General features: G+C 41.7%; 2 protein-coding genes across 7 annotated transcripts; one reads left to right on the top strand and one right to left on the bottom strand.

The window, feature by feature from the left end:
• Window positions 1-63,022: 63,022 nt before the first annotated feature.
• HINT1 (histidine triad nucleotide binding protein 1) lies at window positions 63,023-71,688 on the bottom strand. Its single transcript, XM_056124604.1, has 3 exons — window positions 71,444-71,688; window positions 68,495-68,599; window positions 63,023-63,330 (listed from the first exon to the last, which is right to left on the bottom strand). The coding sequence occupies exons 1-3, from the start codon at window positions 71,552-71,554 to the stop codon at window positions 63,166-63,168; spliced, it is 381 nt and encodes a 126-aa protein (XP_055980579.1). The 5' UTR covers window positions 71,555-71,688; the 3' UTR covers window positions 63,023-63,165.
• Window positions 71,689-77,185: 5,497 nt separating this feature from the next.
• LYRM7 (LYR motif containing 7) lies at window positions 77,186-116,359 on the top strand. 6 transcript variants are annotated; one of them, XM_056124741.1, is made up of 7 exons: window positions 77,430-77,463; window positions 77,715-77,793; window positions 84,139-84,211; window positions 87,717-87,787; window positions 97,158-97,239; window positions 104,586-104,672; window positions 116,193-116,359. In XM_056124741.1, the coding sequence occupies exons 1-6, from the start codon at window positions 77,444-77,446 to the stop codon at window positions 104,654-104,656; spliced, it is 396 nt and encodes a 131-aa protein (XP_055980716.1). In that variant the 5' UTR covers window positions 77,430-77,443; the 3' UTR covers window positions 104,657-104,672; window positions 116,193-116,359. The 6 variants fall into 6 exon arrangements, with proteins under 6 accessions (XP_055980720.1, XP_055980718.1, XP_055980721.1 ...); XM_056124740.1 differs by lacking the exon at window positions 116,193-116,359 and having other exon boundaries at window positions 104,586-106,172; XM_056124742.1 differs by lacking the exon at window positions 116,193-116,359 and having other exon boundaries at window positions 87,720-87,787; window positions 104,586-106,172.
• Window positions 116,360-131,172: the final 14,813 nt, after the last annotated feature.

Genomic DNA, 131,172 nt, shown 5'->3' on the forward strand with positions numbered 1-131,172 from the left:
TGTGTGTAGGGGTTCTCTCCACCCTTGGAGAAACCCGGTTCTCTCTTAAGCATGTTTCTCTCACTTCCTCTCCCTCCTTCCCCTTCTTAAAAACTGTTTTTACTTAAAAAAAAAAAGAAGCACAACCACATGAGCACATAAGTTCAAGAGACTTGGCAATAATAGATAACATGACATAAGAGCAAAGTTTTTAAAAAATAAAATATCTAACACACATTTACTAGATGCTAAACACTGTTTCTGATATTTTTTTATAACAGAATCAATACACAGTTAAATGAAAATGTTAGCAGCAAATATCATGCTGGGTTTTCTAACAAATTCTGCCTCATGACATCTGGACTGATAATGTGAGATTCATAATTTTCCTGAAGTGAAAAAATTACAAATCCCCCAAATTTGCATCTATCAGATGAGTTTGGAATTGGCTTTTGCTGTATTTCTTCCTCCCTCTTATTTCTTTTAGCAATATATTGATCATAAAGTTTATCTCAATAATTTAAAGTTGAATATGTTACTAGCATATAATTGATTTCTGTACAACTTCTGGAACTTACGACATTAAAATACACCCCAATCTACATGGCAGAAGTGTAACTATTCATTTATGCTATATCTAAAAAATAACAAAGAATAGAGCTCTCCCTCTTATATTTTACTGTCTAGGATTTTACTGTGTCAATATATTCAGATTTCCTGGAAACAACCAAAGTGCCCTAGAACAGATGACTGTTAAAGAAACGTTGGTACATCTACACAATGGAATACTTACTATGTAGCTGTCAGGAGAGATGAAGTCATGAACTTTGCTTATAAATGAATAAACATGGAGAATATCATGCTAAGTGAAATGAGTCAGAAAGAGAGGGACAGACATAGAAGGACTGCACTCATTTGTGGAGTATAAAACAACATAACATGAGGCTGACACCAAAAGATAGTAGATACAAGGAACAGGAAGATTTCTCCATAGCTGGAAGCCTGCCTCATGAGAAAAGGGGAGAAGGGATTTGGAATAGAGAAGGGATCACTAAAAAAATGATGGCTTGAGGAACTGGTGATTCAGTAAAATTAAATACATATATATTCAGATTTTTATGATCACCCATGTTGGATTATAGTTCTAAGCATTTTAAGAAATAACATTGGTTTGTCCTTTGTTTCCCCACAGGAAGCTTAGGTTTATTGAGTTACTCCCAGAATAGTGCTCGCAAGGCAAACCTAGTTCCATAGGAGCACTCCCAATCCTCTGTGTTTACCTTCAGTCTCTGTGCTATTCTTCCCTTATCTGTTAATCACAATTATCCACAAATCAGACCCTGTAACCTGTAAGTCAAATCTTCTGAGGGCTATGGATTTTGTGAATATAAGTGAAATATTGCTTTTCTGTTTCCTTTATCTACTTTGCATAGCTTATTTTAGTGCAATGTCCTTTTGTATAGACACAGGAAGATAATTAATGCTATGCTTTTGTAACATGGTACAAAATTGAATCTAAATTTTTTTTAAATTTTTATTAGTGAAACACCATGAGGTACAGTTGTAGACTTAAAAATTTTTGTGCTTGGGTTTCTATTATACAATGATCAAGTACCCATCCCTCCACCAGTGCCCATTTTCCACCACCACTGATCCCAGTATCTCTCCCACCCCCCCACCCATCCTGCCTCTGTGGCAGGGCATTCCCTTGTGTTCTCTCTCTCCTTTTGGGTGCTGTAGTTTGCAAAAGAGGCATTGAGTGGCAATCCTGTTCAGTCTATAGTCTACTTTCAGCATGCAACTCCCATCCTGGGAGGATCCTTTATTTGGTGCTCCCTTCTCTATCTGAGCTGCCTTTTCCCCTAGCGTTTTCCCCTAGGCGGCTGGCCTCCAAGCCATGGAGTGAACCTCCTGGTACTTATCTCGGCTATTCTTGGGTGTTAGTCTCCTATTTTGTTACTTTATGTTCCCCAGATGAATGCAATCTTTCTATATCTGTCCCTCTCTTTCTGACTATTTCGCTTAGCATGATACTTTTCATGTAGTACCACTTGTATGTAAATTTCATGACTTCATCTTTTCTAACAGCTACATAGTACTCCATTGTGTAGATGTACCAATGAATCTAAATATTTACTCCTCTGTATCTGTCATATTTACTTGACTTAAGGCTAAGTTGCTTAAGTCAAGTAAGTTCCTAACACCCTACAAAAGGATTTCACCAAGGAACATGAATGGATCCAGGGCAAGCCATAAGCTATCCTGGCATCGAAAAGGAACAGACTAAGCAAGATAAAAAGCATAATAAGTTAAGAATACCATCATGAAACAAACTCTGACATGACCCCAAAAGAAGTGACTGAATAAGGACCTTGATGGGGTTAGGAAAAACTAACATGGTCTGAGGACTGTAGTCTGGGATATATAGCAAGATGTCCCAAGTAAGAGCCATCCTTTAAGTTTCATATATCTTACTGTGTTCATACAAAATGACTAGAAATACTATTCACTGTCTGTCACTGTCACTGTCCTCCAGTTGTTCATCGATTTGCTCGAGCAGGCCCAGTAACATTGTGAGACTTGTTACTGTGTTTGGCATATCGAACACGTCATGGGTAGCTTGCCAGGGCTTGCCATGTCGGCGAGATACTCTCGGTTGCTTACCAGGCTCTCCGAGAGGGAAAGAGGAATCGAACCCGGGTCAGCCATGTTGGCTGCATGCAAGGCAAACACTCTACCCGCTGTGCTATCACTCCAGCCCAGAAATACTATTAAGAAGTAAATTTGATATGATTGTTTAAATGAATTACTAGCAAAGAAAAGGAGAAAGCAATATGCCCTTAGATGATATTCGGCCCTTGGGTAGATCTCCTACTAGGAATCTATAGTGCTGGAGCCCCTGAATGAGATTCTGTCCTTGGGTGGATTTCCTAGAAGGGTTTTGCATTTGTTCATTGTTTCTGATAATGTTCAACCACACCTATGTGTAATTGCTACCCCCCAATCCTTCATGATTTCTCTATTACTAATGTTGAGAGGCTTAAATAAATGGCCATTTATTACCAACCAACTTTTGGCCCCTGTTCCTTCATTCGTATGTCAGCCAGCTGGGGGGGACAGTGATCACTCTGAATGCACCATGGGACCCTTAGGTCACTGCAGGATGATGACTCTGGAACAACAGCACACTCACTTCAGGCTTTTGCAAACAGTGAAAGTTTAGCACAATTCCCCCAAGTAGTAATTTTGACTTCAACCCTTCCTCAAATCTGTTTCCACCAATTAGCTCTGTGGAGGACAGCCTACCTAGGTGGCAGAGATATGCATATAGATCAGTGCAACAAAATATTCAAAATTTTTTTTGCATTGTTCAGGGATCACTCCTGGTAATCAGGAGACGATGTGGTGTTGGGGATCCAATCCAGGCCTCCTGCACATATGATCGGTCTGTTCAGCTCTCTCTCCAACATGCAAGGTAGTGAAAGTTTTAAAGTATTTGTAACCCTAGCCAACAGAATCTCTAGCTCCAGGCCCATCTTACAGAATCAAGAAATAATTAACAGCCAAGAACCAAGAAATCTAAAAGGAACTTAATTCATGGAAGCGTTTCTTTTTTCTTTCTTCCTTTATTTTATTTTATTTTTGTTTTTTGGGTCATACCCAGAGGTGCTCAGGGGTTACTCCTGGTTCTGCACTCAGGAATTACTCCTGGCAGTGCTTGGGAGATCATATGGGATGCCGGGGATTGAATCTGGGTTGGCCTCGTGCAAGGCAAATGCCCTACCCACTGTACTATTGCTCTGGCCAATGGAAGCATTTCTTGAGGATGTGAGAAAGATAGAAAGTGAGGAGATAGAAAAGTAACAAGTTTTAAATGTGGTCATAGGGATTTTTGAATTGCATTTTTAATTTTCTTTGAGAGGCCTAAGTAAAGGTTTGAATTAATTTTAAATAATTTTAATTAATGAATTTTTTGAATGTGACAACATACTGAGATTGGCATCCCAGAGACTTTGGATTCATAAAGGTTACAAGAGAAATACCTGTGAACGTGTCTGGGACATGTGGAGACAAGAATGAAAGAAAAAAATTAGAGGTGACAGTCAGCTTGAAGCATGAGCAGTTGCTGAGGAAAAGAACGTAAAGATATGACCCTGCTTGTGTCAGTCACAGAGAAAGAGATGGGATAAAAATCAACATATCTAGGAACAATTAGATAAATATTAACAATGTTCTTTTTTCAAGTTTCTCTTTAGAAAACCACACATTTGACTATATTGTTCTTGGAGCTCGCCAAGCTAGGAAGAAGCATTCATCTCAAAATATGTACACTGTTTAGCATATGTAGAACTAACCACTGCATATTTGCAACTAAACACTAGTTCATTTCGTTTTATTGTGGTATCAGGGATCAAACCCAGCACCTCATACATGCAAGGCATGTGCTCTGCCACTGAAACACATCCCGGGCCCAGAGAGGAGAAAGTCATATTTTGTTCTTCCTTTAGAGAAATAGTTGTTCTCTGTAAAGTAACAGAATTTTTTTTTTTTTTTCAAAAATCTGGTAGTAGAAATAAGAAGCGAAAGTTTTGTCTCCAGAGGTACAAAAGCTACTCTAATAGGATCCTGGGCACCTGCATTTAATGGTACCAGAAAACTAAACTAATCTCCTTCCTTCTCTTTTTGGCTTGTTTTCCCAGCCTGAGCCATTCTGAAAGTCAGCCCTCTCCTTGGGTGTCCAGAAACATTTCTTTATTCTCAACTGACAGATTTCCCCTTTATTGGGAGTTTTTGCTCATGCTGTATCATAGTTCTTAAATTATCTTTTATTAATACACATTTACCTCTCACTTTCAGAATTAAACCTTTGTTCAAACTTTAATCTATACTCAGACATCTCAGTCAGAAACTTGAGGGTCCTCCTTGACTGACTTCTCCCTTTTGGGGGCCTCTGGTATTGGGAATTTAACCTCCTTGATTAACTCCTCTTGTTTTCACCTCCCTGCTAGCCCTGCCTTGACTCAGGCCTTATTCACTCTGTTTTGGTGAGCTCCTGCTGTGTCACTGAGAGCTTGTCCCTGTAGCTTCACACGTGTCACATCCCAGAGTGAAATCCTGGATGTTTCCTTTGCGCTCTTGGGTAAAAACCTCAGCTTTTAAGCATGACTGGGAGAGAGTTTGGGGTTTGGCTGCTGCTGGTTGGTGTTATATCTTTTCCCCCTCTCCTGAACCTTCTTTCCTCACCGTGAGTCAATTATCCTGAACTTCTGGTAAGTCTCCAGAATCATCATGCTCCCTCCAGAGCTCCCTGCTGTCTCACATGCTTGTGTGTGTCCACACAGCCCCTCCCACCCCCCACCACCCTGAACCCCACTGAAAATCCTGACCTCAATTGTCTGCCTCCAGCCATAGCATGAAACTCCTAATTGCCCAGCTAGACTTGAGAATTGCCTTCTGAACTCCCTTCAGCCCTGTCTACTCTCTCACAACTGTCCTTGTCACCTGGAGTTAGTGTGATCTGACAGTGAACTCCAGTTCTTATTGCACTCTGCCCTCCTCAAGGGCAGAGCTAGAATGCTGCATGGCATATTGGTAGGAAAAGTAAATAAACAGAGCAGAATTGAGGCACCTTAGAACACAGAAGGGCAATTTCATCACAGGCCTGACTCCTCTGATCAGACTGCAGAGAGCATCACTGTCGCGTAGGAGTGGTGGCTTGAGATAGTCTTTCTGTGTTTCTGGAGCAAAATGGGGGCAAACAGTCTCTGAAACTCATTTTGACTCTTGTTCAAGTCAGCTAGACTTTTTTTTAATTGAACCACAGTAAGATACACAGTTATAAACTTGTTCATGTTTGGGTTTGTCGTGTGTTCCAATACCTGTCCTTGCACCAGTGTACATTTTCCACCACTAATGTTCCCAGTTTCCCTCCCACCCACCCACACTTCTGCCTACCTTTATGGCAGATTTTCTCTCTCTCTCTCCCACCTCTCTCTCTCACCTCTCTTTCTCCCCTCTCTCTCTCCCTCTCTCTCTTTCTCCTTTAGGAATTGTGGTTTACAATACAGATGTTGAAAGGTTATCATGTTTATCTCTTTACCTACTTTCAACACTCAGTTCTTGTCTAGAATGATCATTTCTCACTATTATTTCTAACTATTATTGTCAGACTGGTTCCTTCTCTATCCTAACTGCCCTTTGTCCCACACACACTTGTGGCAAACTTCCAACTGTGGACCAGTCCTCCTTGCCCCTGTTTTTCCTGGCCTTGGATATTAGTCTCATACAATTATTTTTTATATCCCGCAAATGAGTACAGTCATTCTCTATGTGTCTCTTTCAGACTCATTTCACTCAACATGATACTCTCCATGTCGATCCATTTATAAGTAAATTTCATGACTTCATTTTTCCTAACAGTTACATTATATTCCATTGTGTCGATGTACCATGGTTTCTTTATACAGACATCTGTCTTTGGCACTCGGGTTTTTTCCAGATTCTGGCTATTGTGAATATAGCAATGAACATAGAAGTATAAATGGTGTTTCTGCTTTGTGTTTTTGGGCCCCCAGGGTATATTCCCAGAAGTGGTATTGCTGGGTCAAATGGGAATTCAATTTCTAGTTTTTTGAGAAATGTCCATATTGTTTTCCAAAATGGCTGGACCAGTCAGCATTTGCACCAATAATAAGTAAGAACCCCTTTCTCCCTGCATCCATACTAGCACTGGTTGTTCTTGTCCTTTTTAAAATGTGCCAGTCTCTGGTATAAGATGATACCTCATTGTTGTTTTGATTTGCATCTCCCTGATCATTAGTGCTGTAGAGCATATTTTATGCCTTTTTGCCATAGAATTTCTTTCTATTCCAATTTCCTTTTGAATTTCTTCTTTGAAGAAGTTTCTGTTCATTTCTTCTCCCCATTTTTTGATGGGATGACTGTTCATTTCCTGTAAAGTTCTACCAGTGCCTTATATATCTTAGATATTAACACCTTATCAGATGGGTATTAGTAAATAATTTTTCCATTCCATGGACTGTCTTTGTATCCTGGTTACCATTTCTTTTGAGGTGCAGAAGCATCTTAATTGTACTTAGTCCCATCTTTTCCTTCCACTTGCTTGGTCAGTGCTGTTTCATCTTTGAAGATGCCTTTAGCTTCAGTGTCTTAGAGGGTTTTGCCTATGTTTTCTTCCATGTACCTTATGGGTTCAGGTCTGTTGTTGAGGTCTTTAATTCATTTTGATCATTTTGACCTGACTTTTGATCTCATTTTTCTACTCTATTCCAATACATGCTGTTTTAATTACTGCTACTTTGTAGTACAGTTTGAAGCTGAGGAAAGTGATGCCTCCCATCTTCTTTTTTCCAAAGATTGCTTTAGCTATTCTTGGGAGCTTATTGTTCCATATAAATTTCAGGAGTGTTTGATCTATTTATTTGACAAATGTAATAGGTATCGTTATAGGTACTACATTGAATCTGTATAATGCTTTTGGGAGTATTGCCATATTAACATGTTAATCCTCCCAATCCATGAGCAGGGGAGTGTGTCTCCATTTCCTTGTATTCTCTTTTGTTTCTTAAAGTAATGTTTTGTAATTTTCTTTCTATAGGTCTTTAACCTCCGTAGTTAAGCTGGTTCTGAAATATTTGATTTTCTGAGGCAAAATTCTGAATGGAATTGTTGGGGGTTTTTGTTTGTTTTTTTTTAATATCCCTTTCTTTTCTTTCATTATTTGTGTATAAGAAAGCCAAGGAATTTTGTGTACTGATTTTGCATCCTGCCACTTTACTATACAGATATATCGTTTCTAGGAGATTTTTTGTAGTTTGGGGGATTTTCTAAGTACAGCATTATGTAATCTGCAAATGGTGAAAGCTTGACTTCTTCCTTTCCTATCTGGATGCCCTTGATATCTTTTTCTTACCTAACTGCTATCAAAGACAAGTACTTCCAGTACTATATTGAATAGAAGTAGTGAGGGTGAGCACCCTTGTCTTGTGCTTGATCTTAAAGGGAAGGCTTTTTACTTCTCCCCATTGAGAATAATGCTTGTTGAAGGCTTGTGGTAATAGCTTTGACTATATTGAGGAACATTCCTTCAACTCCCACTTTATTCAGAGTTTTTAATCATGAATGGGTGCTGAATCGGGGATGTGATGCCGCCAACAGGTCAACCTGTATCTGAGGGGTGAGTGAATCAGTTGCCTGATGTTGCTTTCAGGCTTCCTGATACCCAAAAATTGCTGCTGTGCCTTTGGCCAGACCCCAACAACTTGGGAACAAGTTTACCAAGAAATTAAATGGCCAAAAGTTAGGTATGTGGGAGTCACACCCACAAATAACCTCAGGCTCAGTTATACAAGCTCACTCAGAGTTGGGATGGGCTACCTCCTCCACTTCCCAATACACATGGAAGCACTGGTAGTCACCCCCATGAACCAACTCCAGCGCCACCCTTTAAGCTCTACTATTGGCCTTGCCTCAGAGACCCCCTAAATAAAACTCTAAAGATATCAAAAGCCACAGTTAAGCTCAGACCCATACATGGCTGAACAGTCCAAAGTAAATTGGAGGAGCAGGTTGGCCTGTGCCTGACCAAGCAGAATCCCCGGCAGCACTTGCTTCCACAATCCAAAATTGCCGCCATATACCAAGTCCAACTCCACTGTCTCAGGATGGACCTCACCAAGATATAATATACTGAAAATTTTGTAATGTGGATCTTAGGGCACCAATAGCCCTGGCCCAGAGACACAGCAGCAAGTCCTAAAAGACACCACAGTGCCAGAGATCTCTCTGAGCCCCATACTGAGCAAATATCACCGGAACACCCCAGATGGAGCAGGTGCAGTCTCCCCGCCTACTCCAGATGGAATCCCAGTGACCAGTAGCTTCCACAAGGAAGGCCCAGGCATGCAGGTTTCAAGACTACATCTCCAGGCCGCATGGTGGCAGAGGACCTGGGCTGTCCCTCCCCGGGTCCCCACTCACCAGAAGACTAGTTATCATCTCCACAATTAGCCTCTGGGCACAATCTTAATACACCAACAGCCCTGGACCAGAGACACAGCAACAAGTCCCAGATAAAACCACAGTGCTGGAGAGCTCTCTGGGTCCCATACTGAACCAATATCACTGGGACAACCCAGATGGAGCAGGTTCAGTCTCCCCACCTACTCCAGATGGGATCCTGGTGACCAAGAGCTTTCAAAGCAAGGCCTAGATATGCAGGTTCAGGACTAAATCTCCAGGCTGCATGGTGGCAGAGGACCTGGGATGTTCCTCCCTGGGTCACCACCTGTGCAGAAGACTGTCTATAATGTATAATGCCCACAATTTGCCTTTGGATGCCATCTTAGCACACCAACAGCCCTGGCCCAGAGGTTCCCAATTGAATACCAAAATGGATTCGTGCCATACAGAGATGTCTCTGGAACCCAACCATTTACAATCTAGAAATTTACATTTACAATAGCACCTGTGTGAGTTCTCATGATATTCGAAATGAGCTATGGAAAATATATTATCTAGTGTCTGCTTCTAGCAGGTAGGCTTGAATGGTGGTGGGAAAATTCGAGCAAAATTAATGCCCAAAATTAGAGAGAGAGTATTGGGGAAGTTGTCTGCCATAGAGGCAGAGTAAGAACTGCGATGTGTATGTGTGTGTGTGGGGGGGGGGGGGTGATACTTGTGACATTGGTGGTGGAAAATGTGCACTGGTGGAGGGATGGGTGTTTCACCACTGTATGGCTGAATCTCAAACATGAAAGCTTTGTAACTTTATCCCACGGTGATACAATAAAATAAAAAAAGTAATGTGGAGTTCATGCCAAATTCACTCAGCTCAATCAATGACTGAATAAATAGCAGTACTCCTACATTACCGAGATAAGTACCAAAAGGTTTACTCTGTGACTTGGAGGCAAGCCACACATGCTAGGGGAAAAGGGAGCTCAGATAGAGAAGGGAGCACCAAATAAAGGGTGTTGGGAGGATCCTCCCAGAATGGGAGAAGCATGCTGAAAGTAGACTATAGACAAAACAGGATTGCCACTCAATGCCTCTTTTGCAAACCACAGCACCCAAAAGGAGAGAGAGAGAGAACAAAAGGGAATGCCCGGCCACAGAGGCAGGGTGGGACGGGGGAATGGGGGGTGGGAGGGATACTGGGATCCGTGGTGGTGGAAAATGGGCACTGGTGGAGGGATGGGTACTTGATCATTGTATAATTGAAACCCAAGCACGAAACTTTGTAAGTCTACAACTATACCTCATGGTGTTTCACTAATAAACATTTTTTAAAGTTTTGTATATCTCAATTTCCTGCATACATTACGTGAGTTGATTTTAAATAAATTGCATAATGTACTAATTTTTTAAAAAATAGGTGCTGAATCTCATCAAATAATTTCTTTGCATATATTGATATGATCATATGGGGTTTTTTTCCTTTTATAGATATAGTATAAAATGCTGTCTTGTTTGCCAAGGTGCAAAAAATCAGATGGACTGGACACGTAATGAGATTTGGAGACAACCACTGGACTAGAGCCGTTACCGACTGGATTCCACGGGATGTCAAAAGACCACATGGCTGCCCACCTACCAGATGGTCAAACTTCTTCATCAAGATCATGAACGATCGGTTTGAGGCTCTTCGTGTTTCTAGAATGAACAGATGCCATTGGGCTACACTAGCAAGCAACAAAGACAAATGGAGACGTTACTGGCACCTGCTCGAGCAAATCGACGATTAACAGGAAGTCAAGTGATCAAGTGATCAAGATATAGTATATTATGTTAGGGCTGAAGCAATAGCACAGCCGGTAGGGCATTTGCCTTGCACATGGTCAACCTGGGTTCGATTCCTGTGTCCCTCTCGGAAAGCCCAGCAGGCTACCGAGAGTATCCCACCCGCATGACAGAACCTGGCAAGTTCCCTGTGGCGTATTCCATATGCCAAAAACAATAGCAACAAGTCTCACAATGGAGAGGTTACTGGTGCCTACTCAAGCAAATCGATAAACAACGGGAGGACCTTGCTATAGTGCTACAGTGTATTATGTTAATTGACTTGCAAAATGTTAAACCATCTTTGCATTCCCCAAGTGAATCCTACTTAGTCATGGTATATGATCTTTTTGTTGAGTCCTTGAATTCTATTTGCTAGAATTTTGTTGAGATCTTTGTATCTGTGTTAATCAGTGGTATCAGCCTGTACTTCTCTGTTTTGTGGTTTCTCTGTCTGCTTTTGGTATCAGGATGATATTTGCCTCATGGGAACTGTTTGGGAGTGTTTGTGTTTCTTCATTTTCCTGGAAAAGCTTGAAAAGAATTGGCAGTAAGCCTTCTTTAAAGGTTTGAAAGAATTCACTAGTGAATCCATCTGAACCTGAGCTTTTGTTTTTCAAAGACTTTTGAGTACCATTTCAATTTCCTCAATAATGGTAGGTTTGTTCAGGTATTCCAGATATTCTTGGTTCAGCCTTGGAAGATTATAGGAATCCAGAAATGTATCCATTTCTTCTAGGTTTATTTGATTCCTGGCATTAAGATTCTCAAAGCAATCTCTGATGATCCTTTGAATTTCTGTGGTTTCTGTTGTGATGTCCCTTCTTTTATTTCTGATTTGGATTTATTAGGATTCTCTTTTTATAAGTCTTGCTAGTGATTTATAGATCTTGTTTATTTTCTTCAAAGAACCAGCTCTTGAATTCATTGATCTTTCGGATTGTTTCTTGGACCTCTAGCTCATTCATTTCTGCCTCACTTTTATTATTTCCTTCCTCCTACCTGGTTTGGCTCCTTTAGTTTGTTGGTCATTTTCCAAGATATTTAACTATAAAGTCAAGTAATCTAAGTGGGCCCTTTCTTTCTTCCAGATATGTGCTTGAAAAACTTAAAAACTTTCCTCTTAGCAGTGCTTTTGCTATATCCCACAAGTTCTGGTAGCTTGTATCCTCAATCTCGTTTGCTTTCAGGTATCTTTTGATTTCCTCTTTGATTTCCTTTCTAATTCACTGGTTGTTCAGTAATGAGCTGTTCAGTTTCCAAATGTTTGATTTGATACTCCGTTCTGTGTGTGATTAACTTCTGTTTGCAGTGCATCATGGTCTGAAAAGATAGTTGAAACAATTTTTATTCTCTTAATTTCATAGAGGTATGTTTTGTGACCCAGCATGTGGTCCCTCTTGGAGAATGTCCCATGTGCACTGGAAAAGAATATATCACTGGAAAAGAATATCACTTTGGTTGTGGGGGGAGTGAAACGCCCTGTATATATGTTCTATCCCCATCTCTTTCATTTCATCCTTCAAAGCCAATATCTCCTTACTGAGTTTTAGTCTCATTGATCTATTAAGGGGTGAAGACAGTGTTGAAGCAGCTCGATATTTTATGCTCCATTTTTGTTTACTTATATTTTAAGTCATATTTTTAATTGAATCACGATGAGGTTCAGAGCTACAAACTTCTTCATGATTGGGTTTCAGTCATACAATGTTCCAACACCTGTCACTTCACCAGTATACATTTCCCACCACCAATGTCCCCAATTTCCCTCCTGCCACCCCTTCCTCCTAACCTATCTCTATGACAGACATTTTTCCTCTCTCTCCTTCTCTCTGTCTCTCTCCTCTCTCTCTTTCTTTCTGAAGGTCATTTTTTTAACTTGCAATAAAAACTTATCTTTATATGTGATGTGGCAGTCGACATGGAAGCTCTTAGTCACCAGAGCTGGAGAGATTCTTGGAGGCTAAATCACTTTCAGGATTCTTTCTTTAACTCTGTTTTTACTTCCATAGATTCCTTTCTTTCCTAACATCTCAGCAACTCATTTACTATGATGATTCTTGTGTATATATTAGATATTATATTATTATATAATTATATAATACATAATATTATATAATATTAATATATTATAATATATTATATATTAGCTCCTATTCAGTAGGAGTTAATCAACAAACACACCCTCCTTTTAATTCTTACAGTATTTTATCCTTATAATATACTCTCATGGCATGGTCACCTGTGACTCAGGCCACAGCCAGAGATGATCGATCCTAGACTCCATTATTTTTGTGTCCATGACTGTTAGTCCATCCTGAACAAGGACCCAACGTGTGTATTGGAAGGAGGGGACAGAGGAACAGTTGGTGATCAGAGACTTTCTTCTGTGTTTTAACTAGCACCATAGGAGAAGGAAATTTTGCCTCTTCTTGGTTTAAACTCTGAACTTTGAGAATGTGATACCAAAATCTCTGACATTCACTTCTGTTTTCTTTTCATGGATCAAAACCCCATTTACTATAGAAAGGTCAAAATCAAGTAGAGATTACATAGTTAGAGGTAAGGGGTGGGGATTTAGGAGGAGGTGAGAAAATAGAAGGAAGGAGGGAGGGAAGGAAACCAGAAGGAAGGAAATAAAACATAGTATCTATAATGGGATATTATTTAGCCCTGTGGAAGAAAGAAACTGAGACTGGAGTGATAGCACAGTGGGTAGGGCATTTGTCTTGCTCGCGGCAAACCTGGGTTGATTCCCAGCATCCCATATGGTCCCTCGAGAGCACCTCCAGGAGCAATTCCTGAGTGCAAAGCCAGGAGAAACCCCTGTGCACAGCCGGGTGTGACCCAAAAAGAAAAAAAAGAATGAAGGAAACGTTTGTGTTTTGTGGTATGACAAACTTTGAGAGCATTATGCTAAGTGAAATAAGCCAAAGACAAATATGACTGATATGTAGTCTACATTTATATGTAGACTCTCTGAACACAGCAGAAGTACCCACAACCCCCCAGAAAAGTACTAAACTCAAACTACAGGACAGATGGGGGTTGCTGGAAACAGATGAGTGAGGCTAAGGGGAATCTAGTGAAAGTCTTTAAAGCATGCCAGAGGGCTGCTTAAGGATTCTGCATACGGAAGCTACAGATTCTCTCTCCACCACCAAATGGTTCCCAGAAAGTAGGCACACTCCATCCCCAGTATGCCGGGTATAACCTTAAGAAGTTTTTTAAGGAATAAATTTCTTGTAAATAAACTTACAAGATAAGTTCTAGGGATCTATGCCTTTTTTAATTAGTGTCTTTGTATTTGAGGGAAGGAGAGTGTAAATGCCTAGAAGTAAAATCACTGGTCCATATGGCAACTGTAATCTTTGTTTGTTTGTTTGTTTGTTTGTTTGTTTTGAGAAACCTCTGTATTACTGTTCATAGAGGCTGAATCAGACAACTTGCCACCAACAGTGAATGAAGATTACTTTTTGACCATGTCTAACCCGATACCAGTTGTTTCCCATGTTAATATTTGCTGTTCTCACTGGTGTGACATGATAGCTCATTGGTGCTTTGATTTTAATTTTACTGATGATAAATGATAATGAACACTTTTTCATATACTCATTGTCCTTCCCTATGTTCTCTTCGTGGAATTATCTGTTCATCCCCTCTCTCCATTTTGTGAGTTCTAGGGGTCTAATGAAATCACATGTGACTCTAATTAACAGCCTTGCACGCAGCCAACATGGCCGACCCAAGTTCGATTCCTCCGCCCCTCTCGGAGAGCCTGGCAAGCTACCGAGAGTATCTCGCCCACGTGGCAGAGCCTGGCAAGCTCCCCGTGATGTACTCAGTATGCCAAACACAGTAACAGTCTCACGATGGAGACGTTACTGGGCCCGCTCGAGCAAATCGATGAACCGTGACCGTTGAAAGTTTCTAAGACAGTACATCTTAACAGTTCTTATCCCAAGAAAAATAAGCATAATTGTGTGAGTTTATGGTTAATCAATTTATTGTAGTAATCACTTCATTATGTATATATATGTATATACACAATCACTATAGTGTGCATGTTAAACTCATACAATGTAACATGTCAATTATAGCTCTATATTTATTTTTAATTTAATAACCTTTATTCTGGGAGGCTTCCAAGCAGTGTTCAGGGGACCCAGGGGTCACTCCTAGTGATTCTTGGTTGTCTGGGCTGGCCAGTTCAAAGAGTCCAGTAGTGCTGGGGGTCTTCAGGCCACACCAAGAAGTTGGACTGGAAGGAACATGTGCTCCAGGCCCCTGAACTATCTTCCTGACCCCTTCAATTGTTGTTTTAAAAAACTAGGGGGAAAGAACTTGTTCGTGTTTGTGGTACCTCCAGTGTCTGTTCTCTCCTAGAACCTGCTTGGGATTCATTCAGTAGTCAGAGCCTCAGGAGGCCTGTGGGAGGGTGTCACAGAGCAGTGCTTTTCAGCCATTAGGCTAAGGTTAATGATGGAAAGCCACTGCCAGAGAGAGCTTTCTCTGTTGTCCTCCTTGCTGGGGTCCCATATAGGGTTTAACATACATCCTATGGGCTTAACATACATCCACAGCTTGTGCCTCCACACCTTTTTTGCTCGGTCCCCAATTCTCGGATCCCCAGCTGGGCCACCCAACTTGTTGTCTGCATGCCTTGCCGCCCCCAACCCCAGAAACCTCCATTCATCTCTCCTCACTACCTTCCTCTCCCCCAGGGCCTTTTTATCCTGTGGATTGCTAAGGAGAGGGGGCCTCAGTCTTACCCTGAGCTGTGGACCTTTCTCAGTGTCCTGCCCCTCTTGGGAACAGAATAACCTCTACCACTGTTGTCCTAGTCTCAGAACTCTCCAACAAGACATTTTTAAAGCCTCCAGTTAACCAAATTAAAGCCCTAAAGTACAGTGTAATAAGCATTTTTTTTAAAAAGTGTCTCCCGAGAAAACATGAATATGACTAAGTTGAGAGGATCCTGAGTGATTTCTGTTGTAAGCAAGCAAGGCAGTGTTCTTGGGAGAGTGTGAAGTGTGAGGTGTGAAGCTGTGAATCGTCTCTGCAGGGGAGAAAGGCTTCCTTGATTGTCACAGTGGGATCTGGGCTTATGTGAGAAAAGGGAAAAAACACTGGATAGCCTGTGAGTAAAGCAATTTGACCATCAATCTGGAAGGTATTTGCCCATTGAAACTGCCACTGGGTAAGGAATAGGTCTTTGCATAAAGTCCAAGAACCCATTTTGCATAAATTTTCATGTTTTATATAAGCTACAAAAATATTCACATCTTTGCTTGCTCTTGAAGCTTGTGTTCTCCCTGAAACATGTTTTGCTGGCCTATTTCCACTCTGGATAAGTCAGTATTCTCTCTTGAACACACATCTCCCTTTCTTTCCCCTCACATCTTTCTAAATAAGTTTCAATAAAAACTACCTTGATTCACACACACACACACACACACACACACACACACACACAAAACTGCTCCTCCAATTCATGCAGAGTAAGGAAGCAGAAAAGTAGAGTTAGTTCCACTAAATAAGGACTCAAATTTTTTATTTTAACTATTTTTCATCAATAGCCAATCAGGGCGTACAAACTCAATACATCAGGATCCTTCGTGAGCTCTATTGCGGATTCACTACCAGGATCTCACCATTCTACAAAGAAGTAATCATCCATATCAAGAGAGGGGTTCGGCAGGGTGATACCATTTCACCAAAACTCTTCAGTGCCACCCTCGAGAACATCATGTGACGACTGGAATGGGAAAGCATGGGAGTGAAGATAGATGGTTGGCAACTACACCACCTCCGCTTTGCTGATGACACCGTTCTAATAACACCAAACATCAGCCAAGCAGCACAAATGCTGAACGACTTTGACCATGAATGTGGAAAGGTCGGACTACAGCTGAATCTTACGAAGACAATGTTTATGAGAAACAGCCTTGTTCCTGATGCTCCATTCGTTCTCAATGGAACCACCATCTCCGAATGCAACAGTTAATATATACCTAGGTCAAGAAACCAACATGATGAATGACCTGGCACCTGAGTTGCGCAGGAGGAAGAGAGCGGCTTGGAATGCCTTCAAGAGCATTGAAGAAATAACTAAAAGGACAAAGAATCTCCAGTTACAAGCACATCTCTTTGATTCCACTGTTCTTCCTGCATTAACATATGCCTCAGAGACCTGGACCCTACGAAAACAGGATGAGAACGCTATTCGGGTCTCTCAAAGAGGAATCGAAAGAGCTATGCTTGGAATATCACGATTCACTCAAATGAGAGATAGAATCCGGAGTTCTGATCTTCGTCGACGCTCAAGAATCAGGGATGCTGTCTTATTTGCCAAGACATCAAAAATCAGATGGGCTGGACACGTAATGAGGTTTACAGACAACCGCTGAACTAGAGCCATTACTGATTGGATTCCACGGGACATCAAAAGATCACGTGGACGCCCACCTACAAGATGGTCAGACTTCTTCATCAACACCCTGAATGATCGGTTTGAGGCTCTGCATGTTCCTAGAACAAACAGATACCATTGGGCTACGCTAGCACGCAACCAGGATGAATGGAGACGTTACTGGCACCCGCTCGAGTAAATCGATGAATAAGGGGATTAAGTGATTAAGTGATTTTTCATCATTGATGAAATGAGGGGTGGTTTTGCCCCTCTGGGAACTTATGACAATAAGCATAAGCATTATTATTACAACTGGGTGAGGAATGATACCCACGTTTCCTGGGTGGAGGTCAGAGGCACCTCTGAACTTACACAAGATGCCCTCAACAGCATAGCATCATCTGAAACAAAATGTCTGCAATGCTCAGGCTGAGAATCTCTGTTCTAAATTTTGTTTGAATGAACTGAGTTGGATTTGGTGGGGGAGTTGTTTTATTTTATTTTATTTTTGTTTTTTCCCACTTCTCCTGAAGTGTGTAACTTAGGCTAATTGCATTGGAACTCAACAACGTAAGTTTGAGAAATAAATGAATTGAATATTACATGCTGTCCTCCGAATCTGTGGGAGAACAAGGTGTCCCTTAATAGGATTTTTACATCCATAAAAACAAATGAATTTATACTATACATGTGAGAGAAAGTGATAGGGGTAGGGGGAGAATATTTTGTGGAAAACAATGTGCAAATATTTTACAAGAAAGCAATTTGAGGTGCCAGAGAAATAAGCAAGAGGGTAAGGCACAGGCTGCAGATCCTTGCTCCATCCTCAACACAGCATATAGTGCAGCACCAGGGGTCACTCCTTAGCAGAGAGCTAGAAATACCCTTTAACAGCCAAGTATGGCCCAATACATACACACACACACACACACACACACACACACACACACATACAAACCGCCCCAAAAGGAAGCAATTTGAAGTTTCAGAACTTATTGAGAAGTCATGACTTAGATGATAAACCTACTGATAATGTGAAGTTAATTGTCTTTACATTTCCTGGAATCCAAGAGGAGTCCAGGGATAAAGTTACTGTGGAAGCAAAAAAATTGGTAATCAAACATATTCTCTGAATTACAGGGTATTTGGTTTCTCTTTTCCTTTTTTCCCCAAGTATGGTACTAGGGTATTTCTTTTCTTGCACACTTGCTTAACTCCACTTCTTTTTTTTTTTAATTTTTTTTATTAGTGAAACACCATGAGGTACAGTTGTAGACTTACAAACTTTCGTGCTTGGGTTTCAGTTATACAATGATCAAGTACCCATCCCTTCACCAATGCCCATTCTCTACCACCAATGAACTCAATAGACCTCCCATCTCCCCACCCTACCCCCCACCCCATCCCACTTCTGTGGCAGGGCATTCCCTTTTGCTCTCTCTTTTCTTTAGGGTGTTGTGGTTTGCAATAGAGGTATTGAGTGGCCATTGTGTTCGGTCTATAGTCTACTTTCAGCACACATCTCGCATCTCCAGTGTTAGCTCCACTTCTTTGATGGGTAATTTTCACCTCAAAAACATCAAAGGGTTTTTCCCACCCTATATAAAACTAGAAAATTTGTAACCTATGTTTCCAAAGGCTTTGAAATATAAAGTACATCCAGCTGTAGGAGCAACATGAAAATGGATTTCACGTTCAAAATGATCACAGTTTGAAAAATCAAACTACTCTGACACAGACTATAGTCAAGAAATATATGTGAAGCAGCTAAACCATTGCTATCATGGGATATTTTTAGTCTTTCTAACTGTGGAGTAAAAATGTATACCATTCCCCATTTCCTTTTATTTCTGAAAGTTTCTCAGATATGTAAATGCCCTAAGGGAAACTAATACCTGCACTTCCTTGGTGTGGGTGAAGGAAAATCTTGACAGTAAATAGCATCGTCTCCTTTTAAAAGAAAACTCAAAACAAAAACAAATCAATACCAAAACACCTTCATCTCAAGTTTGACTTTTATGACAACTGTGTAGGAGGATTAATAAATGTTGTGAGTTCTTACAGAATAAATGCATTGTTCAGAGTAAGTAAAATAGATGCATGTACCATTACCCACATAACTTTTGAATATCCCCTCAGGTGAGTAGACAGATAATGAAGACACTGGTGTGTAGTTAGTTCTGCTGAAGCACACACGATGTGATTGGCAGTTCAAGGGTTGGTCTTTCAGAATGAATTGACAGTGTACGTTCTCTCTCTCCTTGCTCCTCCTTCCACTGTTCATCCCTTCTTAATAATTTGATGCTTGTGAAATGAAGCTAGAAAAACTTGCTCCCACTTCTTTGAGCTAAGTACATAAAGAAATTCCCCTAACTTCCATCCACGTAATATTTATCCCTCTGTCCTGGGACCCTTGCTCTACTGAACCTCTGTTATCAGACGGAATGGGACAAACTAGCTGATTCTCTGTAGAACTAGTATTCCTTAAGCCTGTGGATACAGATGAAGAGCCCTGGAGTTCTTTGATTCCTGCATTTTCCTAATTACTTAATGTCATTAAAATCCATTTGATTGCCAAAAGTTACAAATTCCCAATACAAGATAATGATGTGCTAGGGAACATCATGTACAAAATTATGACTATAGTCAATATTGTTGTATAAAATATCTGTGGCTTGTGAAGAGAGTGAAATTTCTCATTAAAAAAATGGTACCTATATGAAGTCATAGATGTCAACTAAACCTACTGAAGTAATTGTTTTACAATATATGTAAGTCAAATCATTATACTATGCATCTTAAGCTTATACAGTACTGTATACTAATGCTATAAGTAAAACTAGGGAAAACCTATCTGAAATTCTCCCTGGTTGAAGAGGACTTTTTCATACTCATTTTGGACTGCAGCTGCAACTGATTTATAATTGCAGCTATTCCTCCTTTTCAATTTGTTAACATATGCAATTCTAACTACAGCATCTACCTTCCCAGGACATTTTCAACTGCATACTTCATTTGCTTAGGGAGTATTCCAAATTATATAGAGCTGAATAAGAAGATCTGCTAGAGTGTGACTGAGGTTGGTCTTGGAACTAAAAGCCTCAGTTACTTAGAACTACTCTGAAGCTCCAATACACCCTATTTTATTGCTTATAAGTCTTCTCTTTAATCTTTCTTGAAATTGATGTCTGGATTCATTAACCTTGTTCCATTCAGGAGGAGAAAATTGAATTGGGTGAAGCTGAGGAAGAAATGACTACACATGATATTTCCTGCATACATATTATACATATATATATATATACGTAAAACAACAGAAAAAAACAGAAGAATGAATAGAAGTCATATAGTCAATTTAGATTTTTTTGTTTATGAATATTTTTGTGATATAATCTAGAGGTCACAAAATACACCTTTTTTAAGAAGTACAATTAAGCAGTTTTCTGACATAGACACATGAATGTGCAACTATCTATACTATTTCCAGAATATTTCCTCCTCCAAGCCTTATTTTTTCACCTTTTTTTGCCAAAGCAAAAGTATAGGAGGTAAGACACTTATCTTGCATGCAGCTGTTTGGGCCAATCCTAATTTGGTCCTCAGGACCACATATGGTTCCCTGAGCACCACAAGTGTCACTCCTGAGCTACAGCCAAGAATATCCCTTGAAAAGCAAGAGGCATAAAGAAGATGAATTAAGGGCTTAAATGTACCCTAGAACTCAGAGGGATATTAAAAGCAAATAGTATTATGGGTCTCCTCCTGCTGGCATCTCTTTTTCTGGGCTCAAAACAATGTCCCCTAATAAATCCACTGCCTTGATCAAAAAAAAAAAAAGAATATCCCTTGAGGCACTGCATTATGTGGGCCAAAGCTCCTCCCCACTCCAATTTTAAAAAGTATTTTTGCATTATATTGGTTTGAGAGATAGTGTGTATAATAAAATAATGCACATGCACACACAGGTATACCCATACACATATACACAACTCCCTGGCTTTTTATCCTTATTCCTAGAAACTGAGTTTGTTAAATTACATGAATAAGGGGAAAGAAGTTTACAGATGAAATTAAAGCTCTAATCAGCAGGTCCAAGATGCGAGAGTCTCCAGGATTATCTGCTCAGACACAATAGAATCACTACGGTCCTTAAAAATGATAGAGAGGCAAAAACGTCTTTGTTGAAGGCAGAACAGAAGAGGTGATAACAGAAGCAGAGGTCAGAGCAGGAGTGCAGAGGTCTCTAGAAAGCTGAAAAGACAAGGTCAGAGAGTCGCCCCAAGAGATTCCAGAAGGAATGCAGCTGCACTGACATATTGATTGCAGCTTAGGAAGATCCATTCTGACATCTGGCCTGGAAGATAGTGGCTTTGTGCTCAGACCATTAAATGTGTACAGCAGCAGCAGAAAGCCAACAGTCAATGTAGTGGGGAAGGAGAGTAGATAGGAGAGCAGGAGAAAAGAGAAAGGCACCATTAGGAACTGGGCGCAAATGTAGACCCACTGAGAGCTGGTCTATCATTTCACTTGATTTTATAAAGTGGTTAAATGAGAAAATCTTACTATATAGTTCTTGGAGATAAGGGCCAGGAGGATCACTCCACAGAGAAGTGAAGCCGGGCCTCACATGCTGCAGGAAAAGACACTTGGGATGGAGAAGGGACCACTAAATAAATGATGGTTGGAGGGATCACTAGGGATGGGAGATGTGTGCTGAAAGTAGACTAAGGACCAAACATGATGGCCTCTTGGTATCTGTTTTGCAAACCATAATGCCCAAAATTAGAGAGAAAGAAGGAATGTACCTGTCATGGAGGCAGGGTGTGGGATGGAGTGGGGGTAGTGGGAAGGATACTGGGAACATTGTGGTAGAAAATGTGCACTGGTGGAGAGACAGGTGCTCAACCATTGTATGACTGAAACTCAATCATGAAAGTTCATAACTGTATCTCAAGTGATTCAATAAAAAATATCTATAGTTCTTGGATTATTAGATTTTCCCATTTGGAGTTTATGGATCCCACAAATGATGATGTTGATGTTATTAGAATAGAATTTTGACATGTCTTGCGTTTCTCTTGTCTCTCAGGAAGATGTTAAGAAATGGAGCTTCTTTGTCAGAGAGAATAGATGCACACCTTGACCCCCACCTATTGCCTCCATTTCCTGTGAGCTGACTGCACAAGAACACCCCAACATTCGAGATAGGTAGGTAAGTGGCTCAGTGATAGTACTGTTACTAAGTTTTTTTTCAGCTATTTAAAAACTCAAATATGACAACTTGAAAAATGAACATAGCATGAATACCATTCCTCATTTCTTTTTGAGAAAATATCTTGTAAAATTTGGTAGTTTGGGGGGCTAGAGAGATAACACAGTGGGTAGAGCATTTGACTTTCACACAGCCAACCCGGGTTCAATCTCCGACACCCCATATGGTTGGTTCCCTGAGCACCACCAGGAGACTCTACAGGCTGCCTGTCTGCAGCAAGATCATTCTGTTGGGGGGCTGGAGCGATAGCACAGTGGGTAGGGCATTTGCCTTGCATGCAGCCAACCCAGGTTCGATTCCCAGCATCCCATATGGTCCCCTGAGCACTGCCAGGACTGATTCCTGAGTGAAGAGCCAGGAGTAACCCCTGTCCATCACCAGGTGTGACCCAAAAAAGAAAAAAAAAAGATTGTTCTGTTAAAACATGCCTCTTTCACCAAAGATGATTGCCACACATTGCCTCTTTTGCAAACCACAACATCCAATAGGAGAGAGAGAACAAAAGGGAATGCCCTGCTACAGAGGCAGGGTGGGATGGGGGTAGGGGGAGGGATACTGGGATCCATGGTGGTGGGAAATGGGCACTGGTAGAGGGATGGGTGTTTGATCATTGTATAATTGAAACCCAAGCACAAAAATTTGTAAGTCTACAGCTGTACCTCATGGTGTCTCACTAATAAAAATTTTAAAAAAAAATGCCTCTTGAGTTGGTCCCTGAATATCCCCTAGTGTGAGATCCTAAGGTTTCCTATAATGTGCACCACAACTTACACAGCTTACTGGAACTATTTTGGGGTGTTATAATAACTCCTGAGCCTCAAAGGATGTCCTCAGCAATTGTAAACTGGCCAAACTAGTTTCTCCTACACTCTTTCACTTTCTCCCTCTAATCTTTGCTGATCTAATCTACCTCTAATCAGTTTGACTTTAACATCTACCAGAAGAAACAGAATTTTGCCCCAGAACAGAGAGAAAAAGGGATGTCACAAATTCTGCACTGCTTAAAGCCAAGAAGGGGTTTGAGGAAATGACGCTAAGAGTTGGAACACATCCTTTTCATATAGGGGTCTCGGGTTCAATCCCCAGCACAGTATCTTCCCTGAGCACTGCCAGGAGGAGGGGAAGAGGAGGAGGAAGAAAAAGAAGAACAACAGCAGCAGATAGGGCACTTGCTTTGCATATGACTGACCCAGGTTCTATCTCCGGAACTACATATGGCTCCCCCAAGTCCCACCCAGAGTGATCCCTGAGCACAAAGCCAGAGTTAATCCCTGAACATTGCTAAGTATAACACAAAGAAAGAAAAGAGAAGGAAGGAAGGAAGGAAGGAAGGAAGGAAGGAAGGAAGGAAGAAAGAAAGAAAGAAAGAAAGAAAGAAAGAAAGAAAGAAAGAAAGCGGAAATTCTGTGACCCCCATTTCGGGTCCATGCTTAGACTGGACCAATCATAAACCTAGATATTTTAGAGTCTGAGATGGGCTCTGCTGTGACCAGGATATTCTGGCCCTGGTACAAGGGTAAATGGGGACATGTTTGTTGATTAGCTATCCTAATAACTCTCCCAATGAAATGACTACAAAAGCTAAATAAAAATGGAAATCTTCATGTTAAATGGGTTGCTGAGATGACAGGAAAACTAAATCTGCAGAAGCCAAAACAAAGTAAAGAAGAAATACTAAGAAGTATAAGAGAATCTTTCCAGGGCCAGAGAGATAGTACAGTGGATTAGAGGCTTGCCTTGCGCAGGGCTTCCCTGGGTTCAATCCCCAACATCCCATATGATCCCCTGAGTCCACCAGGAGTAATTCCTGAGTGCAGAGCCAGGAGAATTCCCTGAGCATTTCCAGGTGTGGCACCAAAACCAAAAGAGAGAGAGAGAGAGAGAGAGAGAGAGAGAGAACCTCTCCAGCAGCCCTGGTCATCTCGATATTCTAGGTAACACCTTCAAAGTGTGCAAGGTGTAGGAAACAAGATTTCAAGAACTCAAGTAGCAGCACCAGAATGGCAACAAAACTCCAAAGAAGGAAGAAAAATATTATCAGGACCAAAAGGAGAATCATACACAGTAAACACCTTGCAAAAAGCAAAGATCTTCACTGAGGAACACAGATCTTGCAGAAAAGAATCCAGCAAATAATTAGCCTAACCTCACTCCTTCCTCTGATCTCCAGTTGGGTATTGTTCAAGTCTTGCTGAGGCAGAAGGCCAGGAAACCCTGTTGAAGTAATCCATACACATTAGCCCCCTAGATCAGTGTGAGGTGAATCTATCAAAGCACAGTCACCACATTTAAGCCCTAACCAGGTCAGTTACAGATATTTTCCTAAATCATTTATCTTCACAGCACCCAGAATGATCTTATAAAATGAAATTAACCCAGCCGGAATCTATCTCATGAGGCAGTGATGACCCTCCAGACAAAGAGTCACGGGTGGGTCACAAGTCAACCAAAGGAGTGCTACACACAGGTAAGGGCCCTGGGGGCTCACAGGGCTGCTTCTGACCTGGCTGGAAGAGTCACTGGATGACAAAGTCGATGTCACCTCCCTGCCAGCCCACCCCGTGTCAGCCATCTTGAGCCACCCCAGTAAGCTCAGCGTGTTCAGCAGACTAGCATCCAGCCTCAGCCCATAGTGTTGAAGGGTAAGAGTGAGGAGGCAAGGGGCAGCCATCAGTATCATGGATGCCAACGACAGTCAAATGCTCACGAGGTCCTTTATCATGGCCACACCTAGGGCCCTATCAACGAATTGCAGTGCTTAGTTATTTCCTTAATACCACATACAATGTGCAGTTGGGTTTCTCACTCACTTGTCTACTTGCCTGTCTATCTGTGGTTTCTCCTAACTGCTGGAACATAAGATCTGTGAAGATGAACTTCATTACCATGTTTAAATTGTACCCCTAATCACCAGCATGGTACTTGTCATAGAATTTTAAGTGCTCAGGAATTATTCATCTAAGGAATGGTTCCTGGTTAAAAGCATCTTCTTCAGTATCTCAGTGTCAATCACTTATTACTATATTTCTCAATGAGATTTTTTTTGTCATCATGATAATATTAAGTAGAAATCTATTTAAAATCCTCCAAGACCCAATATTAGCACCAAATCCTCAAAAAACAGGAACTGTACTAGAGTTCTAGAAGTGTTTTTGGAAGAGACTGAGTAAACACAATGCTCTACTTGTGTTTTAAGGAAGTAGGAGCAGAAACTCAACTCAAGAAATATTCTGTGAGTTTCATAAGATAAGTAAAGATAGAAGATTCAGAATACCTGGTGATAAGAACATGGAAATTTTCTTTCATTATTTGATTATTCTGATTGCCCAACTTCACTCTAAATCACTATGACAGTGCCAAGGAAAAGCTTCTTTCCTTCCCAAACAGCAGATATATGAAAGGAAACAGGAAATCCTCTTGTTGCTGCTGTGTAGAAAACCAACTCCTAGAAAAGTGGTATAATATGAAATGCAAGTTGGCTGGTTTGGTCAGTAGCCTCACAGAACCAAATCAGCAATGATCACTAAAATGGCCACAGGGAAATAACTCACCTATATTTAGAATAATTGATTAGGAATGAAATGGAAATTTTCAGTCCAATGCTTAATTTCATTTTCTGAGGGGAGCACAACAACAGAAAAAATCTCAAAGGTCAGAGCAATAGTATAGAGGGTAAGGCATTTGCCTTGCACACAGCTGACTGGGGTTCAATCCCCAGTATCCCATATGGTCCCCAGACCATCATGAGTGATCCCTGAGCCCAGAGCCAGGAGTAAACCCTGAGCACTCCAAGTTTGGCCCAAAATTAAAATCTCAAAGTGAAATAATCAATTTTTTAATATTTTCTCATACTTATTCATGCAATGCCTAAATGGTGCATAATATTGTTGTTATAGAGGATCAAAACAAGTTGATCCATATTTTTCTCTCAGTTTCATAAGATGTTTAACATCTAGTATGTATTTTGTGAATTTGTATACATACTAATCTGGGCAAATAAATTATTAGCCTTTATTCCAAGGATAATTCTAATCAAGTCCTGTCCTTGAATTCTTCTAAACACAGGTTTTCCATACTGAAAATCTGATGATGGTGAATTTCTAACAAAGGTCACTGTATATTTGTCAAAACCATGCTGTCTTCATGAGAAGGATGACTCTTCCAGAAGGTATTTTCCAAAAGTCTTAAAAGATGAGAGACATTACTTTTGGCTTTTAATTTATTCTGGATAGGACAAAAGCAAGTCTTGAACTCTTAACTTTTTTTGAAAATCTTAGAATAATCAGAGTTGAGATTTAGAAGGATGTAAGATTACAAATGCCTTTTGGACTAGCCAGCAAAAATTCCCTGACTTCCCCAGCCTATAATTTCTTCCAGAAGGACAGATGATATCTTCTAACTTGATTACAGTCCATTTGAAGCATTCAGGAAGAAGATAATGCCATTCTCAAAGTTTTATGAGGTCAAAATTATATGCAAGATTCTGAGTTCAAATCAGCTTAGCCAAGCTCTCCCACTCATTCACCATTTACTAAATCATTCGTTCAGTTGACTGGTCAATAAATCTGCACTGCGAGCTGCTTTATATGAAAATGATATACAAGATAATGGACAATGTTTGTTTAAATGGGAGAGTTTTAAACTTCATACATACAACAAGGCCATCTGTGGGATTAGACATTGTTGGGTTTTTTTAATTTTTATTAGTGAAACACTATGAGGTACAGTTGTAGACTTAGAAATTTTTGTGCTTGGGTTTCAATTATACAATGATCAAGTACCCATCCCTCCACCAGTGCCCATCCCTCCACCAGTGCCCATTTTCTACCAGCACAGGTCCCAGTACCCCTCCCACCCCCCAAGCCCCCCATCCTACCCTGCCTCTGTGACAGGGTGTTCCCTTTTGTTCTCTCTCTCCTTTTGGGTGCTGTGGTTTGCAAAAGAAGCATTGAGTGGCAATCCTGTTTGGTCTATAGTCTACTTTCAGCATGCTTCTCCTATCCTGGGAGGATCCTCCCTACACCCTTTATTTGGTGCTCCCTTCTCTATCTGAGCTCCCTTTTCCCCTAGCATGTGTGGCTGGCCTCCAAGCCATGGAGCAAAATTTCCTGGTACTAATCTCGGCCACTCTTGGGTGTTAGTCTCCTATTTTGTTACTTTTTTTAATTTTTTGGGGGGGGATGAAGTTTTATAATCTTACTAGAGATTTATAAAATATTTTGTTACCACCTTTAATTTTAAGTATAACTTTGTCCTTCAAATATGTAACGCCATAATTTTTTTCCCATCTCATTCTTTTTTTTTTATTAGTGAGACATCATGAGGTACAGTTGTTGACTTACAAATTTTTGTGCTTGGGTTTCAATTATACAATGATCAAATACCCATCCCTCTAACCAGTGCCCATTTCCCACCACCACGGATCCCAGTATCCCTCCCACCCCCCATGTTTCCCAGATGAATGCAACCTTTCTATGTCTATTCCTCTCTTTCTGACTCATTTCGCTTAACATGATACTTTCCATGTAGTACCACTTGTATGTAAATTTCATGACTTCTTCTTTTGTAACAGCTACATAGTACTCCATTGACTCAAGCACTCAAGCCAGTGGAGGGGCAAGGAAGATTCTATGAATGTTGAATTTTTTAAAAAGATTCCAGGGCTCATGAGAACATGTGATTAACACATGAACACAAATTACCAAGTTACAAACAGCAGATAAACAAGGGATACAGTAGTACTCAAGCACAGATTTGTTGCCAGACCTGCTTCAGGGAATTCTAAAGTGAAACTGTCTATTGGAACCAAATTAGGAATCTATTTATAGCTGTTTGGGTTTAATCTTTTACTTTTCTTGATGGTGGACTAGAATTCAGGCCTAAAACATGCAAAGCACATGCCTACTACTAAACTCCAACCCTGGGTTTTAATTTTTCAAATAACAGGTAAGTTCTACTGGAGGATTTGTTGGGGTGGGGGAGGGTCACTACACCCAGCAATGCTCAGATCTTACTTTTCGTCTGCACTCAGCGATCATTCCTGTCAGCGCTCTGGGGGACCATATGTGATACCAGGCTATCATTCTGAATCAGCCATGTGCAAGCAAGCACCCTTCCCTCTATACTGTCTCTCCAGCCCCAGTACTGGAGAATCTTTTGTTAAGTGAATTAAGTCAGAAAGACAATGTCAAACATCAGATGTTCTAACTTTGCTATCTTTGCCATGTTCTAGATGCTATCTTTGACATCTAGAGTAACAAGTCTGAGGAATGGAAGGTAGCAAAGCTAGGCAAAACACTGGCTCTAGATTACAGAAACAAAAATTCCAGGAAAAAATATAAAAGGATAGTGGAAGCAAATAGAGAAGTCTAGTAGTAAACATGGAGGCAACAGTCAAGAGCTTTGAAATCCCCCACCTCCCCTGGCCCAGTGGTATAGAGGTGAAGTATCTGTATGTATCTAAATCACTAGATCTAACACTAATATAAGCAGGGGACCCAAACTACAGTTAAATTTTAAAATTTAACAGTGAAAGAGTCAGGTTGGAGTTGGGAAGAATCTGGGGTACGGGTGGAAGGATGGGGTTCAGGGCAGTGAGATTGGAGGTGAAATATTATGTGCCTGAAAACCCATTGTAAACAACCATGTAAATTCTGGCATCTAAATAAATGCAAAAGTACACTAAAAATTAATTAAGTAACTGGGCTGGAGCAATAGCACAGCGGGTAGGACGTTTGCCTTGCACGCAGCCAACATGGCCGACCCAAGTTCGATTCCTCCGCCCCTCTCAGAGAGCCCAGCAAGCTACCGAGAGTATCTTGCCTGCACAGCAAAGCCTGGCAAGCTACCCGTGACGTATTCGATATGCCAAACACAGTAACAAGTCTCACGATGGAGACATTACTGGGCCTGCTCGAGAAAATCAATGAACAACGGGAGGACCGTGACCGTAGAATTAAGTAACTGTAGCACTGTCCTCCTATTGTTGATTGATTTGCTCGAGCAGGCCCAGTAACGTCTCCATCGTGAGACTTCTTGTTACTGGGTTTGGCATATCGAATATGTCACGGGGAGCTTGCCAGGCTTTGCCATGTGGGCGAGATACTCTCGGTAGCTTGCCGGGCTCTCTGAGATGGGTGGAGGAATCGAATTCAGGTTGGCCATGTCGGTCACATGCAAGGCAAATGCCCTACCGCTGTGCTATCACTCCAGCCCCAATTAAGTAACACAAAAATAAACAATAGGCAAGTTCTAAATGTCTGTAAGTAATGGAATTATAGTATCTTTGTATATATAATGCCTTTATAAATTTAAGCAGTGCTCTTGGAAGATTAATCAATTATACTAAAAGTGGTAATCAATTATACTAAAGATCAGAGAGTGCAGAGGTGAGGAAGTAAGAGACAGCTGTAATGATGATTTCAAAAAGCAAAAATAAGGAGTGAAAAACAAGAGAAGTTGACCAGTAAGAATTGACTTTTTTCTTATATGACAATTTTGTGAAATATTGATGATTTTTATGAGATATAAGTACAAGAGGACTCTAAGGTAACTCAAAAAAATTCAACCCTAGTTGAAGTGATTCTCACTATTAGGGAAGAATTGGGGGGTGAAGGGTTGTAAAGGAACAGGGAAGAGAGTGGATAACAAAAACACTTATAGTTTAGTTCAACTGAGGTGAGCAGGATATCCAAACGCATTTCTACGAAGTGGTTAGAGTTTGGACTGGAATCCAGAAGGTTCAAAGCTAGGGATGTGGATTTGGAAGCCATTTGTGTAGAGGAAGATTGTGCCAATATTGAAATTATGGTCTGAGAACAGCCTCTGACTTCTGAGAAGTCACAGATACTGTGGCTCTTTCATGTGGATACACAAGAAAGTCATTCTCTATGTGTTTGTTATCCCAAGAGACAGAAGCAGGCAAAGTATATTCCACAATAACTACTATTTCTGAGAAATCACAATAACTATAACAAAGTCATTATGTATAACATAGAACAATGACCTATTCTATTTCATCTTTGTATTTCTTGTGCCTTGAAAACCGTAGAGGTCTTCCCAGTTACTTATTGATTAAATTAAAGTGAAAGCTAGCTTTTAAGATAATTGATGAACACAAACTATGCACTTGGAATAATTTACAGTGCTCAATATTGGTTTTTTCACAGTGACAAAGATCAAATCCAGGTCTCGTGTATGCAAGGCATGCACTTTACCACTGAGCCACATCACCAGCCATACAGCCATACAGCCATACACTTTTAAACCTAATCAATTTTTTTGAGAAAATAGTAAACCACAGAGAGAGAGAGAAAAAAAGAGAGAGAGACAGAGACAGAGAGACAAAGACTAGAAAATTTGGGGGTATTTTCAAAAGAAATGAAAAAGATAATTATTTCTTTCCTAACTTAACTAATAATAGCTTTTGGAATTGAAAGTGAATCTTGAATTATTTTGTCTTCATTAATTTCTAAAGGCAGTAAATACTTAGAAATGTACATAAAATTTAACATCTGATTATACATACAGATTCTTTTACTCTTATCTTCTAAATCAGAGATGAGATTTTTTAGAGCTGAATAAACCTCAGTGATTATCTATTTTCAATAGCACTGCACTGCACTGTCCTCCCATTGTTCATCGATTCGCTCGAGCGGACCCAGTAACATTGTGAGACTTGTTACTGTATTTGGCATATCGAATACGTCATAGGTAGCTTGCCAGGTTTTGCCGTGTGGACAAGATACTCTTGGTAGCTTTCCGAGCTCTCCGAGAGGGAGAGAGGAATTGAACCTGGGCCGACCTGTGTGCAAGACAAACGCCTTACCCACTGTACTATCTATAGCAAGTTTTTTAATACTAGTAGTTATTTAACATCCTCAGGTCTTACCCCAAATTAAGCATTCATAAAGTTTACATTTTTTATTGGTTTAAAATTCCCTTTGTTAGGGGCTGGAACGATAGCACAGCGGGTAGTGCGTTTGCCTTGTACACGGCCAACGGGGATTCAATTCCCAGCATCCCATGTGGTCCCCCGAGCACCGCCAGGAGTAATTCCTGAGTGCATGAGCCAGGAGTAATCCCTGTGCATCGCCAGGTGTGACCCAAAAAGCAAAAAAGAAAAAGAAAAAAATTCCCTTTGTTAGCAGAGTATTCAATAAATGGTATTAACGAGTTCTTCCTAAATTGTATCCAGTCCGTTAAACAAGTCCTTAAATATATACACATAAAGACCAGAGAAAGCACAAAGGCAGGATGCTTACCTTGAATGAGAACAACCTGGGTTCAACCCCAGCACTGCATATGGTCCCCCAGCACTTCCAGGAGTAAGCCCTGAGCAAAGCTATGTGTATTCCCCCAAAACAAAACAAAATAGAAATACACAAATATCACTGTGTCACTGTCATCCTGTTGTTCATCAATTGCCTCGAGCAGGCCCCAGTAATGTCTCCTTCGTCCTAGCCCTCAGATTTTAAAGAGTGTTATATTTGAGGCTCCTTCGAGTTCAGGAGAGTGAGACCCATCATTGTTACTGGTTTTTGGCATATTGAATACGACATGGGGAGTTTGCCAGACTCTGCCATGTGGGCAGGATACAAATATATTTGCTCAAAAATAGGGCCTAGAGGACAAAGAAACAGTACAGTAGGTAAGATGTTTGCGCTCTGCATGCAGCTGACCAGGGTCAGCATCCCATATAGTCCATTGAGCACTACCAGGAGTAACCTCTGAGCATTGCCTGCTGTAGCCCCACAATAAAACAAAACAAAATAAGGCCTAAAAGGCCTTTTAGTTTTGCATTGATAATATTATAGAAAAGCACTGATGTCAGTGAGAGTTCCAAGTTTATAAGGAGTTAGGTCACAAAGTAAATTTTCTCTCAAATGGAAACTTCTCTGATCTAAAAGTATTGTCAAGATGGAAAGATTAATATTGAGTTATTTGGACTAATCTAAATAGTCACTGAGACATTTTACTATATGCATTCTTTATTTTTTCATTTTCCAGGTTCCTCTTAGAAGTCAAGCTGCAGGGAAAGGCCTACGAAGATCTGTGCATTCCTGCACAGGAGTCAAATGTGGGCTGTGAAGGCATGCAAGCCACAGCTGCATCCTTTTGAAATTTCACTTCTGTGTTTAAAGAGGAGCTGGAGCGATAGCACAGCAAGTAGGGCATTTGCATTGCACACGGATTCAATTCCTCCGTCCCTCTCAGAGAGCCCCGCAAGCCACTGAGAATATCCCGCCAGCACGGCAGAGCCTGGCAAGCTCCCCGTGGCGTATTCGATATGCCAAAAACAGTAACAAGTCGCATAATGGAGACATTACTGGTATCCTCTCGAGCAAATCCATGAACAACGGGAGGACAGTGCTACAATGCTACGTGTAAGGAGTGAAAAGATGAACAGCAGCATCATGTTAATAGTCTCTCAGGAAAAGTCATAACAACAAATCAGTGTATTTTCTCAAACATAAGCCTAGGTTCTCTTATCATCCTCTGAAGAAATGCATCAAATAAAAGGAAAGGCAATTCTTAGAAGTTGAAGTTGCCATCCTTCTGATCATAGTAAACACAAAGACTCAGGGACTGAAAGTTCTTGAGGAAGGACTTATACATTTAAAAAAGTGAAACTATAAACAAAGCATTCTCAGGGACCTTATTAAACCACAGAGTGTAGTAAGCTGGAGACCAGCTGATGTGGTGTCCTAAGTGCAAGCTTGAAGGCTATTCATTTTATGGGTCAGCCCTGCCCCTCTGTGGAAATACTGAGAAGTGCATGAGAAAACAATGCTCAAACCTCAGAATCAATTTATATTTTAAAAAACCTTTGGTCAGAGAAACAGGCGGAGTATAAATAAAAAGCCGCTTCCTCTTTGAATAAGAAATTCAAAATAATATTTATAATTTCTGACTATAATATTACTGTATACAAAATATTAAAATTAATGACTTAGTACATTTGTCTTCAAATTCCATGATAAGCTGTCATTTGATGGTTTATAATACATGTTATGGATTTTGATGAAAAACAGGGATAGCAAGAGCTGGAAATATAGTATGGTAGGTAAGTAGGGTGCTGGTCTTGCACACAGTGGACTTGGGTTCGATTCCCAGTATGCTGTATGGTACCCAGAGCACCACCAGGAATAATTCCTGAGTGCAGATCAAGGAGGAACCCTTGAGATTGCTGGGTGTGGCCTAAAGGGGAAACAAAGCAGGGATAACAATAATAATAATTAACATGAATTGAACAATGAGTGTGTGTAATTAACATTAACTGAACAATGAGTCTAATAGGCAAAGATGGATTGATTTAATCATCACCCAAAAAAAATGAACAAAGGAGATTAGGTCTTTATACTTTTCCAAGTGCATCCATCTTTTCTGTTACTCTTTACACAATACTTTGAAACTTCATGGTATACTAGATACTTCCAGCACCCTGAAGCCCAAGTACCTATCAACTAATAAATTTTGGAAGGTGGCATTTAGGGGTCTAGAGTGATAGGGCAGCAGTTAAGACATTTGTTTTGCACATACTTGGCCTGGATTTAATCCTCATATTATCCTCCAAGCTCCATCATGAATGATCCCCTGAGTGCAGTACCAGGAGTAAGCAGTGAGTACTGCTGAGTGTGGCCCAAAAACAGAATAAAAAAATAAAATAAAAAGTGGCATTTATTCCACTCAGTGGAATATTATTCATGCATTAAAAGCAATGAAGTTCTGATGCAAGATACAACATGGCTAAATCTTGAAACTATCCCAAGAACAAAAATAAATCAATTCAAAAATACATAGGCTGTTGGAACATTGTATGACTGAAACCCAATCATAAACAACTTTGTAACTCTGTATCTCATGGTAATCCAATAAAAAATAAATAAATAATACATAAGCACACTCTGAAATGATCGAAATGTCCCACAACAGATGAGAAAATAAAGAAGTTGTGGTATATATACACAACAGAGTACTGATCAGCTATGAGAATTGAGGAAATGTTTCCTTTGTTACAAGTTGGGGCTGTCATATTAAATAAAATAAGTCAGAGGGTAAGAGAGAAAAGTCAGATTATCTCACTCATATGTGAGAAGTTAATAAACAAAGCAAAGGAATGGACAGTGTTTAATTAAAAAAAAAAAACTCTTAGGCTTTGACCACAGATATGAGATTACCAAGTAAGGGGGAATGGTGAAGTGAACCAAAAGTGGCCTAGGGGCAGTGGTGGAGGGGTTTGGCACTCCAGTACAGGTGGTGGTGCAAGAACTTCATATTCCAAAAGCATAAATACTATTACTATAAACCACGTTACCTCAATAAAATAAAATTTTAGTAATAATAAATTTATTAAGTTAAAGAAAAAAAACATTGTGCAAAATGAAGATGGTGCACACTATCTGGGCCAAAGAAATAATACAAATGTTCCCAAAATCTTCCTCTGGGTGCCACCTTTGGGTGCCACCTCAGGGCACCAATGGCCTTGATCTAGAGACACAGCAGTGATTTCCGGAAGACAGCAGCTCGCCGGAGATCTCTCCAGATCCTGTACTGATCCAATTTCACCAGGGCACCTCAAATGGAGCAGGTGTTCCCTCTCCACCCACTCCAGATGCAACCCCAGCTGCCACAAGCTTCCAGAAGCAAGGCCCAGGTATGCAGGTTCCAGGACTAAGATCCCAGACTGAACCGCCCCATCTCCCTGCAGACTTGGGGTCCTGGCTGTCACGCCCAAAATCTGCCTCTGGGCGCCATCTCAGCGCACCAACAGCCGTGGTCCAGAGATTCCCAAATGAATCCCAAAATGGATTAGCACCCTACAGAGATGTCTCTGGACCCCAACCGTTTACAATTTTAGAATTCCAAAAGCACACAGCCAAAAATGTGGCAACGCAACCTCTCATGATATTCAAAGTGAGCAATAAAAATAAATTATCTATCATCTGCCCCTGGCAGGAAGGCTTGAATGGTGGTGGGAAAATTCGTGCAAACTATAATGCCCAAAGGTAGAGAGAGAGTATGGGGAAAATTGTCTGCCACAGAGTCAGGGGGAGGGCTGGAATGGGGGAGGGGGGGAATACTGGGGACATTGGTGGTGGAAAACATGCACTGGTGGAGGGATGGGTGTTTGAACATTGTATGACTGAAACTCAAACATGAAAGCTTTGTAACTGTATTTCACAGTGATTCAATAAAACAGGAAAAAATAGTACAAGTGTTAAGGCACTTGACTCACATGTGACTGTGGGATCATGTATGGTCCCCCGAGCACCACCAGAAGTGATCCCTGAGCACAAATGAGATCAGGTGTGTTCAGGGTGATATGGCTATAGACAATCCCTGAGCACAAAGCCAAGAGTAAACCCTCAGCACCACTAGGTGGGACCCAACAGCAGCAGCATCACCACCACCCCCATCCCCAGAGAAGATCCAGTTGGATTCCATTCAAGTGAACTATCCAGAATAGGTACATGGATCAAGACAGAGAAAATTAGTCACTGCCTAGAGCTGGGAATGGGGGAGCAATGGGGAGTGACTACTGGTGAGTATAAGTTTTCTTTGGTTTTTGTTTTTGAAGTGGACCTGAGGGTTACTCCCAGAAATACTCTGCCCAGAGGTATGGGCAAAATAGTTAATGCTAAAGCTCTATAATGCCAGGGGTCACCAGTGCGGCTCCCCAGCACCAGGGGGTCATGCAGTACAAACAGGCACCCCATTCATATGAGCTATCTCCCTGGCTATGAGGCTTCTTTTTGGAGTGAATAAAATATTCTAAAGTCAGAGTATTTTCTAACTGTGGTGTCGGTTGCATGGGTCTGTGAATATACTAAGTACCTTTGAATTATCCATCTTAATTGGGTAAGTTTGGGATATGAGGTTTATATTCAATAAAGCTAATATATTTTTCAAATGCAATGTGATGATTATAATGGATAAAATACTCTCACATACTCCTGAAAACATAACTCCTCTAAAGAAGACAATTTCGGGGCTGGTGTGATAGCACAGCGGGTAGGGCATTTGCCTTGCATGTGGCCAACCCGGGTTGATTCCCAGCATCCCATATGGTCCCCTGAGCACCGCCAGGAGTAATTCCTGAGTGCAGAGCCAGCAGTAACCCCTGTGCAGCCCCAGGTGTGACCCGAAAAGCAAAAAAAAAAAAAGACAATTTCTTTTTCAAAACATAAAAGTCATATATATTTTGACGTAGAGATTCCAGTTATAGAGATATCTCCTACTTGAAAATATTTATAAATCTCTACTAAAATGTACACTAAAGAGTTTGTCACAGGATGTTTGATTAGGTAAATATACAAATTAATTGACTGCTCACTAGTAGGTAAGTAGTGTATTGTGATATTTTCATACTATTGTTAAAGAATGAAATGCTTTTGTTCTTTTAGGAAATTACTTCTAGAGATGCCAATATTTATTTGTCCAACCAACAAGAAGAGATATCTTTCTTTTTTTTTTAATTTTTATTAGTGAGACATCATGAGGTACAGTTGCAGACTTAGAAATTTTTGTGCTAGGGTTTCAGTTATACAATGATCAAATACCCATCCCTCCACCAGTGCCTATTTCCCACCACCACGGATCCCAGTATCCCTCCCACCCATCTCTCCCCACCTCTGTGGCAGGGCATTCCCTTTTGTTCTCTCTCTCTCTCTTATTGGGTGCTGTGGTTTGCAAAAGAGGCAATGGTGACAATCATGTTTGGTCTATAGTCTACTAAGAAGAGATATCTTTCAATTTTGAGTCTGGGTACTTTATGGCATAGCTATAAATTTGTGTAATTGCATAAAATTTGCATATAATGCATAGTCAATGTGTTATAAGAAGATGAGTGAGATTATATTATGGATTAATTTTTACAGGTTAATGACAAATTTTAATTTTCTCTGAGTACCTATTGCAAGTTATTGTCTATGAACAATCTACTTTCTATTAGGTTTACAAGTATATACCTTCTAGTAGCTAGTTATCACATCAAAAATGTTAAATATAGCCACATTTTATAAGAGAATATAGAGCAATAGCACAGCGGTAGGGTGTTTGCCTTGCGTGCAGCCAGCCCAACCGAGTCGGGTTCAATTCCTCCGCCCCTCTCGAGAGCCCGGCAAGCTACCAAGAGTATCTCACCCGCATGGCAAATCCTGGCAAGCTCCCCATAAGGTATTCAATATGCTAAACACAGTAACAACAAGTCTCAGAATGGAGACATTACTGGGCCCGCTCGAGCAAAATTGATGAACAATGGGAGGACAGTGAATTTCAAATAACTTTGTCTTTGGTCATAAGTTTTTGTCTACTGTGCTACTTTGATAAAAATAATTATTTTTGTTTTATTCGTTTTTGTTTGGTTTCTCTACATACCACATATGAGTAAGAATTATACAGTGTTTTATTTCTGTATGAAATCATACATTTGTGCTCCTGAGACTGCCAACTCTACACACTTTGTCTTGCTTCCTTTTGGAAATAAACATGACAAATAGTTTCACCCTCTCTTTTTTTTCCCCCTCAAGATTGAAGTTTGGAAGCTATGTTTCCTTTTACTCTCAAGTTAACCAGAGATGAACTTTTAGTGTATGATTATTTAATTTGTGCCTAATATGATTCCATGGGCTGGAGCAATAGCACAGCGGTAGAGTGTTTGCTTTGCACGCAGTCAGCCTGGCTGAGCCAGATTTGATTCCTCCGCCCCTCTCGGAGAGCCCTGCAAGCTACTGAGAGTATCTCGCCCACACAGCAGAGCCTTGCAAGCTACCCGTGACATATTCAATATGCCAAACACAGTAACAATAAGTCTCAAAAAAGTGGATATGTTACTGTGCCCGCTCGAGCAGATCGATGAACAACGGGAGGACAGACAGACAGACAATATGATTCCATAGAATGATGTTTACATTTTAACTAATCAGTGTTACTTATGAAAAGATCTTCATTTGTGAAAAAATTATTGATGGAAAGAGCCTGGGAATCTAGGTAGAGGAAAGAATACACTGGTGGTGGGGTTGGTGGTGGAACATAGTATGTCTAAAATCCAACTATAAATAACTTTGTAAATCATGGTGTTTTAATAAAATAATAGAATTTTCCTTAATTTTAAGAAGAAATCATGGTATGGGCTGGGGAGAGAGCTCAGTGGACTGGAGTTGTATGGAGGTCCCCCAGGTTCTAATTCTTGGTACTATATGTTTGCCTAAGCACTGATTTGTGAGTATCCCCCAAATGGAAAGATAAGCAAAAGCGTTGAGATGATGGGAATGCTCTGCTCTCTCTCCCTTGGCATAACTCTCCCTTCCCAGCTATCTGTGTGGTAATGCCCCTAAGTCTGCCTGAGCCTAAGCTGTCCCTGATGGATGTTTCCTGCATGACTGCATGCCTTCAGCTTGCTTCACCCAGGATATTGCCCAGATCTTTGGGCTTGAATTTATGGGGTAATTTCCCACAGAGAGTCTTTAGTATAGATTCATTAGTCTCTTTTCTCAATCATTTCCTAGCCTTCTGGGGCCAGAAAATCTGAATTCCCACTAACAACTTGAGAGTGATATAAAGTTGGTTTAGGAACAGCATGTTTACGAAGGGGTGATGAGACAGAACAAACTGTGGCTAACTGCGGGTTTAGTGGCTAACTCAGTAGATTAAGAGAAGAAAACCTTGGGTTGCGGAGGTAACTCAAAGGACTAGTGAACCTGCTTTGCACGCTGGAGACCTGGATTTGAGACCCACTCACTGCTCTGGGAGAAGTTCCTAAACTGCTGGGTGGGGACAAAAAAAAAAAAGACTGGGGAATGTGAGGATAAATTTCTTTCTTCTTCTGGTTTCCATAAAATGCCTTTTCCGATGTCCTTCCCATTTTCTCCCTCCATCCCAAATCGGGTGGAAAGATTTACCTGATTGTCAACTCTATGAAGGAAAATCACTAAGGCAATTCTCAGCTGCATTCATAGAGATTGCATCCCCTGCTCTTCCCCCAGTCTGGGCCAAAAATGTCTAATTGTGGGTTAAATATTACTGAGGACACAAAGCTTCAGAATGTAAGGACATAATCAAAATAATAATCTCTTTTTTTCCTTATAGTATATTTTGGGCTACACTAGCATGCAACAGGGACAAATGGAGACGTTACTGGTGCCCGTTCAAGCAAATCGACGATTAATGGGAAGTCAAGTGAGCAAGTGATCAAGTATATTTTATTTTCTAATTTCTATTAAGGAAACATTACTTACAAATTTATTGGTAATTGAGCATTAGACATGTGCTATTTCAGCACCAATCCTGCCACCAGTGTCAACTCCCCTCCACCAGTGTTCTCATGCTTCCTCCCGACTCTCCCCATCCTAATCCCCCTCGCCTGCACCTTGACAGGCACATTACAAAGCTCCATGGTTGCAGCTTAGATCTCATGTTTTCAGTGTCATTGGATCTGTGCTTTGGAGATATAGCTATACTACTCTCCCACTTCACCAGTCTAACTGAAGTCCTGTTTTTCACTACTTCCCTTTCTCATCTTCTTCCTTCCTTTCTTGATTTCTCTTCTTCTCTCTCCTTCTCTCTGTACTCTGGGGTCAAGGTTGATCAAGGCATCTCCCCTTTGTAACATTATAATTCCTCATCCAGTTATTCTATATAACACAGAAAAGTGAGATCAACATGTTTTTGACTTTCTTCTTCTGACTTACTTCATTCAACATGATTCCTCTTCCAGTTCTAGTCAGATTACAACAAATAGCATGATTTAATCATTACTTGCAGCTGCATAGTATTTTGTTGTGTATATTACACCACATCTTTATGATCCATCCATCTATCATTGGACATCTAGGTTGATTCCACATCTTAGCTATTGTTCTAAGTGCAACAATGAATAACAGTGTGCATATGCCCTTTTAAATGAGTGGGGTTTTTTTCACTCTATATTTAATCTTTGTTTTCTTTTCTCCACTTGCCCAAATCTCAGGCAGCAAATTGCATGATTTCTTCATTCCTTGAAGCTGCATAGTATCTTACTGTGGTTATATACCATGTCTTTATGATCCACTTATCTGTTGTTGGACATCCAGGTTGATTCCACGTCTTAACTATTGTACTAAGTGCACCAATGAATAATTGGTGTTTATTTGTCCTTTAAAATGAATTTTTTGGGATGGAGCGATAGCACAGCGGGTAGGGCGTTTGCCTTGCACACGGCTTACCCGGGTTCAAATCCCAGCATCCCATATGGTCCCCTGAGCACCGCCAGGAGTAATTCCTGAGTGCAGAGCCAGGAGTAACCCCTGAGCATTGCCGGATATGACCCAAAAAGCAAAAAAAATGAATTTTTTAACTTAAATTTATTTATTTATTCATTTTCATGGGCAGGAGCAATAGCACAGCGAGTAGGGCATTTGCCTTGCATGCAGCCAACATGGCCGACTCGAGTTCAATTCCTCCGCCCCTCTCAGAGAGCCTGGCAAGCTACGTTAGTATCTCGCCCTCACGGCAAAGCGTAGCAAGCTACCCGTGAAGTATTGGATATGCCAAACACAGTAACAAGTCTCACAATGTTACTGGGCCTGCTCGAGCAAATCGATGAACAACAGGAGGACAGTGACAGTGACAGTATATTATTATGAGCTCTGGGTTCAATCCCCAGCACCACAGTGTCCACTAGGTACTATGCCAGTATTTCCAAAGCACTGCTCTATGTGGGCCCTCACCCTATTTATTTATTCTCTATTTAACAAACATGAGTATTTCATGATACTTGTCTTCTCTCACAAGATTCATTTATAGTCATATTCAATGATAGAAAGGTGATAAAAAAGGTAAAGGCCCTCCCATTGATCGTCGATTTGCTCGAGCGGGCCCAGTAACGTCTCCATTGGAGACTTTGTTGTTACTGTGTCTGGCATACCGAATACTCTCGGTAGCTTGCCGGGCTCTCCGAGAGGGGTGGAGGAATCGAACTCGGGTCGGCCATGTTGGCTGCTTGTAAGGCGAACGCCCTACCTGCTGTGATAAACAAACAAAAAATACTATACTGGGAATTTACTTAATTATTTCTTTATCTTCTATGAAGCAGATCATTTAATGAAGCATGCATCTCCTAGAAATAATGATAGTTTATTTTAAAACCACAACACAATTATTCACCTAAGGAAATTAATAATTTAATAACAACAAAAGTACAGTTTATATTCAAATTTCCCCAATTGTCCTAGAAATGTCTTTCATAGCTCTTTTTAATCCAAGATCCATTTATTATTAATGCACTGCATTATGTTAGGTCTCTTTGTCCTCCTTTATTCTAGAATAGTTTTCAAACCTATTTATAGTGACTATTATTTATGATTATGATAATGGTGATGCTCTTGATGTTCTTTACAACACTGAATTTTTTAAAGAATTAAACCCAATTTTTTATTTAATATTTTGTAGCTAAGATAGCATATTTACAACAGTAATAATGTTTATGGTTCTGATTTACAGTTACTGTACCTCACCACACCAAAGTGTCCAACACCTACAAATATCGTTGTATTACTTCTAGTCTACTACTTTACCCTTCACTCTCACCTTTTCCTACCTCTTGATCATTTCAACTTTGTTTTTTTAGGGAAAGCAGGATTTGGTGCCACACTATTTCTAGTTCTGTATTCAGGAGTGGCCACTGGAAGTGCTCAAGGACCTTATGTGGTGCCAGGGGTTCAAGTCAGGGTCAGTCATATACAAGGCCAGACCTTCCCTCCAGTACTAGCTCTCCTACCCTGATAACTTTTGCTTTGTAATTCAAGACCACAGGTTTATCATTGTTCAGTACTGTCTATTCCCCTACTTAGCTTCTCTGTGTACCACAGATGAGTGAGATAACCCAATGTTTGTGTTCTTCCCCTGCTCTTATTTTGCTTAACATGATGCCCTCCAGTTGATTTAAGGCAAGATTTCATCTTTTTTTACAACTTCTTTATCCATTTATTTGTCAGCAGACATTTGGGCTGTTTTCATACTTTGGCTGTTGTACTAAACACCACAATTAATATAGGTATGTGTATATCATTTTTAATTATTCTGTGTGACCCAAAAGGAGAGAGAGAGAACAAAGGGAAATGCCCTGCCACAGAGGCAGGGTGGAATGGGGGGATAAGGGGTGGGAGGGATACTGGGATCTGTGGTGGTGGGAAATGGGCACTGATGAAGGGGTGGGTATTTGATCATTGTATAATTGAAACCCAAGCACAAAAATTTGTAAGTCTACAACTGTCCTCATAGTGTCTCACTAATAAAAATTTTAAAAATAATAATAATAATTATTATTATGTGTGTTTTATGGGTAGAGGACTGAAATGGAATTACTGGGTTATAAGGAAACTATTCTTATGCTTTGGTGGGGGTGAGGGGGTGGGCACACCCAATTTTGCTCCTGGCTCACTCTATGGACCACTTCTGGCATTGTATTTAGGAGGTCACATGCAGTACTCTGGATCCAGGCAAGTGCCTTATCTCCTGTACTATCTCTCCAGCCCTACTGTCACTGTCACTGTCCTCCCGTTGTTCATCGATTTTCTTGAGCGGGTCCAGTAATGTCTCCATTGGAGACTTTGTTGTTACTGTGTTTGGCATATCGAATACACCATGGGTAGCTTTCCAGGCTCTGCCCTTCGGGCGAGATACTCTGGGTAGCTTGCCAGGCTCTCCAAGAGGGGCGGAGGAATCGAACTCGGGTCGGCCATGTTGTCGGCATGCAAGGTAAATGCCCTACCCGCTGTGCTATCGCTCCAGCCAGCCCTACTATTCTTACTTTTTTGGGAAATTGCCATACTGTTTTCCACAGAGGCTGATGAAGACAACATTCCTGCCGATAGTTAATGAGGGTTCTTTTTCCCCACACCCCCTGCCAAAGCTGGTTGCTTCCAGTCATTTTGATACATGCCTATCATGTATCATGATTATCTGATTGTCATTTTAACTTGAATTTCCCTGATAATATGTGATAATAAAATATTCTCATTTCCCAACTGCCTATCTACATCTTCTCTTCAGGATAGTGAAGAGAGGATATATCCTTCCCCATTTCTTGTCTGACTATTGGTTTTTCTATTGTTGAACTTTGTGAGTGCTTTACAGATGTTGGATATTATCTGATGTATAATATCAGGTTATTTTCTCCTATTCAGTAGCAGTCCAGTTTTTTGTATTATTTTTTCTTAAAGCACCGTGATTTACAAAGTTATTCATAGTTGAATTTTAGACATATAATATTGCAGCACCTATCCCACCACCAGTGTTCTTCCTCCACTAGTATTCCCAGGTTCCCTCCACATTACCCGCCTCCATCCTGTCCTCTTGACAGGCATCTTTCCAAGTTCAGTTGCTAAAGTCAGTGTTATTGGCTCTGTGGGTTTAATATTTGACTATCATTCCTTAACACCATCTTTGTATCTTAATCCCCTGATCTTGCCCCAAATGCTTCTCATCTGTCTCTTCACCCACTTCCTCCACCCTTTCTCCTCCATATTATGGGGCCAGGATTGAGTTGGACATCCCCCCTTTAAAACATTGCATTCCTCCACTAGTCCAGCCTTTCTGGAAAACAATATGGACAGTCCTTCAAAAACTAGAAATTGAGCTTCCATATGACCCTGCAATACCACTTCTGGGAATATATCCTGAGAATGCAAAAAAACACAGTAGAAATGACATCTGTACCTATATGTTCATTGCAGCACTGTTCACAATAGCCAAAATCTGGAAAGAACCCAAGTGCCCTAGAACAGATGACTGGTTAAAGAAACTTTGGTACATCTACACAGTGTAATACTATGCAGCTGTTAGGAGAGTTGAAGCCATGAAATTTGCTTATAAATGAATAGACATGGAGAGTATCATGCTAAGTGAAATGAGTCAGAAAGAGAGGGACAGACATAGAAGGACTGCACTCATTTGTGGAGTATGAAACAACATAACATGAGGCTGATACCTAAGGATAGTAGATACACGGGACAGATAGAAAGCTCCATAGCTGGAAGCCTGCCTCAGGAGCAAAGAGGAGAAGGCAGCTGGAATAGAGAAGGGATCACTAAGAAAATGATGGCCTGAGGAGAAGGTAGGGATGAGAAATGTGTGCTGAAGGTAGATAATGGACCAAACATGATAACCTCTCAGTATCTGCATTGCAAACCATAATGCCCCAAAGTAGAGAGAGAGTATGGGGAATTTTGTCTGCCATGGAGGCAGGGGGAGGGTGAGAAAGGGGGTTACAGCGGGGATATTGGTGGTGGGGAATGTGCACTGGTGGAGGGATGGGTGTTTGATCATTGTGTGATTGAAACCCAAAAATGAAAGCTTATAATTATCTCATGGTGATTCAATTAAAAAATAAATAAATAAATAAATAAAACATTGCATTCCTTTATCCAGTTATTCTAAATAACAGCCCAATATTTTTAGTCACATTTTTCATGTTCTTTGATTGAGGACTTATCTAATTATCTTCTCAATATTATATTATGGTTAATAGAATATAGAGTTGTGGATTTATGGATTTAACTCCTAGGAACCTGGAAGAGAACTCAGAGGCTGAAGCACAAGCCTGACATGCACAAGCCCTGAACTGATTCCCTGCATGGTACCCAGGCACCAACACAGTCAGGCCCACATAGCTGGCTCACATATTACCAAGAGTGGCCCAGGTCCCCCCTTGCACCACTAGGGAGCCTCACCCTAAAAGAATAAAGATAATACATGGTGCTCCGTACTTATCGTTTCTCTCTTGGTCATATTATTTTTATTCATTTATTTAATGACATATCATATATCGTTCTTTCATTAAAAAACTACTTGTATTAACACCTAGAAAACTCACTGATACAGGAAAAAAGCAGTTAATGGGGGAGAAGAAAGAAACCAAGTACCCACCAGAGAGCAGACAGATCAGGAGGAGGAGGAGCACTGTGGCCTGAGTCAGTCCTGCCATCTGGAGAGCCACCTTCTGGGTGTCTAAGTGCGTTGGGCATGGAACCAAGGTCCTAGTCACTTAGTCCAGCCCTGGGGAGCGGTGCTAGACTACATGGAGCCCCAAACAGGTGAGAGATGCTTGTCTTATCAGAGAAATAACAGAGTGAGAAGGAAATTATTGATTCCCATTGCTACAGTTGCTATTGTCCCAGGAACTGTAGACTTTTGCAATTCTGGAGCTGAACTTGCTGTGGTGTTGGGGGTCACAGCCAGCAATGTGAGTGGCAGGATCTAAACTCAGGACCTGACACATGTAAGGATATTTCAAGATGAGAATTGTTTAATGAATATTTTATCTGACCTTATATGCAAATACATTTGGAGCAGGAGGGGCAAACCTAGCTTAGTGCTCAAGGGCTACTCATAGGGGTACCATGTGGTGCCACAGCTCAAACCTGTCCTCCCAAATACAAAGAATGCCCTCCAGCACATTGAGCTCTCTCACCACTTCTTCACTTTCTCTCTAAAACAATACACGCTCTGTGGAGATGACATATAGCAGTATTAAGAAATCTTCCTAATGGCTGCAGAGATAGTACAGTGGGTAGGATGTTTTCCTTACATGCTGCCAACTCGGATTCGATCCGAGCTCATGTGGTCATGTGGTGCCCTGAGCCTGCCAGGAGTGATCCCTGAGCACAGAGCCAGGAGTAAGCCCTGAGTACAGTCAGTTGTACTGCCCCCCCCCCACACTCACTGAAAAAGAAAGGAAAAAGAAATCCACCTGAAGGCAAGAGAGATTGTACGCATTCGGCCAGCCACAGATCAATCCCTTTCACCGCACAGAGCCCAAAGCATCATTGGGTACAGCCCTGGAGGCCTCCAAGCACTAATAGTGTGACTTGGAAAGTTTGGGGCATTTCAGCAGCCCAACAGCACCATATCTTCATGTCTGCATTTAGGCTAGTTGACCATAAATTGCCAGGAGGACTTCCTGGAGTCACCTTAGCACCTCCTGGGAAACTCCACCTCTCCTACTACCCCTCTACCAAAATACAACTATGTAAAAAATCATCTACAGATCTGGAGAGATACTACAGTAGGTAGGGCACTTACTTTCCCATATAACTGACCAGGGTTCAATTCCTGGCATCCCATATGGTCATCCAACACCCTCCAAGAGTGATCCCTGAGAGCAGAGCCAGAAGTAAGCCCTGGGCACCACTGGGTGTGGCCCAAAAACCAAAATAAAAATTAAAGAAAAGATCTATCCATACAAAAAAATCTAGTTTGGAATATTTTCATTACATTAAATGGCACTAACTACACAGTAACTGTAAGGCAAATAACAAAAATCATAAAACTCTTTGCAAATCTGCAAAACTCTTGCAGGGTCTGGGGTTAGACCTGCCTTGCAGACACGAGGCTGCAAGTTTGATACCTGGAACCATTTCACATGCCATGTATAATCCTCTGTTACTGCCACTTGGGATGCCTGTTGTGGTCTCTGACTCTTTACAGAAAAGTGGTTGTGACCACCATAAGTATGTGACTCCACATCACTGCAGATCAACAGCAAAGTGAGGGGAAAGGGAGTAGGCATCAAAACCAATAACACACAAGGAGAAATTCACAGCAACTGCCTGGACATGGGCCTCTCCCCTAAGTTTACCATGTGGATGCTGGACACTGCCTAAGAGGAATCTGTCAAGCTGGAAAGCTCTGAAGTGTCTCCCCACTGGTACTTTGCAGTTGATAGACTAAAGGCCGGAAGTGTTAGTTACAAAATCATTACAGCCTAATTATAACAAAGGCTACTGCTCCTCTTCCAGAAAGAAGAAAGAAATTAAGAAAATCCTTTAATTAGGGCCTGGTAATCAGGTGGAGGCTGCTAGAGAAGTGTCAGGGGGAAACTGGTAGAGTCAGGCAAGTTGGAGATTATTAATAACATGTTTGTTGTTCTGAATATTGGAAACAAGATGACTTCTGATTCGTAATCTCAGGTAAAGTATAGGTAAAAGAAAAAAAAGCCAGTTATCATATTAAGGTTAATAGGGTAAGCAGCCCCTGAAATTGGTGGCATGAGGGTGAGTTAACAGCATTTTATAAGATTAGGCACCCACATTTTTCCTTCCCCCATCTGACTTGTAGAGAAGCCATTCATAAGCATTTCAAAAACCTCCCTCACTCCATCTTTGGGCTTTACTGAACACTGTATGTAATGAAAGTGCCAATTCACTTATCATACTAGAAGTTCTGCCGTTTTCTAGTTTCACTGGCTTCTGCCTTATCTTGGCAGTTTCTGCTTTGTGTGCTCTTCATTCTCTTTGTTTAGGAGGGTTGTTTTTCTTCTCTTTTCCTTTTTGTTTTGCTTTGTTTTGGAGCCACACCCAGTGGTGCTCAGAGATCATTCCTGGCAGTGCTCAGAGGACTGTATGTGGTGCAGGAGATCGAATCTGGGTCTGCCATACAAGGCTAATGCTTTAGCCCCTGTACTAGGGCTTCAGCCTCTGTACTTATTTTTCTAAAGGTCCTTCCCAGCCTGAATGTTGGGCAAATGTGGACAGAATTACTTGAGAACTGGAGTCCCTTATCTGGGTAGTTTGCTGCAGTATCAAAACTGGCAATGCAGAGACAAATCAGCATAACTGCAGTGTCCAAGTAAGAAGAGGGACTCGATCGAGCCTAATTTCCTGCCAGCTGTGAGCCACAAAGCCAGTGTGCCTTCTTCCCTCCAGGAGATGCCCAGAGTTCCGAAACACATGGGGTGCATTTGCTCCTGGAAACTGGTCCTTGCTAAAAGACAAGTAGCAAACAAGCCTTGTCAGGATCCTTAGACTTTTGATGAAAGGAACTCAGGCAACAAATTCAAGTCCAAGCTCTCAGCAAGACACTTGTCCCTGAGGACTCAGGCAGTGACAGAGGAGCCTGTGGAGAAACTAAAGATCGTGTGGGGGGTGCAGCTGCAGAAGGGCAGGCTCTCCATTGGACATAAACACATTCCCCTTTCATCATTAATAAGTGATTTGGAAGCCATCGTTTCAAATGTGTCCCCAACACTTTACACCCAGTGCTGTTAGCATGCATTGACAACCCTGGCTTAAATCAATTAGTATATTGTGAGTAACAAAACAGTGTTTCTTTTTTTTAACAGTGGTTCTTTTTAACAGTGAATCATACCTTCCATATTTACTAGCTGGAGCTTTTTCTAAGGCATAATTCTCTCTCTCTCTCTCTCTCGCTCTCTCTCTCTCTCTCTCTCCAGATTTATTGAGCCATATAACCTAGCCTTGTGACTGTTAATTTTTTTTTAGGTAGTACTGCTATTTATTCAGCCACTGATTAGCTGATTGAATTGGGAATGAACTCCACCTTACTTTTTTTTTCATAATTTTATTTATTTATTTTATATTTATTTATTGAATCGCTGTGGGAAAAGTTACAAAGTTTTCAGGTTTAAGTCTCAGTCATACAATGATCAAACACCTTTTCTTTCACCAATACTCATTTTTCACCACCAAGAACCCCAATATAACCCCCCTCCCATCCCTCCCAGTGCCTGTGAGGCAGATGATTTCTACTTAACTTTTCTCTATATTGATTACATTCATTATTTTGACAAAAGATGCACCATTATTGTTTAGAATCCCCCCACCCCCCCGCAACAATCAGAATTGCTGAAAAGGCATTGTGAAATACTTTGTTTTCTATAGCTGGTTATGAGAATCATAAAATGATTTTGGATTTCTGCAAAGAGCCAGATAATTACGAGATTGGTTTCTGTACGTCTGGTGTTATGCTGTGCCATAGAGCCGCTTGTGGGGGGCAACTCGTGACCTCAGTAGGGCATGAAGGACGAGCCAGTACCACCGCCCTTCCCATGAGACTGCAGTTGCCCCATCACCCCCGGCTCATACCTGGCTTTCCAGTAAGCTCTGAGGCGGTGACCATCCTGCTGCCGGGGTGGGGGGGAGGGGAAAGCAGAAGGGAGCAACACCCTTTCCCTCCTGGGGAGGCATGGCACCGTAGTTTAACACATGGTCCATTCACTTTTCTGCCGCAAGCTGCCGGGCTCTGGACTAAGTCCTTTTGCCTCTGGAGCCATGGCCGTGCCAGAGACCCACTAGGGGGGATGGGGGGCAACTCATGACCTCAGTAGGGCATGAAGGATGAACTGGTACCGCCCCCTTTCCTATGAGACTGCAGTTGCCCCGTCACCACTGGCTCATATCTGGCAGCGGCCACCTTGTATGCGATCCAGATGCATTTCTGCCAAAAGCCGCTGGGTTTCGAGATTTGTTTCTGAGTCTCTGGGATCATGGCCATTAATCAGCTTGATCAGGAGCCAGAGAGGCCATTTGTAGGCGGCAACTTGGGGTCTCATTGGGATGGGGAGGAAGGGCCAGTTCCACCCCCATCTGGTGAGGCACCGCCTGTCTCGTCACTGCAGGCCCAAACCTGACTGTCCAGTGGCCTCTGGAGGTTGACGGTCACTAGGCCGCCAGGGAGAACAGGCCAAGGCAAGAAACCTATTGCCACCTGGAGTGGCCCAACACCAGTAACCTACTGCAGGAACAGGACACATTTCTGCCAAAAGCCTTTGGGTTCCGAGATTTGTTTCTGAGTCTCTGGGATCATGGCCATTAAGCAGTTCAATCAGGAATCAGAGGCTGCGCTTCCAATTATATAGCTGAGCCGGAGGTGGTTTGTGGGTGTGTCTCCCACATACCTAACTTTTAGCCATTTACTTTCTTGGTAAACTTTGCCCCAAGTTTTTGGGGTCTGGCCAAAGGCATAGCAGCAATTTTGGGGTATCTGAAAGTCTGATGGTGCCATCAGGCTGCTGATACACTCACCTTACAGGTACAGATTAACCTGCTGGCAGCACCGTACCCCTGTCACTGTCACTGTCACTGTCCTCCCGTTGTTCATCGATTTGCTCGAGTGGGCCCAGTAACGTCTCCATTGGAGACTTTGTTGTTACTGTGTTTGGCATATCGAATACATCACGGGTAGCTTGCCAGGCTCTGCCCTGCGGGCAAGATACTCTCGGTAGCTTGCCGGGCTCTCCGAGAGGGGCGGAGGAATTGAACTCGAGTCGGCCATGTTGGCCGCGTGCAAGGCAAACACCCTACCGCTGTGCTATCGCACCATACCCCCAGTGACTGTTAATTTTTCATACTCAAATTTTGCCTCACAGAACCTCTTCAATTCAGTTTCTATGCACTTTTACCATGACTTCATTATTCTTTGATTTGGGAGGTATTTGGGGGCTCTAGGGGGTGTCTGGGGGAGTGAAGAAGCACACTGGACAATGTTTGTAGGTTCATCCTGGCTCTGCGGTAAGGAATTACTCCTGGCAATACTCAGGACCATATGGGATCAAACCTGGGTAAGCCACATGCAAGGCATTTGCCCTACCTACTTTATTATCTCTCTGACTCCCAACTTCATCAGTCTTTGTAGTGTAATGTGAGCCCACTGCTAGGCTTACACACCAATGTACCCCTCCTGGCTGTGTATTTCCCCTGCCCTTAAAATGATAACTTTCATCTTCATGGGGTGTTCTTTCTATTCTCTTCCTATTCCACAGCCTTAAGGACCTAATCCCACAATGAAAATTGTTTCCCATTCACACAAGCTTCTTTATTCATTTGCTTTATCTTACAGTAAATTATTCAAAAGTAACCACAGTGACAAGCCTTTAAGGAAATGTTCAAGATTTCTTTGCAGTTACCATAGTGATGCATGCAAAGTAAGTGCCGTTCCTGCTCTCTGGCCCCTCTCTGCCCCAATCTTTAATTCACTTTTAACTTACGCTTTGGTGTTTCCAGACTGTATGCATCCTATCAGTAGCAGAAAGTGTAGGTTTTGTCTGAGAACTTCTCTTTAAACTGTTCTGGGATAGGAAGATAGTTCAAAGGACCAGAGCTCAGACCATACATGTGGAGGCCCTTATGCACAGAGTGTAGGGTGTTTACCTTGCATACAGCAGACCCAGGGTCAATCCCTGACATCCCTTTGCCCTCCAGAAGTGACTTCTGAGCTCAGAGTCAGGAGAAAGCCCTGAGCACCATCAGGTGTAGTCTGAAAACAAAAGCAAACACAAAAATTAAAAATTAAATAAAATGTTCTGCATGGGGCCATAAAGATAGTGCAGAGAGTAGAGTACTTGCCTTGAATGCATCCAACCCAAGTTCAATCCCTAGCTCAACATAGAATCTGCTAAAGATCTCTGAGCACAGATCCAGGAGTATGACCTGAGCATCACAGGAGTAGCCTCCAAAATAAAATAGAATACATATTTTTATATATTCCACATGGACTGCAAGCAGTGGAGTGTATGCCTTGCATGCTGGAGGCCTCGAGTTCAGTCCCTGATACCATGGCTCCCCTGAGTACTGTTGAATGTGGCCCTAATGGTCTCTAGCACCACCAGGTCCAAACAACATAGAGCCAGATGAGAACCAAATCATCAGGCCCTAAAACACACACACACACACACACACACACACACACACACACACAATGTTCTGCAGTATTAGAAACAATTGCAACTCCTTTAACCTACTCTTCAGAACAGTCCTATGGTTGTAGCATCTGGAACCCAAACCTTGTTTTCAAGCTTGTCAGGTCACCCAGCCACTTCCATGAAATGACTTACTTAGATATTTTGCTATTATTTGCCATGGACTATGAAAATCCTGTTCTTTGATGTTCACTACATTCTCTTTGTCTTTATTGCAAACAATGTCAAATAACTGATATCAGATCTCCACCACCGTACCCCACCTTTTCCCAAATATCTATTGCTTAAAGTTTTTTCCTGGGCTGGGACATGATAGAGCTATTAAGTGACAGCATGTGCCCTACCCAAGCTCATTATCCGGCATTAACATAGTCCCCCAGAATCACTGGGTGCAGCCCTGAAGGCCCCTGAGCACCACCAGGGCAATCAGGTTAATCCCCGGCACTAAAGGCCTGAGCAGCATCACATCCTCAGGTCCTTGTATTGAACCACTGCGGAGGTGGCAGAGCATCATTGGTGAGGCCCTGGACTTCCTGACTATTGCTTGGAAGGATCAAAGAAGAAAAGAGAAAGAGAAAATTCCAGCAGTTAAATTTTTGAAACAATTTTTAATTGAGAGTTCACAGACTTACTGGAAAAATAGAATGAAAAGAATAAGGAATAAAAAGACATGAGGTATATAACACCCAAGAGGGAAAAAATATCAGAGAGCTCGTGTTTGGGGCAATGCTAATCTCTACAGAACAGAAAAACTACAGCTCACGCTATTGTCATCTTGGTATTCAATACTGGATCCAGCCGTTGGCAACACAGACACTGTTGTACCTGCCAACCAGATACTGCAGCCTCTGACACCAAAAAGAAGGCTCCACTGTCCTTGTTTCTTTGTGTCATTAGTTTCAAATTCAAAATCCCAGATAAGTGTATCTGATTGGCAGAGCCCAAAACAAGGGCCTACATCCCAGCTGGCAGAGAAGCTAGAGTAACAGGTATCTGTTTATTTCAGCTTCTCTCTTGAGAGACAGGAAATCCTCCAATAAGAAGTGGATTCAGATTCTGAACTTTGATAGTTACAACTGTCTACTGCGTAAGTCATGCATTGAACAAATGCTGTGGATATGCCAGGTGTACAGATGTTTCTTTTCCTTTTTTTTTTTTAGCAATACCATATTTTATATGTGGATCACAGTACTTGACTCTTAGTCATGATCACTATATAAATAAGCAATTATTGTTAATACTATAAGACTGTCACAATTATGGTCAACCTGTAGGGAGCAATAAACATGGATGAATATGTTGATACTGGTGCCATCGTTTCTGTTAAATAAGCCATATTCAAGTGTGAGCCACCAGTAGTACACACTGTTTCAACATGTTAGATAGGATGGTGAAAGTCTCAGGTAGACTGTATGGACAAAAGGGCTGTGTGACTCCTCCTGATGCACTGTCACTATGTAAGAGTCCAGGAATTAGTTGCAAGGTCCAGGATGAGGGGGGAGGGGGTGGCCCTATATTGACGAAAAATTAAGAATTTTTCACCATAATAGATCAGATTCGAAACAGAAAACAATGGGCCAGAAAGATACTGTAGAAGGCAAGATGCTTGCCTTACATGCAATCATTCCCACCTAAGTCAGCCTGTGGGCATTACATACGGTCCTCAAGCCCCACCACAGTGATCCCTGAGCACAGAGCTAAGAGTAAGCTCTGGGCACAACCAGTGTGGCCCAAAAGCCAAAGAAATTTAAAAGATGAAACAAAATACATGTTGAATCTAATCATTTATTTCAGCCCCTTTACACTGGACCAAGATCATGAATTAAGAAAGCCTTGGATTAAGCAAAATATTTTGTATCTTGATTGTAGCCATGAACACATGATTGTATGTGCTTGTCAAAACTCATCACTGTCCTGTCACTGTCCTCCCGTTGTTCATCGATTTGCTCGAGCATGCCCAGTAATGTCTCCATTGGAGACTTTGTTGTCACTGTGTTAGGCACATCGAATACATCACTCATAAAGCTATTTATTTTAAAAGGAAAATTTTACTGAACTTAAGTTGTAGCTCAGGGGTCAGGGAGATAGCTCAAAGGGCTAGTGCACACACTTTTCACGGGAGGACCCAACTCATTCCCTGGGACCACATGGTTCCCAGAACACTGTCGGAAACAATCTCTGAGCAATGTGTCAAGAGAAGCTCTTGAGCATAGCTAGGTGTGACTCAAAAAAATAAATAAATAAATAAATAAATAATAACAATCTTGACTTTTATAGAAGTAATGCAAATCCACTCAAGTACTCAAAGTCATTTTGAAATGAAGTACAACTAATCTTTGTCAGATCAACTTTTTTTTTATTTATTAGTGAAACAGCATTGAGGTACAGTTGTAGACTTACAAATTTTTGTGCTTGGGTTTCAATTATACAATGATCAAATACCCATCCCTCCCCCAGTGCCCATTTTCCACCACCACCGATCAACTATTTTTTTAGGGACAAGTCAAAATAGTTCTAAATATGAGATAAAGAGAAGAAATCACTCAGAGAAACATCAGTATTTACTTGAAATAAATAACTTCTTGTACAAGTTTCTGAGAAGCTTGTAAAACTTCTTAGTTAAAATATATTTGTGGTGCAAAACTTAATAAGCTTAATAAGGAAAACTTAATAAAACTTACTAATAATCTTAAGATTTTTACAGGCAAAGATTTCCTTATTAAATTATCCTATATGTGAAAGCAGTTCCATCACCTGTCAGTACTCTTAGATGTAGCTCATAGATGAATGAGGATTGAGATGCAGTTTTACTCAACTCAGCATATTGTAGTGTGTATTTAAGAAAAGCTTGACCACTATTGATTCTCTTTAGTGAAAACCCGTCATAAAGGGCTTGTTTTCTTGAATAGGGGGGCAAAGGGGGTTGGAAGGGGGCACATCCAGCAGTGCTCAGGGGTTACTCCTGGCTCTGCACTCAGGGATTACTCAGGTAGGCTTCTGGAACCACATGAAGTGCCAAGGATCAAATCCGGTTCAGCTGCATGTGAAGTAAGCACCCTACCCACTGTACTATTGCTCAGATCCCATAATGTACTTTTTTTAAGTTACGTATTTTGTAAATCATAATGTGATTTTTAAAAAATATATTGCTGTTAGTATGATAGAGCAGCAGAAATGAGTGAAGTAAGGAAGTAGTTTTACTTGGAAAGTTGCTCGCACCACCATGATTCACAGAAAATAACTGGTGGACAACAGAACACCTCCTGGTCTTCTTTCAGTGCTCCACACACCATCATACCGTCATTACATCATACTGTCAAATGTTGGTAGCTTGGAGCAGTATGTTTTTCAACACTTGAGTCAAATTCAAGGGATGCATGGATGTTATCCATCCTTATGCCACATGGTGGAGCATAGCTCCATGGTGGAGCGAAGGCAGCAATTTCACTCACTCCTCACTACCTCTCTCTCTCCAATACTGGTGTGTGTGTGCGCGCGCGCGCGCGCGCGCGGGTGTGCGGGGGGGGGGGGGGGGGGTGGAGGAGGGGGGCAGGGTAGAGGGGAGGGGGGAGTGGAAAATAGAACCCCACTCTAGCCCCAATAGGCATTGAGGGAGCTGTGGCAAAGCTCTTAGAGAAGCTCTTTTCAAATGGGACATAATGCTGGCATGACCTGGACTTTTTTCCTTTCTTCTGGAAGACAGGGTTTGATTGCTGAAGCTGCACCACTCAAATGTACTTAAGTTGACCTTGAGAATGTACATTAAGTGCTTAGGGTGGCAGAGCAAAAAGGAGCCTGAGTTTTTGCTGATATAAAGCTACCAAAGCCCTAAACTACTACTTCAGAATTTTTTGAAAGAAAAATAAGCCTCTATCCTCTTTAAGCCTGACTTATTATATTTATTCTGACCCACACAAGTGAAAAATAATTTTTGTAGTAGGGGGTAAAGATCATCTTGGTTTACTCAGTGACTTATCAAGCAAACTACCTTAGTGATAAACTAAATCCCTTGATTGGTCTGAAACTATTCATTTAGATATAAAATATAACTTGTGATATTAATGCCAAAGGTTTTTTTCCTACCTTCCTAGCCTCTCCCAGCTCAGATCAAGAAAGCTTTGTTATTAGTCTCCATAGAAACTGAATTATAGTTTCTACGCTTATGAGCCCAATTGTTATCTCTAAACTTTAACATGCTTACTCTGCTTCACCCTCCAAGCTAATTCAAAGAATCAAGTAGGTGGCTATGAGTGTTAAAACCCGTAACTACCCTAGACAGAAGATTAAGTATCACTGGGCTGGAAAAATAGTAAGGTACGGCATTTGTCTTGCACATGGCTGACACGGGTTTGATATCCCCCAACCCGCACCAGATATGTTCCCTCATCACTCCCAGGAGTGAATCCTGAGGTCAGAGTCAAAAGTAAGCCCTGGACCAAAGCATTATTAGTACAGTGAACAGGCTATTTGCCTTGCACGCCGCTGACCAAGGTTTGTTCCCAGGCTTCCCATATGGCCCCCCAAGCACCGCCAGGAGTAATTCCTGAGTGCAGTGCCAGGAGTAACCCCTGAGCATTGCTGGGTGTGACCCCCCCAAAAAAGAAGCCCCCCACCAAATTTTAAATTAAAAAAAGTAGGCCCTTACCCACCCCCTCCCATCACCAAAAAAAAAAAAAAAAAGAGTGACACACTGCTCCTGAATTGCAGGTCTTGTGTTATGGTAAATACTCTCTTTTTTAAAAAAAAATGTGATTTATTGTATGTCAATTACCCGGCAACAAAGCTATTTTTTATAGCTGAATTACATTTTATCTTGGGTTTTTGTTTGTTTTTTATTGAATCACCGTGAGATAGTTACAAAGCTTTCATGATTGAGTTTCAGTCATACAATGATTAAACACCCATCCCTCCACCAATGCACATTTTCTATCACCAATGTCCCCATTATCCCTCCTGCCACCCCCCACCCCACCCCACTCCTTGCCTCTGGGGCAGGCACCTTCCTTCTTACTCTCTCTCTACTTTGGGGCATAATGGTTTCCAATACTGATACTGAGAGGTCCTATGTCTACTTTCAGCAATGCTCAGGTCTTACTCCTGGTGGTTCTCTGGGCACCACAGGCAGTTCCAGATTGATGCCTGGCCAGCCAGGTGCAAGCAAATGTTCTGTTATACTATCAGTCCTCCTCACCTCTCCTTTCACTTTCTCTTTTCTTTTGTTGGTAAGTAGAAAGAATCTCAGAAAGAACTTGAAATCTTATGGAACAGGGCACAGAGCTCATTACTTTTGTTGTTGTTATTATTACATCTCCCATCCCAAGTGATTCCTCCGTCATTGACTTAGTGGTCCCTTCTCTATCCCAACTGCCTTCTCCCCCAGCACATGAAGCAGGCTTCCAAAATGGTAAATACTATTAACTGTTACCTAAAATCCTGAAAATTCAGTGGTTTGAAAATTCCATTGGATGTGGGTCAAAAATTAAGAGGCTCATGCCTTGGTTCATCCAACACAGTCAGCCCACGTTTGATCCTGGGCATTCTCCACGGTCTCCCAAACCCCACCAGAAGTGCCTGCTGAACACAGAGCCAGCAGTAAGTCCTGAGCACTGCTGGATATGACACAAAAACAAAAACAGTAACAACAAAAGTAATGAACTCTCTGCTCTATTCCACAAGATTTCAAGCTCCTTCTGGGATCCTTTCTTTCAACAACAAAAGAAAAAAGAAAGTGTGAGGAAAGGTGGGAAGTACTGAGTGTAACAGGGTATTTGCTTGCACCTGGCTGGCCAGGCATCAATCTGGGCACTGCTTGTGGTCCCCAGTGTCCCACCAGGAGTTAGCCCTGAGCATTGCCACACAAACAAAAAAATGTATGGCAGTAAAATGGCAATATTTTTAGGGTCTTGAAATGCCATACATGATTTCCTCATATCTCATGACCAGACTAACATACACCCACATGTTGCTGATGGGATGCAGTAAGACAGTCCAGCTACACGCTTAGAAAAATAAAAACAGGTATGTATTGCTTTATAAATTATCTCGAAATGTAATGGCTTCTAAGAACATTGTTACAATTTTTGTGGTTGGGACACAGTAACAACAAAGTCTCCAATGGAGACGTTACTGGGCCCGCTAGAGCAAATCGATGATCAACTGGAGGGCCTTTACCTTTACCTTTTTTGTGGTTGGGATTTATTTTTTTTGTTCTTAATCTCTTAATGTTCAGAAACAAAAGAGAAACTAGTCTTAATAATTTTCTTCTCCTTTTATTGCAATCAGGAATTTGGGAGCAGATTATCCACTTGGCTCTGCCTTGGGGTTTCTCAAGCAGATGCCCTCAGAGGTTGACCTAGACAGTAGTTATCTGCTGGATTGACATAGAAAGGATCTACTTCCAAGATGATTTATCTACTTGTAGCTCACATTACTGCTAACCGCAGGTGTAAGGCCTTGGCTTTTCCTAGTAGAGGCCTTTCCAGGGGGCTGCTTGGGTCTCCTTGACCATACCTGACTCACCCAAAGTGAGTAGTGCAGGTCAAGGCACAACTTCATCTCGGAAATCATACCTTGTCGTTGTGCCTGCTATTAATCACACAGACAGCCTTGATTGGATATGCAAGAAGACTGCAAATGGGCGGAGAAATTAGAAGTGGAATGTCTGTGAGCTGTCTTTGGAGACTACCACAGGAAGATTGGTGCCCACCAGTCTGTTAAGGCAAAAAGGTCAGAAAAAAAAAAAAACAGCAAGACAACTTAAGAGTTGTCTTCTGATTTATTAGCATTGTTTTTTTAAAAATTAGTGGAAAAGATTTAATTTTTAAAGTACTCAATCCTTGCATCCATCTGGGGAACATAAAGTAACAAAACAGGAGACTATCACCCAAGAATGGCAGAGTACCAGGTTTTAAGTACCAGGAGGTTTACTCCATGGCTTGGAGGGCAGCCGCACATGCTGGGGAAAAAGGCAGCTCAGATAGAGAAGGGAGCACCAAAAAAGGGTGTTGGGAGGATCCTCCCAGGATGGGAGATGCATGCTGAGAGTACACTCTAGACCGAACATGATTGCACTCAATGCCTCTTTTGCAAACCACAGCACCCAAAAGGAGAGAACAAGGGGGAATGCCCTGCCACAGAGGCAGGGTGAGATGGAGGAGGCGGGGGGGGGGGGGGGGGGAGGAATACTGGTATCAGTGGTGGTGGAGAGTGGGCACTGGTGGAGGGATGGGTATTCGATCATTGTATAACTGAAACCCAAGCACAAAAATTTGTAAATCTACTACTGTACCTCATGGTATTTCACTAATAAAAATCTAAATTAAAAAAATAAAAAAATAATAATAAAGTATCAAATGCTTCTCACACTATATCCTTTTCTATGGCACAAGTCCCCAAAACAACAAAAATATTTTAAATCAGTCAAGGTGGAGAAAAATTGTGATGATTGAATTATCAAATAAAGAATTTTTCTTTTCAGTTATTAGTTTTGTTTCCTGCATTTTGAGATCTTGTTAGGTACATAAATATTTGGATTGCTATTCTCTTGGTGAATTGGCCCTTTAACTGTTATGAAATGTCTATCTCTATCTTTGGTAATATTCTTTGAATTAAAGTGCATTTCATCTAATACAGATATAGCCAAGGTAGCTTTCTTACAGTGTTTGCATAAAATATCTTTTTTAAGTATAAATTATGTTTTACCCTTTAAACAAAAATTTAAAAAATTCAAATTATTTTGGGATGATTATATCCTAATTTTTTAATTTTGGGGTCATACCTAGCAATGCTCAGGGGTTACTCGCGCCTCTGCATTCAGGAATTAATCTAGCAGCTCTTGGGACCATATACAAGGTCAAACCAAGGTCAACTATGTGAATGGCAAGCATCCTCTACTATATCTCCAATCCCTGAAACAAAATTTCTGGTTTTCTTTGTGGACCAAACCAAGGCAATGCTCAGGGCTTACTCCTGGCTCTGTACTCAGGGATCACTCCTGGTGGGCTCGGGACCAGGCATGGTGCAGAGAATCAAATCTGGGTTGGCCACATAACAAAGCAAACACTCTACTGGCTGTTTTATAGCTCCAGGCATGAATGAGACATTTTGAAATATGAAAAGCTTATCTATGTGGGGGGAGGGGAAATAAAAGAAAAACTTTTCTATGCAAATACTTAAAACACCAGAAATAAGGTAAAAGAGACAAATTACACTGGGGGAAATTTATTTGTAAGACATAAAGGACAAGTAACCGAAATCCCCCAACTGCAAATAGACTACTTTAAAAACATTATTAGGTCTGGAGATCAGCTTAGGTGGTAGAGTCCTCATATGAGACCATGAGTTCAAGACTGAGCACTGGAGTGGCCCCAGCAATAGCACCACTGGTGTGGCAGCTATGGAGTAACACAAAATTTATTTTACTATACCAAATTTCAATTATATATATCAAACCATAGGGCCAGAGTGACAGTATAGTAGGTAGGATTGGTTACCTTTCATGTCATCAACCAGGGTTCAATTCCCAGCAACCCGTATTGTCCCAAGAGCATACCAGGAGTGATCTCTGAACACAGAGCAGGAGTAAGCCCTGAGCATTGCCAGTGTGGTTCCCCAAAACAAATACATAAATATCAAACCCTACTAAAATGGTCTCTATAAAAATTTATTTAATTTAAAAAACTTAAGCACAGGGATGAAAGAGTTAAGATGGGGATCAAGGTGTATGTCCCACCCAGTTCAATTCCCAGCACCGCTTTTGGTCCTCTGAGCACCACAGGAGTGATTCCTAAGCACAGAGTCAGGAATGAGCCCTGAGCACTGCCAGGTGTGGCCCCAAAACAAAAAGCATCTGTGGGATGCACATACACACTCAAAAGTGTTCAATTTGGGAGGTGAACTGTAAGTAAAATCTTTTTAAAGTCTTCATAATAAATATCCATGTATTTCAGATAACAAGAAAAATACTAATGTATGGTTTCAAATGGTCATCACAGAGTTTGTAACAAGCCTATTTCACCTCCTCCAAATAACCCCAACAGTCCAGGTGAGACATGTGGGCTAGGGGAAAAAAGGTTTGTAGACTAAAAAAATTGTATCTCAACATATTATGTACCCACCCACAGTTTTTTTTTTTTCATTTTTTTATAATTTTATTTATTGAATCACTGTGAGAGCAGTTACAAAGCTTTCGGGTCTAAGTCTCGGTCATACAATGAAACACCCGTACCTTCACCAGTGCCCATTCTCCACCCCCAACAACCCCAGTGTACCCTCCTCCTATACCCTCCCCCTACCTGTGGGGCAGATGATTTCCATATTACTCTCTCTCTCTCTACTTTGATCACATTCAATATTTTGACACCAGACCCACCGTTATTACTTGAGATTTTACCCCAACACTCAGATCTGCTGAAAAGTCAACAGTAGACAATTTGTTTTCTATTGCTGGTTATGAATAACACATGATGTCGCGTGGCCGCAGTAGTGGCCACGGGATTTTGAAATTCTGAAATTTTAACAATTAAATCTGGAGGGATTTCTGCCAAAACCTGCTGGGTTCCGAGATTTGCTCCTGAGTCTCTGGGATCATGGCCGTTAAGCAGCTTGATCAGGAGCCAGAAAGGCCATTCATGGGCGATGACTTGGGGTCTTGTTGGGGTAGGGAGGACAGGACAGGCTCCACCCCCATCCAATGAGGCCCCGCGTGTCTCATCACTGTGGGCCCAAACCTGACTGTCCAATGGCCTCTGGAGGATAACGGCCACCAAGCCACCAGGGGGAAGCAGGCAGAGAGACATCACCCTTTCCCCCCTGGAGTGGCCCGGCGACAGTAACCTACTGCGTGGTCCAGACGCGTTTCTGCCAAAAGCCACTGGGTTTCGAGATTTGTTTCTGAGTCTCTGGGATCATGGCTGTTAAGCAGCTTGATCAGGAGCCAGAGAGGCTGTGGGCAATGACTTGGGATCTCATTGGGGTGGGGAGGTCAGGACTGGCTCCACCCCCATCCCGTGAGGCCCAACATGTCTCGTCACTGCAGGTCCAAGTCTGATTGTCCAATGACCTCTGGAAGATGATGGCCACCGAGCCACCAAGGGGAAGCAGGCGGAGGGACAACACCCTTTCCCCCCTGGGGTGGCTTGGCGACAATAACTTACTGCAGGGTCCGGATGCCTTTCTGCCAAAAGCCACTGTGTTTCGAGATTTGTTTCTGAGTCTCTGGGATCATGGCCATTAAGCAGCTTGATCAGGAGCCAGAGAGGCCATTTGTGGGCGATGACTTGGGGTCTCGTTGAGACAGGGAGGACAGGACTGGCTCCACCCCCATCCCATGAGGCCCTGCGTGTCTCGTCACTGCGGGCCCAAACCTGACTGTCCAGTGGCCTCTGGAGGATGGTGTCACCAGGCCACCAGGGGCAACAGGCCAAGGGACGAAACCTATTCCCACCTGGGTTGGCCCAGCACTGGTAACCTACTGCAGAGACCGGATGCATTTCTGCCAAAAGCAGCTGGGTTTCGAGATTCATTTCTGAGTCTCTGGGATCATGGCCATTAAGCAATTCAATCAGGAATCAGAGAGGCCATGCCTCCAATTATATAGCTGAGCCTGAGTTGGTTTGTGGGTGTGTTTCCCACGTACCTAACTTTTGGCCGTTTACTTTCTTGGTAAACTTTGCCCCAAGTTTTTAGGGTCTGGCTAGAGGCACAGCAGCAATTTTGGTGTATCTGGAAGTCTGAAGGCACCACGCCATCAGTTTGCTGATGCACTCGTCTCACAGGTACAGATTGACCTGCTGGCGGCACCATACACCCCCACCCACACTTTTGATCTTAGAAAACGAGAGAAATGGATTAAAAAAACTCCTGGACTAGTATATTTTCAAAGCTAAACCATAATCTATGAAACCTTAACTTATGAAAACTTATAAACAAATTTATTTGTCTTCAAAGCTCATTCACACTATTTTACCAATGTTCAAGTATTGGGTTCTTGGTGGGTGTGAAAAACGAATGTCCCAAATCACAAATGCCACATTCAGACACTCCAATAAGTACATATTTTTTAAAGATTTAGAGAGAACACAAGCCATTCAGCAATGGTTTTTATTACATGTGAATTTTTAACATCATTTTCTTATTCCACGACAGGCAAAACTAAGCATACTAATAATTGAAACATTGGAACTTGCTAGCTTGTATTGCCAGAGAAGGTAAACTATTTCTAAAATGTGCTTAACCAGGAGGCCAATTCATCTGCCGACCTCCGAGAACATGAAGATGAATATGATAGACAGTCTGTCCTCCATCTGAACCGTTATTCACCACCATCCGGTAACCCTTCTTTAGACCCTGCTCAGCAGCACATTTCTTGCCAACAATCATCAAATGTCCAAGAAGCTAGAGAAAGAAAGAAAAAAAAAACAGTTTCTTAAGAACAGGCAATTTGTAACAATGACATTAAATACAACACTGCCAACTTAGAATATTAATTAAAGACCAAGTTTACCAAACATAAACTGTCATTAACATGCAGATGACATGCCAGATGACATGTCGAAAACCCTAAAGACTCCAAAGTATTAGAACTAATAAACCAATTCAATAAAGTTGTAGCATATAAATTCATGTTTAAAAAAATTCTTTATTTCTACAAACTAACAATAATTGTAAGGGAAATTTAAGGAAACAAGGTCATTTACAACTTATCAGAAAGAGTAAAATTTAAAATACCTATGAATGCATTTAATTGAAAGAGCTTAAATACTGTCCACTGAAAATAGTAAATCATTAATGACAGAAACTGGAGATGAGCTTGGTATTTTTAGATTCCACATGTAAATGAAGTCATATTTGTCTTCCTCTGATGTATTTCACTTGGCACTGTGCCACCAAGATCCATCCATATTTGTTACAAATGGCAAGATTTCCCTTTTATGGTTCTGTAATATTCCATTGTATGTGTCTATTTATAGCAGTGTCTTACTCATTTTTGGTCTCCTATGAACAACAGAGAAATTTACTGTTTTGGGGTTTTTGTTTCTAGATTTTTTTTTTTAATTTTTATTAGTGAAACACCATGAAGTACAGTTGTAGACTTACAAATTGTTGTGCTTGGGTTTCAGTTATACAATGATCAAGTACCCATCCCTCCACCAGTGCCCATTCTCCAATGATCCTAGTATCCTTCCCACCACCCTCACCGCCCCCATCCCACCCCGCCTTTGTGGCAGAGCATTTCCTTTTGTTCTCTCTCTCTCTCTCTCTCTCTCTCTTTCTCTCCCTCTCTCTCTGTCTCTCTCTCTCTTTTTATTCAGATTTTTATTAGTGAAACACCATGAGGTACAGCAGTAGATTTACAAATTTTTGTGCTTGGGTTTCAGTTATACAATGATCAAATACCCATCCCTCCACCAGTGCCCATTCTCCACCACCAATGATCCCAGTATCCCTCCCACCGTCCCCAGCCCCCCCATCCCACCCGGCCTCTGTGGCAGAGCATTTCCTTTTGTTCTCTCTCTCCTTTTGGGTGCTGTGGTTTGCAAAAAAGGCACTGAGTGGCAATCATGTTCGATCTACAGTCTACTTTCAGCATGTATCTCCCATCCTGGGAGGATCCTCCCAACACCCTTTACTTGGTACTCCCTTCTCTATCTGAGTTGCCTTTTCCCCTAGCATGCGTGGCTGGCCTCCAAGCCATGGAGTGAACCTCCTGGTACTTATCTCAGCTATTCTTGGGTGTTAGTCTCCTATTTTCTTACTTTATATTCCCCAGATGAATGCAATCTTTCTATGTCTGTCCCTCTCTTTCTGACTCATTTCACTTAGCATGATACGTTCCATGTGGTACCACTTGTATATAAATTTCATGACTTCATCATTTCTAACAGCTGTCTAGTACTCCATTGTGTAGATGTACCAAAGTTTCTTTAACCAGTCATCTGTTTAGAAATTTATTATTTAAAACCCAAGCACAAAATTTGTAAGTCTACAACTGTACCTCATGGTATCTCACTAATAAAAATTAAATAAATAAATAAATAAATATTTGATCAAGAAAGAAAAAAAGAAATTTATCATTTAAAATAAGTGAAATGCGAGCATACAGCCGAAGAGAAGGGCCACATGGAGGGCGGGATCCACAGCTCCCGGAGAAAAAGAAAAACAGGTTCCAAAAAGAGCCGAGATCACCGGGAAGTCCCAGATGGGGTAGGTACCGCATCCCGCCTCCCCCAGATGGAACCCCGGTGACCAGAAGCCTCTACAAGCACAGCTCGAGTATGTGGGAACTAGGACTTTTTCTCAGAACCGCCAGCCGCTAATGCGGCCACGCGACATCTCTCTATATACAAAGTGATCAATGGGAAGTAAACCACCCAACCTTTCTCCCTGAAAATCAGAGTTAAGTTTGGAGCACGGCCACAGCCCCAGAAGCACAAGGACTTAATGCAGAACCCAGCAGCTTGGAGCAGAAAAGTGAACGGACTATGCGTTAATCCAGGCCATCATGTCTGCCCGGAGGGGAAAGGGTGTTGCCCCATTCGCCCTCTCTTCTCTGGAAAGAAGGATGGCGGCCGCATGGGAGCCTTGTGGACAGCAGGTATGAGCCGGGGGTGTGGGGGCGACTAAAACCTCATGGGAAGGGCGGTGTTCCAGTCCGTCCTTCACGCCCTACCGAGGTCACCAGTTGCCCCCCACAAGCGGCTCTCCAGCACGGCCACAACCCCAGAAGCACAAGGACTTAATGCAGAACCCAGCAACTTGGAGCAGAAAAGTGAACGGACTATGCGTTAATCCAGGCCATCAAGTCTGCCCGGAGGGGAAAGGGTGTTGCCCCATTCGCCCTCTCTTCTCTGGAAAGAAGGATGGTGGCCGCATGGGAACCTTGTGGACAGCAGGTATGAGCCGGGGGTGTGGGGGCGACTAAAACCTCATGGGAAGGGGGGCGTTCCGGTCCGTCCTTCACGCCCTACCGAGGTCACCAGTTGCCCCCCACAAGCGGCTCTCCAGCACGGCCACAACCCCAGAAGCACAAGGACTTAATGCAGAACCCAGCATCTTGGAGCAGAAAAGTGAAAGGACTATGCGTTAATCCAGGCCATCATGTCTGTCCGGAGGGGAAAGGGTGTTGCCCCATTCGCCCTCTCCTCTCTGGAAAGAAAGATGGCGGCCGCATGGGAGCCTTGTGGACAGCAGGTATGAGCCGGGGGTGTGGGGGCAACTAAAACCTCATGGGAAGGGGTGCGTTTCGGTCCGCCCTTCACGCCCTACCGAGGCCGCCAGTTGCCCCCCACGAGCGGCTCTCCAGCACGGCCACGACTCCAGAGCACAGAAACCAATTTCTTAACTATCTGACTTTCAGTAGAAATACTTCCAGGGTCAATAAGTAAAACCGCAGAAACCCAAAACCAACATTTAATTCTTGAACCCAGCTGTAGAAAGCAAATCACTTCACAATGCTTTTTCAACATGTCTGATTTGGGGGGGGGGGGTAAACTCTAAATAATAGTGGTGAATCTTTTAATGAAACAATGAATCTAATCAAAGCAGATAGAGTGTTAACTAGAATTCATCTGCCTCACAGGGACTGGGAGGGGTGGGGGTGGGGTTTTATTGGGGTTCTTCATGGTAAAAAATAAGTATTAGTAAAGGGAAATGTGTTTGATATTTGCATGACTGAGACCTAAACCTGAAAGCTTTGTAACCTTTCCCACAGTGATTCAATAAATAAAAAAAAAATAAATGCATAAGCCATCCTTAAAAAAAAAAATAAGTGAAATGCACTGAACTTCATCAAAGACTAACAATTTGTCTTATAGAGAAATAAGCAAAAAATAATTTTCTTTTCCTTATTTGAACAGACCAGTTGAACCAACTGAAGAAGTCAAGGTTAAGAAAAATTCTCTCTCACATCCACTATTACCAAAAAAACAATGTCAGCTCTGGAACTTAGAAAAGCATTCAAATTGAAGAAGTTCTTTGCAATCATGTGGTTAAGAGCAAGCCAATAGCTCAATGTTCTGTCCCAGCTTTTATAAGAGAATAAAGGGTGAGTGCTATTCTTCAAATGGTCTCTTGGTTTCCTGAATGCTCTTCTCTATTAAGAATCAAAATACAATATAGCCCTTGTGATAAATCATCTCTGTATTTTGCAGCCTCTAAAACATCTTATACTTGTAAACCAGTCTCATAGGACTTTCCAAGACAATAGAAAAGAAACAAATAATGGTAGTGGGAGGGGAAAAAGCTGAAAATTTCTTTGGCATTCCAAGAACTACTAATTTAAACTACACCATCATTTTATAGTACTTAAGTTAGCAGTTATGTTTAAATTGTGGGGAAAAAATACTATTAAAGTAATACCGAGATCTTAGATTACAGTAGCATATTGTTATCAGGCAATCTTCTTTTCTTTCTTTATCGACTTAATCTTTAAGGATACTGGCATTTTAATAAAATATGTACTTTAGAATCAATTTATTCATAATGAAAGTTACAGCTTAAAGAAGTATATTTAGAAAATATACCAGCCTTCTAAGTATTTTTAGTTTATTGAATTATTTAAGATCTAAAGTCCCCTTTTAGCTCTAAGATTTGGTTTTCTTCAAAAGAAATAGCTGGGCTAGAGCGATAGCACAGCGGGCATTTGCCTTGCATGTGGCCAATTTGGCTTCTATTCCCAGCATCCCTTATGGTCCCCTGAGCACCGCCAGGAGTAATTCCTGAGTGCAGAGCTAGGAGTAACCCCTGTGCATCACCAAGTGTGACCCAAAAAGGAAAGAAAAGAAAGAAAAAAAGGAAACTGCAATACCTATCATTTTCATTTATACATAAATAAATAATCTGAAACTTAATTCGCTTGGTTTTAGGGCAACATCCAGCTATACTTAGGGCTTGCCCCTCTCAAGGCTCAGGGAATCCCACTGTGCCCTACTATGTACTATGGGACCCCAACAATTTAGTTTAAAAAGCATGCTCCTTTATGTCAAAAAGTCTTGGAAACAGCCAGTGTGGTCTGTTAGTGAGAAAGAAATCCTCATACTCTATCGGTGTGAATACCATCTGTTTACCCTCTACAGAAGGCAATAGGGAGCTCTCAAAAATAGAAAGAGAATGTTCATATGACTCAGTGCTACAATTTCTTGGTATCTATCCCCAAAACACATGAATTCAAATGGATATGTGCACACCTATGTTCATAACAGGACTTAAGAGGTAGTCCAGCAGGTGGGGCACTTATCTTGAATGCAGCTAATCCAAGTTCGATCCCAAACATCCCATATAGTCCCTTAATCACTACCAAGAGTAATTTATCAAGGCAGAGTCAGGAGTGGATAGCCCAAAAACCAATAACTAAATAAATAAGTTACAAAGATTTTAAAATTAAAAATTTTCAGTGTGAGACGCAAGGGAGATGGTTACAGTGCATCCCTGTTACCACATGGTCCCCCCAAAATCTCTGGAAGTGACCCCAAGTGATACTGGGTATGGCACAAAAACAAAAACCAAAATTTAGTTTCCATATTTAAAAAAAGCAAGAAAATTATGTTAGTCATATACATACCTTTTCATCTTCATCTTCAGCTGCAGAAATCTGGGTTATTGGTTTCTTGGGTATCACCAGAAAATGTATTGGTGCTTGAGGGGAAATGTCGTGGAAAGCAAGACACTAGGGAAAAATAGAGGAAAATATCAGTGTTTTAGTATATCATCTTACACGATAAGCTTATTCTTTCCCCATAATCTCATGAACGGCACTGAAGTGGTCATCAGGTGTTATGAAATATATACAATAAAATGTGGTTCCTTAGTTCTTTTCATGGAATTGAGTCTACAGGGAAGGCTGTCTGGAAACAAATAAAGGCATGTAATTAACTGAAGATCTGATAGTTACAAAAGAATTAGGAAGTCAGGGACAAACACCCTGAGGCAGCAATGTTTGAACTGAGATCCAAGGGGCTGGAGGGATAGTACAGTGGGTAGGGCACTTGACTTACATGTCGCCACTGGGGTTCTAACCCCAGCACCACATATGGTACCACCCCCCCCCCCACCACCTCACCAGGAGTGATCTGAGTGCAGAGTCAGGAGGCAAGCTCTAAGCACAGCCAGGTGTGGCTCCAAAACAACCAAAATAACAAAAACAGAGCTCCAAAGCATGAGGAGTAATTATGCCTGTTAACTTAGGCACATTTCCAGTCTCTTCTGCAGCTCTCCATGCTCAGCAGTCTTCCATCTTTCTGCCCCCCACCCCGCATAGGCTTTTTCAATTGCTCTTCATCCTGCTACAGTGATTCTCTGCGCCCCCCTCCAATCCCAATCCAAACCCCAACTTTGATCAGAGACCACCGCTACTCATTCCTCAGGTCCTTGCACATCCATCACTTCTCTCCTTCACCTTCCCTAAGTCTGGGTTTGATTCCATTCGCACAGTGATCATTATCACAATGGTCTGAGTCTAAAAGGTGATTAATACTATTACTTACCACCTTGTCTATTTGTGAAAACATCAACCTCTCCAGGCCAGAGTGATAATACAGTGGGTAGGCCATTTGCCTTGCACACAGCCAACCAGGGTTTGATCCCCCCTACCACATATGGTACTCTCGGCAAGCTACCAAGAGTATCCCGCCAGCATGGCAAAGCCCGGCAAGCTACCCATGGCAAACTCAATATGCCAAAAGCAGTAACAATGACGGTCCTCATTCCCCTGACCATGAAAGACCCCCCAATACACCATCAGGCTACACTAGCACACGACAGGGACGAATAGAGACATTACTGGCACCCACTCCAGCAAACCGACAGTGATACAATGATACCACATATGATGCCCTAAGCCTGCCAGGAGTAATCCCTGAGCACAGCCAGATGTGGCCTCCCCAAAAGCCAAAGAAAATACACCATGGTTTGTCGTTTATTTGTTTGTTTTTTTAAAGCCTACTCTCTTTTGTAGAAACAATGAGAAAAAGAAGCATTTATACAAATTATTTATACTGTGTGAAAATTTCCACTTTCATCTTTGTGTCTCTTTTTCCACTTAAGGTGGAGGCTGCTTGACAGACCAGACCCAATGGTTGCTAGCTTGTCTCTACAGGATCCATCTGGACAGACTCCATACACAACGCACAAACAGAAATGCACGCTTAGACCACTTCATGCTGCTGCACTACTGGATTTCAAAACTGACTCAAAGGTCGGTATTTCAACGAACATTTATGAAAAGTCCTGAAAATATTTTAAAGGCAAGTATGTAATTTCTAAAACAACAGAGCTGCCCTAACAGGTGGCAGAGTTATCTAAATAAAACTCACCTTTGGGGAGTTATTTAAATCTTAGATAAGGTTTCAAATCTGAGAATGCTGTTCTGGGCTGGAGCCACAGCACTGCGGGAGGGTGTCTGTCTTGCACGCTGCAGACTCTGGTTTGATTCCCAGCATCCCATACGGTCCCCCGAGCCCCACCAGGAGTGATCCCTGAGCTTAGAGCCCGGAGGAAGCCCTGAACATTTCCGGGTGTGGCCCAAAACGAGAACAAAAAGAACGCTGCTCGTAACACATACTGCCTACTGGCTGTTCCTCTCATTTCCCATATATATATATCTTCTTCCTTTTGGACCTCCCAAGCAGCGCTGAGAAGCTGGGGCCACTAGCCGCGGTGCTGGGCGGGGAGTAGAGGGGGGAGAAACGGGGTGAGGGGAAAACGCGGGGGGCGGGGGCGGGGTGAGGGTCTAACTCATATTTCGTAAAATAATTTAACATAAAGCTTTCAAAGCCTTTCCTCTCTAAAACCACACAATTTCCCGCCCAGCTTTACGTGACTACACAAGATTCCTCAAAAGTCACACCAGCTCGGACCTTTTCTAAAACAGAATTTCGCCTGCAATGAAATCTACAAGATCTACCAGCTTAGAGTCCCCCTTGGCATAAAATCGCTTCCCCTCAAGTACAAACAAGTACGCGTCTGTTTTCTCAAGTGCGATCGGACTTCCTGGGTCAAAGGAGAGAGCGAGGCTCGCCAGGGCCCGGCGCGGCCCGCACTGCGGGGTGGGGGTGCGGATCGCAGAGGGGGAGCGGCGCGATCCCAGGCCCGCGGGGAGGCGCGGGGAGGTCCCGGGCAACACCCCGGCAGGCCCGCCGCGCGCGGGAGATCGCGGAGATTGGGCCCGAGTCAGGGTGCGATCGGGTTTCCCGCGGCCGGGCAGAGCGACGGCGAGATTGCTGGATTCCCGGCGCGGGCGAGGTCGACGGGGCGGCCGCAGAGGCGGCGGCGACCAGGCCGAGGGGCCGGCGTGCCCTGCCCGCGCGCTCAGACCCCAGGGGTCGGGCCCCAAGGGCGCCGGGCGGCCCGGCCCGCGCCCGGCACTGATAAGGCGTAACCGGAGCGGCCGCACGCGCCGCCAGGCCGCCTCGGAGCGGCCGCGGTCCTGCCCCGCTGGCTGCGGGCCCGCAGCTTCTCGGCGGCGCCGCCCGAGCCCGTCCGACCCCCGGCGGGGACCGCGCTCGGGGCCCACCTGGTCATCCTCATAAATGATTTTGGCCGGGATTTCCTTGCGGATGATCTTCCCGAAGATGGTGTCGCCGCCGGGCTGGGCGACCTGAGCCTTAGCGATCTCATCTGCCATCTCTGCCTCCCGCCCGCGCGGCCGCCGGGGAGAAGCTCGCGAGGAGGGAGGAGCCGGGGAAGCGGTCGAGGGCGGGAGCGCGGGGCGCAGCCTGCGCGGGGACCGCAGCTCGCGCCGCCACCCCGGCCTGCGCACGCGCCCTGGGGATACCGCCCCGCGGGGCGAGGCGCCTGAGCCTAGGTCCCTGAGCGTTGTACCCGCGCCAGGGACCAAAGGTCGGTTTTTTTTTTTTTCCAAAGGTCGTTTTTTCTCCCTTTCTTGTCTCTTGGAGTGGAGTTACAGGTGTAAGCCTTTCTTCACAGTAGGCCTGATAGGCACTGTTTGCAAAAAATTTTTAAAGTCTGCTATAATCTGTGGGCTGGAGCGATAGCACGGCGGGTAGGGCGTTTGCCTTGCTCAGGGCCCACCCGGGCTCAATTCCTCCGCCCCTCTCGGAGAGCCCAGCAAGCTACCCAAGAGTATCTCGCCCACCTGGCAAAGCCTGACAAGCTACCTGTGAGGTATTCGATATGCCAAAAACAGTAACAAGTCTCACAAGTAAATCTCAACAAGTAAATCCTTACTGGTGCCTGCTTGGGCAAATCCATGAACAATGGGAGGATAGTGCTACAGTGCTACTGTCATCTGTATTGCAAACCACAATGCCCAAAAGAGAGAGAGAGAAAGAGGGAGGGAAGGAGGGGGGGTGATGGGAGGGAAACTGGGGGACACTGGCGCTAGGAAATGGACTGGTGGAGGGATGGGTGTTGGAACACTGAGTGAAACCTAATCATGAACAGCTTGTAAGAGTCTGTTTCACAGTGATTCAACTAAAAAAAATTTTTAAATAAAAATAAAAGATCAAAAATGGAAAAAAAAAAGTATGCTGTAAAAGGAAAGATGCCATGACCCTAGCAGGGCTGGTCCACTTTGCACTGAGACAGGTCAATTTTAACTGATCAGATCCTGGCTCCAGCAATGAAACCCTCCATTGGTTCTTACCCCTCTAGCAGTGATTCTCAACCTTGATTGCAGGTAAAAACCACCTGGGAAGCTCCTTAAAAATCCCCGTGAAACTAACTGTGCCTCAGATCAATTAAATCAGTCTCTAGGGATTAAAGACAGGCATCTGTAGTTTGTTCTACAAGAAAAATTTACCAGCAGAAGTCAAAATGAAAGATGTGACCCATCTTAAAAGAAGAAAACCTTCCTCAACCCCCTATCTTCCTTCTTATCTTTCTTTGCTTCTTTTAAAAAGTTTGTCACTATATCGTTCCCCTTCCTCACTTTCACCTGTGAGGAAAATTGTTATACATAAAATGTCAAGGTCACTAAAGAACAGAATAGGTAATTCCCATCATTCCAGCCCTTTTGGCATTTCCCACTTGGTGATCAATCTTTTCAGCGATTACCATCTCCGACCTCTCTGGATTCTATTCCTCCTTCACAGTGAGACTTTTGTCCCCAGATATCTGAGTATGTTCCATTTCAGGCTCTCTGCTATAACTGACAACTGCTAAATGACCTTATTAAGAAAAATGAACTAGTCTCCTGGACTGTGCTATCTGATCATACTTTACCACCCTGTCTTAATTATTGACTATGACCAGTTTTGGTCATAGTTTTGATTTCTGTTGTCCCAGGGCTGGAGAGATAGTATAATAGGGTAGAATGTTTGCCTTCCATGTGGCAGACCTGATTTAATCCCTGGAACCATATGCCTCTGGCACCTAAACACTGCCAGGAGTGATCCTTGGGCAAAGGTGGGTGTGGCCCTCCAAAAATAATAATAATTTCCAAAGGCTAGAGTGATAACACAATGGTTAGGGTACTTATCTTGAGGCGGCCAACCCAAATGGAATCCGTGAACCCCATGTGGTTCCTTCAGTCCACCAGGAATGATCCTTGAGCACAGAGCCAAGAATTAACCCTGAGCACTGCTGGGTGTCATAATATAATGTCTTATTATTATGACATCTTATTATGACATCTTATTATCTCATTCCTACTTTGGACAAACTGGCAGGCTACCGAATGTAGCCTGCCCACACGGCAGAGTCTGGCAAACTCCCCATGGCGTACCCAATATGCCAAATACCAGTAACAATGATGGGTCTCATTCTCCTAAAGAGCCTTGAATATAATCTCAGGGCTAGGATGAAGGAAATGTTACTGGGGCCTGCTCAAGGCAATCGACGAATAACAGGATGGTCGTGATTCGTGATTCGTGACTGCTGGGTGTGGCCCCCAAAACAAAACAAAAGATTATTTCTAGTGTCCCTGTTGTTTTGTTTTTGGTTTTTGAGAGGAGGCCTCACAAGTCATGTTCAGGAGGCCCAGATGTCCTTTCCTGCCATTCTTGGTCAACTGGGCTGGTGGTTCAATGTGAAGGCCTAAGTATGCAGTGTTTCTCTGACTATGCAGTACTGGGCACCATCAGAACCAACCCAGCACTTTCCTCCTTGTCCCCACAAGACCCTGAGTCGCCGTCCACGAATGGCCTCTCTGGCTCCTGATCAAGCTGCTTAACGGCCATGATCCCAGAGACTCAGAAACAAATCTAGGAACCCAGTGGCTTTTGGCAGAAATGTGTCTGGACCTCACAGTAGGTTACTGTCGCTGGGCCACCCCAGGGGGAAAGGGTGCTGTCCGTTCACCTACTCCCCCTTGGCGGTTCGGTGGCCACCATCCGCCAGAGGCCATTGGACAGTCAGCTTTGGGCCTGCAGTGATGAGACATGCGGGGCCTCACGGGATGAAGGTAGAGCCGGCCCTTTTCTCCCCGTCCCAACAAGACCCGAGTTGCTGCCCACAAACAGCCTTTCTGGCTCCTGATCAAGCTGCTTAATGGCCATGATCCCAGAGACTCAGGAACAAATCTCAGAACCCCGCAGGTTTTGGCAGAAATCCCTCTAGATTTAATTGTTAAAATTTCGGAATTTCAAAATCGTGCAGCTACTACTACAGCTGCACAACATCATATGTTATTCTTAACCAGCAATAGAAAACAAATTGTCTACTGTTGCCTTTTTGGCAGATCCAAGTGTTGGGGTAAAATCCCAAATAATAATGGTGGGTCAGGTGTCAAAATATTAAATGTAATAAAAGTAGAGAGAGAGTAATGTGGAAATCATCTGTCCCACAGGTAGGGGGAGGGTGTGGGATGGGGGCATACTGGGGTTTTTGGTGGTGGAGAATGGGCACTGGTGAAGGTATGGGTGTTTCACTGTATAACCAAGACTTAAACCTGAAAGCTTTGTAACTGCTCTCACAGTGATTCAATAAATAAAATTATTAAACAAATAAATAAATAAACTTCTTCTAAAGCTGCCCTGACCCAGGAAGCATACTTTGAGAACCACAAATGTATAAGAATGTCTTATTTTATTTTGGGACCACACTCAGGAGTACTCAAGAATCACTCCTGGCAGTACGTGGGAGTTCATCTACAGTATTCAGGATTCAAACAGAACTGGAGTCAGCCACGTGTATTTTTTTTTAAACAGAAAAAAAAAAACCTCACCTAAGTATGAAGATTAAAAAAAAAACCCTCTACAGAAAGAAATAATAAAACAATTGTAGAAAAATGTTTACATTTGTAGAATGTGAATGAAAGGCATATGAAAATTCTAATTATTCTTGTAACTTCTAAAAGAGTGAAATTGTTATTAAAAACTAAAGGGGGCGGCTTAGAGGCCAAAAAGACAGCTCAAAGAACAGGTGCACATTCTTTGTAAGTTGGAAGCTTGGATTTGATTAACAGCACTGGCACTGTGTGGTTCCCCCCACCCCCAAGAGAAAAGTGTCACCAGGAACAGCCCCAGAACTGAGCTAGGATTAGACCTAAAACACTGCCAGGTATGTCTCAAAAGTCAAAATAGATAAGGGCTGGAGCACATACTTTCTTGGGTTTGATAACCAGCACTTCATTTAATGACTCCTGTGCATCATGGGGTGTGATCCAAAAGTCTAAATTATGTTTCACTGAACTAAAACAAATCCCCAGCGCTGCATATGGTCCTTTGAGCACTTCCAAGAGTAATCCTTGAGTACTGCAGGGTGTGGCCCAAAATTAAAAAAACAAAACAGGTACCCAATACATTTGATTTGATTGCTTGATGTTATGTTGGCTGCGTGCAAGGCAAACGCCCTACCGCTGTGCTATCGCTCCAGCGAATCTAATGTGCCCCTCCCACCTTTTCTGGTCAGTTCAGTGACAGGGACTGCACACTTGGTTGTGATGCTTGCTGGAGGGAGTGCACAGTTGGGGTGTCACACACGTTTCGTTTCTATGTGTTCAAAAACATGCTTTTGTAGTGACACCTGTGATCACTAAAGACAGCGCTGCAAGAAATATACTTGGCATGGGAGTGGGGGGATGGGAGTAGGGGAATGAGCAAGGAGTTTGAATTTCCTGCCTCTTGCATAGAAAGCAGGTACCTCCACCCCTGAACCATCTTGCATTTTAATCAAGTCAGTTACTACATTGCTATTTTCATGAGGACTTGCAGTGTTCCCTAAAATGACTTATCAGAGAGAAGGAAAAGTCTTGAAGATTCATTAGTCCAAATAAATCATTCCTAATATAAAGTCAGTTTTACCTAACGGTGACCAGAAGGCTGTGGGCTAAGGAAGGCAAACAACGCTTATGCAGTGGGAACGAGGATGAAATTTTCTTTGGTGCTTGCAAGGTTCTAAGTTAAAAGTGAATTTATATTCTGGTTTCTTTTGGGTTCATATAAATGTTTCGCCTTTTGTTTTTAAAGTGAATTTAAGTTCATGTTTCATTATTGTTTATGATCAAAATTGTGTTAATAAATTCCATGTTCCTACCGCATGTTCGGTAGGAACCAAGGAATAGGGCAAGTCGAGTAAGCAATATATATATATATGTATATATATATATATATGTCTAGGATTTCTGGTACTGAGATTTGTTTCCCACACCTTCCATATGCTAGTTGTAGAGTTCAGAGCAAGTTAAAATCCCCCTCACCTTCTAAAGAAGTTAAATCGTAGTATGTGAATAGCACTTTGGGGAGTCAGTATTTCAGAAACAGCCACTAGGTCTTAGCTCTTTTGAGAGATGGGGTGACATTCTGCAGCACTCTGCCATTTCTGGCGCGGTTGCTTGAAGCACCTTGCTAAGCCAGGCTCCTACGGTGGCTTCAGTCTCTCGACCATCGCCCCAACTAGTTTTATGTATGCACCTTCGCACTTGAGTATGCTCAAAAACAAAAGAAAACAAAAAAGAGAAGCACTAGGTCCTTTTGCATGGAGACAGCTGCACTGTGAAACGTTAAAAGGGTGGCTAGCTCGAGAGGACTTTCTTCAATAGCCAGCCCAATCCCCAAATAAAAGTTAACTCGGAGGCTTGGAGCGACAGTACAGGGGGTAGCACGTTTGCCTGGCACGCCGTGGATCTAGGTTCGATCGCCGGCATCCCCTATGGTCCCCTGAATACTGCCAGGAGAATATTGCTGCGTGCAGAGCCGGGTGTGGTCCCAAAACAAAAACAGCAGTTAACACTGGTACCAAACCACTCATGAGAAGTCAATCCACCCTCCCCAATTAGAAGCTGCAACCAGAAACCGGAAGTAGCTCTGCCCCTAATTAAGATGGCGCTCAGGTGATTTCCGTTCTCCTCGCAGGAATTCTGGTCGGAGGTTTCTCGCGGTTTTACCAGAAGGTCCCGGTTTTGCATTTACAGTTCCTCGTGGAAGGCGGGGCTACGAATGATGCTGCCTGGTGATTGGTTACGCCGCGTTAGGAACGTGGCCACGGGAAATTGGACCGGGCAAGACGAACAATGATTGGTTGGCGGGGTGACTGGCCCGCTTGTGAGGTGGTGGCATCGGCGGGGAGAGCCATGGGCCACGCAGCCAAGGTGACAGGGCTGGAGAAGGGGTGGATGCCATGCAAACGGGGAGGGTAAGAGCGCGACCTTTGAGAAGATTGTTTGGAGTGTCCGTACCCGGGGTTCTAGACTCCCCACAAGGAGGAGACCCCAGACCCGCCGCGAAGGTTTTTCAAAAGTTTGTGCAGAGGACGAGGAGGGTGGGAGGGAGGCAGGGTTGGTGGGAGGCAGGGTTGGTCCCCGCTTCTCAGTCTAGCGGGCTTGCGAGTGTTTTTCCGGGTCGCAAGGTCTTTACTTAGGCTTTTGACTCCAGTTTCATCTCCAGACTATGGGAGAGGCCCATTTCCAGACTCTTGAGGATGTTAGGCGCCTTAAGCCGTCCGGCGCTCCTGCCATCCGAAAAGGTGACTGGTTCAGTCAGCCCACCAGAAGATGCATTACAGGCATAAAGACAAAGGAGACTGAGTCCCGGCAAAAATCCGTTGCTAAAAATAATATTAACCGGAACTGCAGTCACGCTGTGTGTGCATGGGGAGTGGTGGTCGCACCCGTATCATCTCCCGAGGACCCGGCTTCAGTTTTAGTCTTCAAATGAACTGACCTGGGCACGGTTCTCAGCAACTCAGTGCTGTCGTGTGCCAGGTCGGCACCAGCTCCTGTCATTGACTGAAACCTATGCAATCAAGGCAGAAAGTGGCTTGCTGCAATATTGTATGGAAAAGTTGTGCTTTGATGTTCTAAGTAAATTTCGATATATGTCACAGCCAGTAGAATCGAGTGGTAAAGGGTTATTCACTTAAAAAAAATTATTATATGGATCACACCCGGACCCTGCAAAAAGAGGAGGGGGTGGGGCTGGAGGCAAAGCATCTGCTTTGACTGCTACTGACCCCTGGTCAGTACCACATACGGATTCCCAGCGCCTCCAGGGGTCACTCCTGAGACCAAAGCCAGAATAACTCCTGGGCATTCTGGGTGTGGCTCAACCACTCCTGCCCCCCCCCCCCGCCCCCAAAATTCTGTGCCCATAGGCTGTTAACAATACTTTAAAAAAGCTCCAGTATAGCTCCATGGTTGAGTACAAGTGTCACTATGTGTGAAGTCCTGGATTCAACCTCTTGGTAATAATAATAGTACAATATGGATGGCCTATAATCCAACACTTATGCTATATTGCCTAGGCACAGTAGTTGCAACAATAAAAAGACCATCTTTGCGTTCATACAGAAACCTACCAGGGTGGAAAATTTTAAACAATTACAAATGAACCTTGAGCAATGGGGGGGGGGGGATAGGGGAATTGACTTTGTGCTGTCCTGAGTATGCTTTTGACACTCCTAAAACTTAACTTCAGTTGTTCCTTGGTGTTTGTGGGGACTCCCATTAGGATTTCCCTGCACCAAAACTCTGAAAAAATGATCAAGTCTCCTATAGCTCCTACGTGAATTCCCGTCATAAAAATTTATCCAAGACACTTTTCCCATTGTGGTTGAATCTAGAAAGTTGGAGTGTCCGTACCCGGGGTTCTAAACTCCCCACAAAGGAGGAGACCCCAGACCCTCCGTGAAGGAAATTCCTGGATATAGAGACTAGCTATTGGAAAAAATTTAGTTCTGGTGCATTCTGCAGTTCAAGGATTAAGTGCATATAATTACAATTATAGCAAGTGTTTTGAATTTTTTAAAGTTTATTTTAGGAGAATTTAACTGATTTAACTTACCTGGAGGGATGCAAAAATGTACTTTATGAAAGCAGGGGGCCAGAGAGATAGTACCATGTGTAGGGCGCTTCCTTACGTGTGGCCAAACTAGGTTCTGTCCCTGGCACCACATATGGTCCCATGAATTTTTACTCCTGGCTGTGCTCAGGATACCCATTGTGGAATCATTGTTGATCACACACAAGGTAAGCCCCTTAACCTCTGTATTTTCTAGCCCAACTTCTATATTTTGGATACTTGTTATATTGGCATCCCATTTCCCAGTACCAAAATCCGTATTAGTTATGTATAGGTGCTCAAAGTAACCAAACTAGGTAGATTAAAAACAATAGTTATTATCTCAGTTCTGGAATCTAGAAATCTGAAATCAAGGTGCCAGAAGAGCCAAACTCCCTCTGTAATTTGGGGAAGAATCCTCCTGGGTATTTAAGCAATAGAGTGCTTACCTTATGTGTGTGTGAAGCATCAAAACAAAATACTTTCATTTGTTCCTAGCTTCCAATAGTGGCTATTGATCCTTGTTATTACATGGTATGCTGTTATGTCACTCCAACCTCTACCTTCATCATCATATGGTGGTCTCCTCCCAATGTCTCTTCTCTTTCAACAAGATATTAGTCATTGGATTAGGTCTCATACCCATGACCTCATCTTAAATTGATTATTTTTGCAAAGATGGTTTCCAAGTAAGGTCACATTTGGTACTGGGGATTAGGACTTCAGCATGTCTTTTGTGGGGGGATGATGGCAAAGAGACAATTCAAGCCAAAACTATATGAATGTATTACATTTTATTTACCCAATCATAAATCGATATTTTTGGGTTGTTTCTGACTCTTCTTACTACAACAGTGTTATTATAAATATTTATGTATAAAATTTTCATGTGAAATCTTTTGATTTCTCATATTTATGTATACAAATACATATATCTGGATATGAAGCTCTTAGGTCATATAATTCTGTTTAACTTTGTGGATGTCTACCAACCTTTTTTTTTTTTTTTTTTTTTTTGCTTTTTGGGTCTCATGCAGCGATGCTCAGGGGTTACTCCTGCCTCTGTACTCAGGAATCACTCCTGGTGGTACTCAGGGGACCCGGGTCGGCTGTGTGCAAGGCAAACACCCTACCCGCTGTGCTATTGCTCCAGCCCCTACCAAACTTTTCCAAAGCAGTTACAGCATTTTACATTCCACCAATGATATATGAATTCTACTTCATCCTGCCAGCACTTGTTATGTTTTATTTTTTTCACATTGTCATCCTATTGGAGTGAAGAAATGTGTTGCTAAAGTTTAGACTAATATTTCCCCAGTAGTAGTTGTGATTGATATCTCTCTGGACTTTTGTTCTTTGAGAAAATGTCTATTCAAATCATTTGTCTCTTTTTATATTGTTGAGTTTCAAAAAGTCTATGTTACAGATTCTAGACTTTTATTGGAAAGATGATTTGAAATAAAAAAAAATTCTATGGGTTACCATTTTTGATAACGTCCTTTCTCCTCAGAAATTTCTTTTGTGTTTGTGAGGATTTGGATACCCAGTGATGCTCAGAGCTTATTCCTGGCTCTGTGCTCAAGGATCACTCCTGGTGGTGCTTGGAGAATCATACACAGTGTCAGTGATCAAGCCAGTGTTGGCTACATCAAGACAAATGCCTTTCCCCCTGTACTATCTCTCTAACCCTCTGATCCCTTTTTACAGGGAAACAAAGGATTTGTAGTTTCATAAAGATGATAAATCATTGGGCTTGAGCAATACTACAGTGGGTAGGGGCTGCTTGCCTTACACATGACCAAACTGGGTTAGATCCCTGGTATCCCATATGATCCCCTGAGCCTGTCAGGAGTGGTTCCTGAGTGCAGAGTCAGGAATAAGCCCTGAGCACCTATCAGATGTGGCCCAGAAGCAAAACAAAAAAAGATGATAAATGAGACATTTGAGAGATAAAATAGAAATTGGTGAATATCCTCTACTTCTACATATTCCTGCTACTTAAGAAATAAGTTTTTTTTAAAATCAGTTACTATTTGATATTTGCCTTTATGCTTCTCAGGGTCATGCTTTAACTACTATTTATTGATTTCTCCCCTCCCACCCTGAGGATAAAATTTATTGACTTTAACTATGTAAATTGCTGACTTCGCCCTCCATTTGCCTTTGTCCTCTGAATATACAATTTTGGTGACCCCTTTTGCTTGTTATTTTGTATGTTGGCAGTGCTCAGGGGCTGCTCCCATTGGTGCTTAGAGAATCATGCAGTGCCAGGAATCTAATCTGAGCCTCCTGCACAAAAAGCTTGTACTTTAGCCCTTTGAGCTGTCTTTCCTGCCCTGTGAATAGATTTTTGAGGGGTGGCAGTATAGAGATTTTTGGTGGCACCCAGTAATGCCCAGGGCTTATTCCTGGCTCTGCGCTCAGGTTTCACTCTTTCAGGGCTCAGGAGACCATATGCAGTGCCAATTTGCAAAGCAAGCATCCTACCTGTTAAACTATCACTCTGGATCTCATTTTTATCTTTGATATTATTATAACTCCATGCAACGTTTTCACAGCTGAAACCTTTAATATATATGACTGTACTATCTTTTCTAATTCTTAGTTTTTCTTGAAATTAATCAATCCCTTATTTGTATTATCGTTGGTTGGATTTCTACTTTTCCAAATTCTGAGCTTAACTGAAGTCTGTAAGTTTCAGTTTTTTTTTCCCTAATGAAGTATTTTTTGGAGCAATTTAATGTTTTTGTGATAGTGCAGATTTACTATTTTCTAGATTGCACAAATACTGATCTGTACTTGTTCTTTACTGTCATCTCTGCTTCTCTTATGGTAGATCAATCATCTGTCTCCCTAATCTCCACATTTTTTTTCCTTTGTGGTTGATCTCCTTGTTTTGGTAAGAAAATTCTATAGCTATCTAGGAAAAGAGATACAGAAAATCAGAGACGTTGCATTTCTGAAAATTCCATTTTATCCTTGTAATGAGGTGGTAGTTTGACTATATATACTGTTCAAAGTTTGACACTTTTAGGGACCAGAGTGATAGTACAGTAGGTAGGGTGTTTGCCTTGCATGTGACCAATCCAGATTTGATCTCCAGCATCCACTATGGTTCCCCAAAGCACTGCCGGGAAAAATCCCTGAATGCAGAACCAGGAGTAACCTCTGAGCACCGCCAAAACAAACAACAACAACAAAACTAAAATTCAACAATTTTAAAACTAGAAGACATTGTTTTGCTTTGTTTTTTTTGTTTTTTGGGTCACACCTAGCGATGCTCAGAGATTACTCCTGGCTCTGCACTCAGGAATTCTGAGAGTGCTTGGGGGACCATATGGGATGCCAGGGATCCAACCTAGGTCGACTGCATGCAAGGCAAACACCCTATCGGCTGTACTATTGTTCTGGCCCCCAAACTAGAAGACATTGTACCATGAATTTTCACAGTGATATTTCTTTGCAAACCAGGTACCATTCTGAGTTCTAGCTCTTACTTTTATTTATTTTTGTTTGGGGGCCACACCCGGCTGTGCTTAGAAATTACTACTGGGTCTCTGTTCAGAAATCACTCCTAGCAGTGCTCGGGGACCATATAGCACGCTAGGGATAGAACCTGCATCAGCCATATGCAAGGCTAGTGCTCTACCCAGTGTACTTTCGCCCTGACCCCTCATCCAGTTATTCTGTATACAATTTATAAGTGAGTCCTGTGTTTGTTCTTCTTCTGGCTTATTTCATTTAACATGATACCTTCCAGTTTCATCCTTGTTGCAGCAAATTGCATGATTTCATCTTTCCTTAAAGCTGCATAGTATTCCATTGTGTATATGTACCACATATTCATGATCCACTTATCTATCATTGGATACCTTGCTTGATTCCTTATCTGTACTAAGTGCTATAATGAGTTAAATATGTGCATGTATCTTTTTTGAATGAATGTCTTTCATCCTGGAGCTAGATATCCAGGAGTGGAATTGCCGGCTCATATACACAGCCTCTCTCTACTTTTTTTGATGAGGCAAGGTGTGGAGGGTGGGGGAGCCAGGGTTACACCTAATCCTGTCTTGGTGCTCAGGAGTGATTTCTGGCCATGCTCTGAGAACCATATGGTACTAGGGATTCCAGCTGGGGTTGGCCACATGCAAGGCAAATGCCTTTAGTTCTGTGTTCTCTGACCCCTCTCTACTTTTTTTTATAACTAGTCTTAAAATAAGTCATAGCGTTCCTCTTTTCAGAAATTAGAATTGCATCTACCTAATTATCTGAAATATCTTCTTTCAATATCTCTGTTAGGGGCTGGAGAGATAGTACAACTGGTAGGGCATGAAGTCATGCATGAAGTCAACCTAAATTTGATCCCTAGCATCCTATATGGTCCCCTGAGTGCTGGCAAGAGAACTCCTGAGTGTAGAGCCAGGAGTAAGACCTGTGCACTGCTGGGTGTGGCCCAAAAACAACAATAACAATATCTCAAGAAGAAATAAATCCATGTATGTGTGTTTGATATTAAGAGCAGGTAAATCCCTCGGTATGTTAAGCAAAGTAAAACATATGATTCAGACTAGTAAGGTTAGTTTCCTTAGCAGGCAAAATATTTGGTTTTTTTGTGTGAAAGGAACTTCCTAGCATTACTCAGGGCACATCAGAGAGTTACACCCAGTAGTCCTCTGGGAGCCGCGTGTGCTATGAGTCAAACGTGGGACCTCCTTGTGCATGCATGGCATGTGCTCCATCCCTCAGGTGGGCAGAAGGTACCTCCACTCGCCAGAGCTATCTCACCCTGTGGCATTAATATTTTAACATTCTTACTGTTTTGTTTCAGTCAACATTGTGTTATTTTTGTAAATCCATTTTTTAAATCTAAAGATAATAAAGGGAGTGCTATTTTGGCAAACTGTTTTCATCAGCTATTTTGAATAATAGTCTGGGCCAGGGGGGAGGGAGGGAGGCAATACAGTTCAATGCTTATAACTGTAAAATTTTTTAAATTTCACTTTTGAGGTATGAATTCTGATTTTCTTTACAGGTTTTACAGCTCTTTAAAACATTGCACAGGACCAGACAAGAAGTTTTTAAAAATGATGTCAAAGCATTAAGAGGTAAGTAGTTTGTTTTTTATCCCCTTGGAGCAAATTAGTTTTTATTTATTTTGTTTTGTTTTGTTTTGGGCCACACTTGATGATGCTCAGGACTTACCCCTGGCTCTGCAGTCAGAAATCAACCCTGGCAGTGCTTAGAGAACCATATGGGTTTCCAGGGGTCAAACCCAGGTTGGCAGTGTACAAGGCAACCACCTTACCTGCTGTACTAGCTGTACTATTGCTCCAGCCCGCAAATCAGTTTTTTAGATAGTTGTTCCTTAGTCCTAGAATTCCTATTGTATGGTCAAGAACCATCTTAGTTGACCTTGGCTTTTTTCCTAATGTTGCTGTATTTTATTTTATATTCATTAATTTTTGTCTTGAGACCATAGCCAGCATGCTCAGGGCTTACTTCTGGCTCAAAGATTACTCCTAAAAGGATTCTGGGGACCTTATGAGGTGCCAGGATCAAATGTTGGTCAGCTGCATGGCAAGTGCCCTACCTGCTATATTATCTCTAAGGCCTTTAATGTCGCAATATTTTATAACGATTTTATATTTTATAACGATTATATTAGGCTTCTTGAGTAATATTTAAAGAAAGCTGGAGCGATAGCACAGCGGTAGGGCATTTGCCTTACAAGCAGCCAACATGGCCGACCCGAGTTCGATTCCTCTGCCCCTCTCGGAGAGCCCGGCAAGCTACTGAGAGTATTTCCCCCGCATGGCAGAGCCTGGCAAGCTACCCATGATGTATTCGATATGCAAAACACAGTAACAACAAGTCTCACGATGGAGATGTTACTGGGCCACTCAAGCAAAATTGATGGACAACAGGAGGACCGTGACGTCTATTTAAAAAAAGCATTTTTTAAAAATGAGATTTTTCATAAAGAATCAGTGGGGAAAAGCATCAAAATTTATTTATTTATTTGGCTTTTTTGGTCATACTTGGTAATGCTCAGGGCTTACTCCTAGCTCTGTACTCAGGAATTACCCTGGTGGTGCTTGGGGTACCATGTGGAATGCTGGGGATCGAACCCAGGTAGGCTGCGTGCAAGGCAAATGCCTACTTACTGTACTTTTGCTCTGGCCCCAACATCACAATTTTAATGTGCTCTATTCCTTGCCTATATCCAAGTAATTTCTCTCATATAATAAATCAGATTTTTGCATTGTTCAAGACCAAATTCTTATTATGCTTTGTGTTAGTCTGGAAGTAACAGTGACTATGAAAGAGAATCGATTCCAAACTATGCCAAGTTTAGTATCTCACTGTTTGAGATTATTTCTGTTATCTGGTAATGAAAGCTCTGAAGCTCAGCCTCATGTTTGGTCCTTATACCTAAGTTTTTCTAAGAGGCCAGACAGATACTATCCCTAGAAATAAAAGATTTTGTCATTCACCAAAAATCATTTCCTGAATATTAGACTATATGTTTTGAGTTTCCCCCAGCACCACAGGTGGCCCAGGTAATATCCAGCACCACAGGGCCAAGCAGTATCACATCTTTGGTCCCTCACATTGACTGAACTGCCAGGCTGATTGGCAGATAATTGCCAGGAAGAGCTTTTGAACCTTGATACCAGTTGGGAGACCCAGGGGAATAAAAAAAAGTATAAGTTTGTATGTATTTTCAACAGTTCCTCATTTAATTCTCATAACAGCACTTTGAGGTAGGTGAGGTAGTTACTTTCATAATGGGGGTTAGGGGGTGGGGAGGGGTTGTCATACCCAGTGGTGCTCAGGACTTACTCCCGGCTTTGCCCTCAGGGATCACTCCTGGTGGCACCAGGATCATATGGGATGCTGGTATCTAACCTGGGTCAGCCAACTATAAGGCAAGCACCCTACCTGCTGAACTATTGCCCCAGCCTCTATAATTCTTTTTTTTTTTTGCAGATGAGAAAATTGACCAAATGTGTAAGAATTTGTCCCACATCATACTTTGTCGTGCTGCTGGGAATCATAAATAGCTTCCAGGATCACTCTCAGCGTGTGGGATGGTGCTGGGGATTGAACGTGGGGCCTCATGCATGCCAGGCACCTTGGTGTTCTACCACAAAGCCACATCCCCTCGCACCTCCTTTAAAGGTTTTTAACCAAAATAATTTTGATAACAGCTAAAACTGCATATTTTTTAGCCTTTTACATCAACTGTTCCATTAACTGTTCACAGAAACATAATAAGGCAGCTTGGAGCACCATATTAGACCAAGGTACGCTGTTGTGGAGGACCAGAGATGTAACTCATGGTAGAGCACATGAGTCACTGTGGTCCTGTGTTTGATGCCTGACTTGCCCCATAAGCAAGACAAAAAAATCATGCTGTTGTAGTTTTGCTAAAGTCTCAGTGATACATATGAGCATAGTTTTATATATAGCTCATTTTATGTCAGGACTCTCAAATATATGTAGACTACCTATTTTTTCTATAAATGTTGTTTATATGTGTAGATTTAACATGCTTGTGTGTATTGTGTTTTTACCTTTAAAAACACTGAGGAGGCAGAGCAATAGTACAGCTGTTAGGGCATTTGTCTTGCACACAGCCAACCCAGGTTTGTGGCATCTAATATAGTCCTCTGAGCACCACCAGGAGTGATCCCTGAGGGCAGAGCCAGGAGTAAACCCTGAGCTTTGCCAGGTGTGCCCAACAAACAAACAAATCTGGAATGGCCTCTGGACTCCCTAGTACTGCTTTGGACTCCCCTTCCATCTTTCTCAAAAAAAAAAAAAAACCACGTTAAATCTTTAGATTTTCTGAAACAAAGCATTAGATTGAACTTATTGGAATTGTATTAGCCATAGTAGAGGTTTCCAAACTTAACTGACTGGCCTCCCCTTTTCAGAAGAACAAAAACATAACTCTGCATCCTCCTAGAAATCTGTCTTTTAGCAAACACTCAAAGTACCCCTCACCCAGTTGCACCCAAGGCTCCTACTTCTCCCTTGAATGACTCCAGCATTCTTGGGAGGAAGTGAGATGGTATTTCCCACTTTGGGAAAAACACTGAGTTAGAGATAAACAAATGAAATTAGAAATAAAGTCAAGAAACAAAAGTATTGGAATGATAAAGGATTATATCAGGTTTAATCACAAATTCACCTGAGTATCAAAAACTGTTCAAGGTAGTACTTTAATAATTGTTTAGGCTTATACTTGCTTTACGTGGAACAAGATTACTCTATTAGAAAAGTAATCACAATGGATCACGACGATCATGACCATCCTGTTGTTTGTCGATTGCCTCGAGCAGGCCCCAGTAATGTCTCCTTCATCCTAGCCCTGAGATTTTTAAAAAACTGCCATATTTAAGACTCTTTCAGGGTTAGGAGAATGAGACCCATCATTGTTATTGGTATTTGGCATATTGGGTACGCCACGGGGAGTTTGCCAGACTCTGCTGTGTGGGCAGGTTACATTCGGTAGCCTGCCAGTTATCACAATGGATAACATTTAAGTATTGGTATAGCTATTATATATTAGAAAACCAAATAACTGTATCTTTGTTTTTCTAGCAGCCAGAATAAAGATAAATGAAGAATTCAAAAGTAATAAAAATGAAACTTCTCCTAAGAAAATAGAAGAGGTACAGTAATTGAGTTTTTTTAATTACAATAAACTCTCATCCATTTTCTTAGCAAATAGATAAAAGCTATAACTCAGTAGATGAAACCATCACAGCTAAAATCTTGTTTGCTGTGGCTCAGCTTCTCAATGTCATTTGGCACTGCCAGGGTAGCAAATTACTTGAACAGACTTTTCAGGAATTCCTCTTTGGGTTGTAAGTTAGTCAGCCATAGTTTATGAGCTGTAGTTTCATTTTAATCACTTATTCTCGTTGAAGTTAGTCTACTGAAACTACTGAAACTTAGTCTGTGACCTCCCTGGTGCTTTCGCTATATGTCCATTGAATAAAATGTATGTTAATTTTTTCTTATGTAAATCATACTGTTTATGTATATTATCTTTGCTTTAAGCTTTCTAGTGTACCTGTATCAGGCTTTATATAAAGGTAGGAAAACAAAAAAAATTGGAAAATTATTTAGAGATGTACTTATGATTCTGGGCTGGAGCGATAGCACAGCGGTAGGGCGTTCGCCTTACAAGCGGCCAGCATGGCTGACCCGAGTTCGATTCCTCCGCCCCTCTCGGAGAGCCCGGCAAGCTACGGAGAGTATTCGATATGCCAAACACAGTAACAACAAAGTCTCCAATGGAGACGTTACTGGGCCCGCTCGAGCAAATCGACGATCAACGGGAGGGCCTTTACCTTTACCTTACTTATGATTCTAAAAATTGATTCAGTGGTCAAGCATATGCTATGTGTGTGTGAGATCGTCAGTTCACTCCTCAGCATGACACCCGCACATACACATGCACCACATTCACCACATAAAATACACACATAAACAAATAATAATAAATGTTGGTAAGAGAAAGGTAAAAATTACAAAAATAATTTCATGTTTAGTAGAATTTCTGCATGTTAAAAAGAATCTGATAAAAGCATATTCCATTCTAGAGTTCTTTTTCTTGCAATCTCTTTCCCTCAGCTCTCTTTCCTCTCCCTCTTATTTACTAAATAAAAATATTTTTAAATATAAAAATGCACTTATAGTTAGTAAAGAAAAAAAAGAGCTGAATTTAAGTAGAAAATACCACTAGTAGCCAAGCTAATGAGACAAAATGAGATAGCCTAGGTATTTCTATCATGTTAAGGAAAAGTGAAATATTTTACTTAAGCATGTGATAGGTGACACAGGAAGTATGTAATTTTTATTCATGGCAGAAGATGACAAATAATGATTGAAAACGTTGAAAAGCTTTTTAACTTTGTACTATTTATGCAGTAGACATTAACAACATGGTGATTATTTTTAATTTTTGAAATCATGATGAAATCTTAATCAGGGTCTGTTTATATCAGTGAATTCCATTGTCCCAAATTCGTTTTGCTTATGGAGCATTGACTTGACATTAATCAGTCTAGAAATTAGAAATTTGTTGTATATAAATGTGTATTTTGTGGTTATGTATATTAAAGAGTAGTTTTGGGGCTGGAGCGATAGCACAGCGGGTAGAGTGTTTGCCTTGCATGCGGTCGACCTGGGTTTGATTCCCAGCATCCCATATGGTCCCCCGAACACCACCAAGAGTAATTCCTGAGTGCATGAGCCAGGAGTAACCCCTGTGCATCGCCGGGTGTGACCCAAAAAGCAAATAATAATAATAATAATAACGGTCACGGTCACGATCCTCCTGTTGTTCATCGGTTTGCTCAAGCGGGCCCAGTAACGTCTCCACTGGATACTTTGTTGTTACTATGTTTGGCATATTGAATACGTCACGGGCAGCTTGCCAGGCTCTGCCGTGCAGGCTCGATACTCTCGGTAGCTTGCCGGGCTCTAATAATAATAATAATAATAATAATAATAAAGTTTTAAAAAAAGAGTAGTTTTTAGATAATTATGTTGCCAGGTATTAGAAGACTCATTATGTCATGGCACCAAAAGAAATCTTAGACATCTTTTGTTTTGAATCACACCTGGCTCTGCGTCCGGGGATCACTCCTGGCAGTGCTGGTTATCAAACCAGAACCTGATGAAATGAGGGTTGGCCATGACAAGAGCCTTAATATCTGTACTGTCTCTCCAGATCTCCCTAATTTAGAAATATTTTCAGTATTTTTCTCAACCCCCACACTCAGTTATGGGGCCATTATAGGCTCTATCTAAGCTATCTCCCGCCTATCCCCTCTGATCACCTCTACTGTCTTGCTCCTTATCAAGCCTTGTTTGTAATATTGGATCTAGGTCTCACCTCTGTTTATGCATCTTCAGTGGATGAGGAGGCCTGATTTTTCTTTTGTCTTCCCTATCTTCAGCTTTCAACTCATGCCCCCTCTCAGCTCTCCAAGGAGGTGAGTGTCTCTGTTGACGGCAGCTCCTCCTTTGGAAAGGAGTTGCTTGTCTTCCTCCAGGCCTCCCTCCTTCCCTCTTCAGGACCTTATACACCTGAAGTTTGTGCCCTACTTATGAGTACATCCAAGTGCTACTCTTCTTCCTTGACTCTTTTCTTTCTCTTACTCTTAAATCCAAACTGTCAGAAAATCATAGAGGCTTAGCCATCAAAATATACCCAGATTTCTACCACGTCTCATTCTGCCCATTGTTATCTCCTGGATTAACCATCTTCTCTCCCTAGTTTTTTGTAATAGACTCCTAAAAGTTCTCCCTGCTTCTGCTGTAACTCCCTGTGACCTACTCTTAGTGCTTTTATTTATTTATTTTTGTTTTGTTTTTGTTTGTTTGTTTGTTTTGTTTTATGTAGGAGTACTGCTGTTCATTAAGCCACTGATTAGCTGATTGAGTTGGGCATGAACTCCACCTTACTTTTTTATCCATAATTTTATTTATTTATTTATTTTTCTTCTTATATTTATTTATTGAATCACTGTGGGAAAAGTTACAAAGCTTTCAGGTTTAAGTATCGGTCATGGGGGTATGGTGCAGCCAGCAGGTCAAGCTGTAGCCATGAGGCGAGTGTATCAGCAATCTGATGTCACCTTCAGACTTCCAGATACCCCAAAATTGCTGCTGTGCCTTTGGCGAGACCCCAAAAACTTGGGACAGAGTTTACCAAGAAAGTAAACAGCCAAAAGTTAGGTATGTGGGAAACACACCCACAAACCACCTCTGTCTCAGCTATATAATTGGAGGCAGGACCTCTCTGGTTCCTGATTAAACTGCTTAATGGCCATGATCCCAGAGACTCAGAAACAAATCTTGAAACCCAGCGGTTTTGGGCAGAAATGTGTCCGGTCCCTGCAGTAGGTTACCAGTGCTGGGCCAACCCAGGTGGGAATAGGTTTCGTGCATTGGCCTTTTCCCCCTGGTGGCCCGGTGGCGGCCATCCTCCAGAGGCCATTGGACAGTCAGGCTTGGGCCCGTAGTGACGAAACTTGGTGGGCCTCATGGGATGGGGGTGGAGCCAGTCCTGTCCTCCCCACCCCAACGAGACCCCAAGTCATCGCCCACAAACGGCCTCTCTGGCTCCTGATCAAGCTGCTTAACGGCCATGATCCCAGAGACTCAGAAACAAATCTCGAAACCCAGTGGCTCTTGGCAGAAATGCGTCCGGACCATGCAGTAGGTTATTGTCGCCGGGTCATCCCAGGGGGGAAAGGGTGTTGTTCCTCCGCCTGCTTCCCCCTGGTGGCTCGGTGGCCGTCATCCTCCAGAGGCCATTGGACAGTCAGACTTGGGCCCGCAGTGATGAGACATTTTGGGCCTCACGGGATGGAGCTGGTCCTGTCCTCCCCACCCCAACAAGACCCCAAATCATCGCCAATGAATGGCCTTTCTGGCTCCTGATCAGGCTGCTTAACGGCCATGATCCCAGAGACTCAGGAGCAAATCTCGGAACCCAGCAGGTTTTGGCAGAAATCCCTCCAGATTTAAGTGTTAAAATTTTGGAAATTCAAAATCATGCAGCCACTGCAACCACACGACATCATATGTTATTCATAGCCAGCAAAAGAAAACAAATTGTCTACTGTTGACTTTTCAGCAGATCTGAGTGTTGGGGTAAAATCTCAAATAATAATGGTGGGTCTGGTGTCAAAATATTGAATGTGATCAAAGTAGAGAGAGAGTAATATGGAAATCATCTGCCCCACAGGTAGGGGGAGGGTATGGGATGGGGGTATACTGGGGTTGTTTTGGGTGGAGAATGGGCACTGGTGAAGGTACGGGTGTTTCATTGTATGACTGAGACTGAGACTTAGTCCCAACAACCCCAGTATACCGCCATCCCACACCCTCCCTCAGTCTCAGTCTCAGTTGTTGGGGGTGGAGAATGGGCACTGGTGAAGGTACGGGTGTTTCATTGTATGACTGAGACTTAGTCCCGAAAGCTTTGTAACTGCTCTCACGGTGATTTAATAAATAAAATTATAAAAAAATGGAAAAAAAAAGTAAGGTGGAGTTCATGCACAATTCAGTCAGCTAATTAGTGGCTGAATAAATAGTAGTATTCCTACATAAAAAAAAATAAGTCTCAGTCATACAATGATCAAACACCTTTCCCTTCACCAGTACTCATTTTTCACCACCAAGAACTCCAATATACCCCCCTCCCACCCCTTCCAATGCCTGTGAGGCAGATGATTTTTACTTAACTTTTCTCTACATTGATTACTATTCATTATTTCGACAAAAGATGCACCATTATTGTTTAGAATTCCTCCCCAACAATCAGAATTGCTGAAAAGGCATTGTGAAATACTTTGTTTTCTATAGCTGGTATGAGAATCATATAATGTCATATAATGATTTTGGATTTCTGCAAAGAGCCAGATAATTACGAGATTGGTTTCTGTGCTTCTGGTGTTATGGCTGTGCTGGAGAGCCACTTGTGAGGGGCAGCTGGTGACCTCGGTAGGGCGTGAAGGACGAGCCAGTACCACCGCCCTTCCCATGAGACTGCAGTTGCCCCATCACCGCTGGCTCATACCTGGCTTTCCAATAAGCTCTGAGGCAGTGACCACCTTGCTGCTGGGAGGGGGGGACAGCGGAAGGGAGCAACACCCTTTCCCTCCCGGGGAGGCATGGTGCCATAGTTTAATGCATGGACCATTCACTCTTCTGCTATTGGGTTCTGGACTAAGTCCTTTTGCCTCTAGAGCCATAGCTGTGTCAGAGAGCCGCTCGTGAGGGGCAACTCGTGACCTTGGTAGGCGTGAAGGACGAGCCAGTACTGTCCCCCTTCCCATGAGACTGCAGTTGCCCCATCACCACTGGCTCATACCTGGCTTTCCTATATGCTCTGAGGCGGCGGCCACCTTGTATGCGGTCGAGATGAATTTCTGCCAAAAGCCGCTGGGTTTTGAGATTTGTTTCTGAGTCTCTGGGATCATGGCCATTAATCTGCTTGATCAGGAGCCAGAGAGGCCGTTTGTAGGTGTCGACTCAGGGTCTTGTTGGGATGGAGAGAAAAGGGCCAGTTCCACCCCCATCTGGTGAGGCCCCTAGTGTCTCATCACTGCAGGCCCAAACCTGACTGTCCTGTGGCCTCTGGAGGATGATGGTCACCAGGCTGCCAGGGGAAACAGGCCAAGGCAAGAAACCTATTCCCACCTGGATTGGCCCTGCACCAGTAACCTACTGCAGGAACAGGACGTATTTCTGTCAAAAATCTTTGGGTTCCGAGATTCGTTTCTGAGTCTCTGGGATCATGGCCATTAAGCAATTCGATCAGAAACTAGAGGCCATGCTTCCAATTATATAGCTGAGATGGAGGTGGTTTGTGGCTGTGTTTCCCACATACCTAATTTTGGCCGTTTACTTTCTTGGTAAACTTTGCCCCAAGTTTTTGGGGTCTGGCCAAAGACACAGCAGCAATTTTGGGGTATCTGAAAGTCTGACGGTGCCATCAGGCTGGTGATGCACTCACCTCACAGGTACAGATTGACCTGCTGGTGGCACCATACCCCCTAGAGCTTTCATTTTGATGGAAGGTTGCCTTGCTTGTGGGCCACACCTGGCTCTGTGCTCTGTGTCCTAGGGATTGAACACGGCTAGGCTGTGTGCAAGGCTATAGGTATACTAACGCCACATCCCTGGTAGGGATTTTATTTTTCAAATTTAGTAATTGTGAAATTACCAAGTTATTCATGACTGGATTTCAGTCTTACAGTGCTTCAACACAGATCGCTTCACCAGTGTCCACTTCCCTCCCTCAATGTCCCATTGGCCCCCCCATTTGCTTCCTACCGACCAGTCTACTTCTTCGAGAGGTGCTTTTGTGTGTGTGTATATATATATATATATATACACACACACACACACACATTTTTGCAGTATGATATACAGCACTGTCTCTGATCAGGCTACATACATAACACTTTACCTTTCAGCAACACTCCTCCTCACTGTTGAATGTTTTCTGCCACCATAGATGTTGCCCCCTCCCTGTCCTAATCTGTTTCCTACTGAATACCAGTTCTCATGCTGTTTCCATTGCCTTTGGGTACTTGTTTTTGCACCATTATGTTTCTTTATATCCGGTATGTAAAAGAGATCCTTCTGTGTCGGTCTCACTCCCTCTTAACTAACTTTACTCAGCATTATACTCCTTCCACATAGTAGCAAATTTCATGATTTTATCTTTTCTTATGACTGAGTAGTATTCCATTGTGTGTATGTACCAGTTTCTTTATCCAGTCATCTATTCTTGGACACTTGGGTTATTTCTAGATTTTAGCTATTGTGGATAGTGCTGCAAGGAATAGAGGTTTGCCAATGTTTCTTCATATTTTGGGTAAGCGGGTCTTTGGGGAATATTACAAGAAGTGAAGTTGCTGGGTCAAATGGATGCTCAATTCCTAGATTTTTCAGTAATGTCCATATTGTTTTCCAGAAAGGCTGTGCTAGACAACATTCCCACCAGCAGTAAATGAGAGCTCTTTTCTCTAAGAGAGAAGTTTTTGGGGTGCAAAAAACCAGAGGTGGTTAGAGACTATACAGAGCCTCTTAATATTTTTAAGGGTATAGTGACCCTTTTTCTAAAGGCATATACTGTGCCAGAAAGACAACTCAAAGCACTGGTTCATATACTTCAAATGTGGAAGTCCTAGCTTCATTAGCACCAGATGGCTCCCCAAGCACTGCTGGGGGTGGCCCAAAACCAATATCTATGGTTCCTTGGTTTCTGGATCTACCACCAGAAGTGATCCCTGAACACAGAGCCAGGAGTAAGTTCTGAGTATCACCAGGTGTGAGTAAAAAACAAAAGTATCTTCCATCATTCCACTACTTCCAACACCTGTTCCTCCTCCTTCCATAGTAAAATATAAAGTGCTTACCATGACCTACAAAACATCATGACCCCTATGACCTTCAAACCACCACCTTCCCCCTCTTCCATTCTCACTTGAGGATGCTTGAATATACTGAGAACTTTTCTATCACAGGGTTCTCATCCTGTTACTTTTTTTTTTTTTTTTTGCTTTTTGGGTCATACCCAGAGATGCTCAGTGGTTTCTCCTGGTTCTGCACTCAGGAATTACTACTGGCGGTGCTCAGGGGACCATATGGGATGCTGGGAATCGAACCCGAGTTGGCCACGTGCAAGGCAAACGCCCTACCCACTGTGCTATCACTCCAGCTCCCCTCATGCTGTTACTTCTTCATAGGATATCTCTCCCCCATGTCCCCAAATCTTCATTTAGTACCTAGTTTAAGTATGAGGATGCATAAAAATGTGGGGGTTCCAAAAATCTTGGCAAAAGTGTAAAAGTATCCTAACTTGCAACAGCTAAAATTAAAAATGAACTGTGTAATAAATCTGAGGATGTTTCTGGCAGTGCTTGCCCTTGTTACATTTTCCAGGAGTTGAAAGCAGAAAAAACTTAAGAAGTTCCAATTTATTTTTTTTTCTTTTTTGGTCACACCTGGCGACACACAGGGGTTACTCCTGGTTCTGCGCTCAGAAATCAGCCCTGGCAGTGCTCAGGGGACCATATGGGATGCTGGGAATAGAACCTGGGTTGGCTGTGTGCAAGGCAAACGCCCTACCCGCTGTGCTATTGCTCCAGCCCCAAGAAGTTCCAATTTATTGGGCTGACTATTTTAACCAGTCTTACCCTTCCAAAGTATCTCTTACCCATCTTGAATTGCTAATTTTAAAAATTGAGATTCATCAAATAATGCAGATCTTCTCACTATTAGCACAGTTTAAAATGTAATTTTTTGTTTGTTTTTGTAACACACCCAGTGATGCTTAGGTCCCACTCCTTGCTCTGCAGTTAGAAATTACTCTGGGCGGTGCTTGGGGGAACCATACAGGATGCCAGGGATTGAACCTGGGCTTGCACATATAAGGCAAAATACCTTACATGCTGTATTATCACTCCAGCCTCTAATATGTAATTTTTAATTACTTCTATTAATATCAATATCAATCTCACTTGAAACATCCTTTAGTATTAGAAGCTGACTTATAGTGCTGAATACATTTTCTCAAGTGACAGGCTCATTTCACTAATTTTCAATAAAGTGCTAAATATTCAAGGCTAATCAGTCACTCAGTGATTATTTCAAGTAAAGATGAGAAAATTCTGTTCACAATTCAAATTGTTATGAAATAATTTTTATCTCATGTATTTCCTGAAAAGGACTCAAGGTCTCTCAGAAGTGCACAGTTTTGAAAATATTATTTTGTACAATTCTTCATTTAGCATATGATCATGTCAGAACTAAAAAAAGAATAGGTAGGGGCTCGAGAGATAGTACAATGGGTAGGGCTCTTGCCCTGCATGTGGCTGACCAGCGTTCGATCCCTGGCATCCCAGTATGTTCCCCCAAGCACTGCCAGAAGTGATTCCTGACTGCAGAGACAGGAATAAGCCCTGAGCATCACCAGGGATGGCCCAAAAACAAACAAAAAAGGTAATTAACTCAAGGCTATACACCTAATTACCGGGCCAGAATTAGAATCCAAATATTCTAATTATTAATCCAACACATTTTCTAATGTCCAAAACATCTGCATTTATTGAAATAAATACTCAGAACGAGGACATAACTCAGTGGTAGAGCACTTACCTTGCATGTGTGAGGGACTGCCCCCCCAACCAACCCTCAACACACACACATACATCATCCACACTCCTCAAAACTACATTTTATATACACAGTAAAGTATTCATTCCAAAAAAGTACCCTGAATCTGTTTTCAAGCAAAATAGGAAAGGGTGGGTAAATTTTCCAGTAAGTGCCTGTATGAGCTTTCTATACACTTACAATGGTCATAAGAAGCTAAAGGCAGTATTAACCAAAAAGGTTATAATAAACTATAGTTGTTGGGTTTTTTTAAAGCTATACATTTCTATGAACATTTGTATAAACCATTGGGAAAACAAATATTTATTTTATGTGTTTGATTTTTTTTAACAGCTAATGAAAATGGGCTCCGATGTTGAACTATTACTGAGAACATCAGTTATACAAGGTGTTCACACAGACCACAATACACTGAGTGAGTAGAAGGAAAGACCAGTGTTTTCTGACTACTGTGGTGTACTTTTTTTTTCAGGGGTGAGGGGAAGTTGCCATACCCAACTGTGCTCAGGGCTTTTTGCTGCTTTATGCTCAGGGATTACTTCTGACAGTGCTCAGGGGACCATATGCAGTGCCAGGGATCGAACTAGGGTCAGCCATTTATAATTCAAACACCTTAACCTCCATGCTATCTTTCCAACTCCTCCAGTGCATATTAAAATATTGAACAATAGCAGTGCTTTTAATGTTGATAAGTAAAATAACTAGATTTTTACAGTGTGGCATGTACTGTGTATATTTCTAAAGCTACCATTTTAAATGACTGAAATATAAAATACTGCATTACCAGGCTAGAGACATAGTACAGAAGGTAAGGTGTTGCCCTGTGTGCAGCCAATCCACAGCACCACATATGGCCCCTGGAAACCACCAGGGGTCACTCCTGAGCATAGAGCCAGAAATAATCCCTGAGTCTCTCCAGTTGTGCTACCAAAAAATTCCTTAAAGTAATAATAAATGTCTACATTTTAAAATTTTAAATAAAAATGATGCTTTACCAGCTATTTATATTATGTATGTGTATATAGATATATGTAAATATGTATATGTATATATGTTTTTAAAATGTAGGCCCTAAGAGATAGGGTTTTGCCAACCTGGGTTTGATTCCTGACATCCCATAATGTCCCCTGAGCACCACCAGGAGTGATTCACAAAGCCAGGTGTGACCCAAACTAACTAACAAACAAAAATGGAGTTCAAAGCCAGAATTAATCCATGGTCACTGCCAAGTGTGACCCCAAAACAACAACAAAAATTTGTTGGGGGAGACCGGAGCAACAGTACAGTGGGTTGGGTGTTTACCTTGCATACATCTGACCTACGTTCAATACTCAGCATCCCATATGGTTCCCTGAGCATCTGGAGTAACCCCTGAGCATTGAGGGGTGTGAGACCCAAAAAGCAAAAACTAAATAAATAAATAATAAAAAATTTTGATACCTGGTTATATTGTTAAACTTCAGTATAATTATTTTGCCATATTTATTTGGGCTACTTAATTTTTCCAGTATTATTTCTTAATACTTTATAAGTTACTTTACAATATTTTATTACATTCAATATTTAAACACCAATCCCACCACCATTACATCTTCCCACCATCAAATTTGGGATGTTTCTATCCCAAGCCCCAATCCCTGTCCCAAAACACAAACAAAAGACTATATTTTGTATTGTCTGTTATGAAGAACTGCTGACCATGCTTATAAAAAAGTGTTCATATGGAAAACAGTGTAAAGATTGTTCTATTTTGGCAGGAGCCATTAAGACATTCTATAGAATATCACTAACGTGTTGTTATGGCTTGAGTGATGTGAGCTTTGATATATGTTTCAAAATATGTATATATGCATATATATTTCCCCTCTATGATTTGTTGCCCACTGTCTGAACCCCATCAAATATGATATAGTAATTATAGAAAATGGGTAGGGGGTGTTTTATAGTGTGGCCGCAAAAGTAGCTGCGCGGTCCAGGAATATATTCACTCATATGTGAAGCTCGGCCCAAGCATGTGGAAAGTGGCCTGGAGCATGGCAGCGGTTGGGTTGTGGAGGTTGGCAGCCAGGGCTGAGCCCTTTGGGGCGGGGAGGGCTCTCACCTCCCCCGCTCTGGGGCGCCCCGAGTGGATTTTTCCAGTATCATTTATCAACTACCTATGCTGTTTATCTTTCATACTATAATGAGAGTTATTTTTATTTCAGAAGAATTTGGATTGTAGGAAATGGATATATAGTGAAGGATCCTCATTATACATAAGACTCTACTTTTAAGACTTCAGCTGAATCTTATTCCACATTATACTTTAACTCCCTAAAGTAGTTTTGAGGATAACAAAAACAATAAGATGAAGTTTGTTTTGTTTTGGCTTTTGGGCCTCACCTGGCAATGCTCAGGACTTACTTCTGGCTCTATGCTGAGAGGTCATTCCTGGTCATGCCCACACAGCCATATGAGGTGCCAGGGATCAAACCAATCAGCCTTGCACAAGGCAATAATAGCCTTACCTTCAGTACTCTCTGGCTCCAACAGCTTGATATTTATAACTGATTGAAAATGGGATTTGCCCTAAAGTAGAGCATATGGTGGTTGGAGAGCTGCTGGCAGTGAAACCCAGGACCTCTTTCATCAAATCATGTACCCTACCATTGAGCTATAGCTTGGTCCTTTAAATAATAAATTTTTCAGTGGCCTAAAGTACAGGGAAAAGTAATGATCACCTGGCTAAGATCTAGCCACTTCAATAAAACTAGCACTGTTACATTTTTTGATATCTAATATAAAGAGCAAAGTCAAAGATTTTATAATCAATAAGACAAATTGTGGTAAAAAATAGTAGGTAGCTTATAAATACATTTAGAGAGATGTATTTAGCTTAATTTAAGTGTTAGCAATTAAGAAATACAGAAAAATTTAATTATAGGGTGTTTCTTTATTCCAAAGATTACCTAAGAACTGATACAAAAATGGAGTAATGGATTTTTTTTTTCATTTTTGTTTGATTTTTGGGCCACTCCCAGTCGTACTCAGGGCTTTCTCTTATTTCTGCTCAGGGACTACTCCTAGCAGTGCTTCAGGGGACTATGTGCAGTGCTGGGTATTGAATCCCAGTAAACTACATGGAAGGCAAACACCTTTCCGATTGTACTTGCTCTCTAGCTCCCAGTAGTGTTTTTTTGGACAGATTTTATGTTTATTTTCCGGTCTCTGTTTTTTTGGGTTTTGGGGTATGGGGAGAGGGCGGAGTTGTATTTTGTTTGGGGGTCACATACAGCAGTGTTCAGGGTTTATTCCTGGGTCTTCGCTCAAGGATCACTCCTGGCAAGGCACAAAGGATCATATACGGGGTGCCAAGGATCAATTCCAGGTCAGCCATATGCAAGGCAAGCTGTACTGGAATATCTCTCCAGACCTTGTTTACCACTCTTTGAATGTCCATGCTTTGTTTCAAGAATGTCCATCTGTAGGAACTTTCCATCTCTAAGATAGACTCTAGAAAATCCATTTCCTCTGATTCTTTCCACTTTAGTGCCAGACATTTGTATGAGACATAGGCACAGCCTACTCACCATATTCAGAAATGAACCTGAGGGAAAGGGTTGGTCCTAAACCTATTTTGCTGGCAGGAGAGGCATCAGTGGTTGCCAACTGAAGTTACTGATTGGGAAGTTCCTTGCTACCATAGCAGAAACATAGAGCAAAGTGGAGTTCCAGCCTTTAGCTCCTGCAGTGTTTTGCCTCATGTTCCACTGAATAGTCATGTGGTATTTCTTCTGGTACCCCAGAGGCAGCAGCCATTTTTATTATCAGACCAGTTCTGTGGAATGGCTTTGACTTTAAGGTTACCTGGTTCTTAGGGCCGGGCATGTAACTCAGCAGTAGAATTTTCCCTGGGTTCAAGCCCCAGCAATACCAAAAAAAAAAAAAAGGAGACTGCCTGTTTTCTTAAACCCTTGCAGCAGTCCAATAACCAGGGAAATCCCTTTTCTGCCTATTCATGCAGACTCAGCTTCCATTACTTATACCTAAGAACAGCAGATATTGTTCCCAAAAGTGGGGTACTAAAAGTTGCACAACCTAAAATGCAAAATTAGTTGAATGAAATACAAGGATAGAGGGGTATATGGTTGTCAGTGACCCGACCATTACTGGCTTTAATCCGGTGGTTCTTGTTCTGTAGTGGTAAATATAAGTATCTTTTATTGTTTCTTGGGAAACAGACCAAGTATAAGAGAAAGCTAGAGTGGTAAGGGAAATAACCAGAATGTCAGCATGTGCTGGTTATTTCTTGCTGGTTTCAGCAAAATATTTTTTAAGAAAGGATGCATGCACATTCAGCTAGTTTGCAAAGCAAAGATGAAAGAAAGTACTACTTTGTTAAGGGGCACTCTTCTGTTTCCTAAAGTTTAATTGGCCCAGAGTCCTATAATTTAGAGCTTTACAGGGTTGGAAATGCCAGTTGCTTCTATCCAGTAAAACTAAAGCTGATATAAGCAGAGGGACTCTGAGCTCTAAAATGAAGCCCGATCAATGCCTCGAGTCTTTCTCCTCTGGCAGATGAAGATCAGACATAGAACTCATTTATTCACTGGAGCCTATTGTTTATCAGTGCTTCAAGAAGTGCCCATTAAGCTAAGGATTGGGAGCAAGGGCAGAAGTGAGGCCTTTCCCAAAGGGATGAGAAACTGATGTTTTCCTGTGGTCACTGATATATGGAAATGATTGGAAGCAAATAAAAAGGTATAAAACGGGGTATGTTGAGCAATATCCCTGGCCCTAAAGTTGATAAAGTTTTTGAGTATTCCCAGGAAGCCATAAGCCTGTCTAATTCTCTGCAACATTTCAGGCCATCCTGAGTCCCTAAATTGAATGAGCTGGATGTAGAGCGTGAGAAAGCTCCAGAGTGAGAGCAGGACATCTACCTCAAGATCCCCACATTTGTGCAGGAAGGATTCCCCCAAAGGACCGAACCAGAACCCCTGCAGTCTTTGGGTCACCCAGAAGACAGAATTTAATGATGCCAGATTCACTGATGAGAGAATTTATTGTTTTGCCAAAGTGATAGTTCTACTCTTCCTGTCCAACAGGATTCAGGGTTTGCTCTGCAGTATTGGCTCCCATAGTATCTTCCATTCTGGTGTTTATTATTGTCTCCTGTTTACTATGGTGTGGTTCAGCTTTTCTCAGCTGGAAGTCATATGACCTTGTGAGCCCCCAGGAGATTCCAAGACCACAGATGAAAGGCACATAAATGAGGGGCCACAGCACCAATTAAGGGGACCAACTGGTAGGACGGGGTCATAGAAAGGGAACAAGGTCAGAAGGAGACCATGGTGAGAAAAGCTGGGAAACACTGGCCCGCTGAGTATCTGCCATGTGAGCCTCAGCTGCACCTGATGCAAAAGGAGCACAGAAGTCATAGATCCTTAATTTCCATTTAGATGAAACCCTTGGGACCAGTAGTCAATGGATATTGCATAGATTATTAGACAGGTAATGTGCATGTTGAGCAGCCAAAGGATCAACTGATTGTTGACTCAAATACCCATTTTACTATTCATTTTTTAGAGGGATTGAGGTGGGGGGGGTGCCACACTCAACTGTGCTCAGGACTTACTCCTGCTCTTAGAACCACTCCTGGTGGTGCTGGGGGACTGTATATGGTACTGGGGATTAAACTGGGGTCAGTTATGTGCAAGGCAAGTGCCTAAATTTCTGAACTGTCTCTCTGGCCCCCTCCGTTCTCCTATTTCTTTTGAGGGCAGAGGGTAGAAATGTGTTCAGAATGCACTCTGCCAAGCAAAATAATGGAAAATAGTTACTCCCAGATCATGTGACACATTTTAGTAGGTTTTTACTGGATGCTACTTTCAAGAAAATTGTTTTCCTGTTAAAAAGGCAGACTAGCCAATGGAGTACTATGTAGCTGTTAGAAAAGATGAAGTCATGAAATTTATATGCAAGTGGTACTACATGGAAAGTGTCATGCTAAGTGAAATGCGTCAGAAAGAGAGGGACAGACATAGAAAGATTGCATTCATCTGGGGAACATAAAGTAACAAAATAGGAGACTAACACCCAAGAATAGCAGAGATAAGTACCAGGAGGTTTATTCCATGGGCTGGAGGCCAGCCACACATGCTAGGGGAAAAGGTAGCTCAGATAGAGAAGAGAAGACCAAATAAAAGGTGTTGGGAGGATCCTCCCAGGATGGGAGATGCGTGCTGAGAGTAGACTTTAAACTGAACATGATTGCCACTCAATGCCTCTTTTGCAAACCACAGCACCCCAAAGGAGAAAGAGATCAAAGGGGAATGCCCTGCCACAGAGGCAGGGTGGAATGGGAGGACGGGGGGTGGGAGGGATACTGGGATCATTGGTGGTGGAGAATGGGCACTGGTGGAGGGATGGGTATTCGATCACTGTATAACTGAAACCCAAGTATTTAAATACATATTTTCTAAATATACAAAGATATTCTATTATATAACCACAGAATATTTTTAAAACCGGGATATAACATCGATAGAATTATGTTATCAGTTTTTCCTTGTGTATTTCATAGCAGAAAAAGAAAAATTTCCTGTGATCTAGGACTCAGTTGAGGATCACCAAGTAACACGTAGTCATGTCTTTTTAGTCTTCCTTGATCTAGAGCAGCTCCTCAGCCTTTATCATCTTTCACAACCATAATTGTTGTCTTCAGAATATTGGCAAGAGGGGCCGGAGGATAGTATGGCGGGTAGGGCATTTGCCTTGCATGTGGCAGACCCTGGTTCGATCCCTGGCATCCCATATGGTTCCCCCCACCACCGCCAGGAGTAATTCCTGAGAGCATGAGCTAGGAGGAACCCCTGAGCATCACTGGGTGTGACCCAAAATGCAAAAAAAAAAAAAAAAGAATATTGGCAAGAGATTAAGAGTTTTATTTCAGAGAACTGCAGTTCTTCTAGATGCAGCTCTCCAATGAGAGGAAACATTTTCTCTCCTCCAAGTTTTCTATCTTGAACTTTATCGCATTTGACTCCAGCAAGTAATCTTATATAGGACTAAACTTCCTTTTCTTTTGTCATTGTGGTGGTTGTTCAACAGTGTTCCTCAGTGGGGCACTTTTGGCATTTTGAATAAAATAAATCCTCACTCACCAGAACCATTCCATATATCTCTGGTTTCTGCTCACTAAATTCTAGTGTTATTCTTCATTTAGTGCAAGGATCAAAACACTCCAAAGTGATAACAATTGTTGTATAAAATTTGAGATTTTTATATAGAAAAGCAGTCTTTTTACACAGTTGGTAGAATAAATTTTCCAGTTGATGGCTTTCATTATCAGGGACCTGCCCTTAGATGGCTGATAATATGCTTTAACTGAATTTTGTTAAGTTTCTTAAGTATATTTTAGAAGTAAATGATAAAAGGTTAAATTTCTTACATATATTTTTTATATAATCTGGAATGAGAATTCTGTTAACAGTCTATTTTTAAAATCATGAACTTCACATTGAAAGTTCACTGAAATAAGGTATGCCTCGAAGACCAGGGCAAAATGGTAGAGTACATGCCTAGCTTATGTGAGGCCCTGAATTTGATCCCTGCTACTGCATGATGATCTGAGCATTGCCAGAAGTGACCCTATAAAATACATAGATCTGGAAAATTTACCTTAAAATTAGCTCTTTTGCTGTAACTTCAGGAGGAAATGAGTGTACTTGCATTCTTTTAATTTTAATGATGTTAATCATTCTTTTGTTTTCCTTTCAGAATTGGTTCCTAGGAAAGACCTTCTTGTAGAAAATGTGCCGTACTGTGATTCACCAACTCAGAAACAGTGACTTTTCTAGGATAAAAGCAAGTCTTTGTACTTTTTAATTTAAAAAATACATAACTCTGGAAAAGTCATGGAAATGTGAATTTTTTTTTCTAAGCTGACATACTGAAATGAGTGAATTAAAGAGTAATTTTACAGTTAAATTTTACATTTAAAAAGACATTACTAAGAAATATAGTACTTAATGATTTCTAAGGGACAATAGGTAAGAAGGCCATCTATTTTTATTGAAATTCAAGCTTCAGTAAAACTAAGTGCTAGGAGTAAACGAAGTAAACTTAGTAAACTTAGTGCTAGGAGCTGGAGAGAAAACAGTGGGTATGGCCTTGCTTTGTACACAGTTGACCCAGATTCTCTACCCAATACCTCCTATGGTGGTCCAAGCCCCAACCAGATTGATCACTGAGCTCAGAGCCAGAATTAAGCCCTAAGCACCAGATAGTATAGCCCAAACCCCAAAAACAAATAAATAAAGTAAACTAAGTGCTTAGGGCGGTATAGTATAGTCACTTCTTTTTGACCTTGGTTTTACCCTATGGTAATGCAATGTTTTCACAAATTGGTCAATTTGCTTCCTTTGTGAAATGAATTATATTAAAATTATGATTAAATAGTTTATTCCAAAAACATTAAACTGGGTCAAAAATAAGTTCTCCACAGAGAGTGCTTTGTTTCTTAAAACAAGCCCTAAAGTTGTTTCTGTAGCTAACAAGTAAAACTACACAGTATCCTTGTAAAGAAAGAAAACGTCTTTGTGTTCCTGTAAAGATTTATCTTTGTGTTCCTCTAAAGACTGATTTTTAAATCAGTCTTCTGAGAGAAATATCAAAATAATTTAGGATTACTATGGAGTATTTAAATCTTCATTTTTGTTTGCATGATTATTTTGCTTTGGGGTCACACCCAGTAGTGCTTTGGTGTGCAGGTAACTCCTGAAGGTGCTCAGAGAACCAGGTGATGCAAGGGATTGAACTCAGATCTCCTGTATGCAAAGAAGCACTTCAGTCCATTAAACTATCTTTCTGACCCCAAATCCTAAGTTTTTAAAAGGATATACCCAAATTATATAAAAAGTCTTCTGCAATTCAGTTCTACTTAGGTCACAGATAGACATTATTGTATGGATGTAATTTATAGCTTTGTTCCCTTAATTTAGTCAAATTTGAATAGCTTTTCTTCTTGCATAAAACCCATCTCTGATGAGAGTGGCAATATCACAAACTTATTGGCATCTTCTACCATCAAACCTATGAGCTATAACAGCGTATTTAATAACTTCTGTTCCTCTTATCTATGCAACTTTATCATTTTCTTAGTGAACAGCATATTCTTTCTCAATCACTTATCAGTTTCTCCATTTAATGATGATACAGGGTTTTTAATTCTTGTGGTTGTCAATGCATGCTTTGTTGGCAGGAATGTTTCAGTGCCCAGACTATAATGTGTCATCTAAAAATATTTTTAAAAGATAAAAAATTTTCAGAATTATTTAGGTATAGTAAATGTAACCAGAGACTATGCTCAATGCCTCCCAATACTGTTGAAAAGATAATTTAGTAGTCTATGAGATGTATTATGTGTGTTCAAAATTTTGTTAAATTAATTTTTCATTTCCCATGTATGTTTCTTATTAAAGCACAATGAATGTATAAATTTTTTAACTTATTATTTCAGTTAATGTATATTATACATGTTTTGAGAAATACTTTAGGCTAATTTATTTTTAGTTTTTTTATATACATATGGGGGTGGATACCAGAATTATCCAGTGCCTCATCCAAGCTAAAGCATGTCCTCTGCCACTGAGCTCTGCTGTGTATGTATGTATGTATGTTAGTTTCAGCTTTAGAACTGTTTTAGAAATATCTAGCTTTTTTCCTTTAATTTGAATTTTTCTTATAGCATTCTCTTTTCATGTTAATTTGAATATTTAGCAAATTTATTTTAACAAACTATAATTAGGAGCAGTTCAGATAATCTACTTGTTTATAGCTGTCTCACTATATCTATAACTCTGTTCACGCTATGATACTATGGAATAAAGTTTCTGTGTGACATATGAACAGCATACTTGAAAGTTAAGTTCAGTGGGCTAAGCACATGCTTTGCATGCTGAAGGATCAAGTTTAATTCCCAGCACTGCATGGTCCCCTAAATACTGCAGGGAACAATCCCTAAGCACAGAGCCCATGGTAACTGCCCTGCACCACAGTGTGACCCCCAAACAAGCAACAATAAAGGAAAACTAATGCCAACATTGTGTGTGTGTGTGTGTGTGTGTGCGTGTGTGTGTGTGTGTGTGTGTGTGTTTGTAGCAGGGTCAGCTGTGCTCAGGGGCCTACTCCTGGCTCTGTGCTCAGAGATCACTGCTGGCAGTATTCAGGGGACCAGATGAGATGCTAGGGATAGAACTGGGGCTTGCTGCATGCAAAGCAAACATTCTAAGTCCTGTCCTGTCTCTCCAATTCCTGTGTACTAAAATTTCTAAAGCACTGTTTATGATCTGAAAACAGTCTAGTTGGCTTTTGGCTTTTGGTTTTGGTTTTGGTTTGGTTTTTATTTGCATAGGAATCACTCCTGGCAGTGTTTTGGAGGACTATATATAGTGCTGGGAATAAAACTGAGGATAGCTACATGCAAGGCAAATACCTTATCTGCTGTGTTCTCTGACTGAAAAAAAAGACTAAATTTGTGAGTTAGGGGAGCAGTTAAAGATAATGTTAGCTCATCCGCTCATCCATGAACTGGAAGAGTATGCAGTAGTGAAAGAGTAACGTGCTGTGTGTGTGTGTGTGTGTGTGTGTGTGTGTGTGTGTGTGTGTGTTTGGTCAAGTGAAAGAATATCACAATATAGGTTCTCTGGATCCACTTATATATAATAGAAATTGCATACATGTAAGCATATCAACAAATACATAGAAATAATGCATTCTAAATATTAGTAGTTAGAAAAATAACTACTAATTTCTACTACTAATATCGCTGGAGCCATAGCACAGCGGTAGGGCGTTTGCCTTACAAGCGGCCAACGTGGCCGACCCGACATTGATTCCTCCGCCTCTCGGAGAGCCCGGCAAGCTACCAAGAGTATCTCGCCTGCACGGCAGAGCGTGACGTATTCGATATGCAAAACACAGTAACAACAAGTCTCATGATGGACGTTACTGGGCCCGCTTGAGCAAATCGATGAACAATGGGAGGACCGTGACCTACCGTGAGAAAATAATGTTCAGGGAAGTGGATCAATAAATTTAAAACTTTTATTCTAAGTCAATGCAATAGTAGGGTGGGTAGTTGTCATGCACTGGTAGGGTAGGGTACTTGCCATGCACTCTGCTGACCCAGGTTCTGTCCCTGGTACCCCATATGGTTCCCCAAGCCCTGCCAGGAGTGATCTGTATGCCCAGAGTAAGGAGTAAGCCCTGAGCTCAGGCTGGGTGTGGTTCAAAAACCAACCAAACAAACAAAAAAGCCACCCAGGATTTTATGAAGGAGAATTATGGGGGATCTTGAACTTTCTGCCTCAAACAGCTTTATGTGTTCTTTCTTATCTTTTACTTTGGCAACATAATGAAAGGGCTACTTCTTAGATGGGCTTTCAAGCAAAAAAGTATAGTCGACGTGACATCTGCACTTATTTGTTCATTGCAGCACTCTTTACAATAGCCAGAATCTGGAAAAAACCTGAGTGCCCGAGAACAGATGACTGGTTAAAGAAACTTTGGTACATTTACACAATGGAGTACTATGTAGCTGTTAGAAAAGATGAAGTCATGAAATTTACATACAAGTGGTACTACATGGAAAGTATCATGTTAAGCGAAATGATTCAGAAAGAAAGGGATAGACACAGGAAGATTACGTTCATCTGGGGAACATAAAATAACAAAATGGGAGACTAACACCCAGGAGTGACCGAGATTAGTACCAGGAATTTTGTTCCATGACTTGGAGGCCAGCCACACGTGCTAGGGGAAAAGGAAGCTCAGATAGAGAAGGGAGCACCAAATAAAGGGTGTTGGGAAGATCCTCCCAGGATGGGAGAAGCATGCTGAAAGTAGACTATAGACCAAACATGATTGCCACTCAATGCCTCTTTTGCAAACCACAGCACCAAAAGGACAGTGAGCAAAAGGGAATGCCCTGTCACAGAGACAGGGTGGGGTGGGGGGATGGGGGATAGGAGGGATGCTGGGACCCGTGGTGGTGGAGTATGGGCACTGGTAGAGGGATGGGTAATTGATCATTGTATAACTGAAACCCAAGCACAAAAATTTGTAAGTCTATAACTGCACCTCATGGTGTTTCACTAATAAAAAAAAAAAGGAAAATAAAAAAAAGAACTTACATGCAGGAGTTTTGTTTTTTAATGAATTAGTTTTAACAGTAGAACCAAGATCCTGTTTTCTATGTGCAGTGCTACTGCACTATGCCCATCACCAGAGTTCCTGGGTCCCTCCGCCTTTATCCCAAGATCCTTTTTCCCATCCTACCCCTATACCCAGCACCCTTAGATCAGTTTTATCAACAGTCTCTGAGTTTCAGAGGGAATTATGTAATCTCTTGCTTTGTTTCTCTATAGGCCAAAAATAAGTGAGATAATTTGATACTTATACTTTTCTTTATTGATTTATTTCACTTAGCATGACTCCCTCCAATGCCATTCAGTTTGCAGCAAACTGCATAATTTCATCTTTATACTGTATACATCCTTCCAGATCATTCAGGATATGTTCCCTGTATGACTTCCTTGGAAAGATTCACTGGACAAGTTGATATTGAATCACTGTCTTACCGTAGATACTAGAAAGGGTCTAATGTAAGTTAAATAGACAAATCAATATCAACTTCTATAAACAGTCTCCTAGCGGGACCAGTCCATGGGTCTGCCTAACTTCTAGACTATATCAGGTTTTCAGGTATAAAGACAGAGACTATGAAATGACTTTAATTTAAATGGAGCCAAAGAAGATGAAATGAATATACCTATACATGATTTCTCAAGAGAGTAAAATTTAAGGAATAACATGTAAATATCTGATTTAAAGAAAACTGAAGCTTTCCCTCAACTAGTGAACATCCACCAAGAACCTCCCCCCATCCTAGCCAATTGGATCTGCTGTTGCTTGGACTCTAGCTAACCTCCCTCTCTTTGCCTTCCTTACCCCCAAATACAGCATGCCCCAAGCCCTCCACAGGTTTGCCTGTAGTTTGTACAGTGACTGTACCCAGGTTGTAAATTCTTAGCTATTCCTGAATAAACTCAATTTGGGGATATCCTTGTTTGCCTTGTTAGACTGACATGAGATATGTGTATCTTGGTTTATTTGGTGATAGTCTAGAAGAGTAGCTTGCACACTCTAGCCATCAAGCTAAATTCAGCCTTTTACCTGTTTCTTTTTAATTAAAAGGTGTAGAGATGAGGCCTGGAGAAAGACTACAGTAGGGAAAAAGAAGCAAAGAAAATCAATTTTAAAATACAATACAGATATGCCCATTTCCTTGATGTTGCCCAAGGCTCTTTGTCTCCCCCTTTAGTTCCAGGGATAAACCTAGAGTCTCACCTATGCAATACAAATGCTCAATAGCTTTACCCCTATTCTTTTTATTTGTTTTGTTCTGGGACCATACTTGGCAGTGCTCAGAGCTTACTCTTGGCTCTGTGCTCAGGGATACTCCTGGGCTTGGGGGACCATATAGGATTCCAGGGATTGAACCTGGATTGGACTCATGCAAGGCAGTGCCCTTCCTGCTATACCATAACTCTGGCTCCAACATCCCTAGTCTTAAGGCTGCTATCTGAAGTACCTTTCATTATAGCAACAGTGAATCATTGTGACATGGACTATTTGATCCAGAGGCTTAAAATACTAACTTGTTCTTTTCATAAAAATTTTTTCAACCTCTAAAGACAAATTTACTGATATTAACTATACTGGCAATCTAGAGTGTTCAAAATTTGCCATGTGATAATTATATAATTTTTTAAAGATAGTTTCCCTTATGTACCTAGACTTAAAAACACCACGTAGAAGTTATTTACAGTAAATGATGGTCAGTGAATAACAGCAATATAAAAAATTTCCCGGGGTCAGGATATGACTCAAGTGGTAGATCACACACTTTGCATGTGTCAGATCCTAACTTGGAGCCTCAATACTGCGTGGGTCTGGTACTGCTAGGTGTCATCCTGGTGATGACCCCCAGCACTTCCAGGAATGGCCCCAAAATACCTTGGACTAAATCTTACACATCATACTAAAGAAATCCATTTTGAAAATTGTATGGATTACACATAAAAGAGAAAGTATTAAAGCTTTTAAGGAAAACATTGAAGAATATATTTCTTATAACACAAGTATGGAGAGTAAGGAAATTTTTTTTCTTTTTGGTTTTTTGGACATACACTGTGGTGCTGAAGGGTTACTCCTGGCTCTCCCTCAGGAATTACTCCAGCAGTGCTCAGAGGACCATATGGGATGCTGGAGACTGAACCTGGGTTGGCCACATGTAAGGTAAACACCCTCCCCAGTTTAGTATCTCTCTAGTCCCAAGGAATGATAGTCTTTTTTTCACTCCAGGTAGACTCAAGGGACTATATGGGATGCCAGGATTTGAACCCAGATTGCCTGCATATAAGGCAAGCGCCTTACCTGCTGTACTATCTCTCCAGCCCCAAGGGGAAAATATTAGTTGGTTGAACTGCATTAAATTTAAGAAGCTCTATTTGGGCTAGGGAGATTGCTCAAAGGTTGTACACATGCTTTGCATGCAGGACCCCAGTTTTAATCCCTGGCATCTCGGGGTCCTCTGAACAACAAAAGGAGTACTGAGCCAGGAGTTGCCATAGAGTACTGCCAGGTATCAGCAAAACTGTTCAAATAAACCAAAAGAACCTCTGTTTTCCAAAGATAATTTTAAAAATGAATATGTTGTTGCTCAGTGGCAGAGTGCATGCCTAATGTGTGAGGCTCTGGGTACAGGCTCAACACTAAAGAAATCATGTGCTAATTTGTGCTATACATTTCTAATTCATATCTAGAGTCTATAAATAATTCTTAGAGAATATTAAATAAATCAAGAATCAAATGTCCAAAATACTTATATTAGGGAAGTGGGTATAAATTACATCAAGAGGGAATTTATAAAAGCCAAAAAAGCTGTGTAAAACCTTTTCAGTGAGGGGCTGGAAAGGAAAACATTGAAGAATATCAATGTTTTCTGATTTAAACACAGCAGGTAGGATGGCCGACCCGGGTTTGTTCGATTCCCAGTATCCCATATGGTCCCCTGAGCACCACCAGGAGTAACTCCTGAGTGCAGAGCCAGGAGTAACCCCTGTGCATCGCTGGGTGTGACCCAAAAAGCAAAAAAAACACCCAAACTTTTCAATGGAGAGTGGTTATGAAATAGAAAAAGTACAAAACCATTTCAGCTGGAATTGCCAAAATAACCTACACAAATGCAAAGAGAAAAGGCACCTACTCTGTGTTCTTTCAGCATTTTAGAAACATGGAGTTGTTCCTTTGGCCACAGTTATGGGGATCTAGAAGAAAGGTAATTCTGTAGATGTCATCAAAGGAATACACAGTTCACAAAGGAATGCCGATGAGTGTTGCCATGGCAAAACTGGAAGAGTCTCTAGTGTTCCCAAGCATGTGGCTGGCTTTATTGTAAATAGACAAGAAAAGGGCAAGACTGCCAAGAGAAGAACTCTTAAGAGTCCCAATAGCTTCCTGAGACGTGTGAAGAAAAATGATCAGAGAAGGAAGGAGGTCAAAGAGAAAAGTCATTGGGATCCAGTGAAGAAGACTAGCCTGCCCCACCTGGAGAAGCACACTGTATGAAGAAGCAATGCAAGGAGCCTGAGCTCCTGGAACCCACTTTGCAGGAATTTCTAACATAGTCATGGGAAAATTTCAAAATAATTGAAAGTAATTCAAAACACCTCTGGATTTTAAAGAAAGAAAGAAACATCCCACAGCTGCTGCCCTGTAAACTCACTGGCCCAGCTTCACAGACTCACCACAAATCTCAAATGAGATGTAAGCCAAGCCCCTAAAATTTACAGGTATACTGGTCTTCAGCTGAAAATTCTGGGGCACCCTTAGGAGGGGGTTGAGCTGAGCTGAGTCCCCGTCTACTAAAACCCCAGCAGCTGCATCCACACCCCAGATCTGCCACCATGCCAACAGCCCACCTCCACTGCTTCACTACTAATCTCTGCAGAGATTCCAAAAGGACAAAAATTCCAGGTATACTTTCAATATATGTATTGCAAGCCATAATGCTCAAATACTCAAAAGGAGAATGAGAGAGAGAGAGGGGAGAGAGAGAGAGAGAGAGAGCGAGAGAGAGAGAGAGAGAGAGAGAAGTAAAGTGCCTGTCACAGAGACAGGCAGTGGGGAAGTTAGAAGGGAAACTGGGGACATTGGTGAGGAGAAATGTACACTGGTGAGGGTATGGGTGTTGGAATATTATATGACTGAAACCCAATCATGAACAGCTAGGGCCGGAGAGTATCTCACCCACACGGCAGAGTCTGGCAAGCTACTTGTGATGTATTCGATATGCCAAACACAGTAACAACAAAGTCTCCAATGGAGACGTTACTGGGCCCGCTCGAGCAAATCGATGATCAACGGGAGGGCCTTTACTTTTTTTTACTTTTTACATTAATAATGTTCTGTATTTTGGGGAAGGGAGTCCACACCAGGCAGTGCTCAGGGCTTAGTCTTGGTTCTACACTCAGGGATCACTTTTGAACAGTCAAGTTTACTTTGTGAATATTCGTTGATATTACACACTTGTGATTTGTGTGCCATTTTGTATGTATATTACACCAAATAAAAGTTTTATTTATTGCCCCCCACGAGTGGCTCTCCAGCATAGACGTGGCTCCAGAGGCAAAAGGACTTAGTCCAGAGCCCGGCACCTTGCAGCAGGAAAGTAAATGGATTATGTGGTAAACTACAGTGCCATGCCTCCCCAGGAGGGAAAGGGTGTTGCTCCCTTCCGCCTTTTCTCTCCCCCCTACCCCCGCAGCAAGGTGGCCACCGCCTCAGAGCTTATAGGAAAGCCAGGTATGAGCCAGCGGTGACGGGGCAACTGCAGTCTCATGGGAAGAGTCTCTCGTCCTTCACGCCCTACTGAGGTCCTGAGTTGCCCCCCATCAGTGACTCTCCAGCACAGCCATAACACCAGATGCACAGAAACCAATCTCTAAATTATCTGACTCTCTGCAGAAATCCAAAATTGCATGGCCGCAATAGTGGCCGCGCAACATTATATGATTCTTATAACCAGCTATAGAAAACAAAGTATCTCACAATGCCTTTTCAGCAATTCTGATTGTTGGGGGGAAATTCTAAACAATAATGCTGCATCTTTTGTCGAAATGATGAATGTAATCAATGTAGAGAAGAGTTAAGTGGAAATCATCTGCCTCACAGGCATTGGGTGGGGTGGGAGGAGGGTATATTGGGCTTAATAAATAAAACCATGAAAAAAAAAGGTGGAGTTCATGGCCAATTCAATCAGCTAATCAGTGGCTGAATAAATACCAGTACTCCTACATTAAAAAAATTTTATTTAGAAAAAAAACATTTATTAGAGTATAATTTATGTGAGGTAGTTAATCCCAGTGATTTCTGCACCACTGATAATCCAACTACACTTACTTGAAAAACAAGTAAAAAAAAAATCAATTTTGTTATTGATAGTGGTGGATATAGTTTATGTCTGTTTATTTGGTAAACCTATAAGCCTGTTATGTTTAAAATCTTAAGAAGCATTCTTAGCATTTAATTAATCTGGCTCCGTGACACATCTTACACATGCACCCACATTTACTGCTTATTCTTAATGTCCCTCTATATTCTTTTTCAGAAGAATAAAGTTCTAGTCCTTTTATTTATTTTGACAGTAAAAAAAACTGCCCCACCTCTTTTTCTCTTCCAGGAACTAGTGCTTTGTTATTTTCCTCAACAATAGTGAACAAATAAGACTGAAAAGTACAACCCAGTGAGGTGGATCATTATTGTGCTTAGAAGTTGGGTTGCTATCGTATCGTTTGCAAAAACATTTATGGCTTTTATACACATAGGTACAGGAAAGGAAAAATTGTGGGTTGGTAATTGCAGCTGTTATGTAGGTATCTATGGGAATAAGGTTTTAATTGTTTCTTCTTTTGGTTCTCTGATTTCTCTCTACTTTAAATCAATACTGCTGACTAATGGTTGATACAGGAATTACTTAGAAGTATTGAATTTCTGTAAATGTAAAATGTCAGCACATAAAGCTCTGGTCATACACTTGCATTTAATTATGTCATTTGTTTTGGGAATAACCCTATTTCTAAAATATTTTTGGCTTTTCCCTCAAAATATTTCCAAGCACTTATTTCCATTTACAGTTGCACATTTAGCTAATGTGTGGCTTTATGGCACTTTGACAGAATATCTTATTATAGAGTACAAAACTAGGTAGAATGATAAAAGATAATAAATTATTAAAGATCATGATTGAACAATTACTGAAATTTGCTAGGATGAGCCATTTGCCAGATGACATTTTGGTAAAATGTGTGGGATGGTCTGATTTTAGATCACAGTTCTTTATTCTTGGTGCCGTGCATGTCTGAATATTAATCTCCGAGTTATATCCACTTGTTTGTGTATCTCCAAGGCTAAATTGTCTCCATGAGCACCTACAATGAGACTGTGAAGGATCTCTTCCTGCATTCTACCACTCAGTATATTAGGATTCTCCAGAGGACTAGAACTAATATATAAATGTGGCATATATACATATGTACATTTCTCTTTGGAATTAGAAATCTTTTATGGAGACTAGGAGTCCCATGGTCAACCACATACAAACTGGAAAATTGGGAAAGTGTATGGTTACATTCCCTGTTGGAAGGCATAAGAGAATGTTGTCAGGGTTGGGGAGTCTGTTGGTGTCAGTTCTGATCTGAATCATGGAAACCAGGAGCATCCTTGTCCAAGTGCAAGGAAGGTAGATTATTTCAACTCAGGGAAATTCACCTTTCCTCCTCCTTTCTGTTCAGTGGATTTACTGGGAACCTTTCTACATTTATAAGGTGCTCTTTACTCAGTCTTCTGATTCCAAGACTAATCTCTTTCAAAGACACCTCACAGACACACCCAGAAGTAATGTTTTTCCAGATATGTAGACATCCTTTTGCCCAGTCAGCTTGACACATTTACCAGCACACCCAGTCAAACCAATATTATCAGTACCCTCCTATATGTAAATAACAGCACTAGATAGTCTACAAAATGCAAAATAAGTGAGAAATGTGACCCCTAGCCTCAGAGTGTATGATTAAATACTTTTGTGTGAGCACAAGAGAGTGTCTATATATAAGTGGGGGAAAGATATACATCCCCCCCAAATGCCCACACTCTTTTATCCAGAAGTTGATGTTTCATGAACTACTTCTGTTACAGGGTGGAGAAACTTCATCCCTAATAGAATACCCTCTGATTTCTTTGTTTTATATTTCTTCTCTACAGTTTCCAGGGCAAAGAGGAAAATGTTTCTTCTACTTACCTGCAAATCTGAATTATCTTAATTTTTAAATCTGTATGCATTCTCTGCTGAAAGTAGACTATAGACCGAACATGATTGCCACGCAATTCCTCTTTTGCAAACCACAGCACCCAAAAGGAGAGAGAGAACAAAAGGGAGTGCCCTGCCACAGAGGTGGGATGGGGGGGTGAGAGGTGGGAGGGATACTGGGACTGGTGGTGGTGGAGAATGGGCACTGGTGGAGGGATGGGTACTCGATCATTGTATAACTGAAACCCAAGCACAAAAATTTGTATGTCTACAACTGTACCATGGTATTTCACTAATAAAAAAAATTTTTTTTTAAAAAACTATGCATTCTTATTTTTTACCTCCCATCTTTTTTTCTTTTTTCATAGAGGTGAATTGCATAAATTTAATATTTCACCATTGGTATTAAAAATTGTAGCAAACCACTGTTGATTCACATGTGTAATAAGGGAGCAATCATTTAAATCGATGGTAATTCAATTGCTCGGGCAGGTCCACAAGTGTAAATTGTCAAGAACCACAGCTTTAAATAACTCTACCTGAAGGAAATTCACAACAACAATTGTGTAAAGTTATAATTTTAGCGTGATAAGACAATTAACAGTGTGAATAAGATTTCACACTCCAAACCTTCTAAACAGCTCTGACTCATAATAATTACCTAATACTCACATGAATAAGTGCTCCCCAAAACTGCTTGAGTTCACAAGAAAGAGTAGCTAAGTCTTTTTTCTTGAGTAGTTCCATAGAGACAAGAAATTTCCACTCAGTCAGATTTTACTTTGGGATTAAAGGGGATTGAATTTCATAATACAGGGCCAGAGAGCGAGCATAGTGGGTAGGGTTCTTACCTTCCCCCCCTGATTCAATCTCCTATACTGCATATGGTCCTCTGAGCCTGCAAGAAGTGATCTTTGACAACAGAGGAAGGAGTAAGCCCTGAATGCTTCCAGGTGTGTCCCCTGAACCAAAACTTTCTCTTTTGTTGTTGTTGCTAATATAGGGAGTTGGGGAGTGCCAGGTGTCATACGTGCTGATTGTGGGACTCGCAAGGGTTGTATACTCTAATTGTGTAAGATTTTAGAAACCTGAAACCCCTGAGTCCTGAGATAGAGTGTGAATACTTTGCAGGGACCAGAGATAGTACAGCTTGTCTTACATGTTGTCAATCCAAGTTCAATCCCTGGCTCCCCATATAGTCCCGAAAGCCTGCCCTGCCAGGAGTGATCCCTGAGTGCAGGCAGGAGTAAGCCTTGAGCATAGCTACCTGTGCCCTGCCAAGTATATATATTCGTGTGCAGAGAAGGGTCACTTAAACACTCAGTGCCTAAATTTCCTGTGTAAAGAGGGAATAATTATCCCCACTTGTAATTAATACCTTATAATTTAGAATAGATGCTGACATGTTGGAAGTACTTTGTATGTGGCTTTTATTGCATTATTGATAACGACAATAAATCAAGAAGCAATCTATTGCTAAATGAAATACAAATACGAATGGAAGCAGCGACACATCTGTGCACTTGTCTGTACCTTCCCTCTGTGTGTGTAACTACAGACAAAGACCCTGCAGTCCTGTCATAGCCTCAGACCATGCATTACCTCCTTCAGTCTGGGTGTTTTATCTCAGAAGCCTTCTTAACAGAATGATGTGTTTACTGAAGTGGACAGAGGAAAACACAGCAGTACATGAGTACCCCAAACTTCTCATTTCCATCCCTAGCTTTTCCCTCATATTGACAAAGGACAACGTGCCCTGTCTTTATCTGACTACTCAACTAATCACTGATTTTCACACTTTTTGCCAAGCTCTAGGTTTGTCCTAGATTCAAGTCTTCAGGCTTCTCACCCTGACAGGTATGAGAAGTGTAAGCACTCAGTGCTTTCTTAGCTAATGTAATTAAATAATTGTCACCCCATTCATTTGCTTAAAATAGATTATTTTCTCTCCTTCCTAGCACTGTTTCTTAGCTAATTTTATTGACTCATCCTTACCCTATCCATATACTTAAAATAGAAAATTGTGTCTTCTTCCCTTCTAGTCTAAATGGAATTCGACTGACTGTTAAATGTAATTTTTTCTTTTTTTCCTTTTTTCCTTCTATTTCAACCTATCAACTTAATCAAATCTGAAGCATCTTCAAATCAGAGCTGAATGCCAGTAACCACGAGAAGACCCCATGGTTGGCCTTCCCTAAGTATGTCCAGGACACACTTTCAGTTGAGAGCCAGCAGCCTCCCTCCTGTGATCACACAAGTGTCTGCAGGATATGGAATGACAAAAGGTGTCATAGGCATCAGTAGCACCTTGAAAACTGACTTTCCATGGATCTGACTTTCCATACTTTCTTATGATATGTGTGATGAAGCAGGTCAAAACATACAATTTATCAGTAAAATATAAGCCCCCCACTACCTCCTGCCAGTGGCTTATTACCATAGATGAGCTGTTTGCACTCAGCTTTAAGTCAGTCCCTCATTTCATACACTGGATCCTAATCCCCTCTGCAGGAGTGCCTGCTTGCTACTCCACAAAATAATTTCTATCAGTCTATAAGCATGATATTTGGGCATACTTTTTTTTTCAATTCTGAGGATTTCTTTTTGGGATGGGGGAGTTGACCATACCCAGTGGTGCTCAGGGTACCATGTGGTGCCAGAATCAAAACTGGGCTTCCTGCATACAAAGTGTGCTTCAGCCCTTTGCGCTCTGACTTCACCCTCTAAAAATTATTTACAGTTAAACCCCTTAACTCCTTAATAGCCATCTGTAAATTCTGTCTCCAATGTTTTACTTCCCATGCTCTTTTGAACCCCCTCCGTTAATGCTCATTTTTTTAGAGAGGGGCGGTGTGGTGGTAGTGTGGGGGGAAAACCTGGGGTGCTCAGGACTTACTCAGGACTAACTTATTCTGTGCTTAGGGGTCATTCCTGATGGTGCTCAGGGGACCATATGTAGAGCCAGAGATCAAACTGGCATTGGTTGTATACAGATCAAGCACCTTACTCCCTGTACTCTCTCTGTCTCTCTCTGTCACTGTCTCTCTCTGTCTCTGTCTGTCTCTCTCTCTCTCTCTCTCTCACACACACACACACACACACACACACACACACACACACACCAGTAATACTGATTTTTGCTTATGCCATCCACCAGAACTGTTCCTGTCATTTCAATCTTTCTGATGGTCAGTTCTCAGTCCTTGTCTTATACAGAATTTCTGACTTTGATCACTCTCTCCTTTTTGGTGTGTTCTTTGCACCTACTTCCCTGGGATCCTTCTCAGTGTTTGAGTAACTTGGTCTCTTCTCAAAGTTAACTTTGATTCATCTCTATCTCTCACATCCAGTTTATCAGAAAATCGTATTTGTCTTTCCTTTCATACATTCTTGAAGCTGACTATTCACCACCTACTCAATAACTGCTCTGTACTGAGCCACCAGCCCCTCTCCTCCATCCCAATAAACTCATTATCTTTCTTCTAAATTAAATTCTATAGTCATTAGTCAGAGTGAGCCTTTTTTCCCCCTTTTTGGGTCACACCCAGCGATGCACAGGATGCACAGGGATTACAACTGGCTTATGCACTCAGGAATTCCTCCTGGCGGTGCTTGGGGGACCTGGGAATCAAACGTGGGTCGGCCACATGCAAGGCAAAAGCCCTACCTACTGTGCTATAACTCCAGCCCCATAATGAGCTTTTAAACTATAACAAAGATAGTTTTTGTTTGCTCAAAATCCTCCAGTGCCTTCCTATTTTGCTCCAGGTAAATGGCAGAACTCTTAGATTCCAAGTCCTCTGTATCCTGGTATCCCATCATCTCTGCCTCCACCCACCTTGACTCACTGGTCTTGCTCCTCTAGCCCAGCATGTTCTCAAGGGAGGACTTTGCTCTAGCTCTGCCTAGTGTCTGAAATGCACTTTCTTTTCCTTCTCTCTCCCTTCATGTCTGTCCTTGATGCTGGAGAAAGTACCACTACTCTCTGCATACATGGGGCCCTTGCACAAACCCACTTGTCCTTACTTTTCTGCTCCCTGTTTCCACGGTCATCACCTCCATCTATAATTCACTGACATTTACAGTCCATTTCCCTGCTAAAATGCAAGCTGCTTCAGGACAAAGATTTATGATCACAGATGTATTTGCAGTATCTGTCATAATGTACGTATTTGGTAAGTGGTTATTGATTTTATATCTCCTTTACTCTGATAAAGCCTTCTTAAGCTCTGTGATGGAGAAACTATCCTCCATATTTTATTATGAAGTGAGTCCCACACCTGCCACCGAACCTGTTTTCACTGATTGAAGTTTGCGTTAAGGCATCTTCTAGGACTAATATTTTGGACTTTGATAGGAATTCAAATGGACTGAAAACCTGGGTCAAAGAAAAGTGATTTATGTAGCTCCTGGAAGAAGCTCAGCGTGGTAAACAAAACTTGGTTTTCTAAGGGCTGAGATTTCAAGATTTCTGGATACAGTACAATGCCTCATCCCAGCCTCCATACCACCTATGTGACCATCCTCATTGCTAGCACATTTGCAAATGACTTGAGAGTGTGTGGCTAGTACTAAAGACTCCTTAAACTCTATGGCACCTTCCGGCAAGCACGGACAAGATGTGAACAAGAGGATGCTGGTTTTCGATGCATTTCAGGGAACAAAGGTGGTCCCGTCAGCCCATGTGACGGGGCTGGGCCATGGCAGCCTGGCTGCAGGGACTAGAGTGACTGTGGCAGGAGTAAGGGGAAGCATGAGGCTGGCACTGGGGCAGACCAGAGCAGCAGGCACCCAGGTGGATAGAAACTCATTGTAGGTCCAGTGACAGCATCTGGGCCAGCGGCAGCTAATGTGGAGGGACCAAAGGGGGTCATAGAGCTGTAATGCCCACCTAAACCTGGTGGAGAGGAGCAGAGGTCCCAATGTAGCAACTTGGACAGACATTTAGAGTTTCATATTTGTTTGTTATTGTCCTAAAACATATGCCAGTAAGAGGAGATTTCTCAGAAGCAAATGCAGAGTCTGTCGAATTGTGGGCTTCAACTTCTCTCCACAGATCAGTGCTGGGCCGCAGGGGGATAAACGTTGAAAAACTCTACTATAGAGGGATTTAGTTACAAGAAAAATTGGATTTAAGACCCTAGTAGCCTTCTTATATTTAAGTTAGGGCATTGATGGGTTAAAGAGGGACCTTGAAAATTGGTGCAGGGGCTCTGTGGGCAGATTTAAATGAAATAGATTCCGTGAAGTTTGTCCTTGACCTTTAAATTGTAAGAAGTTTTCTTTACTGTAGCAGATTCCCTTTTCTCTCTCTGAGGTTGGTCTCCTTCTGCCCAAATTGTCCCAAAGTGTCTTTGCAGGAGATAGCAGAGCCCCCTCAGCATCTGTCCCTGTCACCTCTCGTGGATGCTGGATCAATCACCAAATTTAAACTTGGCAGGTCTCAGGAGGTAGTTACAGGATGACCAAGAGGAAGAAGGACACACACCAAAGGGCAAGACTGTACAGTAGAATTAATTCAATGTGTCCATATGGGTGCACAAAGCAGAACTTGTGGATCCAATGTGTTACATCAAGAAATAAGAGTGGCTTCCATGGAGCCAAAGAATGATAAGCTCCTAAGGTGGCAAGTTTCCAAGTGGCAGTGAATCATCAAAGACAAGGTGGGTATAGTTTGTGTCATAGAATGCAAAACCCAAGTTGTAATAAAAATGATTTAATCTGTGACCTTTGATGTTTGGCTAGCTGCTCCTGGTGCTACTGGGTCTGAATTAGATGGGTCATCTACAGAAATCTTGCTTCAATTACTTAGTGAAATCCCATATAGCACAATTTGGACACATAAGAAAACTAGGTCGTCTCAATATCAGAAGTCTCACCATTATCACACAAAGGAAAGCCTGGGCCCCCCATCAATACCCAGACTGGAGCCAATGCATGGACTTACGCCCCTAAATAAAGCTGGGAGGGGGGTATCCGGTCCCCTGGTACACAGCCAAAATGGTGTCCTATAAATGTGCCTCCTAACCATCCCCAAAGGTAACTGCACTCATTTAGCAGACTGATGTGCAATGGAATATTGCAACATTTGTGGTTTTAGGACACTGGGTCAGAGAGAGGTCCCTAATTTCCAGAGGCCCTAAACACTGCAGTGGGGCAGCACCAGAACAAGGACTTGTGGAGGTCAGGCATTGTTTTGGTGATTGAACTCCAGTTACTGCATAGCAAGCTCTATAGGTTTCTGAACTCACGCTGTGGTATTTCTCCTGTTCTGACTTGCGTCACTGCGACAGACAGACACAGCAGCTGGCAGTAGCCCCACATTGGTTTCCGGCCTCAGAATAAAGGCTGTTACATAGAAACACCCAAATGGAAGTCACCACAATTGCTACCTCTGATGACTTTGATTATTTGACCCTTACTATGTCTCATTTTTTTAATCTCATATTTTGAATAGATCTCTCTTTTTCTCTATGTCTATCTCCTTGTCTCTCCCCCCCCCACCCCATTTCTGTCTCTCAGAGCTCACTTACACATATAGATGAATAGAACTAAACTCCTGAAAACAACTGTCACTTCTTAACAAATACTTTGGTTTACATCTCTGATCAAATCCTGATGGACAGTATTACAACTCAGACTATTTTAAAGCTTACCAGGGCTAGTAACATGGATTCTAGCTAAATATAGTTAAAATATGAAATACGGCTGATGATTAAGTCAGCTCAGCAGCACGTCAATCCAAAGGGAACACTCTGACCAACAGTCATACTCCTTTTTGTTTTTTCCAAAAAGATCCCTTTATAAGGTGTGGACTCATACAGAAGTAGGACCTTAAAGTTAAAAAGTCTAACTTCCCTATTTCATAGCTTGTGATTGAGTAATTTTTTTTTATAAAACCAAATGCATGGAATTTAATGTTATTTGGGCATTTACTATTTCAGTCTCCACCAAAATAGAGCACCTCTCCCTCTTCATCTCCTTCCTCTGCCTCCTCCTCCCCACTTCCCTCTCCAAGTCCTTGTACTTGGGTGGGGTCATGTGAGGACATAGCAAGAACATGACCATCTATCTGCAAGTCAGAAAGAGTGCCTTCCCAAAGCCATGTCAATTGGAGCCTTGACCTTATGATTTTAGACTTCAGAACTCTGAGAAACTGGGTGAAAATAAATGTCTGGGGGCATGCTGATGATTCAAAGAACTGAAGCACGTGCTTTGTATATGGGAGCCCTGGAGTCATTCCTCTGCACCACATGGTCCCCAAAGCACCATGAGATTTACGGAGACACACACACACACACACACACACACACGCACGCACACATACACACAGAGAAAGAGAGAGAATACTAGTTAAGTCATATAGTCAATGACTTTTGCCTCCTTTAAATTTCTTCTTATTCATTTTCTCAGCTTAGCCTACTCCTCCGAGACTGTTAGTATAATATACACTGGAAAACAGTGAGGAGATGTCTCAGTTCTATTTTTGTCTTCACAGGAAAATCTTCAAATATCTCATTTAAGTCAACATGATGTTTGCTGCAGTCTGTTGGATGCCTTATATCTTTTATTGACCAGAGAGGCAGAAACTATGTACATCAAAAATAGTTGATAATGTGAAGGAGCAAAAAAGATGCAAGTGCTCTTACTCAGAGCCTGGGAATGCCCTGCTTCCAGGCAGCGAGCTCGGCATAGCTAGCGCAGCTGCTACTACTTGTAGAGTCAGAAACAGAAGGGAAAAATGGTTTCTCTCTGTAACACCTCTTAAATCCTCACACTTGTTTTCCCTTCTAACTAGTCCCAGGGAAGGACACAGGAAATAGAGCTGTCAGGCTTCTAGCCCTCATCCCTACCCCATTATGAGAGAAGGGCAATACGAGCACAGAAATGAAGCTGACAACTAACATTGAAACAGACCTATTCAGTATCCTTTAGATTAGTAAAGTGTCTGTCACTTCATAGTCTTCTAAGAGTTTTTTCTTGTTATTTGTTGAATCAAATGAGATGATAAAGTGGTTAATGAAGACAGTAATGAGTAGCATTCAATTGAGCCTATAGACCCCAATTTTTTCATCTACTCATCTGTTGTTGGGTTGTGTCTATGCGGACCACGAGATGAACAGGAGTGTACATATATCCTTGCAGATTTGTGTTTCAGTGTTCTTGTGGTAGATGCCAAGGAGGGAAATCCTGGGTCATATGGAAGTTCTATTGCTAATTTTTGTTCTAAATCCTGTTCCTAAATTTATTCCTAAGTTCTATTCCTCAATACCACTTTCCATTTTGTGGGCTTACTGTTCTTGTTCTGTCATTTTAAAAACTTTGTACATTGAGGGAGTTTGGCGTTTTTGGTTCTGAACTTTAAGTGCAAAGCTCATGTGACTCTTGTGAAAGAAACATCCTTATAGAGCAGTTGGATTTGCTCTGCCTGGCACCTAAGGTGTTTTTATTGGGGTTCAACAAGGACTTTAATATTAATGTATCAGCTGGAACTTCCCTCAGCATAGGAGTAGAATAAAATCAGATTCCACATTGGAGAGACATTTAACTTTAAGTTTTGTTATCTCAGTAGGGGGGAGTTAGGGTCTCCATTCCAAACAGAATAGCACTTAGGGCAAAATTCTTGGACTCTGTCTAATCTGACAAGAGTTTTTTATTCCCTTACCCAGGGGGTGAAATTCTTCCACGGATGATTGCTTTTTACGGGAGATATCAGTTCCATATCTTTGAAAGAGCCAACCAGTACATTATGTTATCCTACAGTTAGAAAGACCCAGTTTCTGGTGATTACGGCCGTTTAGAAACAAATTCATCTTAGCTAGTACATTTTTCCCTATGTAGGATTATCTTTTATTTCTAACAGCTGGGAATTTCTTATAAGTTATTATTTTTAAATATTTCTCTGTTCTACACAATATTTTTCTGAATTCAAAAATCCATGCTATAAATTATTTTTTGTTAGTTCAGCCTCTATACTACTTTCCCATTCTATTTAGTCATTCACAAATATAGCAGTATTGGGTTTATCTATTCCCCAACACTACTTTGTATGTTTATTTTGATCTGGTTATTCCCTTATAACATCTCTGACCTCCATCTATCATTTATTTCTTTCCTGTGTTCAATTTCTTCATACTTATAAATACACTAATAGCTCTCATTACCTGAACACTTTTCAAGCACTTCCACAAATATCATCTTCTTGCTGGAATCTGACTACCACTCCTCTAAAATTTCAACCCCTTTGGGGCCATAGAAAGAGTTCAGGAGTTAACATACTAACTTTGCATGCAGTGGACTGTGATTCTTTCTCTGGCACTGCATATGGTCTCCTGAGCACCACCAGGAGTGATCTATGATCACAGAGACAGGAGTAAGCTCAGAGGACAGTAGGCTGTGACTCACACCTCCCTCCCCACAAATTTCACCCTTTGCCTTTCCATTCCTATTTACTTTTTTTTTCACTTTAGCACTAATCTTTATTAAGCAAATTAGAACTATTTATATAGTATTTTAAACTTTAACTTTACCTAACATACTACATTCAATAACCGCTGTTGGGGGCAGGGGCATATTCAATTGTGCTCAACCACCATTAAAGGATGGGCGGTAGCTTTAGAAAAGTATTCAAAAAATAGAATTAAGGCTCCAGAGGGTAAGTACAACAGGTAGGGCTCTTGCATGTGGGCGATCCGTATTCAATCCTTGGCACTACATATGGTCTTCTGAGTCCTGCCAGGAGTGATCCCTAAGCACAGAGCCAAGAATACACCCTAAGAATAGTAAAGTGCCCCCAAAACCCAAAACCAAACAATAAAACTAAGCAAACAAAAAAGAAACAATTAAATTCTGGATTCTCTTTTCTTTAAAGCATCAGTAACACTACCTTCTAAGTGGCAATAGTTGTGACAAATGAGTAAAAATGTCTCCTCACCTCTTTGACACCTCCACTTGTTAATAATTAGAGTGAAATATCACAAGATCTTGTGTTTAGAAAGACTTGGATTTGGTTTTATTTTCTGCTTCATTTTCTTGATATTCTTTTTGTTTGAGCCACAACTGGTGGTTCTCAGGGTTACTCCCTGCTAGGATTTGTAACTTCAGAGTTTCTCCCTGGAGGTGCTCAAGAGACAATCTGGACTAGGGACTAAACCAGGCCTCCTATGTGCAAATCACGTACTCCAATGCTTTAATAGCATTATAGCACTATCCTCCCGTTGTTCAGCAATTTACTCTAGCGGGCCCAGTAAGTAAAGTAACGTCTCCATTTTTTTTTTTTTTGAGACTTGTTGCTACTGTGTTTGGCATATTGAATACGTCATGGATAGCTTGCCAGGTTCTGCCGTGCAGGCGAGATACTCTCAGTAGCTTGCCGGGCTCTCAGAGAGGGGCAGAGGAATTGAACCTGGCTTGGCCGGGCTGGCTGCACGCAAGGCAAACTCCCTACCGCTGTGCCATCACTAAATCTTATAATGCCTTATATCGCTAAATCTTATAATGCCTTAATATTCACAGTAATTTTTAAATAAGAAATTTCACATTTTTCACTTTGCATGGGGGCAGCATAAATTGTGTAGTCAATCCTGATCTCAGAACTTGATCATTTCTAAAGCAGGTATTCTCTGTAAAAATGTAGACATTCTGATGTTCATAAAAATTTAAAGCTCTGAGGGCCAGCGCGACAGTACAGTGGGTAGGACATTTGTCTTGTATATGGCCAACCTGGGTTCAGTTCCCGGAATCCCATATGGTCCCCCAAGCACCTCCAGGAGTAGTTCTGAGTGCAGAGCCAGAAGTAACCCCTAAGCATCACTGGGTGTGACCCAAAAAGCAAAAAAAAAAAAATTTAAAATTCTTTGTAAATTAGTTTTTGTGTTCCTGGTTTAGTCCAGGAAGTCATAGTCTCAGTCCATGAGATTGTGGGCTTTAATTTTGAAACTGTTGTTCTGATGGGCTAAGGTGGCCTTTCTCCTCATATTTTCAGCATAGAGCTTTAAAGGAGTCACAGTTAAAGCCCAACAATGAAAGCCAGAAAACTGGAATTGTCGATTCAATGTGCTGACCTAAATAGCTGACATACTAGAATTCAATAAACTCCCATTGTTTGAAGTGAAGATTTTGAAGCTGAAAGTAGAAGAATGGAAAAGTTAGGCCATACAAATACTAATCCAAAGGAAGTTGATGAGGCTTAAACACAAACTTAACAGATTTAAACAGAGAACTTACTTTTTTAGGGCCAGAGTGGTAGTCCTGTGGGCAGAGTGCTTAGAAGACAGGGACCCTAGGCTCTATTTCCAATATCACATCTGTTCCTCCAAGCCGCACCAGGAGTGATCCTCCCTGATTGTATAGCAGGACTAAGCCCTGAGAACAGGGCTTACTGGGCTGCGATTGGGTAGGTAGGGAGAGCACTTCTAGAGATAGAGAAAAATTTCATAATGATAAAAGCTTCAGTTCACCAGAAGATGTCAAACTCCAAAATTTTGTGGACTTAATAATATGGACTCAACATTTAGAAACAAAAATTGACATGCAAAGAGTAGAGTTAGATTTTTTTTTCTTTTTGGGCCACACCAGACGGTGCACAGGGGTTACTCCTGGCTCTGCACTCGGGAATTACTCCTGGCAGTGCTCGGGGGACCATATGGGATGCTGGGAGTTGAACCGGGTCGACCACGTGCAAGGCAAATGCCCTACCCGCTGCGCTGTTGCTCCAGCCAGAATTAGATTTTTTAAAATGATGATTGTGGGTAACTAATCTCTTTCGATAGTGATAGATCAGTGAAATAGTTCAGCAATGTAATTAGCAAATTTGACTTAACGGTTATATGGAGAACACTAAGCACACAAACGCACAAAACACCATCATTTGGGGCTGGAGAAATAGTACAGCAGGTAAGGTGCTCGCCTTGCTTGTGCCAGACCCAGGTTCAATCCCTCGCATCTCATATGGTCCCCTAAGCACTGCCAGAAGTGATCCCTGAGTGCCGAGCCAGGAATAACTCCCAAGCATTGCTGAGTGTGACCCCCAAACCTAAACAAAACAAAACACAGTCATCTTACACACACAACAGACAATTCCAAAAATTTAAATGAGCTGGGCTGGGGTGCTTACTTACAGGAAGCCTACTCAGATTGTCTCCTAACCCAGTAGAGAGGAGGTGGCTACAGGTTTCCTTATTCAGGAGGATGAGGGGCTGCTGAGGACTATGCTCCCTATCCTGAGGGTCTGCGTAATAGCAACAATATCTACCAGCCTTCAAAATCTCAAGGTACATGGATCACTATGGAAAAGAAGGACAGGATGATTTTCTTCCCTAAAAAACAAGCATGTGAGGGGCTGGAGCGATAACACAGCGGGTAGGGCGTTTGCCTTGCACACGGCTGACCCGGGTTCAATTCCCAGCATCCCATATGATTCCCTCAAGCACCGCCAGGATGAATTTCTAAGTGAAGAGCCCTGTGCATCGCTGGGTGTGACACAAGAAGGAAAAAAAGCATGTGAATGTGTATTTTGGGTGGGGGACACGAGGTCACATCTGCTCAGGGACTCAGGGGTTACTCTGAGCTCATTTCTGGTGACGCTCTGTGACCATGCAATGCTGGGGATCAGGCCTGGGCCTCTATTTATGCATTTATTCCTTAGAGCCACCCCTCTTGTCTCTGAATATGTATTCTTGTATGGATAAAGATGGGGACTCAGAATTACAGTAGGGGACCAGGCTAAGGAACAGGCAAAGCTGTTCCTACAATAGGAAACACAAATAGATTTTGGCTACCAAAGACATGGAGTTACAACTGTTGGACTGATACAAATATCTGGAATGGCTTTTGTTGTTTACATAAATGGCCCAAAGAGAAAACATAGGCTGTATTAAGAAAATTATGGGAACAAGGAAGAAAGGACAAGATGTTATTTCTTTATAGCTCTTTTCTCAAGGAAGAGATTCCAAACTTTCTTGAAATTTCTGGGTACCAGTTTATTGTGGTTAATTCTCGGGTTTTGGTTATTTTATAATTTATTTATTTTTGGAATTTACTGTGCTTACTTTTCTTTACCAGTATCCATAACTGATAGGGATGTTCTGGGTACAGGGCATATTGAATAAATCTAGATTTTTTCAGTGTAACTCTTGTTGGTGACTTCTGTAACAGTTGGTCAGGTGCATAGTCAAAAAACATTCCTCACAGGATGGTAAGTTAAAACAATATTTTATACCAAGAGAAAAATCAGTCCATAGTTTTCTCAAATAAATTGATTCTACGGGGTCTGAGCAACATTAAAACAGGCATGGCACTTACCTTGCATGCAGCTCACCCAGGTTTACCCCACATGGTCCCCATGCTTGCCACCACAGGATGTGGCCCAAAAGCAAACAAAAAATTGTTTATAAAATTGTTACACACATCTGTCTGTTAGTTCAAAGTAAGTAAAAGTTAGAATTGTTTGGGGTATTTATCATGGACCGCGGAAACTTATGCAAGAGAGAAACTAATTGTTCATTTCCAAGTATAGTGGCTTCTAAATTTCTCTACATATTGTAATGACAAGAAGGATTGCAAACAACTCCAATTCTGGAGAACTGTTCTTAAATATAGTACTTGGAACTTTATCTTTTTTTTTCTGTCCCAACTTTTAAAAGAATTTTTTATTGAATCACTGTGAGATGCAGTTACACAGCTTTCATGATTGAATTTCAGTCATACAATTATCCAACACCCATCCCTCCACCAGTGTGCATTTTCCACCACCAATGTCCCCAGTATCCCTTCTGCCACCCCCACCCCAACCCACCCCCTGCCTCAGTGGCAGGCACCTTCCTTCTCACTCTCTACTTTGAGCATCATGGTTTGCAATACAGATACCGAGAGGCCATCATGTTTGGTCCTTCATTTACTTTCAGCACACATCTCCCGTCCCAAGTGATCCCTCCAACCATCATTAACTTAGTGTTCCCTTCTCCAACCCAACTGTCTTCTCCCCCAGCACATGAGGCAGGCTTCCAAACTGTACTGTCCCAACTTCTGTTGAAAGAAAATTTCCTTCAGGTAGGGATAGGACTCAAGTTAGAGAGCATGTCTTGTAAGAATCAAGCCCTGGGAACAATCTCTGGCCTCCCTACCACCAAACAGCACTAGGTCATCACTGGGAGTGAACTGAGCACAACCAAGAGTGTCCCCCAAACAAATATTCATTCAATATAAAGTCATACGGGGGCTCAGCCTCACATGTGTAAGAACTTGCGTTGACTCCTGGTTCCCACCCATATCCCCACCTCCAAAGAGGTATATTATTTACTTTTTTTCTTTAACCAAAAATCTCATCTTTATTGTAATCTAGCTTCACATTCAAATGACTTCAATATTATATATTTTCACCTTTATTATACTTTACTCTCAGCTGAGTGAAAATATATCTGCAAATACTTTATCTAAGGGGCTGGAGTGATAGTACAGCAGGTAGGATGCTTGCCTTGCATGCAGCTGTCTTGTGTTTTATCCCTGGCATCCCTTATGGTCCTGCAAGCCTGCCAGGAGTAACCACTGAGCACTTCTGGATGTGACTCCCAAAAAACACAGACCAAAAAATACTGCTTTAGAGAACTCCTTATTTTTATATTCCCATGTTTGATTTCTATTGTTTATTAGTGTTTGGACCATACTTACTCCTGGCTCTGTGCTTAGAGGAGCCTGGGGATACACTTTAAGTCTTATACTATTTCTACAGCCTTCTATTCCTTGCTTTTATATCTGAAAAGTGGGTTCAGATAGAAATCCCTTTAAATCTCACTGGACATAAAATATTAAAAAAAAAAACAACCCTATTACTTTCCATTTGTCATTGTTATTGTCATGATTAAGAGTCACATGTAGGGGGCTGGAGCAATAGCACAGCGGGTAGGGTGTTTGCCCTCCACCCAGCTGACCCAGGTT

This window comes from Sorex fumeus, unplaced genomic scaffold (assembly GCF_029834395.1).
Source record: "Sorex fumeus unplaced genomic scaffold, SorFum_2.1 ptg000051l, whole genome shotgun sequence".
In the NCBI taxonomy this organism is placed as follows: domain Eukaryota; kingdom Metazoa; phylum Chordata; class Mammalia; order Eulipotyphla; family Soricidae; genus Sorex; species Sorex fumeus.

Coding starts and splice junctions, on each gene's coding strand:
- LYRM7 (XM_056124741.1), top strand. CDS start 77,444: ATGCCATGCAAACGGGGAGG. Junction 77,464..77,714: donor ATGCCATGCAAACGGGGAGG/GTAAGAGCGCGA, acceptor TTTCATCTCCAG/ACTATGGGAGAGGCCCATTT. Junction 97,240..104,585: donor CACAGACCACAATACACTGA/GTGAGTAGAAGG, acceptor TTTTCCTTTCAG/AATTGGTTCCTAGGAAAGAC.
- HINT1 (XM_056124604.1), bottom strand. CDS start 71,554: ATGGCAGATGAGATCGCTAAGGCTCAGGTCGCCCAGCCCGGCGGCGAC. Junction 68,600..71,443: donor TCATTTATGAGGATGACCAG/GTGGGCCCCGAG, acceptor ATTTTTCCCTAG/TGTCTTGCTTTCCACGACAT. Junction 63,331..68,494: donor CTGAAGATGAAGATGAAAAG/GTATGTATATGA, acceptor TTCTTTCTCTAG/CTTCTTGGACATTTGATGAT.